Here is a 144,179-nt window from a genome sequence, read left to right on the forward strand (position 1 = left end):
ACGAGAGGACTTTCTCTTCCAGCCGCCATTTGAGAGTGCGAGGCTCGAGCATAGTGCTCAGCAAAGTGCTTGGCAATCGCAACTGCGTATGAGATCTGGCAACAGCACCAAATATGAACACAAATGCACACTGGTGGTCATTCTATCTGTCACAGAGAATTGCAATTGTAATCATTTACATACGTGATGATGATGTGTACATGCCGAAAGCTACATTGACATTGGATGATGTCTTCTGGGTGTTTCACTTTTTTTGTCAGGCAGTGTATATCACATTTTGCTCAGTACATGACAGGTACCTGCTTTTCAAACTCTGGACATAGTGCAACTGAGAGGAAGATAAGATTTTGATGATCTTGCTGATGCTGGCACATAACGGTGTTATGAAAGTTAATATTGGGGATATACAGTTTCCTTTGAGACAATATTCTGAAGGATAATGGTGGTGTGTACTGCTTTAATGTATTTTAAAAATTAAGGAAAATGGTACTGACAACTATGATGGTTTTGTGTGAGATGATGATGATGATATTAGGTAACATTAGGATATTGTTTTGAGCCTTTTGCTGTCTAGATGACAGATTAAGTTGATATTCTGAAGTTTATAAATATCTGTGTGGCTAATTGATATATATTACTAGTAGTTTTGAATGTTCATTATGGACATTATACTGAGGTGCCCAGTGCAGGTACTTACAGAACACACTATGAAGCTGTCATTACGTGTACTGAGAAAGTGTGTAGCTTTATAAGTCAATGAGAGGATTATTATGAAAGAAAATCTCTGGATATTTTATACTATTTGAATACTTTTTTAATATATCATGTTTTGATATGTCATGTTTTTATGTGTGAGATGCATTATGCTCCATGAATGTTAAAGTCTACCACCTTAATTATTACATATGATGTTTCTGTAGTAATGTTTGCACTCAGTGCTACTTAAATATCATTGGTACACTCACATAATAGTTAACATATTTCATTTCAAAAACATGTTACAAATAATTTTACAACATTTACATTATACACTGCCAAGAACACAGTAATATTGATGTAATATTTTATCAGCTGAAGACCAGATTCTGTGTGTGTGTGTGTGTGTGTGTGTGTGTGTGTGTGTGTGTAGGGATGCTTGATAAGTAGGAAAGCTTTTTCTGTACTTCATATGGGAAACTCTGAATAATTATCTTAATGATTATGTATCATGTAAGACATATGATGGTGAAAATGTGTAGCAATAATGAAGACACTATGAGGAACTGATGATGTTGGAGATAAATGTGTATTGATTGGAGAGGTACAGAAACTTGTTATGTTACATAAATTACATATTTGTTACATGAAGTACAATCAGTAAAGTACATTGTTGAGAGATTGAGAATAGGAATTGCTGTTTGATCTTGTATAATTTATATATGCAATGAGAAACAAATGCTTTTCCTAAATGAATCCTGTCAAAAAAAAAAAAACAGCAGGCCTAACAGAAAAATAGATATCTGCAATACAATGGCATATGTCAATTTAATAGTCTTCACTTACTGTATAATATCTAGTCATTTGTGCAAGTAAACATCATGAAACCAATTTTGTGAGGCTATGTGGAGTTGTCATACCCAGAGCTGTAATTTTTTTTTTACACTACGATTGCGAAAGTTATGTTGGATAGCTTCTCTGTATACTGTATTACCTGGAAGATTTCATTGGTTTATTATATGAAATTATGTTCTCACACATACCTATATTTCCCCTGTGTATTTGGAATATGTTGTTGATGGAAGGATTACTATCCACACTAAATAGATACTGCACTCAGTTTTCTATTGTTACACCTATATACTTGTTTAACTGTATCATTTTATTGGAAATGTTCATTTTCATCGTCTCTCATATTAGTTGTTAAGACGTTTGCCAAATTCTTGCCATTAGTCCCGTCAGTCCTCTATAATTATTAGGACGCACTATTGTATATGTGGTAATATATAACCTGTCACTGATTCTGGTACACTTCTGAACTGTTCTAGTACCTAACAAATATAGGAAAATGAAAAGAGTTATGAAATGGGAAATGTTATCCATGGACTGAACTTGAAATGGATGAATGTTAAAATCTAGCAGTATCAAGAGTAAAACAAATACAATTTGTTACAATGATAGGCCTATACAAATGATTATTCTAAAATATAGAGTATAAGTTTTCTAATTCATTTTACTGTCTCAAGTAACTGCTCTATCATTATGTACAATTATTAATTTGGATGATGACAGAATCCCACTATCACATGCAGAATTTGAGGGGGAGGGAGGTGGTGTACTGTAATGGGTTTTTAGGAATATGGGATTTTGTTTCATTTGATATCTGTTAATTCATTCCATTATTTTTGTGACATGGTGTTCATAATGATCATTTTAGATTCTTTGTTGAAGTAATGTGTGTGTAAGTAACAATTGTGCATGTGTTTCTACACATCCAAATTAGACATAAAATGATTTACATGAATAGCTGGATATATTTTAACATACTGTGAAATTGTAATGTTTCAGAAGTTACTTTGTTTGAAAAAAATATTTATGAAAAGTGGAAAACTTGCAAAAATCACATTAAAATTCAAAATGTAAATAGATTGTGTAAAAGCTAACTGTTCAACAATATTCCTTTTATATCTCTGCATTACATGTCTTTGTCAACTGCACATGTTTAGTGAGCTCGTGCCTGTTTTGAACAGTTCAAGTTTGACTGTAGCCTAGGGAGAAGTAAGAACATGGAATCAGTAGCCAGAGCTAAACCTTGTATATGTTAAAAATTTACATAAAACCAGTAATCCAATGAGTTAAACCTGAATTTTCAAGCCCATACATTATGTAAAAATAAAATATTATAGGATCCAGAAGAATAGTAGAGCACACGCAACATCTGGCTACAGTGAACCACTGTAGGCTACGTAAAAGCACCAGTTAAGTAAACATTTCTGTTTTACTACTTGTGCTTAATCATTTTTAGTATTTGCAACACACCCTTTAACTGGGATAAAATGCACTAAGTTGCAAATTGAAATGGATAGGTGACAATACTGTGAATCTACACCACTCATGCTGCCCTAATAATTCTGCACAGTTAATGACATTGCTGGTGAAACAGAACATCTGGTGTTATTGAAATTCTGTGAGCATTTGTAAGTTTTTATACAACAGCACGATTTTTTTTACAAAAATAAATAAATAAAAAGGAGGTTGTTGATTATTAAACAAAACTCTGACATTTTGTTTTTAAATATGCTGCATATACAAAGAACTAATAGATATTAGTTGTGTTCTAAAGTCAAAGAAGAGTAATTTGTTCTATAATTAGCTTTGCTTTCAATTGTGTGTTGCATTAACAGTCTGGCAGCTCATCCTGCATGTTTGGATACAATACTTTAAAACGGATGTTCTAGATGGCACACCTCATAACTTGGAAAGAAAATTCAATGAATAAACCAGATACTAAGACAGTTTTAAATAAATATACAATCTAACTGATAGGTTTCAGTGTATGTTATCAACATTAACTTGCTTATTACACAAATTTGGCCTTGGGCGAGGCTAGATCAATTCATATACCATCCTTCCTCAGAGGTTTGCTATGTCTCCAGAAACCTTGTATATTCTCACCTGGTACCACTGATACGTATCTACAAAAGGAATTCAATTTTTATTGAGAATCTCAACTGTAGTGTGTCAAGTTTCCTCGTATCTCAGTTCATTGTTTATGACAATACCAGACAGATTAAGAAAAATGTGTCATTTGTACATCACTATCTGCATTCTTGGGGTTACATATTAGTTAACTAAAATCTCAAGTCAAAGCTTGTATTCTCATGTGTAACTTGAGAAAAGTTGGTACACACTTTCAGTATTACATGACTATGAATAAAGTGTATGTTGAATCAAAATTAAACAAATTTTTTGCTTATTTGCAAGTATAAGTGAGCTTTTCACAAGTACACTTGGTTCTTACATTGACCAATTCATTTTCACAGTTAATTGTCCATTATCATTTTTTTAACAGCACAAAAAACACTACCCACACACATCAAGAAATAATTTTTAAACACACTGTAACAGTACCAATAGTTCAAAATTAACCATTACACTCAAAGTTTTATACAAATCAATAGAAAACATTCTCACACTGCATTCTCAGACAGGACATAAAAGATCCCAAATCCACATGATAATTTTCATGTAAATCTTGTAACACAGTAATTGAAGCACCAAGTATGTGGCTTGAATACTGTTCTTACTCCATGACCATCTCGAGTGACTGCACAAATACTAGGGTTTGAGTACTAAGGGATAAGATGAGTCATTAGAGATAAGTATTCATGGTACCAATATAGTATACTGTCTAGATAGCATACTCGTCTAAAAGTAGGAATATCATACCAGTAGAACTATACAATTCTAAATGCAATTACTTAGTATTCATGAATAGTAAATTTGCAATGATGGAAAAGGGAGCTCGTAAGATGATATTTAATAGCACAATCAGTTCATACTTATCATCAAATGCCGATCATCTTAGAGGTCACTCGCTCAGTGGTTGGGGCATGGGACCTTCTACTATTCAGTGCAGATAAATAAACAGATTTACAAATGTATGGTTCTCAAGGAAGAGTAAAGGACATCCATAAAAGTCATGTGACATATACCACAAAACACAGAACCTTTTCCTCATTACTTTAACATAATAATAATATTTAAAGAAGGGAGGGAACTTCCAAGCAGTACCTATTTAGCAGAAATTTACAATACCTGTAAACAATATGTAACTATCGATTTAAAGTAAGAGAATTTCCATGAATGTTCCACTCGTGAAAGAGGCAAAAGATAAGCCATTTATCATAAACAGAGCACAATGTGTTAAGAATAAAATAATGCAGGTATACTTCCACCAAATTCTACAGAAAAACTGCTTATGACTTAACAGTTAACCAGAAACAAAACCTGGAAGCTATTATGAAGTTTCGATCTATGTAGCCCTTTGATAATGGTGACATGTAAATTAATTTAGTATTTTCTGCAAAGATTTGCTGCAGGTGCCAACAACAACATTCAGTTTGTAACACTGAATTCTGTGCACTGCAAAAGTATATTTTAATTTTATGTAGTTATTTCCATCTAATGGTGTGGCACATAAATAGAGAGTGTATTTAGTGGTACTAATTATGGAAAGCTGGCCTTTACTGTTTTCACAGTGGCACATCACATCTCTTATACTCTTAAGTGATAAATGATCCATTAAATAAAAATGACTAATGTTCGAATTAATTCACCTAAAAGTCTGATGGAACTGGCATATCTGTCACATTTCTATTTCTTATTCATTCATTTAATTCAATAATTATGACTACTTTGAAGGTAGCATGAAATATGCCAACTTTGTGAATGATACACCATGTCATTCATAATCTTATACCCAAATGAAAGCATGCAACAGATGCATAAGTAAACAATATTTGGATTTTTAAAGCAGATGAATTACCCGATACAAATATTACCACCAGTAAAACAGAAAGTCTGAAAGTATGGTGTAACATTTGAGCTGGAGTTAAGATTGACAATGAAAGGGATAATAGCAGTCTCACATGACCCATGACCCAACATAGGAAGAGCTAGATTCCAACTAATGTCAGCATAAGTACATCTGTATAATTTCTAGCTTGTATGTCCACATTCTTTAGAAATGAATTAGCAGATGCACTAATATCTCATCTCAAACTGTACATTTCCCTACCACCATACACACACAATGTCCTGATATGCACCACCCTATGCAAGTCTGCCTGAATTTTAGTTGCCATGATCAGAAAACTGTCAGTATTTCAACAGCACTTGATAACACACTGAACCAGCCACATTTTCTACACAGGATTAAGAGATAGTGCACAAACCATTGGCTAGCACTTAACCTGAGGTGGGGAAATCTTAATTATCAATAACTAGTAATACAGCAACATTCATTCCAGGAAACTGCTGGAATATCACAGATAAAGATAACCAGGGACCAGTGCACCAATTCATTCATCCAATTCTATTATCGAGTCCCTCCCCTTACACATTCAGTGTGGATACCACACTGGTGCTTATAAGTAGTCAAAAGACATTGAAACTAACAATTCCCAGTAATGATGCAAGAATGTAAGTCACTATTACATAATAACTTTTGCAGACCCTATGAAACAAATACAGATATATGAGAACAGACAAGCAGAAGCACATAAATACATACATACATTTATATATCAAAAATAAATCTGCAGATTTTCTGCTGCCTACATTGTGACAAATTAGACTGCTTTTCCAGTGGATACTCAATACACCAATGTATCTGAGAAACAATACTTATATTTTTTTTTTACACAGGCCCAGATGGGTGCACATGCGAGTGCATGTGCATGTGAATGCACACAATCATGCACGAAAGCTCGCACATGCACACATATGAAAGTTCGCGCGCGCGCGCGCGCGCACACACACACACACACACACACACACACACACACACACACACACACACACACACACACTCTTTTAAATTTGTTGAAAGATGTAGAACAATGTTCTCCTGTTACAATGGCATGCCTTGAATATTTTTTTTAAATACTTCATTCTTCTTCAAAGGATAACAGTAACATGTAGTAAATACTTGTGACCCTGAAATGCAACAAGAAGTTCTTCCAATCATGTCTAAGTCTTTTGAACGCCAACAAGATGTTCAAAACAGTCTTTTGTGATGCCATATCACCTCTTACATGGCACTGTTTCCACTTTCAGCTGCAGAGATCTAGTTCAAGCAGGAGCTGCCTCCTCTTCTTCAACTTCCATACGCTGCTCTGGTTCCAGTACCTGATTTGTCTCTGCATTCAGGTCTGCCTGTGCATCCCCTTCTAAAATTATTGAAAAAATTGTTTCAAACCAAAGGTAACAAAGAATTAGGGAAACAGTTACTGACTGGGATGGTTAACTCTAGCTCTTTTTCTAAGAAAAACTATAAACTGACAAAAGCTGAATCTACAAATTTTCACCTTTTGCCACTGATTTACGTAAATGCAATAAAGTCTATAAAGCACATGGTAGTGAAGGAGACATTCTGTGGCTGCACTTATTTATTTTTCAGAACTGGCCACTTCATTTATACTTATGCCTGGCCACTTCATCTATACTTATGCAAGCATGTTTCAGGATTTTACAGATAATTTATCAGATATGAGGTTTTTGTTGTTAACTCCTCAGCAGCAACAAACAAAGATAATACTGATGCATAGACTTATCTGGAAAGAAACTAACAAAATACACTAGATAACACGTTACAGTTTGCTCCGTAAAAATGGAAGGTGGAGATAATGTCTTCAAGTGGAACACATGTAGTGTATGGAAAATAAAATATAAAAATATTTAATATAGAGCAACAATTTCTCTCCAGTATTTTTTCATTCCAGATATCTGCCTAGCTTCAGTTTACATTACCATCTCCTACTGCTAACCTTCTTTCCATTACACAGCTTTATGGCAACCTCTCCTCCTTTTTTTATTTATATTCTGAAGTTTCTCATTTTGTTTACACTTCTCTCTAGTTTTGGTTCCCTGCATAAATTGTTGCTACTTTCATTATGGTTGTCTATTTTTTTTAAATTACCCTACAGAACTCATGTAACTTATGAACTGGCCCTCTGCAACTTTAATTTGTTGGCTGGATGATTAAAGGAATTAAATTACTATGACATAAGTCCCATTTCCTCGTAGAGAGAGGTCTACATGACTGTACATCAGAGAGAGCGTACCACACAAAACCCAGGGGAAGAAAATACCCGGTTACCAAAGGTCAATGAAGACTAGATAGGGGACAAAAAAGAAGAAAGGGAGGCAGAGGAAGAAAGGCATGCAAGGCATCCCATTTGGGGAGCACCTGGAAGCCCCCCAAAAGAAGAGTGCAATGGGGGGCATACTTCCCCCACTTACCAGAAGTCTCCACTCAGAAATTGCTGAGGAAGGACTAGCAACACAGTTATGGCAAGAGAAACACAAATAGATAAAAGATGAACAAGTCAAACAGAGTACGTGAGAGGGGGGAGGATGAGTAAAAGAGCAAGCAAGGTGAAGGCCAGGATACTCCATTAAGTCCAGACAGCCACAGTCCAATCTGGGTAGAGGAGGCAACAGTGTGATAAGACCCCACAGGCCCAGTAAGGTTAAGTGGCTTTCCCTTAAAGTGAGCAATAAAAGCCCCCTTCATGAATAAAATGTAAAACTAAGTCAGTCGCTGAGGCATCGTCTCCTAACAACGTGGGTAGCGAGTGAGGGAGATTTAAGAGTCTGCCACAGGGTGGCTAGGTTGGGACAGTTCAGCGAAATGTGGACCACTGTGAAATAGGAACCACAACAATAGTGGGGTGGGTCCTCACGATGGAGGAGATAACCACAAGTCAGCAAAGTATGGCTGATGTGGAGCTGGCAAAGGACAGTAGGGCCCTTGTGAGAGGCCTGCATGGAGGACCTCCACAGACTCTTAGTTTCCTTTGTCACCTGTAGCTATTTTGATGAAGTTAGAGTGCGCCATTCTGTATTCCAGATCCCTAAAACTTGATGGCATAATACCACTTGGGGGTCTGTTTACAGAATATCAATCTCAAGAGTCAGTTTACTGGCAGCCAATTTGGCGAGGCAACCAGCGAGTTCATTCCCTAGATTCCAATGTGGCCCAGGGTGCAGACGAAGGTCACTGAGTGTCCATGTTGTTCAAAGGACACAGAGAATCCTGGATAGCCATGATCAAGGGATGGCGAGGGCAACACTGGTAGAGTGTTAGCAAACTGTTCAAGGAGTCGCTGCAGATGAGAAAGGAACCACCACTGCAGAACAGGTATGCTCAGGAGAACGAGATGGCTACCAACTCCACAGTGAAAACACTACAGCCATCTGGCAAGGAGTGCAGTTCAGTAAGTCCTGCATAGTATACATGAAGCCAACAGGACCAGCAACCAGCAAGCCATCAGTATAGACTACTTCTGAATCCCAGGATGCAACAACGATAGAGAAAAACTGACGACAAGGGGCCTCGTGATGAACCGAGTCTTTCGAACGACGTGATATGTCAAGGCGAAGGTGTGACTGAGTGATGCACCACAGAGGTGTTTGTGAGCAGCACAGAGGCGAGGTGGTAGAGGAAAATACTGAAGTTCAGAGAGGAAGGACCGGACGCGGACTGTGATCGTAATTCCTGATCTGACACGCTGTTGCAAGGGATTGACTTTGTGTTTGAAATGAGGAGACGTTAGTTCAGTTGCATAGAGGAGATGTGAACATGTGTAGGATAACTGACAAGCTGTTCTTGACACCTGATCCGCAATGGAGGGACACCAGCCTCCATGAGAAATCTGTTCACAGGGCTATTTGAAAAGGATCCTGTCACAAGTCGAACCCCACAGTGGCACAGTGATGTATCGGCTCCAGTTCCACAATGCTGAGGGTAATGCCAAACCATATGCCAAAATCCCATAGTCAAGATGAGCTTTGTAAAGCTGCATATGGGTAGTGGAATATGAATCCCAGCTAGTGCTACTAAGGCAGTGAAATGTATAAAGGTGCTGCCAGCACTTTTGCTTAAGCTGGCAAAAATGGAAAACCACAACAACCAAATGTCAAAGAGCAATCTGAAAAAGCAGTAAGTATCCACCATATTGAGTACTTGGCATGGGGGTAAAGTTCTGGTTTTGGATGAACAGTACAATGTCGACAGATGTGAGTCTCGGTGGCTGAAAACTGACAGCCATGGGTGAGGGGCCATGCCAGCCTCTTTCGTATGGCACCTTGCAATCGAAGTTCTGTGGCACCCACACCAGAGGAGCAATAGTAGAGGCAAAAGTTGTCAGCATACAAGGAAGGTGATACTAAGGAGTCCACAGCTGCTACTAGGTCATTGGTGGTTACTAGAAAGAAAGGGACACTCGGTATAGAGCCCTGTGGTCCCCAATCTCTTTAACATGGGGAGAACTGTGGGAGGCACCACTTTGAACCCGGAAAATATGAGGAGACAAGAAATTCTGGATAAAAACTGAGACAGACCCCAGAGACCCCGCTCATGTAAGTTAGTGATGCTGTCGTGGCACAAGCCTTTTGCGGGTCAAAAAAAGACTGCTGGTGGATGTTGACATTGGATGAAAGCTGTTAGGATGGCAGACTCCAGGTAAAATAGATTATGAGCAGTGAAATGACCCTGGCGAAAGGAGCTCTGTGTGTGTGTGTGTGTGTGTGTGTGTGTGTGTGTGTGTGTGTGTGTGTGTGTGTGTGTGTGTATTTTTGACAAAGGCCTTCTTGGCCAAAAGCTCATTTTGTGACTCTTTTTGTCATGCGTATTTGTGACTGCATCTCCATTATATGGTGAGTAGCAACAATCCTCCTCACAATATTGTTATATTCCATCCTGGATTTTCGATTGTTTTATTTAACAAAAAACTGTAGAAAATGCTGAAAGTGGAAACACCAGTTCAAAATCATAAACATGGTCCAAGCACAATCTGCACCAAGAAAACCATCTGACGAAGAGGTGGAAGGAAGAGGATAGTGAAAGTATAAGCTTGCAGCACAGAAAGAAAGTTACGCTGCAAAGGCTGGGGTCCTGCTGTAGTCTAGCACATACTTTCAACAGAGTTGTAAGCCCCCTTCGGGCACTTAATTTGGTCAGGATCCCAAATACATGATAGTAATTGACAGGAAGGGGCAGCGATTCTATTCTGCTGAATCCCCTTTGACCTGGAATCTTGGATGGGTCAGCCTCCTGCTACCTGATAATCAAGAAACTATACAATTGAAGTTTAGTTCTGTAAATTATTGGAACAACACAATTTTTTGGAAGAAAGCTTTGAAATATTTTACAAATGGCATCAGAGATAAAAAAAAATGGTACAGTGCAATGTCAGTTACAAACCATGTTTTGCGCAGTTCACAGCTAGAATTGTTAAGCACATCAATTAATATTTGATGAAAAAATTCCTTTTCATGAAGGAAACCCAGTATTTAATACCAGACATTCCCCAAAAGCAATAGTAAGAAGTTGCAGCAACTATGAAACAATAACCCTCAAGACCATGGTAAAATTTGCTGTAACACTTATTGATCAGTTGGGTGCTTAGGAGTGCAGTCAATATTTAAACTGTACTAGCTGTCTCCCACACTCATCCGCACTCACCTTCATATGGACTATTGCTGCTGTTGTGGCCGTCTTCAATCTGAATACTGTAGTTCTAACTGCTAGCTTATCCTGCTAAGTCTCTTTACCTATGCATAACTACTGCAACTTATATGTACTTGAGACTGCTTACTTTTAGTCAAGTCTTGGTGTCTGTCTACAATCTTTACCCCCAGACTTCATCTCATTACCAAACCAACTATTACATCATGCCTCAAAATGTGACCTATCAACTAATTTATCTTTTAGTCAAATTCTGCTGAAAATTGCATTTCTCCCTGACTGAATTCAGTACCTCATCACTAATTATCTGATCTAGACAATTGTTAATGTACAGCATTCTTCAGTAACAGCAGTTTTCAAAAGCATCTATTTTCTATTTGTCTGTACTGTTTATACATGCATCTTTCACTTCCGTACAAAGCTACACCCCAGACAAATGCCTTCCAGAAACTTCCTAACATTTAATTTACATACAATGTCAACTAATTTCTCTTTTTCAGAAAAAGTCGATCAATGCAGTTGTTTTTCTCTCTGAATAGCAAAATGCATCTATTACATCTGGTATATTTTTTCCTTTCCTTTACTTTTCTTGATATTCATCTTATAACCTCTTTTCAACACATTATGCCTTATGTTGAACTGATCTTCACAGTCTTTTGCTGCCTCTAACGAAATTACAATGTCATCGGCAAACCACAAACTTTTTATTTCTTCCTCTTCTTCAATTAACTTCCCAAATTTCTTCTTGGTTTCCTTTACTGCTTGATCTGTGTACATAATGAACTATGTTGGAGTTATGTCTACAACCCTGTTTCACTGTCTTCTCAATAGCTGCTTTCCTTTCATGTCCTTCGACTCACGTAACTGCAGTCTGGTTTTTGTACAAATTGTAGACAAGCTTCCACACACTATATTTTATTTCTATTACCTTCAGAATTTCAAAGAACATGTTCTAGTCAACATTGTCAAAAGGGTTCTCTAAATTTATAAAAACTATAAGGATAGGTTTGCTTCCTTCAGTCAATGTTCTAAGCTGTAGGGGCACTACTGATTTGTGTTCCAATATTTCTCAACAAATTCAAACTGATCTCTGCTGAGATCAGTTTCATCCTTCCATCTGTCCAACAATAATCTATGTCATTGTTGTCCTGGATGGTGAGTGTTCATCAGAGACAAGGATATTGTCATGAGTGCCCCAGGGAGGCAATAAGACTGCTCTTGTTCTCTGTATACATTCATGATCTGATTGTGGTGTGAACAACAATCTGCAACTGTGGCTGATGACATTGTACTGTATGGGAAAGTTTTGTTGAGTGACTGTAGGAGGATACAGGAGGACAGACAGAATTTCTATTTGGCGTGATGAATCACAGGTCAGTCTAAATATAGGAAAATGTAAGTTAATGCAAATGGATAGGAAAAACAATCCCAAGTTAATGCAAATGGATAGGAAAAACAATCCCATAACTTTCAAATAAAGCATTAGTGGAATGCTGCTTGCTCAATTAAATCTCTCTGTGTAATGCTGCAAAGTGATACGAAATGGAACAAGCACATGTCAGTATTTGGCAAGGCAGATGGTCAATTTTGGTTTATTGGGAGAATTCTAGAAAGCATAGTTCATCTATAGAAGAGATCATGCGTATAGCACTATGGCCCCATTCATGAGTACTGCTGAGTGTCTGGTATCCCCAGCTGGTCCGATTAATGGAAGACATTGAAGCAATTCAGAAGCTTACTCCTAGATTTGTTACTGGTAGGTTCAGTCAACACAAGTATTATGGAGATGGTTAAATAAGAAACCCTGACGGGAGACAATATTCTTTTCGCAATGCACCTTTGAGGAAATTTAGAGAAATGTAATTTGTGACTGCAAATGATTCTACTGCCACCAACATACATTTCACATGAGGACACAAATTAGAGCTCGTATGGAGGCATACAGAAAGCTGTTTTTCCATAGCTCTATTTGCATGTGGAACAGAAGAGGGAACAACAAGTAGCAGTGCAACATACCCTACACCATGCACCATACAGTTGCCTGCAGAGTATGTATGTATATTTGTAGATGAAGATATTCAGACTCGTTAGTAAGAAACTTCTTTGGATTTGGAATTATTACTTCTTGAAGTATGAGGATGTTTCACCTGTCTCGTGTATCTTCTTTACCATGCAGAATGGATTTTGTTACAGATGGTTCTCTTACGGATCTCAATAATTCTGAGGGATAACATTTATTCCAGCTGTCTTGTTCCAACTAACCCTTTCAGTGCTGCTGGTGCTGATTATGGGTTTCAGGAGTCTAAACATCTAAGGTAATCATTCATCAGTCTCTTATTCACCCTATCCCCAAGGACGGATTTTGTATTTCCCCAGCCAACAGCCTTGCCACAGTGGTAACACTGAAGTTAAGCACTGTCAGGCTTTGCTAGCACTTAGATGGAAGACTGTCTGGTCCGCTGAGCACTGTTGACATGCGGGGTGCACTCAGCCCTTGTGAGGCAAATTGAAGAGCTACTCGACTGAGAAGTAGCGCCTCCAGTCAGGAAAACTGACAACAGTTGGGAGAGCGATGTGTTGACCACATGCCCCTCTGTATCTGCATCCAGTGATGCCTACATGCTGAGGCAGTTGGTCAGTATTGTAGGGTCTTCCAAGGCCTGTTGGACAGTGTTTAGTGTTAGTATCTGTCTGTGACTAGACTTGATCCAATGTCTAAATACGAGAATGTTTTCCAAATGTTTGCATAATGTGTATCTGAGGCAAGATGTGGGTACCAGCCCTCATCATTAAGCCATGAGGTGGATTCAATCCAGGTCAAGCTCACTCACTCCCCCTCCTCCCCCCCCCCCCCCCCCCCCCCACACCCTCCAAGTCCCAAGAGCAGCAAGTTAACGTGTTCAGCTATCCAGGATGATGGCTTTCATGGTCTCACATCTGCCAAGTTGGTTTCCTGTATATAAAACTTCTATATTTTACTTCCATCTACATTCATTCATTGATATTACTTCCATCTATCAGCCTTCTTTTATTTGCCACTAAGCTCTAAATATTAGTATGATGCTTCCCTTTTCTCTGATCTCTCTCTAATTTTCCTATATTTACCTTATTTGCCTATATCCATTATTCTCATAGTCATGTATGCTTCTATTGCTTTGCTTTTGTCCTCCAGTCATGTCTGATTTGCCATTTTCCACTTGCTGTCAGTCTCATCTTTAGATGTCTGTACTTCATTTTTCCAGCTTCATCTACTATAAGCTTATGTTCTTTTTCCATCAATTACCTTTAGTATCCTATTTGTTGCTCACGGACTGCTATCTGGCCTCGTGTTTTTGCATGCTTGAAAACCTGCTGCTTTCACTGCTACATTTCTCAAAGCTACTCATTGTATTCAGTTTCCTAGCTTCAGTCGATCACTGCCTAGAGCCCCTTTTAAAACTCTCAACAATCTCTGGTTCTCTCAACTTCTTCAGTTTTAATCCGCAGTTCATAACCAGTAAATTACCATTCAAGTTTAATATGCTCCTGGAAATATTTTGCAGTTTAAAATCTGGTTTCAAAATCTATTTCTCCATTATGTAACCTATCTGAAATCTTGTGATACATACCCAGTCTCTTCCACTTAAAGTGCCCTCCTTCCTCGATTTGTATACCAAGTGTTTGCAATGATTAAATTGTGCTCTGAGCAAAATTCGAGCATACAATTTCCTCTTTCATTACTTTCCACCAGCTCATGTTGTCTCACTATTTTTCCTTCTGTCTTTTCCTGCTACTGAATTCTAGTTGCTCAACACAATTACATTTTCATTTCCCTTAATCTAAATATAATCTTTAATATCATTACAATTTTTTTTCTTAATATCTTCATTTGTGGAGCTAGCTGGCTTATACACTTTTACTACAGAGGTGAGTCATGGCTTTGCGTCTATCTTGACTATGATAATACCGTATGTTCATTATCTCGTACATAGTAGTTCTCTCACATTTCTTATTTGTTATTAGTCTTACTCCTGTCCTACCACTATTTGATACTGAGTACATAAGCCTGTACTCATCTGACCAGAAGGTGTGTTCTACCTGCCACCTCACATCACTAATTCCCACTACATGTAACTTAAACCTACCCAATACTCATTTCACCTTTTCTAAAATACCTACACAAATACGGGGTCTAATATTACACAAGCCAACCTGAAGAATGCCAGATGTATTTTTCTGATCATAACATCTCCTGAGTAGTTCCTAACCAGAGACTGAATTGGAGACTACTTTATCTCCAGCATGTTTTACTGAAGAGGGTGCCATCATCAGTAAATAATAAAGTAAAGCTGCATATCCTCAGTAGCTATAATGTGGCTGCTATTACGAGGCCAACTGTTGTCCCTGGAAGTGCTGAAAACATTTCTGTTCTTCAGTAACTCTGTCTTAGTGGGACCTCTGTGTTGTTTCACCTGCTGTACTGCTGTTGGTATCACTGAGTCATGCAAGCCAACCCACCATAGTTCATGTAACCCAGGGGAGAAGAGGTAATGATGCACAGTCCACGACAGCAACAAAAATGTTTTAGGAACTCTGGAAAAGTTATTCTAGCCACTATATATCCTTCCTTTACACATTCATCTTTCTTGTTGGTACCTTTCCTTTGACAAAGTAACCACTTAAAAAACACTAACACAATTTCATCATCAGATATGTGTTTTTGTGAGACAGTCCTAGTGAATTGTTCGATTTTAGCTACCCTACTACTGTCCCAAATACTGATGATCTAATTTTTGACACTTCGGATTTTAGTATTGATCCTTTATCTTTGCACATTTTCTTTGAATGTTATGTAACTTGTCATAATAGCTTTGGAACAATGAAACATTTAAATGACATAACTGTAAATAAAATATTTTATAGTTATGTTTCGCTTATAACAGTTATACTGCAAGATGTTTACTAAGAGAAAATAAAATAAAGAATCCGGTATTTATGTATTAACTTACCGTCACGTTCTTCTTTGGCATTGTTGTTATTTTCTTCTACCTCCAGCTCATGATCTCCTCCAATTACTATATTATTGTCAGGTAATGTCACTGATTGCTCTGAAATTCAACTTTCAGATTAAAATGTATTCTGTTACATCTGAATGAACATGCCATGCCACTTTTAAAAAGTGACTGGCTAAAATTGTTTGTCTACTCTCTATTAAGCATGACTTAACAAATATCACACAGGTATCAGAATAACGTCACAACTGAGTATTTTAAGCTACAATTCAGCGCCTGAGTGTGCATCAGTTAAAATGGATTCCTGAAAATTTAATATCCATAAACCAGTCCTGTTGCTACAAATCAGTATAAATACCGAAACTGAAAAATATCACTATGAAAACATGTTTCAAATATATACACATATAACTGATCAATAAAACAAATTAATATATACAGTGGGCAGATAATATCAGCAGTTACAAATTCATCTGCAACACAAAATATGCAAAGGCTCATTAAGACAAGAAACAAATAGAGAAAGACTGTCACCATGTTTTATAGAAATGAGTAACACCTCAGCAGTAATTGAAATTTTAATTTTATCCCAAATGTGTAAAGATTATGTTTTCATGCAAAATTAATAGAACATTGATAATGATGTGCATATTCCACAGCCAAACAACAGAAAGCAAAATGCCACAATGCTGTGCTTGGACGCAACTTCCATTGTAGATAATGAGAATGGCACCTTGCTGAGTCCAGCATAATGTCCTATCAACAAACAAACACACACACACACACACACACACACACACACACACACACACACACACAGAAAAGAGAAGAAATAAGCACCAAATTCTGAAATTAAGTGAACAAGAAAATTAGTGAATAAAGAAACAGCAGCAACAGCTATAAGAAAAATAATGCTACAAATATATAGTTGAGAAAGCAATATTATTTTCTGTTTAACATTGTCCTAACTACAGTAACCAACACCATCTAGAGAGAATGGAACAGACCACAATACCATTAGTAATTTCAGCCAAGAAATGTGACAAACAGAACAATCCCATAGAAATTTACAGAAAGTGGAAATTCATGTGAATGATAAATGCTTCTTACAATAACAGCATATTTTCTGTGAATTCTTTAACATCTTAGTTTCCATAACAAAGTGCTTTATTTTGTATTAAAGAACTATATTTACATCCCCACACAGAAACTAAAAATATATGGAACAAAACAGACAGGAAGTGTCCAGTTATGTATCAATAAGAGAAAATTATAGTTTGCAGAGGGAGAGTTTGAAGAGTTAGGAGCCTGTTTGGTTGCACACGAGGTGTGAAGAAAGGAAAGAAGGTGGGTGGGTGGGAGGGAGGGAGCGAAGGGAGGGAGGGAGGGAGGAAGGAAGATTCATGATTAATGTCCCACTGACAGTGAGGTTTGCCTTAAGCAATTAAGGGGAATCATGGAAAACCTAAATTTGGACAGCTGGGTCACGATTTGAATCATGGTCCTCTCAAATGCAGGTATAGTGTGCTAACCACTGTGCCACTTCATCTGGTATGTACTTAAACTAAAAAAGAAATAGGAACTTGGTGCTATTAGCTTTCGTCTGCCACTCTTTGATCAGCTACAATTAAGCTGTTACTATTTCTATTTTCTGTTTATTGTTTCCATCTGCATTTTTCTTTATAGACTATTAAAAACTAAAGAGAAAAATGTGGTTCATAATACAAATGAGCATACTCCTGTCTTCTATTTATTCATACATATCATCAGCATGGGTCCTGCTTTGGCTCACTTGAATACCAACACAGAACAATTGTAAAACATTTGTTACAAAGCTCTGCTCAAACATCTCTTACTGTGATTATATTCACAATTGCTTAATGTCAATATATGGAAAGAGCCACAGTCTCCCAAAAGCAGGCACATGAAAAATATAAACATATCTCAGACACATTGAACAATGTAACTGCTACACAACAACTGGAAGAATGCTACTGATTATGAAATCATTCGAATAGTGGAACAGTGGCGTATATAATACAACAATTCTAAATCTGATCAAAATACCTCCAGATTTCTAGTTAATAAGAATAGGTGCTAGCGTTTCCTCATAGTTTTTCGCAGTGCCATAACTGGATGAAATGTTCTCTGTTTTCAAACCATGTCAACCAAGATATTAGTTCTTGAGTCTTTGACAGTTGTCACCATCACTGTCATCAGGTATTAAAGCTTTTAACTGACTGGACAGGTAAGGTGTCTTACACACAATGCACGAGCATCCAGTTTGTTCACAGGTACACCAAATTAATCTGGACCATCTCTGGAATGCTGTGGATGCTGTCGCTTTGCATGTTTAAGACGAGTATTTTGCCCATCCAGCAATCAGTTCTAATTCCTGAGGACAGTGATGGTGACAACTGTTGAAATCATGAGAATTATCTCAACTGACATGGCTTGAAAACTGAAAACATTTTATCCAAGGTACTACAGTACAATCAATGAACAAAGATCCCTGACAACTGCAAGAGCTGTTGCCAGATTTCCACTGAAGCGCAAATGACTGCAGGTGAAAACAACTGTATACACAGCTGTGAGTGAGGCTTTGCACTAAGATGTATACAAAACCACATCATGTCAATAGTTGAGCTAAACGCGCAATGCAACCACGTCAAACCCACTGCAACTGTCAGATCCCTTCTGTCGACACCCCTAACATAGTGTTTGATAATATTACCCAATACAGAAATTTTGCAGACATAATCCTAGAACTCAACTTGATCTTCAGGGTGGTGGTACACCAATGCAGCCACGGTCAGGGCCAGCTTTGCGACTGATCAGATGTGACCAAGTTTACATGGAAAGTGGCTGCACAACATGCACGCAGTCAACTTTGGGCAGCCGCAGTATTTTGTCACATGTTCAGTCTTCGGTCAGTGAGCCTGCTGAGGCCAAAGCTGTGTGCATTTGCACGGGGCAGTGTGCATGCTAGACTGCCAATGTGTGGCCAGCTGTTGATGCACTTCCAGCAGTGTGTATTTTTTGCATTTGATTATTTGTTAGTAGCTACATTTCTGAAAAGGACCTTTCAGCCATAACGAACTTGGATACAGTGAAATTTATTATAAAAATTAGGGAGAGGCCTACTTTGTGACTTTTGATCTATAGACTAAGGAACAAAAAACACTGTTAAGTTCTTTTACCTTTATTCATATTTAATTAACAAAACACGTACATTTAATTCAGTGAATGTAATCGAACTGCCATTGCAGAGCATCTTCATACAACAAGTAATGGGCCAATACATTTCTGTAGTGTGAATTGGATTTATGTCTGTGTATTCATTATGGAATATCCTCATCTACACAATTTGTTCAATGTACGTAGAAATTGCACACCACCTCTGTTCTGTACATAGTCGTGCAGAATGCAATATTCCTTCATGACACCTATAGCAAAATCCATGTCTATATTTAGGTGCCTGTGAAAGGCCTGCTACTCTTATTTGCCATATCATGAATGTGCACTCTATGAAACATCTTGCTCAAGAATGACAAGTACTTTGTTTTTCACATCAAGTCTTAGACCAAGATATGGATACACAATTTTGTGTGACTGTGGAAAGGTGTCATCAGCAACAAATATGCAAGGCACTGGGGTTTTGTTGATGTCTGAAATGTATTTGTCATCTGGAATGTCCATGTTATTGACAGTATTCACTTATAGAACACTGATTGTTGAAATATTATTGAGTCAGCACTTTTACCACACACAATCCCACATTTATAGCAACAAATTTATAGTCTGCATCGTGAACAGGCATTAATACAACAGTTAAAGAACACTGATGCACTGTTTGCCATTTTCATCAGTTACACATGCTTTCCACCAATGGCATTAAGACAGTTTCGTAAACTGGTCTTAATTTCAAATTCTTTTGCTATTTGCTGCCAGCCATTTTTTGTCAGCTCTGACATATATTCCTTTTTCAAGATAATCCAGATGACGAACATACCCTTCTGACAGTTTTTCTGATAGTTGCGACTCCAAGTGGAAAAGCACGATGTTAATCAACATATGAATTTCCAGTCGCTAGATATCTGAAAGGGAGAAATTACTAATTAGTCCACAGATTCATAAAACGGGTTACATTTCAGGCAACCTTTCTCGAACAAAATTTCTTGTAACATTTTGTTACAATTATCTTATAAGCACAATTATTCCTACTATTTTTGAAAAATTATGTGTACGTCCCAACAATTTCTACCACATATGGTGTGCAGAAACTCCTCCAACATATCATTACACATAGCTTCAACTGACAAAGAAGAAACTTTATTGGTAGTTCAAATAATATTTCATTATTACAGATATGTCCGTTACAGAAGAAATGGTGTAACATGAAAGATTTCTACAGCCGACAAAAATGGAGACCAACTGGTAAAAGTGGTTCTGCAGCTATGAGACAGATGCAATATCTGTGTTTCAGTCTAGTATTGTTTGTAAATAATACCACCACATCTTTGCATACACACAGTAGCATACCACCTTACAACTGCCGAGATTCAGGGTTCACCTGAAAATAGTTTCAAGTGGACCGTACCAGGCTGTTGAGTAATAAAAGGAAAACAAAACAAAAAGTGGGCACAAAACTAACTGAAATGACACACACACACACACTCACACACACACACACACACACACACACACACACACAACAAATGAAGCCAAGTTCTTTTCTTAGCTTTGGTCAGTGAAAATATTCTGGCGTCTGAAACTGTCTGTAAAACAATATATCTTAAGTATTATTGAAGCATCTCAGTCACAACCTAGTTAACCAAACACTTCCTCCCACGAATGCTACCCACAGTATGTTTTTCATTCTTCACAACCACCATGTGGATATTCCGCACAATACTATCCTCTAGCTACACCATTACCTTCTGATCCAACAGACTATCATCAGCAAAGCTATCCCATGCTATCTGGTTCTTCTTCTTCTTCTTCTTCTTCTTCTATTTCTTCTCCACAAAATGATACTTCAACAGAGTACCCACCAGAAACAACTGATGATGGCAGTACTGACAATAGTGTTGCCTCACCAGTACTCAGATGTTTCGATGAATCATGAAGTCGATATTACTAAGTAAAGTAATGTTTTACAATTGTAATATTATTAAAATTATTCTGTAATAAAGCTTACTTTAAAATAATTAGCAGTTTCTCTTCATTTCCTAAGCATATCTGCATTGCTGTGTCTACATCCCTCTTTGTTGTCTCCAATTTTTTAAAATATTTTATGAAAACTTTTTACAGACATTCAAGTGAAATTAACAAATTTACCTTCCTGTTTGCGAAGTTCACATAGAAGGCAACAAACATTCTGTCTGTAGACTGGGATTACAATAACATATTTTACTCTTTTGTTTCATCCCACAATCCTAGTGTTACGCAGCTTTAGTGATCTCCATAAACTCCACTGCATGGCTGAGCTGTGGTCAACTGACTGTCAACAGTGTCAGACAGGTGCAGCTCAGGCTGTAGTAGCTGGAGACTGCTGCTGATACAACAAGGACTGCACTACCAAACGGTTGCTACATCTCAAGGAGCAGCCAGAGTGGAAATATCAACAATACAGCAAGAAGGCACAGCCATTGCAGCAGCAGTGGCCCTATTATCTCATGTCCAAGACACACGGACGTCTTGTAGCTTACATGATAAAAACTGATGCTGTACCAACAAGGAAGATCCTGGGCCACATAAATACCCATCATTGTTAGTAAAAGCTATCACAGTCTGCTGGCCACCTGCCCCAAGGAGCGACCTATGTTGGTTCGCGAGTACAAAAATACTAGCTGCAGCCCTGCTGTGCTGTGGGCCTATTGTGCTGTAACCGGTGGGCCACTTCAGGCTGGATCTTGCCCTGTGCCATACAGTTGCTCATTTGCCATACCTTGAGCAGGCAAACTCTTGGCAGCATTCCTCTGCTCTGGGCAGACATTGCTATGGTGAGCTGTCCTGCACTAAGTCCACTTCATGATCCTGTGCGCCCCACTGCACCTCATCTGCAGTTACTTGTTTGCTTAGAGGCAGTGCAGCTGCCACATTAGAACTGACTTGCTGGCGTCAGTGGCCTTGACTTGCCATTGGCATCATCCTTTCCTCACCTGCATGACATCAATGAGCTGTCTGTGGGCCACAGTGCCTTGCCTGTCGGCTGTATATCGCTAGCAACTGGAGGGCATTGGTCTGTCTGGACATCAGCATGACTATTTTTGTAGTACTGAATAATAAATGTGTGGTTTATGAATGCTGTTTCATTGATGCCACACTGGACATTAATAGGCATCCACTCACTGCCTCACTGCTACCCAACCTGCATTGTAGAATAGCAGCATTCTGACCTCCAACTACACCATTCCACCATCCACCAGAGGTTAACCACCCTGGTTGCTATAAAATTATGACAGATCTTTTACATGGAGCACTATAATAATTCTAACTAATTATCTAAACTTACTGAAGTGCCTCAAAAATTCAATTGAGAGAGGAGAAAAATTATCAAATATAATTATAGACATTGAAGAAGTTGCTATACATTTGCAAGTAATTATAAAAAACAACCTTTAATGGATTCTAGTGTGTTGTGGCATCTTATGTAATGAACCAACTGACAACATAATCAAAACAGTGACAAACTCAGGCAAAAACTTAAGTGGTTGTGTTACTTATATGAAATGCTTGGGTTAATCAATGACAAATCAAAGAATGAGAAATAGATGAAAGGGAGTTCAATCATGAGAAGATTTCAGTATGATCTGTTGCAATGATTTCATCATTTACCACTTGGAATTACGCACATGCTATTAAACCACAGCAACTTTACTACCCAATTGTTCTGGATACGGAAAACAGTGCAGTCATCATAAAGCAGAAAAGGAGCGATTTATCTGACATCTAGAAGAACATGAACATGAGCATTGGCATCGGGCAAAGGATGGAAGTTTTTCCAAAACTTTTAAGTTTATAAACTGTTTGCATGCCATAGTGGTGAAAGCATATCATGCACGGCAAAATGATGCTATCCAGTATCATCGCTTAGGCAAGTGTGGTGCACCGAGGGCCATAGATGACAAGTGTAAATGACAGCTGCAGTGATGTTTATGGATGAATAGACAACAACTGTTGAGCGACGGACTGCTTAGATACAACAAGGGGCTACCAACAATGTCACCTCAACTACCATTCCGCAATCGTTGCCGTGAATGGGTCTCCACAGTAGGTACCTGGTTCATGCACCCATACTGACTGCTGTTCACTGGCGACAAAGAATGGGTGCACATCAATACCACAACTGCATGTCCACTGAGAGGCCGCAGGAAGCCTTTTCAGATGAATCGCATTTCACATTCCAGTGGCCTGAAATTTTTGAAAGCAAACACTCTCCAACAATGAGTGCAAGGGTCCAGGCCAGAGGAGGGAGTGCTATTGCCTGGAGAACGTTTTTTGTGGCAATCTCTAGGTGATCCCATCATTCTTGATCCCATCATTCTATCATTCTGGAAGAAACAGTGGATTAACACAAGTATGCATGTATCCATGGGGACCATCTCCACCCCTACATGCAGTCTGTTTTTCTTTGGCATGATAGCATCGACCAGCAGGACAATGCAACATGTCACACAGCTTGCAGTGTAAATGTGTGATTCGTAGAGCACCAGGATGAGTTTATCTTACTCCCCTGACCACCAAACTCCCGAGATTTAAACTCAGTTGAGAATCTGTGGGACCATCTAGATTGGTCTGTTCGTGCCTTGGGCCCCGAACTAAGAAACCTAGGGCATGGGGCCATGGCACTGAAGCTGGCATGATTCCACAGCCCTGTTGGCACCATCCAGAACCTCATTGCCTCTTCCTGCATATCTCACAGCAGTCTGTGCCATGAAAGGTGATTATTCAGCCCTTTGACATGTATTACATTAATGTGATTGGATAGTATATATTCACACTCCCTATGAAAGTAAAGGAAATATTCTTAACCTTATTTGACACATTTCGTACTTCATATACAGTCATGCTGCTACTAAAAAACTGCACTGTTGAAATCTCAGATTATTATATGCAATACTCAGAGATTTAAAATTTTACCTAAAAACTGTAATAACTTTTCTTGTACTACAAAACAGTATTAGGGATTGTAATGTATTTCCTTGTAATCTACTCTAATGCTCTAAATATCAGTTCACAAAAATTGTTTATCTGGAATATCCTTTGTTTTGATGTAAAAAATAATTATTTAATTACATTTCATTGTATAAGTGTTGCAGAAGAGAGAGAGAGAGAGAGAGAGAGAGAGAGAGAGAGAGAGAGAATGGAGGACATATGTGAAGTGTGGATGTTTTATTTTATTGAAAACTATGTGAAAGTATGCACCCCAGAGCTTTTCCAAATGGCAGTTCAGATCATCAGCCAATGAGAATTAAGCATTTCCAGTACATAATGTGGGGCTTTTTGCTGTACATCAGTGAGCCAGAGATTTGTTCGGTAGCCATTTTTGTGAGCAGATCATGTGGAACAGTGCCACATCAATTTTGACTAAGATGAAGAAAATCATTCTTCCTTTTGGTTCTTTTACTGTAAATCTGAAGTGACTACAGTTTTAAACCACTCAGCAAAATTTTGAATTAGTATGGAAGTTATTTGTGTGTGAAGTTTCTGGTCAACTGACAACTCTGTGTGGTGTGGTTCACAAACTTTACAAAATATTATGGCAAGCACTTCTTTACAATAAGACCACTGAATGACCTGATGCACTAACTTGTGGATAGCTGTGGGTCAGTCACTATTTATATCCTGGAATTTATTTGGGACAGACAGACATGATTCTGGCTGCTTTATGTGTGAAAACAGTAGTACAACAGTATAGCAAAACAGCGTAACAGAGGAACTGAAATGGTAACAGTTTTCAAGCTACAATTGCGGACTTAATAGCCATTTAAAATTTGTTTGAGGAGCAATAAAGCGGAATTAAATGAACTATAAGCCTTTTATGCAAGTATATAGAATCCCAAATGCCCAATATTTTCTTATGAACTGACATACTGTCTCCAAGCTCGAGTTATGCAACCTCTGTTTGATAGGTACTAGTTGGTGTTTCTTCAATGCAGCTTTTCATCAACTGAACCAGTATACATTATCACAGAGTGAAGGGGATGGACTTTAAGAAGCCTACAGAGGCAGGTGGACTGAATTTCTTGCACTGAAACTAAGGCAATGATTTTTTGGCTGAACTGACATCTGATGTACTTGTAGGAACAGCAGAAAAGAATCTGCCCCAACACAGTTCTACATTTTTATTGTTACATTGTACTATTCTCTTTTCAATATGTTGATTACATACTATTTTTGTCTAAATGTTACTGATTTTCACACCTGTTTCCAAACATGTTCAATCAACTATGCTATGATTAGATTTGGGACATAAAATCTCCTTGCCTGAGTTATATTTCAATTCGTGTGTGTGTGTGTTTGTGTGAGTGTGTGTGTGTGTGTGTGTGTGTGTGTGTGTGTGTGTGTGTTTTTGACAAAGGCATTGTTGGCTGAAAGCTTATTTTGTGACGGTCTTTTCGTTGTGCCTCACTGCGACTCAGCATCTCTGCTATATGCTGAGTAGCAACTATCCTGTACAAATATTGTTACATTCCATTCTGGATTTTCCATTGTTTTATATTTCAATTCTGAATTTTCACTACCCCAATCAAGTGTAATGATAGCTATAGCATTCATGAATATATTTTTCATTATACTAAAATTTTAAATAGCCTTTCGCTCCCTGTATTTTACCCCTGCCACCTTCAGAATTTGAAAGAGTATTCCAGTTAACATTGTCAAAACCTTTCTCTAAGTCTACAAATGCTAGAAACGTAGGTTTGCCTTTTCTTAATCTTATCTTAGAAGAAAGATTAAGAAAAGGCAAACCTACATTTCTAGCATTTGTAGACTTAGTGAAAGCTTTTGACAATGTTGACTGGAATACTCTCTTTCAAATTCTGAAGGTGGCAGGGGTAAAATACAGGGAGCGAAACGCTATTTACAATTTGTACAGAAACCAGATGACAGTTATAAGAGTCGAGGGGCATGAAAGGGAAGCAGTGGTTGGGAAAGGAGTGAGACAGGGTTGTAGCCTGTCCCCGATGTTATTCAATCTGTATATTGAGCAAGCAGTAAAGGAAACAAAAGAAAAATTCAGAGTAGGTATTAAAATTCATGGAGAAGAAGTAAAAACTTTGAGGTTCGCCGATGACATTGTAATTCTGTCAGAGACAGCAAAGGACTTGGAAGAGCAGTTGAACGGAATGAACAGTGTCTTGAAAGGAGGATATAAGATGAACATCAACAAAAGCAAAACAAGGATAATGGAATGTAGTCAAATCGGGTGATGCTGAGGGAATTAGATTAGGAAATGAGACACTTAAAGTAGTAAACGAGTTTTGCTATTTAGGGAGTAAAATAACTGATGATGGTCATAGTAGAGAGGATATAAAATGTAGACTGGCAATGGCAAGGAAATCGTTTCTGAAGAAGAGAAATTTGAAAACATCGAGTATAGATTTAAGTGTCAGGAAGTCGTTTCTGAAAGTATTTGTATGGAGTGTAGCCATGTATGGAAGTGAAACATGAACGATAACTAGTTTGGACAAGAAGAGAATAGAAGCTTTCAAAATGTGGTGCTACAGAAGAATGCTGAGGATAAGGTGGGTAGATCATGTAACTAATGAGGAGGTATTGAATACGATTGGGGAGAAGAGAAGTTTGTTGCACAACTTGACTAGAAGAAGGGATCGGTTGGTAGGACATGTTTTGAGGCATCAAGGGATCACAAATTTAGCATTGGAGGGCAGCGTGGAGGGTAAAAATTGTAGAGGGAGACCAAGAGATGAATACACTAAGCAGATTCAGAAGGATGTAGGTTGCAGTAGGTACTGGGAGATGAAGAAGCTTGCACAGGATAGAGTAGCATGGAGAGCTGCATCAAACCAGTCTCAGGACTGAAGACCACAACAACAACAACAACAACATATACTAAAATAGTAACATCTCTGTGATTTACAGTTTCAGCAAGATTTTCACTCAGTTTTAACAAAATACATACTAACAACCCATGGGAAATGAGGAACTTGTTATCTATGCTGGTATACCAAAATATATATATCCACCATGCTGCAGCAGAAAAAAACATACATAAAAATTATGAAAATATGCAAGCATTTGTAGCCAGTGGCTCCTTCTAGCAGAAGGACTGAAGGGAAAGGAAGAGGGGTGAAGGAAAAGGACTGGTAAGGTTTAGAAATGGACAGAGTTATGGAAAAATTAGCCAGAATTCAAGATCAGGGGAGACTTGCCGGCTGAGATGAGAAGGAACTACTCATATTGGGACTACACCGGTTTGAGATTTGAAAGCCAGAGAGCTTGAAGGCAGAAGATAGGGTAGTAAGAAAGACAGATTACTGACAAAACTTCATGCAAGAGTTAATAAGAGTGGAACGCTAAGTGTATTATGTGTGGTCAACAGGTGCGGTCAACAGACATGACAGAAAATAAAAGATACAGATGACTAAAAGGGAGCAAAGAAAAGGAGCAGTTACTGAAAAGAAATGTTGAGTCCAAAGAAATTAACATAAATTTAGGCTAGGTGGTTAGTGAGAGCCAAGGACATATCATAACACCAGTTCCCACCAGCAGAGTTCTGATAAACTAGTGTCTGGAGGAAGAACCCAGATGGCATGCATGGTGAAACAGGTAATGAAGTCATGACTATCACGCTCTGCAACAGGATTTTTGCGTTGCCAGTATACACACTTTGTCTATGTCCATTCACCCTAACTGATAACTTGGTCGTAGTCATACCAAAGTAGAAGACTGAACAGTGATTACATAACAACTGGAACATGATGTGGATGGGGGGGGCGCACATGAAAAGCTATTCCAAGTGCAGTGGGCAAGTGTGATGGGCAAAATGTCAAGTGTCAAGAGACAGAATGGACCTCACTTCAGGGCATGATTTTAGGAAGTCACAGCCTTGTTGACATAACTGATTAAAACATTCAAGAATAGGGCAGTACTGAGTGACACATGGTTTATTCTTAAGTCATTTTTGAAGGGATCATCAGTACCAGGATTGGATTCTCATCCCATCCAGTGAGTTTCTCCTAAGCTGGGATTCTGGATGACTTTTCCATAACTCTCCTCACTTTCTAAACCTCATTAATCCTCTTCCTTCATGCCTCTTCATTTCCCTTCAACACTTCTGTCAGAAAAAGGAGCCACTTGCTCTAAAATCTTACACATTTTCACATTTTGATGTGTGTTTTCTTCTGCAACTGTTTGGTAAGTACATCTACATCCACATCTACAAGGATATTCTGCAAATCACATTTAAGTGCCTGGCAGAGGACTCATTGAACCACTTTCACAATTTTCTATTACTTCAATCTCATATAGCGCGCAGAAAAAACGAACGCTTATGTGTTTCTGTGTGAGCTCTGATTTCCCCTATTTTGTTATGGTGATTGTTTCTCCCTATGTAGGTCAGCATCAACAAAATATTTTTGCATTCAGAGGGGAAAGATGGCGATTGAAATTTCGTAAGAAGATTCCGCCGCAATGAAAAACACCTTTATTTTAATGGTGTCCAGTGTCCTGTATTATTTCAGCTACACACTCTCCCCTATTTTGGAATAATACAAAATGTGTCTGTTCTTCTTTGAACTTTTTCGATGTACTCTGTCAATCCTAGCTGGTAAGGATCCCACACCACGCAGCAGCATTCTACAAGAGTATGGACAAGTGTAGTGTAGGCAATCTCTCTAGCAGATCTGTCACATTTTCTGAATGTCCTGCCAATAAAATGCAACCTTTGGTTAACCTTCCCCACAACATTTTCTATATGTTCTTTCCAATTTAAGTTGTTCATAACTGTAATTCCTAGGTATTTAGCTGAATTTACAGCCTTTAGATTTGACTGATTTATCGCATAACTAAATTTAAGAGATTCCTTTTAGCACTCATGGATGACCTCACACTTTTCGTAATTTAGGGTCAATTGCCAATTTTCGCACCATAAAGATATCTTTTCTAAATCATTTTGCAATTTGTTTTGATCTTCTGATGACTTTACTAGTCAATAAATGACAGAATCATCTGTAAACAACCTAAGACGGCTGCTCAGATTGTCTCCCAAATCATTTACATAGATAAGGAACAGCAAAGGGCCTATAACACTATCTTGGGGAATGCCAGAAATACTTCTATGTTACTCGATGACTTTCTGTCAATTACTATGAACTGTGACCTCTGACAGGAAATGATGAATCCAGTCATGTAACTGAGACGATATTCCATAAGCATGCAATTTCACAAGCCGCTTGTGTGGTACAGTGTCGAAAGCCTTCTGGAAATCCAGAAATATGGAATCAATTTGAAATCCCTTGTCAATAGCAATCAGCACTTTGTGCAAGTAAAGAGCTAGTTGTGTTTCACAAGATGTTTTCTAAATATGTGTTGACTGTGTGTCAAAAGACCATTTTCTTCGAAGTAATTCATACTGTCTGAACACTGTATATGTTCGAAAATCCTGCTGCATGTCTATGTTAATGATATGGGCCTGTAATTTAGTGGATTACTCCTACTACCTTTCTTGAATATTGGTGTGGCCTGCACAACTTTCCAGTCTTTGGGTATGGATCTTATGTGGAGCAAATGGTTGTATCTGCTTGTTAAGTATGAAGCTATTGTATCAGTGTACTCTGAAAGGAAGCTAGCTGGTGTACAATGTGGACTGAAAGACTTGCTTTCGTTAAGTGATTTAAGTTGCTTTACTACTCTGCGGATATATACTTCTATGTTACTCATGTTGGCAGCTGTTCTTGATTCGAATTCTGGAATATTTGCTTCATCTTCTTTGGTAAGTAGATTTTTTTATCTATCCAATTACATTATATTTTTAAAAATTGCTTATTTTCAGTGAAAAAAGTATATGACAGTTCTAGATTCATTCATTGTTGAATGAATGAACAAATGCAGATCTCAATGAAAAGAAATTCAGAATCTTAAGAAGAGTCAGGCAAGAAAATTTCATACTCCCAAAATTAATCATTGCAACTGTAGAGAGTGTTATCAGATTATTAAAGCTAAAAATGGGCCAGTTAGTTATAATACATCAGTAATGTATAATCAACAAACCTTAAAGAAAATAGCCCAAATTAACAAAGAAGAAACTGATGAGTTTTGTATTTAGGGCAGTTGAAGACCATAACTGGTCAGACAGGAAAAGAAATAAACAGATGAACAAAAAAATACTCTATATCTGAGTGTTGGTCTGTGAGAACTGGAGATTTACACGTTAGGAAGTAATAGGAGAGATATGAAAAAAACAATGGAAAGGATCATAGAACAGATTGGTGTGAGAAACATAATTATGAGTGTAACAAATGTGAAACTGAGGTATACTCGATGCGTGTCAAAGGGCTGCTTTCAGGACAGAGACGTGTGTCAACCTTGGATAGAATCCACACAGCGGATTAATGATGAGGGTCGGTGTGCCAACCTGCCTGGATGTGGCTTTTAGGCAGTTTCCCATAACCAAATACATCTACATACATCTTCATATACATTCCGCAAGAAACCATAAGGTGCAAACACAGCAAGGGAAAAATGACTGTGTCTGCCTCTGTATGAGCCCTAACTTCTCATATCCTACCTTTGTAGTCCTTACACAAAATGTATTTTGATGGCAGAGCAATCATTCTGCAGTCAGCTTCAAATGCCAGATCTCTAAAGTTTCTCAATAATGTTCCTTAAAAAGAATGTTGCCTTCTCTACACGGATTCCCATTTGAGTTCCTAAAGCATCTCCATAATACTTGCGTGCTGTTCAGACCTACCAGTAACAAATCAAGCAGGCGGCCTCTGAATTGTTTCAATGTCTTCCTTGAATCTGACATGGTGCAAATCACAAACTCTCCAGAAGTACTCAAGAACAGGAAACACTAGCACCCTATATGCAGTCTCCTTTATAGATGAACCACACTTTCCCAAAATTCTCTCAATAAATTGAAGTTGATCATTCGCCTTTCCTACCACAATCGTCACATGCTCATTCAATTTCAATTAATTTTGCAACTTTATGCCCAGAAATTTAAACAATGTGACTGTCAAGCAAGGCACTGCTAATGCTGTATCCAAACATTATGGATGTGTTCTTCCCATTCATCCACATTAATTTACATTTTTCTACATTTAGAACTAGCTGTCATTCACCACACTAACTAGAAATTTTGTCCAAGTCACTAGACTTTGACACCTTGCAGATTGCTGCTCAAACTGTCCGTCAGATCATTTATGTATACAAAAAGTAGCAGCAGTTGTACCACACTTTCCCTGGGGCACTCCTGACACTACACTTTGTCTCTGCTGAGCACTTGCCATCGAGGACAACATACTGGGTTCTGTTGCTTAAGAAGTCTTTGAGCCACTAACATATCTGAGAACCTATTCCATATGCTCATACCTTTGTTAACAGTTTGCAGTGGGGCACAGTGTCAAATGTTTTCGGAAATGAAGTATAGACTCTGCCTGTTGCCCTCCATCCAATGTACACAGTATGTCATTTGAAAACAGGGCAAGTCAAGTTTTGCACGAGCAATGCTTTCTAAAATTATGCCGATTTGTGAACGTCAGCCTTTCAGTCTCAAGGAGATTTACGATTTTTGAACTTGGAATATGTTCAAGAATTCTGCAGCAAACCAATGTTAAGGAATGTTAAGGATATTGGTCCATCCGTTTACCCTTCTTACACACAGGAGTCACCTGCACTTTTTTCCAGTCACTTGGGGCTTTGCAATGTATGACAGATTTGTGATCCAGAATGAAATTTTCACTCTGCAGCGGAGTGTGCACTAACATGAAACTTCCTGGCAGGTGAAAACTGTGAGCCAGACTGAGACTCAAACTCGGGACCTTTGCCTTTCGCAGGCAAGTGCTCCACTATCCGGGCTACCCAAGCATGACTCATCCTCACAGCTTTAATTCCCCCAGTACCCCATCTCCTACCTTCCAAACTTCACAGAAGCTCTCCTGCAGACCTTGCACAACTAGCCTTTCTAGAAGAAAGGACGTCATGGAGACGTGGCTTAGCCACAGCCTGTGGGATGTTTCAAGAATGAAATTTTAACTTTTGAGCAGAGTGTGCACTGATATGAAACCTCCTGACAGATGAAAACTGTGTGCCAGAAAGAGACTTGACCTTGGGACCTTTGCCTTTAACAGGAAAGTGCTCTACCATCTGAGCTACCCAAGTATGACTCAGAACCTGTCATCACAGTTTTAATTCTGCCACTACCTCGTCTCCAGCTTCCAAACTTCACAGAAGCTCTCCTGCAAACCCTGCAGAAGTAGCACTCCTGGAAGAAAGGATATTGTGGAGACATGGCTTAGCCACAGCCTGAGAGCACTTGCCTGCGAAAGGCGAAGATCCTGAGTTCGAGTCTCAGTCCGGCACAAAGTTTTAATCTGCAGGAAATTTCAGATTTGAGATAAATGCACACTACGTAAAGAGCCAACATTGTAGAGTACTCCTTGTAAAACCAAACTGGGATTCCATCCGGGCATGACAACTTCCTTGTTTCCAGCTCTTGCAGTTGCTTGTTTATGCCATGGACACTTATTATGTCATCCATACAGGACTCTGAGCAATGGTCAAACGACACAGTATGTTTGTACGATTCTCCAGTGTGAATAACTTCTTAAAGCTGAAATCTGAAACTTTGGCTTTCTTTTGCAATCTTCTACTGCCACACCACACTGATCAACGAGTCAATATATGGATGCCTTAGATCCAAAACATTGCCATATATGGTATGGAACGGGGCACCAATGTCATCACTGGAGATGACACGGCTGTATAAGCAAGGCAGTGGCATTCAGACAACATTCAACCACTTGACACCGACAGAGATCTCTGCCAAAAGCTCATGGGCAGTTAGCCACTTGACATGGCTTGATCACTGAGAATAATTTTTAATGGATATTGGCACAAGAGCATGCATTCGTATAATATTTCGGATCATTTCCACACAAGGTTTAATTACTTTACGCACATAATGACAGACTAAGGAAAAAGGGTGAGTATTATTTTCAGATATGATAGAACCATCAACTAACATTGGTAAATCTGACAATACACAGTCTGGGCCACGCTGGCGTTTTGAGCCATGTTTAAGTACACAGCAGTTAATTATGATTTATATGTACTAGGCAATGTTTCAACATTGCAGTAAAACTCTAAGAGTGCAATTATGGAATCTCATGAAATTATTTTGGAAAAGGAATTACAAAGTAGAAACTAACAAGTATCAGAATTAAGTTAAAAAGAGAGCTTATCACTGTTGGCATGCATAAAAAAAGCATTAATGTTTTCATTTATTATGGTGCCCACAGATTTAAATTAACAATTTGCTTGATTAATATGAGTGGTATTGTAATGCCAAATGAAGACAAGAAAATTACTGTTGCTTTTAGTAACGTAACAGTGACTAAGCTTCATGCATTGTCAAGAAAAAAGTGAATCTTTTTCTAATCAAAACAATGAAATGAAGTGTTCATGATAAACTGTTTTATTTACTATAAAATCCTTCACAGTAACAAATGAGATTCTGAGTACTTTTAACTAGTCTTTCCACTTTACAACTCTGTTAACACTCTGGCCTCTGAGCCCAAAAGCAACTCAGGCCATGGCACTGCGTCCAATAGGACCACACATGAGTATATGTTTCGTTTCACAACACACAAGCCACCTCGACTGCTGGACTAGGGTCACATGAAAACGAAGTATGGACATCTTGATGTGACTGACTAAGCATGCGCGCGCTGTGTGTGTGTGTGTGTGTGTGTGTGTGTGTGTGTGTGTGTGTTGTGTGTGTGTTTGGGCGCGCGCGCATGTGTACACTTTAGGTTTTGATGTTTTCTGTAATTCTGCTATAAATATGTCATTTTGATAACTCTAGAGGAGAAACTGCACAACTCTGGATTAGAGGGAGAAATATCTGAGTGGCGATGGTCTGAACAAATTTGTGAAGAACTCTTCCGGACACACAACACTAGGTCAAGAAACTGTTCCTAGTGCAACTACCAAAAATAGGCTTGTAGGATGACACTCTACTGATAAAATGTCTGCAACTGAGATGAAGCTGCATCCATCATAGGTTTGCAAGATTTGTTCGGAAGAGACGAAACACTCTACTGGCGAAGCAAACACGAAAGTAACAGAAGGGGACAGTTATACTTTCCATCACCATTATTATAAAATTTGTAATTATCACAGAACTACAACAAAGACGAAAAATAAACACGGAACCTGATCTTTTTCAGTGTGTATTGTCCTTTGAGATCTCAAAGATATGCCAGCAACATACACCTGGTTGGGTGAAATGGGTCTCAAAATATGGTTTAATCCATTCCCTCAACAATTTTAGTTTTCGTGTAGATTCATTATGATACTTCGCCTTTCTATTAAACGTTATGTATGAACACAGGCAAGTCCTTACAGAAACAGTTAAATCTGGAATAGCAGACATGCCATGTAACAACTATCTGATGCGTGTCGTGTAGCTGGGATGTGTATTCTACAGTTATGAATACTTCAATAAAAATTTTAAGTTACCTCAATTACCTTAAAACTAGAGAGACTGATTTTAATTTCTTAAATTCAATAAATGAAATAGTATGGAGATTTTGAATACATCCCAGACTGTGCATACAGTTATTCCCCAATTGCTGCAATTAAAACTATTCCTCTTGTGTCATGTTAAAGGACAGGCTCTAAGACATACGCACAGATGACATACATTTGGATTCTGTCTGCTTGCAGCATGTGCTGTACCTGGCATGCCCGATGATAAGAGTGATTGAGAAGTTATTCCAAGTTGCTATATCTGAAATGACTGATTTCAATAAGGGCACTCCACAAGGATTTCTGTGTCCACCAATAAACATCTGCCATCACACTCTCCAAAAACAGTGTTTGCCAGTGCTTGTGTATGTACACAAATACTGCCCAACACCAAAATTTGAACATAAAATATATATCTAGTTTTGTTTCATTCTAACTAGATATCCACCAAAAAACATTAACTACAAGCAAAATGCCACAATCTAACAAGGACACAAACTCTGAATGTTTTCTGAAGAATAAATACAATTAAGATGAACAGCACACTAACTACTACTGTTACAGAAACAAGGGTTAGTACAGCAATCAATAGGCATCAAATTTAATTAACGTGCTCCTGCTAAAAGAAGTAAGATTCATACAGATGTGCAAAGAGAAGTAAATTTAGAAATTTGACACCAGTCGAAGGCCGCTCCATGTAGAAGATTTCCTGGCGTACCTTTGCTCACTTTCAGCTGGGTGACGCTGAAACGAGGAGGTGGACGGTAAGCATCAGGTGGATCCTGTGGAAGAATTGGCACTCCACGATGGTAAATCATACCCTTCAGACCAGTACTATGCACATCCACTGCTGACACTGGAGTCACCAGTGGTAATTCTCCAACACGCAGCTGAACAGCTACAACATACAAGCAGTTAGCTCACATGCAGTTAGCTGCACTGAAGCACATGCCACGGACAACACCTGTAAAAACTGATTAATATTAACATTTCAACAAGTAATTTAGAACATCACTTATGAACACAAACATACAAAGAGCTGGATTTTGTACCAACATGCTGATTTTAAAATAAAATATTTTGGAGTACTGGATACCACTGAAGATTAATGACTAATTCAGAAAGTTTCATTATTTTTTCTTTGACATCGGCTGCACAATCCACATGTGTTCCTTGTGGATTTCAGACACGTTACTGTTGACAGCTGCTCTCCCTGTAAATACAGCATAACCTTATTCTAACCTGCAAAGATATAGAAGAGTGAATAAGATAAATTGTGTTCAGTACATTGTTAAACTACTTTTGTATACTGTAATGCCAGGCTGGCAGTAGCTAAAAGATGTAGAATTCCGATTAAAAACTCTTTTCTGTCACAGTCAACATATTACTTATCAATCTAGAATAATTTAGTCAGTGTAGCTGAAATCTCTGTTTCAAGATCTAAAGCACAATGCACTGAAGCAGATCATATCAACTCCAAGATATTAGTGATGGATTCTGCCTGTAGAAAAGGGGAGACATTGATTTATGAAACAATGCATTTGCTTTGTAATTATCAGGAACACAGTGATCTGATGCAATGTCACAAGACACCTGAGTGATGCTAAACTATGAGATGACTCTCTATGCATTTTTGTACATGTGGGGTCTTGGCTGATGGGAGGTTGGTACTTGTTAGGACGAGATACCATGTGTGCAAAGTCTGCAAAAGGTACCATGTGTGCAAAGTCTGCAGGGTGGGCAGAGAGTAATAGCTTACACTGAAGGGAACAAGTAAAGAAAAGCAAACTCCTCACATGTCCAGTATGGTTAAAACTGGGTTTGGGATGAAAGTAAGACCTTTTGAGACGACTGACTTCTGTATGAGGCAGGTTTTTAGAAAATGTCTTCAAACAAGCTGAAGACAGTACATTGCAGTAGTGTTGTGGAGAGTGAAAGAAGTTTCTAGAGACGTTGGATGTCAAACAGAACAGCAAAACATGCTCTGAGAACTATGGTGGGTTAATGTGGAAAGGAAGGTTGGATCAGAGTAATGATTTCATTAGTGGCTGGTGGTACTCCCAGCCAGGAGCAAAATTTAAGTAGCTAAGTAGCTTTGAAAGTTTCTTCAAACTGTCTTGGGAACATTGTTCCAGCATTGGGGGTGCAACGATCTTCCTTTCTAAGATGGAATTTAGTAAACTTGTCAGAGACAAAAATATTGCAAGAAGAACTGAAGCAATTTAGTAATTTCAGTGCTCTAATAGTCACTATGATATTGTCAGTTCGTGTATTTTCCCCTCATCTATTTACTCAATATCCTGTCATCTGTTATTTGGATATAGCTGCTTTTCAGTTTTTAAATTGTTTGTACACAGACATCTCACTACCAGGTATTATTACTGCCAGGACACACTAAATATGAATCTCACATTCCAGTGCACAAAGTTGTTCTATTATTTACTGTGGTTTCTATGCAGTCAATATCAATGAAACAATGTTGTTCAGACATTGAAGACTGTTCATACAGTTCCTAATGAAAACTACTGCCACAGCCCTGTTTTTAAACATTTTTTCAGGGCAGCAGCAAATAGTATTGAAAACATGAAATTAGCTTGTCCAAGTTTCTCACTCTCCCTTTTCCATTCTCTTAATGTCATTTAACTGAATCTGAAATCATATTGTAGATTTCACTCAATAAACTAAGAAATGGATAGCTATACATATGTACATGTCGGCAGCCAGTCAAGGAGTATTTTAGGGGAATTGGTTAAAAAATTTATTTCAAAGGCCCAGTGAAATTTTTACAAGTTTTCTCCCAGAGTAACTTACACTGTACCTATGTGACAAGTTGCCTGCCTTTCAGAACTGTGGCAGTTCTGTCCAGTTAAAGCTGCTGACAAGAGACGCCTTGAGCCCTCTGCTGAAACTGCCAGCGAATTGACGCCATTGGTTTTAGCCAATGGCGTGCATGGGATACAGGTCACGTGTGTGGACGCTGGAGCGTTCTGCGGTGTGGAACACAGTTGCCTCTGCTTTTCACAACCGGCCAGCAATGTAAGTTAACATGAACTGCTTCCCCTTCTGTTACCCATTTCAATTAATTGTTCGACCTCCTAGACTGGCTTAAACCTGGTAACTTCTGACCCTAAGTGCACCCCTTGTACACCGTACATTGAAATATATCCTCTTTATTGTACCTAATTTCCTGTTTTGATGTTTAACAGCAGCCCTGGACGCTTACTCTCAAATCCTGACCGCTCGACCTCCTGCACACTGTTGTCACGAGGCATATGTAACAACCTTCTTCCCCCTTCCCTGCCCGTATACATTAACACATAAATGCAGTGTCTGTTCTATCAGACATATCCAACGGAAGAGACACCATACTATAGTTCACGACAGTCAGTCTTTGATTTGAAATAAATTGCTTCTCACTCAGTTGTATTTGCTGTCAAGAGCATCTTGAAATCTATAAATTATTGAGAAATAATAATTCACAGTCATTGTTTCTCCCATAAGTTCATTCATCACTTGCAGGTAACCACCTAAAATCAAGTTGTTTACTGATTTTACTTATATCAAATCTAACAACTAAAATTATACGCTGTGAAAATAATAATAATAATAATAATAATAAGAAGAAGAAGAAGAAGAAGAAGAATCAAACTTTCTACTTAAAATTGTTATCTTTTAGTTTTATTTATTCTTTTTAACTGGAACTTTTTGTATAACATAGGTAGAACTCTATCAGGAATGCAGTGTCACAAGTTCCTTGATCAACTGATGTTGACAGCAATCTTCATAGAAGTACAATGAAATATTTTCAAACTGATTTGTAAACAATTATGACAAAACAAGTTCCCAAAATGAGTTTTCATTATAACTAGATGGTAGAAAACAGTTCAGGTTATAATGGATCTTTTAAGTTGGGATAACTTTATTTTATTTTCTGTTAGATGTTTTCACTAAATAGCTGAATAAATTGTAATTAGGAATAATTTAATTAAGCGGAGTAGAGAAGATAAAGTCAAAGAGATGTTCACTGGGCGGACATTGTCATAATGTAACAACATTGCATTGTTCGGTTGTTAAAACAAGTCGTTTGTGTTCCGTTCTGCTGTTCGGTCGTGCGCGTATCTGAAAGGAATTAATTCGGGGACTAGAATAAACTTTCACATAATAGTTACAATTCGATGTTCCGACAAAAGGGGTTAACGTCAGTGTTAATTTGAATTGTGGGCGACAGGATTAGTTTTGACAGACACGTGAAAACGGACATAACAAAAGTTGTTCGCATATCATCCTTGAATGTGACTTTTTATCTCATTAACAATTGCGGGCTCATTAAAAGCTATTATCTCATGATTAGGATCAATCCCTCTTTCCTCCTAGATAGTGATCATTCATTAACATTTATGTCATAAGAAAAAGGATTATTAATAAAAGTGATGTTAAATGACAATTACGTGTTATTCCATTTGTGTGGAACCAACGTAATATCTCTGAAACGACATTGATATATAATGTGTGTTAAATACTGGACTGAGATAGGAAGTAAATTGAAATTAGTGAACATTTGATACTGAGACTATAGAAGCAGAAGCCCTTTAGGTTTCTCTTCTCTAAAATGGCAAAATAGGTACGAACTTTAACTCAATAGTCGACATTATGTATTGCAAAGATATTAGCATTTCATACTTATTTTGAAGACGCGCTGTTAAACAAAGGAACGTCTCTGTACGAGTAATAAAATTAAATCTAGAAACATAATTAATAACGGCGAACTCCACTTTAACAAACTGTATTGCAAGTCGTCATCGGGCAATAACTGCTCAACCCTGGAGACTTGTGTGGTGAAATTAGAAGTTGGGCATATAAAACAAACTTAAAAATCCATTCAAGTTACAGTGGAGTCAGCACAACACGACATGGGCAGTTATAAGGTTCACTAAAACAATGGATTGTCAGTATCTTGTATCATTGGGAGAAACAAGGGAACACATCTAAAATATTATTTCCTATTCTGTATTCATGTCACTCTAGTTTTCTTACAAATGACTTCTCTCTGCTATTCCAAAGAAGCACATTTATGTGCAGAAAAGTTTGCCGCTAAAGGATGGTCTGTTCCACCTAACAAGGAGGTATATCTCGCTTGAGATCAAACACAGATTGAAAATTATTGAAGGTTTTTTAATTCTGCTTGAGAAGCCTTGCCACTTGACAGAACTCCGGCACCAGTGTGTTGGACACCCTTTACATCAGACATGATCTTAAAAATTCTAGGGGTCATACGATTTGTTACAATTACAATGTTTTTTATTAGACTGCAGTAGCTAATGAAGGGTGACATCTATGGATCATCCACTAAGTTTCTGTAACTACAGTTCTGGTTTATTGTTGTGGTCTACCACAGATATCAGACAGTGCAAAAGCCCCATCAACTCACATACAGATACATTTATACTAAACTATTACAGTATTGTAAATAACATATTGATTATACCCTAACAGCTTTCCTAGTTACTCTTTACAGAATATATTCATACAATTTGAGGAACCTTCTTATACACTGCCCTCGCCAGCAAAATCAACATGTGTGCATACACACTTCACAAACAGTAAAATGAGTCAACTGAAATCAGTAAAGTCACACAAATGCCTGAGTTGCAGCAGTCTGTGAGTATTTGGAGTGGAACGATCACATAAGTTCAGTGGTAGATTAAGGAAGTGGAAGACTGCTTCATTGGCAGATTACTGGGAAAATACAGTCAGTCTATAAAGGAGACTGGATAAAAAAATACTCACACAATCCATGATAAAATATTGCTGAAGTGTGTGGCATCCATGCTAGACAGGTTTAACAGTACAGAAGAAATAATAGATTTAATGATAAGTTAGTTTGATCCAAGGGATGTTGAAAATCATAGAAATGCTGAAAATCTGACCTGGCAGAACCATCCCTTGAAATTTTACTTACAAGTCAAGTTTCAAACTGCATCCAGCTAAACTCACATCCAATGGATGTTCTTCACCTTGTATCACAGTGTTTGTGAAGCCCAGAGAAAAACAGCTTCCATTACAGCTTCTAGTTTTTAGAGTCAGTAAATCTCTTTCCAGCTCAAGGAGAATATCTGTCTTCCCCACCATAATTAAGAAGGGAATGTTTCATGGTATCACAGCATAAGAGAAGTTTGTAATTAACAGCATGAAATAATCTGGTCACCAATATCCTATCCATTCAGTTACTGCTGCTGCTGATGATTCTTCATATATTATCTGAAGACCACAATAATAAAGCACAGTATCTCTGATGTTTTAAATTGTTTATATATACAATTTATAGAAGGTTAAATATACTAGGAAACAAATACTAACAAAGAGATAGAGGGGCTGGCCAGTACTTACCTCAGCTCAGTACAGCCGATAGATACACATAAAACAGAACTGAAAATTTACATTCCTAGCTTTCGGAACTTTGTTCCTTCATCAGGGAGGAGAGAGGGGAAAAAAAGGGAAGAAGGGAAAGTGGATTCAGTTACTCACAACCCAGGTTATGAAGCAACAGGGAAAGGTAAACAGGGAGGGTAGCAAGGATGGAGGCATGGTTGTCAGAGGGAAGCCAAAGATATTCTACTGTAAGTACTGTGCCAGTTTTAAACCAAAGAGGATGCATACAGAAGTAAAGTATAAAGATAAACACAACTATGTAGGATGAAAAGATGCGTGAATGGCTAAAGAGGAAAGGGAAAGAGGAGAAGACTGAAGAGTGAATGGGAGTGAGGTTCTTTAACGTAGGTTCAGTCCAGGGGGATGGCGGGATGAAAGGATGTGTTGGAGTGCAAGTTCCCATCTCCGCAGTTCAGAGGGACTGGTGTTGGGTGGGAGAAGCCAAATGGCACATACGGTGTAGCAGGTTCCTAGGTCCCTAGAATTATGCTGGAGGGCATGCTCCGCTACTGGGTATTGGGCATCTCCTAGGCGGACAGTTCGTCTGTGTCCGTTCATTCGCTCAGCCAGTTTGGTTGTTGTCATGCCGATGTAAAAGGCTGTGCAGTGCAGGCACGTCAGTTGATAAATGACATGTGTAGTTTCACACGTAGCCCTGCCTTGAATTGTGTATGTTTTACCAGTAGCGGGGCTGGAGTAGGTGGTTGTGGGCGGATGCATGGGGCAGGTTTTGCAGCGGGGTCGGTTACAGGGGTAGGAACCGCTGGGTAGAGAAGGTAGTCTGGGAATATTGTAGGGTTTAACAAGGATGTTACGGAGGTTAGGGGGGCGACGAAAGGCAACTCTGGGTGGTGTGGGGAGAATTTTGTCAAGGGATGATCTCATTTCAGGGGTTGACTTGAGAAAGTCATATCCCTGGCGGAGTAATTTGTTGATGTTTTCGAGGCCAGGATAATACTGGGTGACAAGGGGGATGCTTCTGTGTGGTCTGGGGGTAGGAACATTGTTGTTGGACGGGTTGTCAGATTTCCCGAGCAATACATTCCTCCCCGTCCAACAACAATGTTCCTACCCCCAGACCACACAGAAGCATCCCCCTTGTCACCCAGTATTATCCTGGCCTCGAAAACATCAACAAATTACTCCGCCAGGGATATGACTTTCTCAAGTCAACCCCTGAAATGAGATCATCCCTTGACAAAATTCTCCCCACACCACCCAGAGTTGCCTTTCGTCGCCCCCCTAACCTCCGTAACATCCTTGTTAAACCCTACAATATTCCCAGACTACCTTCTCTACCCAGCGGTTCCTACCCCTGTAACCGACCCCGCTGCAAAACCTGCCCCATGCATCCGCCCACAACCACCTACTCCAGCCCCGCTACTGGTAAAACATACACAATTCAAGGCAGGGCTACGTGTGAAACTACACATGTCATTTATCAACTGACGTGCCTGCACTGCACAGCCTTTTACATCGGCATGACAACAACCAAACTGGCTGAGCGAATGAACGGACACAGACGAACTGTCCGCCTAGGAGATGCCCAATACCCAGTAGCGGAGCATGCCCTCCAGCATAATTCTAGGGACCTAGGAACCTGCTACACCGTATGTGCCATTTGGCTTCTCCCACCCAACACCAGTCCCTCTGAACTGCGGAGATGGGAACTTGCACTCCAACACATCCTTTCATCCCGCCATCCCCCTGGACTGAACCTACGTTAAAGAACCTCACTCCCATTCACTCTTCAGTCTTCTCCTCTTTCCCTTTCCTCTTTAGCCATTCACGCATCTTTTCATCCTACATAGTTGTGTTTATCTTTATACTTTACTTCTGTATGCATCCTCTTTGGTTTGAAGCTGGCACAGTACTTACAGTAGAATATCTTTGGCTTCCCTCTGACAACCATGCCTCCATCCTTGCTACCCTCCCTGTTTACCTTTCCCTGTTGCTTCATAACCTGGGTTGTGAGTAACTGAATCCACTTTCCCTTCTTCCCTTTTTTTCCCCTCTCTCCTCCCTGATGAAGGAACAAAGTTCCGAAAGCTAGGAATGTAAATTTTCAGTTCTGTTTTATGTGTATCTATCGGCTGTACTGAGCTGAGGTAAGTACTGGCCAGCCCCTCTATCTCTTTGTTAGTATTTGTTTCACATCTTATATGAGATTTTCCATTAATCAGTTAAATATACTAGTTATTTATTATCTCACAGCATGTTTTCAAACACAAACATCACAATGTTTGCAAGAATTTATGTTTGTTCCGTAAAACTGTTTTCATTATTGTATTATTTTTAATATACAGAGTGAGCAAAAAGTCTTGCCCTGATAACAATTTATTACAGAATAACCATTTGACACAATAATTCACATTTGATGCCATTACATAGGTTAGTGTTACTAGATTTTTTTTATGACCACTTACGTTAGTAAACCTCAACGTGTGCTCCCTTGGTAGCTCGGAAAATGTCGAGGCGGTATTTCAGTTCCCACCAGGTGTTTCGTAACGTGTTCTGTCACAGTACTCACAGCACTTGTATCCTAGCTTTCAGTTCGTTGACATCAACAATTGGTGTGATGAAGACTCTGTCCTTGATATAGCCCCAGAATAAAAAGTCAAGGGGCGTAATGTCTGGAGAGTGGGGTGGCCAGGGTGTTGGACCGTTCCTTCCAATCCACCGATCTGGATGTGTTTCATTCAGGAAATCATGCACATCAAAGCCCAGAGAGAGAGAGAGAGAGAGAGTGTGTGTGTGTGTGTGTGTGTGTGTGTGTGTGTGTGTGTGTGTGTGTGTGTGTGTGTGTGTGTGTGTGTCGGCGGGGAGGGGGGATGCTCCATCTTGCTGGAAAATTATCCATGGTTGATATTCTTCTAACTGTGGAGCTATGAACTGCTGCAAAACGTCTAAGTAAATGTTAGCAGTAATGGATTTTTCTGCGAAGAAAAATGGTCCAAAAACCTTGTTATGCATGAAGTCGCACCAAACATTCACTTTCTTGCTGTCTCACTGTAACTGTATAGTAGCATGTGGAGATTCCGAACCCCATATACAGACACTGTGCCTATTTATGCTGTGGGTACTGTGACAGAACACATGTTATGAAGCACCTGGCGGGATCTGGAATACCGCCTCAACATTCTCCGAGCTACCAAGGTAGCACACATTGAGGTTTACTAATGTAAGTGGTCTTAAAAAAACTAGTAACACTAACCTATGTTACGTCATAAAACTTATTATGTCAAACGTTTATTCTGTCATAAATTTTTATAATCAGGACAAGACTCTGCTCACCATGTATTTTATGAACACATTATTAATTGATTGAAAGAGAAAATGGCACCTAACAGACTAATTCCTTATAACAATTATTTATTTGGTACTACTGCTCAGTTTTCACCCTAAATCCACTAGGCACACTTGATAATGATTATTGGGTTGAAATTGGCCAGTAGTATCACATAAAGCACTTATACAAGACAGAGCAGCATCAGTGGACTCACGGCTTCTTCCAATTGATTTTGTATGTCTATGGGCTCAATCACGAAGAAAACATTCTGATGTATGTCATTGCTGTTAGAATACTTCCCCATCTCCCCCCCCCCCCCCCCACCTGTTCTCCTATCATCTCCTTCATTCCCACAGTGGGATGGGGGTAGGGGGGTGGGGAGGGTGGCATGATGCACTGTAGTTTGAATGAGGGAAGGGAGGAAGGAAGGTTAGGGTTTGACACCCTACTGACAATACTATCCATAGAGAAAGAGCAGAAGCTCAAATTGGATAAGAACAGAGCAGAATTATCAACCAAGGCCTTTCAAAAGAACCTGTTCTAGTTATTTGGGAAACTAAAGTAAAGCTCATCTAGGATTGTTAGATGGGAATTTACACCTCACCTGTGCCACATGACTATGATTAGGTGAGTCACTGAAATGCCATGCGCAAAATGGAACTCGACCTGGCTGGAGACCCAAATGTGTGTCTTCTATCAAGCACAACGAGGAAAGCTTTAGGAATGAACATACCCCATATGAGAGGACATTGAGCAGTTATGTACTGAGTATGTGTCAATTGCTAAACACCTATAGAAAATAACCACAACAATATTATGGAAAGGATAGATTGCTACCCATTGCAAAGATGACACACTGATTTGTAGAAAGGCACTTCTTCAGGAAAGAAAAACGCAAGTGCAACATAAATTGTCAATTTGAGAATGGAAATGGATCTTTATGTGAGCCTGGCCATAAGAGCCTCAACAGAAATCACAATGTTTGAATGATGCTATAATTATTTATTTCTCATATCTCACACAAAGCATACACAAGAAGAACACCACACAATCAAATCAATATTAAATTAAAAGTAATCATAATGAGTGTACTGGTGTTTGCAATCCAGATGATTCAATCAATCAACAACTGTAATGAACAAGCATTTTGATGATGTTAATTTGACATGACTATACAAAATATGATAGAAATCAACTTTCCATTAATTCAGTGTATAAGGTAACAACATAAATAATCAATTTTTGACAATACTAAGTAATTGGGTAGATAAAAAAGTAACTGCATAGATAAAAAAAATAGATCAACAAGCAGTGGCAGAAGAACAGACACTTTAGGAAGTTCTAAACGTTTTAAGTATGCTATGTTTAGATTACATCATGGTCAGACAGAGATTCTGAAATCAGATACTGGATTGTAAGGCGTACCCAGGAGCAGATATAGACTCAGATCACAATATAGTAGTGATGAAGAGTAGGCTGAAGTTCAAGACATCACTCAGGAAGAATCAACACGCAAAGAAGTGGGATACGGAAGTACTAAGGAATGACGAGATACGTTTGAAGTTCTCTAACGCTATAGATACAGCAATAGGGAATAGCGCAGTAGGCAGTACAATTGAAGAGGAATGGACATCTCTAAAAAGGGCCATCACGGAAGTTGGGAAGGAAAACATAGGTACAAAGAAGGTAGCTGCGAAGAAACCATGGGTAACAGGAGAAATACTTCAGTTGATTCATGAAAGGAGGAAGTACAAACATGTTCCCGGGAAAATCAGGAATACAGAAATACAAGTCGCTGAGGAATGAAATAAATAGGAAGTGCAGGGAAGCTAAGACGAAATGGCTGCAGGAAAAATGTGAAGACATCGAAAAAGATATGATTGTCGGAAGGACAGACTCAGCATACAGGAAAGTCAAAACAACCTTTGGTGACATTAAAAGCAACGGTGGTAACAGTAAGAGTGCAACGGGAATTCCACTGTTAAATGCAGAGGAGAGAGCAGATAGGTGGAAAGAATACATTGAAAGCCTCTATGAGGGTGAAGATTTGTCTGATGCGATAGAAGAAGAAACAGGAGTCAATTTAGAAGAGATAGGGGATCCAGTATTAGAATCGGAATTTAAAAGAGCTTTGGAGGACTTACGGTCAAATAAGGCAGAAGGAATAGATAACATTCCATCAGAATTTCTAAAATCATTGGGGGAAGTGGCAACAAAACGACTATTCACGTTGGTGTGAAGAATATATGAGTCTGGCAATATACCATCTGACTTTCGGAAAAGCCTCATCCACACAATTCCGAAGAGGGCAAGAGCTGACAAGTGCAAGAATTATCGCACAATCAGCTTAACAGCTCATGCATCGAAGCTGCTTACAAGAATAATATGCAGAAGAATGGAAAATAAAATTGAGAATGCGCTACGTGACGATCAGTTTGGCTTTAGGAAAAGTAAAGGGACGAGAGAGGCAATTCTGACGTTACGGCTAATAATGGAAGCAAGGCTAAAGAAAAATCAAAACACTTTCATAGGATTTGTCGACCTGGAAAAAGCGTTCGACAATATAAAATGGTGCAAGCTGTTTGAGATTCTGAAAAAAGTAGGGGTAAGCTATAGGGAGATACGGGTCATATACAATATGTACAACAACCAAGAGGGAATAATAAGAGTGGACGATCAAGAACGAAGTGCTCGTATTAAGAAGGGTGTAAGACAAGGCTGTAGCCTTTCGCCCCTACTCTTCAATCTGTACATCGAGCAATTATGGAAATAAAAGAATGGTTCAGGAGTGGAATTAAAATACAAGGTGAAAGAATATCAATGACACGATTCGCTGATGACATTGCTATCCTGAGTGAAAGTGAAGAAGAATTAAATGATCTGCTGAACGGAATCAACAGTCTAATGAGTACACAGTATGGTTTGAGAGTAAATCGGAGAAAGACAAAAGTAATGAGAAGTAGTATAAATGAGAACAGCAAGAAACTTAACATCAGGATTGATGGTCACGAAGTCAATGAAGTTAAGGAATTCTGCTACCTCGGCAGTAAAATAACCAATGACGGACGGAGCAAGGAGGACATCAAAAGCAGACTCGCTATGGCAAAAAAGGCATTTCTGGCCAAGAGAAGTCTATTAATATCAAATACCGGCCTTAATTTGAGGAAGAAATTTCTGAGGATGTACGTCTGGAGTACAGCATTGTATGGTAGTGAAACATGGACTGTGGGAAAACCGGAACAGAAGAGAATCGAAGCATTTGAGATGTGGTGCTATAGACGAATGTTGAAAATTAGGTGGACTGATAGGGTAAGGAATGAGGAGGTTCTACGCAGAATCGGAGAGGAGAGGAATATGTGGAAAACACTGATAAGGAGAATGGACAGGATGATAGGACATCTGCTAAGACATGAGGGAATGACTTCTATGGTACTAGAGGGAACTGTAGAGGGCAAAAACTGTAGAGGAAGACAGAGATTGGAATACGTCAAGCAAATAATTGAGGACGTAGGTTGCAAGTGCTACTCTGAGATGAAGAGGTTAGCACAGGAAAGGAATTCGTGGCGGGCCGCAATCAAACCAGTCGGTAGACTGATGACCAAAAAAAAATGTTTTGGAGCCAGTAGCTCCTCCTTCCAGCATAAAGGTTGAAGGGTGGGATAGAGGGGTGAAGGAGGAGGATTGGAGAGTTTTAGGAAAAAGGGACATAGCTCAGAAAAGTCACCCAGAACCAAGGGTCAGGTGATATTTACCGGATGGGATGAGAAAGGTCTTTCCTTCTCATCCCAGGGTTCTGATTGACTTTTCCAAACTTGCCCCTTCTTCTAAACCTCTCCCATCCTCTTCCTTCACCCTCTATGTTACCCTTCAACCCTCCTGCCGGAAGGCCGAAAGCTTGCATACCTAAAACCTTTTTGTAGTGTATAAGGTAAGTTACATTATGCAGCTCACAATAACTATCCAATTTCACAACAGTCTGGTATGATACATTACAGCACTGGATGCAGCCCTTGCAGCTCATCACTTATCTTATGGATATTGGGGATGGAAGATTCAAATACAATCAATTTGTTAATTGGATTTGTTGCAGTGTGATTTTGATCTGAAACCTAATAGCAACTAGATAAACTTTAAAGTGTGATTTATCTTCTAAACTTTCCTTCCTCTGCCTCCTTTCAATTTAACTTTGCCTGCCTCTTCACTTAGGTTTGCTCCATTATTTTATTTCATTTCATTTTGTAAATTTACATGTAACACACACACACCTACACACATTTTGTTTGTTTGTCATTACTTTTCGCTGACTGTCTATTTCATTCAAGCTTAGCTCTCACCTGTCACATGCTGAGCAACTACAGTTAATTACTAAAAGAATTTTGGACTTTGAAATTTGCTTGTAAGAAATTCCTGCAGGTTCCTCCCTACCCTGACGAAAGAAGGAGAGAAAATTCTGAAAGACATGGACATGTGTTTTAAATCTGTTTACCTGCCTGCCCTGGTCCTGTTCCACCTGCTTCTCTTTCCATGTCCATAAATTTGATGCTTCTGTTCTGTTACAAATGTTGTTAAATTAATTGTTAATAGAGCAGCAAGAGAATTACTGTAGGGTAATTACAGCACAACAAAGCTCACCACATCTGGTGGCTGCACAAAGGGTTAGAAAACAACTTACCTTTGAACAACAGCATGCTTTACTGTAACGTAAATCAGACAAACCTAAGACACAAAATTTGTTCTCTATGTCCTAAACATTGAGGTAATTTTGCATGGTAGTAGTTCAAACAAGAGAACCACAATCGGTTTTGTATAAAATATTTAGATAGATTAAACAATAGCTTGTGAGATGTGGCACAATAAGATGAGAATTTTAAGTTTAATTATATGTAAGTGAGGCACTCACCTGAAGGTGCTCTTATTGCAGGTGAGACATTCTGCTTGCCATTTTTCATATTAGCCAGTTCTGATTGTGCCTGAAACATTTCATGTCATTGGAATTAAGAACAAAGGAGTAAATTAGAAAAACAGAGGATGTGCTCGGAAGGAAAGTAGTGTGTCCATTACACCTTAAAAAAGCAAATACTAAATAAGTTTTAGTTGTTTAGCCCAGTATGGATTATACTTAATAGAAAGAAATGACCGTTTCCCATCCTGAGGAACCTGGTGTAAAAAGTTCAAGTCCTAGCAGCAAAAACGTAAAACCAAAAACATTCCTCTGTCTGAAATGAGAGGAAAAAAGCGTGTGATGGAGGAGGAATGTGAAAGAGGAGGAAAGAAACTGAATTAAAACAAATACACTATAGGTAAAAAAAATTTTTGATCACCTACCACAACATTGGATTTGTGGTTAAAACAGGGATTTTGTTTTCAATATCCCATCATCATATCCCTGCCCTGATAATAAAATAAGTATAACAATGTAAAGAACAAACATATCTGTTGGGTATTTGACTAGTTGGTCACAGAGACGGGCACTGACGAGTATTCACAACAACACTGGTGTGACTTTACCTATGACAGTTTCATTAGAATTGGCCTCATTCCTTCATCTGTCTGTGTAGCAATCAGTTCACATTAGTTTAAAGTATGCTGTGTGCATCTAGCAGTGTGTTTGTATACCTGATCAGGTTCATAAACATATTACCTCCTAACAGAATGCAAGCAGCAGACTAAAAGTGAAAAACATGCTGTAATTGTAGCTATGCATCAGGACAGTTATTCTAGTATGACAATAGCAACAAATATTGGTGTAGCCCAATCTACAGTTGTGTATACATAGCAATGGTCCAACCAAACTGGAACCAATGCAAGTGCTTCGTCATCTGGAAGAACCTGAGTAACATCATGCAGGCCATATTAGTTCATAAGTGCAGAGTAAATGTCAAAGAATTCACACTGCATCTGAAATTCACATGGAAGTAAATAGTATGCAAGCAGCTCCAATCTCTGTCTCAACAGTGGAATTCTGTCTACATCAACAAGGTTTAAACAGGTGCATAGCTACCAAAAAACCTTTATTATGTAAACAAAATAAGGTGAATAGACAAAACACCCTAAAAACTGGAACATGCAGCAGTTGTCCAAGGAGTTATTCATGGATGACTACATCTGAAGTATTTGGAAGCCATCATTGAATGTTTGTTCATCGACTTCGTGGAGAACCTATGAAAAGTCAGTATTTGACACCAAGGGTGAAGTATGGTGGAGTTTTAGTCACGGTGTGGGGTGTTTTGTGGGTGATAAAGTGGGTGATCTAGTGGGACTTAATGGAAAATTTAAGGAGGAAGGGTATCACAGGATACTGATCAACAGTGCGGTTCCATCTGGCAAGAAATTACTTAGTCATGGGTTTGTTCTGCAGTAGGAAAATGATCCAAAAAGTGGTTCTTAATTGTTCAGAGGGTATGTGAATAGAAGAGAGAAATGTGGGGAACTGAAGAATATGACTTGGTCAAGTCAGTCGCCTGACTCAAATCCCACTAAACTCTTATTGAGTGAACTTGACGTGGAGATCAGAAATCTGAGGTTATCTAATGTTCAAGATCTATGCAATAATTTATAGATATGTTGTACTGCAATATGTGAAAAAACACTACTAAATCTTGTCTCTGGAATGCAAAGAGTTTGTGCAGCTGTTCTGAAGATAAAAGGTGGATACTGTGAAGAGGCCAAAATATAAACCATACTGTATTTTACTTAATGGTAGACACACAAAATATTTATTTTGGTTGGTTGGTTTGGGGGATTAAAGGGACCAGACTGCTACGGTCATCGGTCCCTTTGTCCAAGTACTAAAAAACACCCACAGAGAATAAAAAAACGAGTAACAGAATAGAGCACAGACGACACGGAACAAGAGAAACTGAGACAAAGACCAGACAAAACGAACTAAAAGCACACAGAGTGTGACGGTGGTTGGCCGACCAGAGAAATAAAAAAGGAAAAGCCAACCACTTGAAAAACATTAAAAAATCAGTTTAAAACCGGAGGCCAAAGGCCAGAATCAACACAAAACAATAAGATAAAAACAGAAACACTCAGATTAAAGAATAAAAACCCCCTGCCCGAATAAAACGTAAAACTAAGTCAGCCATAGCCGGGTCATCTGTTAAAAGGGCAGGGAGCGAGTCAGGCAGTGCGAACGACTGCCTGAGCGCAGCTAAAAACGGACACTCCAATAAAACATGAACCACGGATAAAACGGAGCCGCAGCGACATAGAGGCGCGTCCTCACGGCGCAATAAGTGGCCGTGCGTAAGCCGAGTGTGCCCAATGCGCAGCCGGCAGAGGACAACAGACTCCTTGCGAGAGGCCCGCAAGGAGGAGCGCCACACACCGGTAGCCCCCTTGATGGCCCGAAGTTTGTTGCGTGAAGGCAGGGCGCGCCATTCAGTGTCCCAAAGGTCCAGAATTTTGCGGCGTAGGAACGCCCGCAAATCTGTCTCCGGGAGGCCAACGTCCAGAGATGGTGCACTAGTCGCCTCCTTCGCCAGCCGGTCAACATTCTCATTGCCGGGGATCCCAACATGGCCTGGGGTCCACACGAAGACCGCAGAGCGGCCGCAATGCGCAAGAGTATGCAGGGACTCATGGATAGCCATCACCAGACGGGAACTAGGAAAACACTGGTCAAGCGCTCGTAAACTGCTCAAGGAATCGCTACAGATGACGAAGGACTCACCTGAGCATGAGCGGATATACTCTAGGGCTCGAAAGATGGCGACCAGCTCAGCAGTGTAAACGCTGCAGCCAGCCGGCAAGGAACATTGTTCGGAATGGTCCCCTAGAGTGAGCGCATAACAGACTCGACCAGCAACCATCGAGCCGTCGGTGTAAACAATGCCAGAGCCCTGATACGTGGCCAGGATGGAATAAAAGCGGCGGCGGAAGGCCTCTGGAGGGACCGAGTCCTTCGAGCCCTGTGCCAAGTCGAGCCGAAGGCAAGGGCGAGGAACACACCACGGGGGTGTACGCAGAGGCGCCTGGAAAGGAGGCGGAACAGGGAAAAACCCAAGCCCGCAGAGAAGCTCCTTGACGCGTATGGCGATCGGACAACCCGACCGGGGCCGACGTTCCGGCAGATGGACGACTGACGGCGGGAACAGGAGACGATAGTTAGGATGCCCGGGCGAGCTTAGAACATGGGCAGCATAAGCGGCTAGCAAACGTTGGCGTCGGAACCGCAGTGGAGGGACACCTGCCTCCACGAGTAAGCTGTCCACAGGGCTGGTGCGGAAAGCACCAGTGGCAAGGCGTATCCCGCTGTGGAGAATTGGGTCCAGCACCCGCAACGCAGACGGGGATGCTGAGCCATATGCCAGGCACCCATAATCCAGACAGGGTAGAGCGGTCGGCTCCCCAGCGGGTGTGGCTCAAACATCGCAGTGCATTGAGATGCCGCCAACACGTCTGTTTGAGCTGCCGGATATGAGGCAGCCAAGTCAACCGGGCATCGAAAACCACCCCCAAAAACCTGTGTGATTCCACCACCGAAAGAAGTTCGCCGTTAAGAGAAAGCTGCGGCTCCGGGCGGACAGTACGTCGCCGGCAGAAATGCATAACGCAGGTCTTGGCTGCCGAAAACTGAAACCCATGCGCTACAGCCCAAGACTGCACCCTACGGATAGCGCCCTGTAGCTGATGTTCAACAGCTGCAATGCCGGGAGAGCTGTAATAAAGGCAGAAGTCGTCAGCATACAGGGAAGCGGAGACAGAGTTTCCCACGGCCCCAACAAGCCCGTTAATGGCTATTAAAAACAGACAGACACTTAAAACGGAACCCTGTGGCACACCGTTCTCCTGGACGTGGGAGGAACTATACGAGGCCGCGACTTGCACGCGGAAGGTACGACACGACAGAAAATTGCGGATAAAAATCGGCAGAGGACCCCGAAGACCCCATCCATGAAGCGTAGAAAGAATGTGATGTCGCCACGTCGTATCGTACGCCTTCCGCATGTCGAAAAAGACAGCGACCAGGTGCTGACGGCGGGAAAAGGCAGTACGGATGGCCGACTCCAGGCTCACCAGATTGTCGGCGGCAGAGCGGCCTTTACGGAACCCACCCTGAGATGGAGCCAGAAGGCCCCGAGACTCCAGTACCCAATTCAAGCGCCGGCTCACCATCCGTTCAAGCAACTTGCAAAGAACGTTGGTGAGGCTAATGGGACGGTAGCTGTCCACCTCCAGAGGGTTCTTTCCAGGTTTCAAAACGGGGATGACAATGCCTTCCCGCCATTGCGACGGAAACTCCCCCTCGACCCAAATACGGTTGTAAAGATCGAGAAGACGCCGCTGGCAGTCCACTGAAAGGTGTTGCAGCATCTGACAGTGGATGCCATCTGGCCCAGGAGCGGTATCAGGGCAAGCAGCGAGGGCACTGCGAAATTCCCACTCACTAAATGGAGCATTGTAAGATTCTGGGTGGTTGGTGCGAAACGAAAGGCTCCGACGTTCCATCCGGTCTTTAATGGAGCGGAAGGCCTGGGGGTAATTCGCAGAAGCGGAACTCATAGCAAAATGCTCTGCTAAGCGATTTGCAATGACGTCGGAATCAGAACAAACTGCTCCATTCAGCGAGAGCGCAGGGACGCTGACAGGTGGCCGATAGCCGTAGACGCGTCGAATCTTGGCCCAGACCTGCGATGAAGTGACATGGAGGCCAATTGTGGACACATACCGCTCCCGGCACTCCTTCTTGCCTTGGCGGATAAGGAGGCGGGCCCGCGCACGCAGCCGTTTGAAGGCGATAAGGTGGTCGAGGGAGGGGTGTCGCTTGTGATGCTGGAGCGCCCGCCGGCGATCTTTAATCGCTTCAGCGATCTCAGGCGACCACCAAGGCACAGCCTTCCGTCGAGGGGACCCACAGGAATGGGGAATGGCAGATTCGGCGGCAGTAACGATGCCGGTGGTGACCGATTCAACCACCGCATCAATGTCATCGGTAGAGAGAGGCTCAAAAGCGGCAGTGGAGGAGAACAAGTCCCAGTCAGCCTTATTCATAGCCCATCTGCTAGGGCGCCCAGAAGAGTGGCGCTGTGGTAGTGACAAAATGATCGGAAAATGGTCACTACCACACAGGTCGTCATGCACACTCCAGTGGACAGACGGTAAGAGGCTATGGCTACAGATTGAAAGGTCAATGGCGGAGTAGGTGCCATGCGCCACACTGAAGTGTGTGAAGGCACCATCATTTAACAGCGAGAGATCGAGCTGCGACAATAAATGCTCAATGATGGCGCCTCGACCTGTTGCCACTGACCCACCCCACAGAGGGTTATGAGCGTTGAAGTCGCCCAATAGCAAGAAAGGTGGCGGCAATTGGGCGACCAGTGCAGCCAGGACATGCTGCGAGACATCACCATCCGGTGGAATGTAAAGACTGCAGACGGTAACAGCCTGTGGTGTCCACACGCGTACAGCGACAGCCTCTAAAGGCGTCTGGAGAGGGACAGACTCGCTGTGCAGAGTGTGAAGGACATATATGCAGACGCCACCAGACACCCTTTCATAAGCTGCTCGGTTCTTATAATAACCCCGATAGCCACGGAGGGCGGGGGTTCGCATTGCTGGAAACCAAGTTTCCTGGAGAGCAATGCAGAAGAAAGGGTGAAGGCTGATAAGTTGGCGGAGCTCAGCTAGATGGTGGAAGAAACCGCTGCAGTTCCACTGGAGGATGGTGTTGTCCATGGCTGGGAAAGGCGTGACGGGACTGGGAAGGCAGATTATGCCACTGGGTCACCTGCTGCCTCCGATGGAGCATCCGTGCAAATACCATCCATTGCGTCCGCGGGACCGGCAAGAGCGAGGTCCTCAGCGGACGCCAGAATCTCCACCTCGTCCTCAGAGGCAGAGCTTGTAGGAAGCGGCGGGATCGGTGCCACCGCAATACCGTTGGTCTTGGGGACTTTCTTCTTTTTCTGCTTGTCACACTGTGCCTTCGGCGGTTCAGGCTGCATGGGCTTCACTGGGTCAGTCTCAGGGACAGACGACGACCGCGAGGCCCGACGACCAGGGACTGGCGGTTGTTTCAACCACTTGCGGGCATCCGCTTTTCCACTGGTCGGAACTTGCGAAGGGAGGTCCCCAAGGGATCCCTTCCTGGTGAGAGCAGCCGAAGAAGTCTTACGCTTCTCCGGCTGGGAAGGGGGAGCTGATGTCCCCGAAGGTTGGGAGGGTGTTGCTCCTGGAGAAGATGGAGCAGGAGCGACAGGGTGTGAAGTGCCCCCCCACAAGCAAGGGGGCTGGTGGATGCTGACCGATCTTAGAGCCGATTCGTGATGACGGGAGAACCGTCGTTGCAGCAGCGGCGTAGGTTGACGGCATTGCCACAGGATGGAGCCTCTCATATTTCTGTCTAGCCTCGGGGTAGGTCAGCCGGTCCAAGGTCTTATATTCCATTATCTTCCGTTCTTTCTGCAATATCCTACAGTCCGGTGAGCAGGGGGAATGGTGTTCTCCACAGTTAACACAGATAGGAGGCGGGGCACATGGAGTATCGGGATGCGAAGGACGTCCGCAATCCCGACACTTGATGCTGGAAGTACAGCGAGATGACATGTGCCCGAACTTCCAGCATTTAAAACACCGCATCGGAGGAGGGATATATGGTTTCACATCACAACGGTAAACCATCACCTTAACCTTTTCGGGTAAGACATCACCCTCAAAGGCCAAGATGAAGGCACCGGTGGCGACCTGATTATCCCTCGGACCCCGATGGACGCGCCGGACGAAGTGAACACCTCGTCGTTCGAGGTTGGCGCGTAATTCATCGTCGAACTGCAGAAGAAGATCCCGGTGGAATATAATACCCTGGACCATGTTCAGACTCTTACGCGGCGTGATGCTAACGGAAACATCCCCCAACTTGTCACAATTGAGCAACCTCCGTGACTGGGCAGAGGATGCCGTTTTTATCAACACCGATCCTGACCGCATCTTGGACAAGCCCTTCACCTCACCGAACTTGTCCTCTAAATGCTCTACAAAGAACTGAGGCTTCACGGATAGAAATGATTCCCCATCAGCTCTGGTACAGACAAGATATCTGGGCGAATACGTCTCACTGTCACGCAATGCCTGTCGTTCCTCCCATGGTGTGGCGAGGGAGGGGAACGATTTGGGGTCATAAACGTTACCTTTAAAATGGGCTCTTGAACGCTTAGAGACTGCTGACAGCTGGCCGCCAGCGACAGATGATGTACCACGCTTCATTGCGGGTCATCCGCCCTGATGCCACCTACTCCGACCAAGGGCCCTCCCCACGGGCGCCACCCAGCCACAGCAAAGGCCACCTGGCAGGATGGCCATTGCCGGGAGTCCCGATGCCCCAGGGCGATGGGCATCTACTCCTTGGCATACGTGGGGAATTAACGGCGCAGGCATCAGTAGAGCGATCCCTGTGTTGTCAGGGGGCTACAACCAAGAGGGTACATGGCGGCCCCACCACAACGGACTGGCTACCGTGCTGGATCTTAGGTGCAAAAATGGCCAAGGTCGTCGTCGCAGTTAAAAGAAACACTGCAGAGTGCAGCGTGGTAATCGCCCAAGAGATCGAAAACGAGTGGGACACCATTGCAACGACGAGAAAGACGGCTAAAGGTCTAATTGCACGACGGATACAGTGCACCATGTAAGGCGCCCTTCCCCAATTGGCTCGCTCTTCGGAATAATTTAGAAAGATGGAGGTCAAACCCGAGAGGGGACCATCACATAAGGCCGAAACATGTGAGACTCCTTTTAGTCGCCTCTTACGACAGGCAGGAATACCGCGGGCCTATTCTAACCCCCGAACCCGCAGGGGGGAAATATTTATTTTGTTGGTCTATTTAGTTTGTACAATTTTGTTTGGACACTGAAATAAAGTTTTTATCATGAAAGATCAAAAGCTATTGACCAGCAGTGTAAATATAAATAAAGGGTCACTGTTCATTGGAAAACATTCCTTGAGTGGCAATGATCTGTTATGACTGAGTCTACTGACTTAACAACAGGGCCTCACCTTACAAGCAATGAGAGAAAAGGGAGTGCATAATAGTGTCTTGTGAAAAAACTCGTGTTGATTTGGCTCCCAGCTGAAGGTTACAGTGACATACTGTCAATGGTGCAAGAGGAAGAACTGATTGAGGCATAGGAGTGCAAACACCACAGGAACCCAGTGGAGTAAACTTAACGGAAAAAAAAAATCCAATATTATTTTGGAATCCACCTGCACCTCTTTACAAGCTGTAAAGTCTGCTATAAGAAAGTACAACATCAGGTGGTAAACTGGAATAGAAATTGACCAACCACTGTTACACAGTGCACTGGAATCTAGATGAGATATTTGTCCACACAGCAGGAGGATGATATCCTCTCATTGTCTGACCTGAGTAACCAACCCCTCCTTTCTATAGCTCAAATAAAATAAGAGACATAAAAATTGCAAAAGTCTGGAAAATTGCTTCTGCTTTAAAGTGATTATATTGGCAGTATGTGAAATTTTGCCTCTTGAAGGTAGTATTCCTCAGCTGATATATCACCTTATAATTTAATAGTTTTCCTCAATTTAATTTTCTTATAACATAGTCAGAATCCAATGCTTTAAGGGGAGGTTTACTTTCTTTTGGTTCAAAAAATTTATTTTTTTTTAAATTGCATTTCTGGATCCATAAAAGTGTTTAGAATTCACCCCTGAAACGATGTTTCCAAATACGGAATGGAAATGTTTTATTCGCAGTTGAACAAAAAAATGGACCTGCCTTTTTCACGCACCAGTTTTTTTCGGGAATTTCGACTTTGTAGCCGTGAAAAATTATTCTACATGCTTGCCCTTGACTAAAGCTGATAAAGTGATCAAGGAGCTTATGACGTACTACGGCTTGGTAATCCGACGGCATTCCAATTTGGTGGAACAGATGAAGAAGGCAATTTGGGCAACGTATTTCCGCAAGTGTTCGACAGATGACCACTTGCAACACCAAAATTGCCCAGCTGGGGAAACTAGTTGGTGCAAGTGGCGCATTGCAGAGGCTACTGGATATCTGGACGAATATCAACATGACCAGCTGCTCTCCAAAGAAGTTCAAAAAGTGATTCATCCGATCTACAAGGTCCTTTTGGAGGACGAGTTATCGTACCAGTGCTTATGAGGAAACACACAAAATTCAAATGAAAGTTTGGAAGTTAGCCCCAAAGCATTTGCATTCTGGTGCGAAGACTGTGGATATCGCAACTTTCCTGGCAGTGAGCACCTTAAACAAAGGGTATTCGGCAATTCTGAAGACCATGACAATGATGGACATCATCCTGGGACTCTATTCGAAGCAGATCGCTAAGCATTCGGATAATCATGGGATTCAAGCAGCCGAATACCGCTTGTCACAGGCCGTACGAGCGGTTCTGGAGTAGTGCAGGTTGGCTCAGATCAAGCAGAATGCCCTCTGTGAGGAATAGGAAAGACTAGTTTATGGACCTGGAATAGCAGATTTAATGCAAGTTGCATAATATTGCATTTATATGTAATCAAAATTTCAAAAGCGTTTCTCTCGAATTGACTTTTTTTTTATCGCACGGTAGGGTAACTTCAAATCTACTGAACCGATTGGCATGATTCTTGGTTTCCGACAAAGCTAACTAAATTGTCTAGGAGTTGTACAACTTTTATTCCGATCCATGAGCTATAAATATTTTTACTTGGCCGACAAAGTAAAAAAAAAAAAAAAAAAAAAAAAAATCGATGACAAAATCCTATTTTTTTTCAAATGGCCGCCATTTTGTTTCCTATGGTCCAAATAACTTAAGCGAGGTACAACTCCTAAACAATCTTATATACTTCACTAACGTCAACTCAATTTTGATTTCAGACAAGATACCACGCGAGGTGGTCTACATCTAAATTTTGTTTCATTCCGACGGCACTTCGGCCTCTGCTCTTTGACATTTCCAGTCAAAAAAAGTCCAGTTTGTAGAGGAAATATCAAACATTTTGACCAAATTTGACACTGATACCTATAACACATCCCGAGAAAAAAAATTCTCAAAGAACGTGCTTTTTTCGGGCCAAAGATAGTAAACCTCCCCTTAATACACGATATCTGCTTATGATATTGCTAGAAACAAAAATCACAGAATACAGGTCCCTCTTTTTAGAGTAAAGGAATGAAACACAGAATTATGCACAGGTTTTCCTTTCAGCCAGTTAACACACATAATTATCACAGCAACCAGCTAGTGTGACGAACATTACCTGCTCCATTCAGAATGCTGGCCACTCAGACAACCCTAAAATGCTATTTCAGGTCACAAGTAATACTGTGTGGCTGCTCAGCATTACTTACAATTTGATTATTGATTATCTAACAAGATAATGTCAAAGGGGATACTGATTCAATGCCTTCATTATCTTATTACTTAGTATGTGCTGTAAAATCTCAAAATGTTCTGGAGTATTTTGGAACGGTTTTATTCCATATCCATATACCAGTGTGTGTGTGTGTGTGTGTGTGTGTGTGTGCGTGTGTGACCACGAGTGCACGTGCTTGAAGCTTATGGGGGCTCAACGGCGATGTTGTCAGCACCCTTACACCCATTAAAAGAAATTAATGTGGATAAAACAGCGAAAATGTTAACATACACGCTAAGATAACAAAGAAATACTAAAATGTGCTATACAGGAGATTAAAACACAAGTAAAATGACAGAGGAGTTAAAAGCAAAGCACAGGGAAATGTGAGTGACTGATCACAAAAAAAGGGAAGAAGAAGACATGGATGAGCCAGTCGCCCTATTAACACATTAAACCATCTACTGGGAACAAATGGGCGGATCTAGCAGCCCTGGAGATGTGTTGTGATCCTCAGTTCTTTTAAGTATTCCATCACCCCTGCATCCAATCACCTTATTGTTGAGGCCTGGTATGCAGCAGAAATACACCTCTTTCACCAGCCATCGTAGGTGGAAGAGGTCATCCTGGATTATTTTATCTGCTAGGCACAAACATTGGAGAGAGTGAAGGGCATTAAGAGAACCTGAACAGACAAGAAATTTAGTTCTGGAAGAACGTAAGAACGTTTCACCTGCTCCAGTGTCCACAAGATTGCATACAATTTTGTGTCGAAGACAGCAAATTCTTGAGGCAGTCGAACCTTGAGGACACGATCCGGGAAAATGACAGAGCAACCAACAGAGTCCCCTTGCCTAGTCCCATCCGTAAAGACAGCCACTTAGTTGTAGCGTTCATATCAAATGTCAGAAAATTTCACATTAAAAACATAAGCAGAGTGTAATCTTTTCTGTACTGCACTAAACTTACAATCACACTGGGCCTCTGCAGTAACCAGGTTGATAGCAGGTTAAAACCCCTGGATTGGGGGTTGTATTTGCTCCACACCAAGTGACTCGAGTACATGTTGACGTAGATTCCAAATAGCATTGTGGCTCATGGATGGTTGGAGAAAAGGCTTTCATAGTTGGATGAGCAACAATCTGGAATGCGGGTGAAGTTGGAGCTGCGAGGTACTTATATGCCTGACCCACTATGAGTAGCTGCCGCCAGATAGTGAGTGGTAGTTCCCCGGCTTCAGCACTGAGACTGGGTATGGGATGGGACTGGTCTGATAAGCACCCATGGCCAGCCAAATCCCCTCATGGAGGACACAGTCAAATCATCTTTAAATAAGAAGTCTTTCTTGATCCACACACTGAGCAACCATAGTCCAGCCGAGAACTCACGAAAGCCATATAAAACTAAAGCAGAAGTGCCCTGCCATGCTCCCCAAGACCTGTGGCTAAGACACTTTAAAATATTCAGCACCTTCCGTGTGATACCTTTCAGACGTATTAGATGTGGCAACCACGGCATTTGGAATAAAAAATGAGGCCCTGAAACCTCACCGAGTCTCTAAAATGTAGAATGGTGTCCCTCATACTCAAGACAGGTAAATTAAAAACACATTGAGAACAATTAAAATGAATGAATACATGCGCACGCGCCTGTGCCCTAAGGGACACCGTTCTCCTGCCCTAAACGATCTGACAGTGTGTTACCAACTCGGGTCCTAAACAACTGCTGAAACAGAAATGACAGTATGAAGATGGGGAGGTGGCCATGAAAACCCCACTGATGCAATTGTGTGAGAATACAATGTCCTCAAGTAGTATCGTTAGAGACTGTTAGACTGGTTGACAATTGCTGTTGTATGGGACAATCAAACAGATTATGGTGGCCTTGAAGCATTTCCAGATGCTAAAATTTTGGCTTGGAAGACATGGAGTATAGCTGAGACTACAGGAATCTTGGCTAAACAGCCTTATGGTACTCTTGTTCCAAGTATGCCATTTGTTTTGACTACGAGAAGGAAGAAGTAAAGCTGTGAGGACGGGGCGTGAGTCGTGCTTGGGTAGCTCAGTCGGTAGAGCACTTGCCCGCGAAAGGCAAAGGCCGCGAGTTCGAGTCTCGGTCCGGCACACAGTTTTAATCTGCCAGGAAGTTTCAAATGAAGAGCAGTCACCACCAAAGTTGCTGAATTCTAGCCTTCAAAGACTCACTTGCTACAGGGTGCAGAGACTGAAGCATCCTGTTCCAAGAAGTCTACAGAGGCATCGGCATTCTCCTGGGTTGTCCTGCGGACTCCAGGGCAGAAAAACAGTAGGCAATGTGCACTAGTGAAATGGTGATCGGCCAGGAGAGGCTATCATATGGTGACACCACTGAAGAGGATCTCCAAGTCAGGGTGAAGACCATTCTCCTTTGTACGATTTCTTAGAGCCTTTATGGTTTGCAGACGATGACTCAGACATTTGTTGGCTGGAGGTATATAAAGTCTTCACGGGAATGTTTCTTTTTGTCCTTTCTAGCCTGCCGGTTGTGTAGCAGGTGATTTCACTGCTGGGGCCAAAAATTTGGTTGCTTGATGTGCAGCTGTAGAAGAAGGAGATGGGATGCTACAGTGATACTAGGCAATTTCACAACTGCAGTACTGAACTTGGGGTCACAAGTCCACATGGTCATGTCCTCTGTGCAATGAGATATAGCAAGAACAGTACTGTAAGTGCCAGATGGTAAAATGCAAGGCTTTCAACTAGCCACCTTGCGAGTGAAAGGATAGGATACTTTTTCTTTCACCCGGATCTCCTGGACGGCCCGCTCATCAAGATACATGGGGCATTCCTGCAATGAGGTGGCAAGGTCGCCATTACAACTGGCACAGCAGGGAGGAAGAGGCAGGCAATCACCCTCATGGCCATGTCTACCACAAGTAACACACTTGGCCGCGTTTTGGCAGGACATGCAAGCTTAGTTACAATGTTGAATTTGGAAGCAACACATCTGGTTTGGAATGTACAATCAGACCTATGATGGCTTCATAGACTGTCTTAATCTTTCGTGCAAGCACTACTCCATCAAATGTGAGTTTTGAGTGCATGTAGACACTAAGTTTGCATCAACCTTTTTCATTACCTGATGGACTGCAGTGACACCCTGGTCAGAGAGGTAGTGTCAGATTTTCCCCTGAATCAGACCATCAAGCAGATGAGATTAACACCATGCAAACAGTTCAGCTTATATGGGCCTCGACACAAATAGGATAGCCATGGAGGAACAAAGCTGTAAGCAGTTGTTAGGGTTGAAAATCACAATTGGTCTCCAGAAGCACAGTCAAAGTGAGAGCAGGATTTCACAGAGCCTTCAAAGGCATCAATACCGTTCTGAATACTGAATAGATTAACTGTAGCAAAAGTCAGAATTTCTTCGGTATGTGACACTACAAGGAACCGAGATGCAGCTGGAAGAATCATTGAATCTTTAGCCTCATTCCTTTCACATTTAGTAGAAGTAGACCAAGACGAAGATGATTGGCTCATTGGGAAAAAAATCCCCATGATTGCCAGCATCTCTCATAGTGTGCTCCTTCCGACTGGGGTCCCCCTCAGACAGGGGCTCACACCTCATACCATACCTCCCAAGCTCCAGACAGTGGGACCAATTGGTAATTGGGTAGGTAACAGCTCAGGCAATCATCCCTCCCTAGGCCTGGCCCGTACCAGGGGTACGTGCAAACCCTACCTGTTGACCCAGGGATAAGAATTACACTTTACCCAGTCAACTGTTGTGTGTCAAATGCCTGGGCCGCCCTTTAGGAGCCACAGGGAGGAAGAAGAAACAAAGAGAGATCTCAAATGTCAATGCAGAAGGAAAGGAGATGGATAACAAAAACAGAATGAAAAACAGACCGAGAACTGTTCTGATGCTGGGCTACTTAAACTTTAGAACATTTTGCCAAAATTACCCAAGCCACGTTAACCACAGGAGAGGGGAAAGAATAAGAGGACACACATGCAGCACAGAAAGGGCAGAAGAGCTGCAGAAGGATGGGGCCCCATGGTAGCCAAGTGCGAACTCACCAAAGAGTGGTGAACCCCCAGGTGGAAGACCAGTGATGAGTCTTGTTTTTGTAGAAGAATGGACAACCACATTTTTTTTGTTAATACAGGGAATAAAGCAGTGTAGTCACTGCCTCATGAAACGATAGCTGTATTTAAGGAGTAGGAATAAACAGTGTATTTATTGTTTCATGAAACAATAGCTGTATTTGAGGGGTGCAATTTGAAACAACATTATAAAACAAAACTTGGCAAATTTGGTAGCAAAGTTTCCAAGGAAGAACTCAAAATAAAAGCAGCTGAGTGCATGAAAATTCTGAAAAAACAAAAAAACAAAAAAAAAAGTTTATAATAAATCAACACTTCAAAGTGTTACAATGGAAGCAAGTTTCATGATAGCCTATAACCTTGACAAAAATAACAAGCTTTTTCAAATATCGACTTTATTAATCAGCGTTTGGCAGAGTATACAACAAGCATGCTATGTCCTGATGTTAGAATCAATATTGAAAGCATTTTATTTCACTGTTAAGAACGTCCATAGTACAGTGCACTGACTCAATTATTGATGACCTCACTGAACATTGAATAACTGAAATTTTTCTCATCACAGAGTAAGTACTTGGCCTAGAATCAATGAGAGAGAGAACCGTTGGGTCAGGAATTTTTTGAGTGTGCTGAGAATTGTGTGGAGAAAAATGGCATGTCTTAGAACAAAACGGAAACCATTACAACAAATAGGGAGAGAGCTTTCAGGGGGAAGAATGTAGGTGTGGTAAGCTTTAAAAGAAATCACAAGCACGTGGCACAGACAGTGGTACATTGTCTTTTCATTGCATTTTGCGCAAGGAGATCCTATGTAGGCCTCCACTAGACTTAAACATGAGGAAAAAGAAGGAATTTGTGACAGCAGTGTGAGGAGACTGAGCATGGACAATGCAATAGAATGAAATCCTCTTATTTCTGGACATGAAGGAAATGTCTCGTGTTTGTCTTACAAAAATAGGATGTGAGGGGGTGACAAAATTTCCAATTTGTGTCATAAATGGCAGCTAGCCCTAAATGTGGAAAAATTTAAGTTAATGCAGATGAGTCAGAAGATCAAACCTTAAATGTTTGGAGACATTATTAGTAGTGTCCTGCTTGACACAGTCAAAGCATTTAATTTTCTGGGCGTAACGTTGCAAAGTTATACGAGATAGAATCAGCATGTGAGGACTGTGTTAGGGCAGGTGAATGTCGACTTCATTTTATTGGGAGAATTTTAGGAAAAAGTGGTTCACCTGTAAAGGAAACCATGTATAGGACACTGGTGCAACCTATTCCTGAGTACTACTCCAGTATTTTGGGATCCATACCAGGTTGGATTGCAGGAAAACAATGAAGCAATCCAGAGGCAGGCTGCTAGATTTGTTACCTGAAGGTTCGAACAACACACAAGTGTTACAGATGCTTCGGGAACTCTCAAGGGAATCCCTGGAGGCAGGGCGACATACTTTTCAAGAAACACTATTGAGAAAATTTAGGGAACCAGCATTTGAAGCTGACTGCCGAACAATTCTACTACCGCCAACATACATTGCCCATAAGGACCATGAAATATGATACGAAAGATTAGGGCTCATACAAAGGCGTACACACAGTTGTTTTTCCCTTGCTCTATTTGCGACTGGAACAGGAAAGGAAATGACAAATAGCGGTACAGGTTCCCCCTCCACCATGCACTGTATGGTGGCTTGCAGATTACTGATGTAGATAATATTTTCAGCTGACATATTTGATGAACCCAATGTGACATTGTAGGATAAGAAGTTGTTTGTACATGAAAAGTAGAATATGTAAAATCATTCAAAGCAAAACTAGGTCTATTTCCAGGCTAGCAGGTGAAGGTAATTTTTCCATTTCCCTTTACTATAGAAACAAAAAGTGCCTAAAAGTGTTTCTGCTATAATTAGGGACCATCTGCACAATCTGGAGGAAGTTTCAGGACTTTAAGAAAATTGAACCGCAATTCAATTTGGTCTCTAATCCCACCACTGATGATATTGCTGCAGCACCTGACGAGCTGCAGCTGCAAATTTTTGACATATAAACAAATCACACTGTGAAAGAAATATTTAATGCTGAGAATTTTACAAATATTTGCTGAAAAATTCCATATACAAAGAAATAAGTTAGGAGAATGGCTACATTTGTGTCTACATTCAGTAGGAACTAAGTCTTTCTTGCTTGAAGATCAATGAGAGTAATATAGATGCTCTTTGACAGACATTAACATATGGACTGTAATGAGAAATCTCATTAGGTAAGCGCACTCATGATTTTTTTTTTTTTTTTTGTTTAAAAAAATGTAGAACAAGGTGATGAAATACATTTGCTTCATTAAACTAATTCTAAAATTAAATGTGATTGTAACTGTAGATGATATGAAATTAGCACAAAAATAAACTAAATAAAATTTCCACTATTTTATTTATATTGTAAGTAGGCTGTTTAGGTTTTCTTATTGGTAATGCCACGTAATGCTCTGTGTGAGAATCACTGGCTGTGCTGTGTGCAATTCGTGGCTAGTTTGCATTGTTGTCTGCCATTGTAGTGTTGGGCAGCGGCAGCTGGATGTGAACAGCACGTAGCATTGCGCAGTTGGAAGTGAGCTGCCAGCAGTGGTGGATGTGGGGAGAGAAATGGCGGAGATTTGGAATTTGTAAGACTAGATGGCATGAACTGCTATATATATATTATGATTATTAAGGTAAATACATTGTTTGTTCTCTATTAAAATCTTTCATTTGCTAACTATGCCTATCAGTAGTTAGTGCCTTCAGTAGTTTGAATCTTTTATTTAACTGGCAGTAGTGGCGCTCGCTGTATTGCAGTAGTTCGAGTAACGAAGATTTTTGGTGAGGTAAGTGATTTGTGAAAGGTATAGGTTAATGTTAGTCAGGGCCATTCTTTTGTAGGGATTTTTGAAAGTCAGATTGCATTGCGCTAAAAATATTGTGTGTCAGGTTAAGCACAGTCCTGTATAATTGTTCAAAGGGGACGTTTCATATGTCGACCCTTAGCCGAGGATACCTCACTGGAATCTTCTGATTTTTTCTTGTAGTTTGTGTAATTAGTGTAGCTATTGTTTACTGCTAGCGCGTAATTGTAGAGAGAATCTCCTTTGTAGTTGCAGTCTTTCACTGTTGTACAGTAAAACAGTTGTGGCATGCATGTAGATTTGCACCAAGTATTTCGCAGTTGCGCTTGCAATTAACTAGATATTATTTTCAGTGTTTTCTTATTTTCCTCTTCAAATTGTGCTTTTCTGTATTGTCATGTGAAATATTGTGACACTAATGGCGTGTGAAAAACGTAACACTAGGCTCCAAAGTAAACTGAGAAATAATAGTGACAACGAGCGTAGCTTATCAGCACCACTGTGTAATGAATTAACAGATGTTCAAAGTAGTAATTTGGTAATTGTGCATAGGGAAATGGAGCGGGCGGCAAACAATGGCGTAGGCAGTGAAACAATTAGTGAACAGGGAAGCATTATCGATCGATCGGTCGGCAACAGCTCGCCTCAGGAATCCGAAATGACAGGACACAATTTTGCAAATACTGTAGATTCAGGTTTTGGGTCCTCACCGTTTTCGCAAATAAGTCAAGACACATTTTCTGCTTGTCAAAATGTAAATGTTGCCGGTGCAACTTCACTGCCGAAAAGCACTGTGGAACATGTTTCAGACACCAGTGCATTGTTATTACAGTTAATGCAACAAATGGGACAAAAGCTTCAAAAGTTAGACACAATGGAACAACACCAGAGACAAACACAGCAACAGTTAGACGCAATGGAACAAAATCTTCACGCCACGCTTGAACAAACACGTGAAGATTTAACTACTGAGTTACATAACATAGAATCGAAATGTCAAAAAGTCTGTAATGACATAAAAACACAAATTTGTGAGCATTTCCAACCAATTTTTTCGCGTCATGAAAATGCATTACAGAATCACGAAGCAGCCATAAAAGAACTGCAAACTATTGTTCATGAAAATCACGACACCTTGCAAGCTAAAATTGACTCAATTGCATCTACCGATTTGGTTACGCAACTTGCAAAAACTCAAGAAAACTTAAAGGACACAGTAGATACGATTTCAACACAAATGGACACTCTGAAACTTGGTTCAGAAAAACACACTGAGGAAATAAGTACACTATCGGAGAAAGTAGCCGAACTTTTGGATCAGTTCACTAACTTATCTGCAAAGGTAGATGATGACCTGAATGACACAAGACCTGTAGCCATCACTGACACAGAAGAGTACGAACAAATTAAGAAATTCAAACAAAATCAGAATCAAATTAATACGCAATACAAAAGAGAAATCCGGGAAGTGCAAGATCAGTTGGCACAAGTAGTACAAGAATTATGTATTTCAGAGGACACTCGCACCCCAATACGGGATGAGGGACACAGAAATATGGAACAGCCACAAAATAATAACACAGCGCATTTCGGAAATTATGAAAGAAATTGGCAAGGTGCACCGAATTTTGAAATGGAACCGCCAAAACGACGTAACAATGACCGATATGCGACTCGCCGACATGATGACTTTGACTATAAGCTGTTCATTACTACACGTAAATTCAAAACATTTAAGAATTCTGGCAACGACATTCATCCACAAGCGTGGCTCCATCAATTCTCTCATTGTTTTCCTCCCAACTGGTCATTAGAACACAGATTAGAATTTATGTGTGGCTACTTAGAGAATGAACCAGCTGTAAGAATGCGATCGGTCATTCACGATTGCCACAGTGAAAGAGAATTTTACCATGCCTTCCTCTCAGCATATTGGTCTCAAGCCACACAAGACCGAGTAAAACATGGCAACATAATGATGAAACATTTCGAACAATCTGAATTTTCCAGTCTTATGAAATATTTTGAAGACATGTTGCATAAGAATCAGTATCTTTCAAACCCATACAGCCCCTCAGAACTCATCCGCATTTGCTTAATCAAATTACCTGAACATTTAAACATTTACGGCATATTATTTTAGCAGGACATTGCAAAGACGACATTGAAGCTTTTCAGGGACTGTTACAAGAACTAGAAATTGACATTGATAATCGCGGAACGCGAAAACAAGAACACAACAATTACAGGTCACATCCGTCACAATTCCGCGATGACAGAAATAATAACTGGACACGACAAGGCTATTCTCACAACACATATCGTGACCAAAACAGACACCACCCGTATGACAACCGTTGGCAGAATAATAGTTACAGAGAAAGATCGCATTTCTGCAGTAATGAATATGACAGAGATAACCATAGAAACAGACAATATGGTAATCAGAACTATTATTATCAAGGGAGACAGAATAATTTCAGACGCAACAGTTCAGCGCGCAGTTACGATTCAGGGAGAAATTCTCCACCACGTAACCGACAAGAAAGAAACTACAGGAACTACCGACGTGACGACAGACGATATAATCATAACGACAGACCTGAATTTCATCAGAACTGGCGGGATTTAAACAGGGCTGAGCCCTCTGGGCAAGGTGAATTTGTAGAAGTTAGACCTCCAGATCCCAATAACGATGCACACCAACAAAGGAACAGACAATGACTCGCGCCGCAGGCAGCCACCTGCGCCGGCTGGCTCAGGAAAAAATTACATAGACACTAGCCTTGAGAAAAATTCCAGTATTCTTTACCGACGTATACCGCACGATAACTGGGTTGATGTTGAAACTCTGAGTACTATGAAGAGTAAAAGATTGTACCACATTTCAAATGCAAAACCGTTTATTGAAAGATAATCTGCTTTTTAACTTTGTCTTTGCCATATAACTTTTCACTTTACATTACTAGTATGCTTTGTCAGACTTAGAATCTGTTAATATGCAACAATGTTTGAAGTTAAATATCCAGTCAAGAACCAAGAGAACTTATTTAAACAGAAATTACGAATGCATTGTTATTGTGAACAGACGACAAAGTGTTACTGTGTGTGTACATTCTTGCTTGTCAGTTGCACGATTACGTAACGCCTATAAGGCTGACATACTTAGAGCATGTACCAGTACTGCTAATGAGATTTTAATGCAACATTTTGGTTTACTCGAAAATACATTCTGGATTTAAAGTACTTTCTGTGAGATACCAGATGACACGGTTTTATCACGACGCTACTAATGAGTGACAATTTACAATGTTGCTTTTGTGCTGTATCTGTTTTATATCTGCACAGTTTTTCTGAATTCTTCTGGAAAGTAAAACATGTTTTAGTAGTAACTAAGATATCTATACTCAAAGCATTTCACTTTTGTTTATCATGAGGTAAGTACATTGACTTCTGCAGAACTTAGCTTTCGGAGGACGATAATTACGACACTTCCACAGAATTATCTTACAGCAAGACGCACATTTAGCGCTACAGGACACGCATTTGAGTGATTAATTTTGTACTTAAAACATTTATTTTTAAAGATATTTGAAGTACAATGATACGAAGTTTTTCCGTGATACATTTCATTCCATTGCTGTAATCTGTAACACCTGAGGGTATAATTACATTGATCCTCAGGGGTGTACACACCTACTTTGTGTACCATGTGTTTGGCAAGCACAAGGAGCCCTAGCTAATATGGTATTTGCTTATACAACTTTACACATCGGTACCATATTTCTATAACACATAAATTACACAGCTATCTGATCATTTAACTGAGAGAGATAAACATTTATTTTACTACATCAGTGACACATGTTTACGCAATTACACAGTTGGATAACTTCACACTTATGAAATTGTATTTTGTCTGTACTTTGTGAAATGCTCATATTTTTCGGAACCATTGTGATACTATGAGAGCTTTGAATGATGTATTTGGTATGGGATTGTGATTTTTAAAGTACATTTGAGGTAGATGACACTTTTGAAACGAGCAGAGAATTTTTTGTAGGTTTAAAATATTCAGAAAGCTACAACGATTTTTGGATGTGATTGATCTGTTATGATGTTATTATTATGACGACGATGTGTATTATGCTGTTGAGGTATGTTTATGATCAATAAGCTGATGCTATATAAGGAATTTGATTATGCTACGTATTTAATATGATGAAATATTGAAGAAGTGTCGACGAATATGTATATGTGTAATAAGGTAAGGAATAATGAGTAGTGTTTAGGGACTCTGATTTGTGGAAAAGGATGTTGGAAACCAAGAATCGTACTTTAAGAGTTATGAAATGTGTGTAAATGCGTGAATGTATCACAATGCTGACGAAAACTTTTTGGGCACTGTTATATTTATAGGATTTTATTTTCTACATGTTTGTAACGCAAATTCTCAACCTGTGAAAATATTGAAAATATTTTTATATGAGACTGTCACTGTAGCGGAAACTGCCGTCATAAATATTTCAACAAGAAAGGTAAGGACCTTGGCGTAATGCGTTTTGGGCGCCCAGCTGAGAGGTAGACGTAGCTCTTAATTTATGATTTACTGAAATGCCTAATGAAATGACGAGAAATATTTTATGCCTATACACCTGATTATGACTACTGTCTTTATAGTTGAGAGATTTTTCACTACCTTATGAAATGCCATATGGCTAATGAATGATGTTTCATGCCTTCCTTTGTACATATTTTCATTTTTTTTAATATCTAGTTTCTAGCTGCACTGCAGCATTGGTTAAAATAGAATTTTATAGATGTACTAATATAAATATTTTCTGTCTACAGATCGAGTAAATAATAATTTTTTCAAAAAAATGGAGCACAAAGACATTTCCCTTCACAGGAATTGCATACGGAATTTTCTTTTCAACTACTTGGTAATTTTTTTTGTAGAATAACTTCTTGTGGTGCACCACTTTAATTACATAGACATTAAGATGTGATTATACATTTCCCTTGTCTGCATTGTTATCTTTAGTGTAATATTTTTTTCTGCTTGAGCTATGTCATGTTTAGATATGTTTTTTTTTATTTGCTGCTGCTGTTTGCCAGGCATAATGTTACTGAATTTGACTTTGTATTACGCTGTTAAGCCAGTTTATTACGCATTTATTTTTCTTGTTTGCTGCACAGTGCCTTATATTAGTGGTAATATTGCAATTGCTTTGCAAGTTTGAATTTTTTGTCATTGATGTTTGTGTTAATTGTTTTGTGCTGCTGCATTGCCTCGTCCCTTAGTTTAGCATCTGAGCTCAGTAGATTTAAGTTAGCTTAAGAGGTGGTAGACTACATAAGAAACCGACTATGGACAATAGGGAAAAAATGCATTGAGAAGTTATATGAAAAATATTTGGGCCAAAATGAGTATTGTACACTGAAAAATACTTATTTTGAAAAAATATGAATAGAATACAGAAAGCAGGTATAGATAGGACTTTTTGGGAATAATGACGAATGAAGGGAGATCTCCGAGAAGTAAAGAAAGTTTTGTTTGCAAAATACTGCAGTAAAAGAAACCCTGTCCTTTCCTTGTGTTATCCCACTATGTGTTTGTGTTCCCTCGTGTATTTGTGTTTTTCCTGTCTTTATGTGTTTAGCTAATAAGATTTATGTTGTAGAATTTTTCAAATACTATATAATTTTCTTCATAAAGGTCTTTAGACATTATTTATTCTGTTTTGTTTTAATGCTCATATGTGAAGTTGATGTTTCGAAAGTTATTTTGATCTTTTATGTATGTACTCATGTCATAATTCCTGTAACACTGATGTATATATTATTTCGATTCTTTTGTAAAGCCTGTACTACAAATGTTATCTGTATTGCTATGTTTTTAATGATGTTTTCTGTACCTTTGTAATTGTATTCTCATGTTATAAAATTGTAATTGACACCAGTTCATCAAATTAAGTACCTTGTGAGTTACGTTTCACTGCACACGTTTCTGTTGGTCATAGTATATGGACAATATGTGAGAAGTAGGGACTGTTAGTGTTTGCACGTGTGTTAATAATTCAGCAAGGGACTGTATAACAGCATTGCTGGTTCTAAGGACAATTCCAGAAACTTTGTGAGTGCACAAGTGGTGGTTTATGGACTTGCTATATTCTCTGCAAGACTCTTCGATGGTGATTGTGCACCTGCACAGTCGCAACAAGTGGCTGCTGGCCGTCTCTACAAGGACTACAGTGGGTCTGCATCTTTGATGGCCCACCAATACCATTATTTCTACAAGGACTGCAATGGGTCTGCACCTCTGGTGGCCCACCAATATCGTAATCTCTACCAGGACTACAACGGGTATGCTCTGTGATGACCTACCTACCAATACTCTTCAAAACTTCGATTGACTCTGCTGTGGGTTTGCTCTGTTGTGGCCCATTACCTGTCTGCATGTCAAGAGTCAGCACTGTCTTTCTGTTGGAAGGACAACACTACTACTTCAAGACTGCATGGAAAGCCACTACTTCCGTGTGCATTTTCTTTTACTGCTCTGACTTTGAGAAAAACACTGCAATGTTACTGTGATGAATGATCAGGACTGTCTTTATGGACTGTGAGAAAATTTTAGCTTTTGACCAACATTGTATCAATAAGTGTGTGCATTTGATATCTTTGTTATTGTAATTATGAAAAATTTTATCAAATCATTATTGGCCACTGCCCAAAACAATTTGTATATTTTTTGTGGGGAGCATGGGGACTATGTAAGTAGGCTGTTTAGGTTTTCTTATTGGTAATGCCACGTAACGCTCTGTGTGAGAATCACTGGCTGTGCTGTGTGCAATCCGTGGCTAGTTTGCATTGTTGTCAGCCATTGTAGTGTTGGGCAGCGGCAGCTGGATGTGAACAGCGCGTAGCGTTGCGCAGTTGGAGGTGAGCCGCCAGCAGTGGTGGATGTGGGGAGAGAAATGGCGGAGATTTGGAATTTGTAAGACTAGATGGCATGAACTGCTATATATATTATGATTATTAAGGTAAATACATTGTTTGTTCTCTATTAAAATCTTTCATTTGCTAACTATGCCTATCAGTAGCTAGTGCCTTCAGTAGTTTGAATCTTTTATTTAACTGGCAGTAGTGGCGCTCGCTGTACTGCAGTAGTTCGAGTAACGAAGATTTTTGGTGAGGTAAGTGATTTGTGAAAGGTATAGGTTAATGTTAGTCAGGGCCATTCTTTTGTAGGGATTTTTGAAAGTCAGATTGCGTTGCGCTAAAAATATTGTGTGTCAGGTTAAGCACAGTCCTGTATAATTGTTCAAAGGGGACGTTTCAATATATATTCATTTTTTCATACAATTTATACCTTTTCTGATAAGCAAAGTTAACAAAAGAATGTCATCATTTTGAAAGGTATGGCCTTCCGCTAACCTCCACTTCCACAATGTGGACCCCAATCTGAAAAAAATGCCCATCCCCACCCTATACTATTAATTGCACAATTTGCCTGATTATTCAATTGCTTCAAGTAAAAACGGAGAAAGACAAGCACATGAAACAGATAAGAAAATTACACTAGCTTTGCCTGTTTGCTGGTGTAAGCATGCTTTATCTGGTGCTATTGGATGACAAAGACAAGTGCTGGACTGTGGTAACAGTTTTTTGTGCAACTCATACAAATGGTGTGGGAAATATCATTATATTTCTCAGCTAGTTGGGATGGATACTGCCGATCTGAAAAAGCTCTGGCAAGGTTGCTAAAATGTTTGGATAACTCTGCTTTTACCAGTACAGGTGTGTTGTTCATGGGTGTCAAACCAGAAATGAATGGGCGTTCTGCCAATTGACAAGAGACTGCTATCAAAATGGTGGTGCTATTGGTGCTCAGTGCATTTAAAATGAATGGAAGTTGCAGGGAACCATCCCAGGTGGGGACCATCCTACAAGAAAAAAATGTTGTCAAGTTGAGAATGCCCAAGGGAAATAGTTTTGGCTGTTGTTGCCAATGTTTCAGAGGAATGAGCAGAGATTATTTTTATCAAGGGTCCAGATGATGAAATTATTGCAAGTGATTAAATCCCAATGACATAAAACCCTGTTAGCCCCATCCTCGGCCATGATGAGAGGTAGTGCAGTAGTAGAGTAATTGGGAACTCCAAATAAAATGTGTGGAAGGGTGGGGGCGCTATTAAATCAAGCCCAGTCAGTCTATTCCATAATCTCTTAATGTACAGCTCTGACTCAGAATTTCAGTATTACAAATTATAGTTTTATATAATTACCTACATTCACTATTTCTCCTCCATATTAAACAATGGTAGCTGGAAGTTAATGTTCAGTTGTCACTGTATTACACAATAAATTCATGTAAATATGCAAGAAATGTACATGAAAAGACACTGACATACTCACATTATCTAGCTGAGTACGCAGCTTTTTTACTTGTTGCTGTAAAGTTTCTAGTTCTTTTGTCACACGATTTTTATCAAGACGTAAGGAAGCCATTGTGCCATCTTTAGAAATATCCAATTTTTTAAGAGAATCCTGGAAAAGAATAAGTGCAGAGGCTATTCAGAGCAAAAAAGTATTTGTTATGCTGCATGCTACCTCACTCAATACAAACTATTTTATTTTGAACATGTAAACATTAACTGATATAATGCACTAAAAATATCTCTCTAACGAAAGGAAATTTATGAAAGATCACACTTTTCAGTGAACAGACAACAGCAGGTCGATATGCAGTAGGATGATACACAAGCTAAAGGATACAATTTAAGTAAAATGCATTGGTAAATACCAGACAAATTTGTGTATAATTCTTTTGGGTAACTGTCATCAACAGATTGGAACCAAAAAAGCCACCATTTCAAAGAACCTACAGCAGTATTAAACAGGGTGATAAGACCATCCAGAAGCAAATACTCCTATGCATCCAGTAAGAATTTCGTTCTCACATGACAACCAATACTACTATTCTAGGTCATCAGTGAACTGTCCAAAGCCAGGAGGTGGAGGAGCTACTAAAGCAAAAGGTGGCAGGTAACATGGGTTGAACAAATAAAGGAAAGAAAAAAAGAAGGAAGATTAGAGTTTAAGATGCTGTTAAAGACGAGGTCATTAGAGAGAACGAATGTATGGGTTACTGTTGTTCAAATGCCCCATTATAGTCCAGTTATACTAAGATATTCATGCCAAAAAAGTTTCTCAAGGAAAGAAGGACCACTGCCAATTCACATTTAGTGGTTTCACAATGGTGGAAAGGGTTGGCTGTTAAAGTAGAGGAACATTATGTTAGAACACAAGAACAAACAAAGAGGGGGTTACTATTGGATGATGGTCCTCACAGCTGATACATATGTGGAGTCACACCCTCCCAGCCCCCCCTCATCACTGGAGGATTGGGTGGGAGGGTGAAGGACCTGTATGCAATCTTTAGAACCTCAAAGACAGTTTTAAGTGAAAATCGCAAATCAACAATCTGAAAGCAGCTGCAAACCCTCTGGACCTACCCTCATGTGGGGGGCCCATCTTCTGTACCTTACCTACAGATTCCTGTCATCATAAAAGAATAATATGTGAAACCAGATCCACTGCTTTGGCAGCTTCAGCTGACACCACAGGCAATAACAGTGTTTCTGTATGCAGAGCGAAGTGACAAAGTTGCAATCCCCCTGGGGAAATTCAGGGATAAGACCACTAAACAGCCAAGGACAGTTTTTGTGTCTCTTTGTTTACCAAGAGAACCCATTTCCTGTTCCAACCCTCCTGAAGCAAAAGGTACAGTGCCACCTGCAGCTGGGATCAAAGTAAACAAATGTCGACCGTTTTCCTCTTTGTAGCGTCATTTGCTAAACAGTCAACAAATTCATCCACACCTGTCCACAAGTCAGTGCAGTGATAAAAATTTAGTGTGGAGAACAGATCTTTTCAGTTAAATTATTGAAATGATGTTGCAGCCTTGGTTTTTATTCTTCTGGATGCCAATTTGACACACTGAGTTTCAGTTAGTGTGTGTCCATTTATTTCTAATATCTGCAAGTCATTTTCATTTATTCGGAATTTCGTAATATGAGTCTTTGTAAGACTGTGTTAAACTGTTTGTTGTGAACCAGTTGTCAGCCTTTTGCAATATTCTCATGGCTGTGTTTGGTACAGATATGTCTGTCCCCACAAACAAAGATCAGTACTGTGTGCTCAATTTTTATCACTGCACTGACCTGAGGACAGGTTTGCTAACATACACTCAGTAACATCCCAGGCATAAACGTGATTCCATGTAACGTGGTCTAGATTTGGATATAACCCTGTTCGACCATCTCAGTGTTTCTTCAAATTTGTTGTGTACATTTGCTAAATGACCAAAGGCAAATTTACAAATTCCCAGTTACAAAATTTTAATACTTTGTGTATAACAGCCACATTAGTGAATGGTGTGCAAATATCATGGAGACTTTTTGAAAATTTTAGCCATGTCTGAAGTGGTGATATTCAATGGATAATTGAATAAAACCATAAAACTTGGCAAGATACCTTAACAGTTTACATCGTGCACATTCTGTATGTTTTATGATATTTGGCTTTCTATTTTTACTCCGACTGCCATTAAAACTTACCAATAAATTTTGTCGTGACAGGATTTATCTTGAGTTGAGGTAACTTTATGACTTTCTGAAGTTGGTTTATAAACATCTTTTGTGACACTATCAATTAGCAGCTTCTTTATGGAGCCTGTGAGTCATCATTTTTGGGTTCATAGTTTTCAACATAGATGTGCTGTTGTCCAAAAACATATCTGCTGCCAAAGTAAATGACTTATGAACCCTTGTATCTCAGATCCATACTTGCTTTAACTACTGTTTCAAAGGGGTATCTTTTTGTCTACAAAATATCTATTTTGCTGCACACCTTTTCCTTGAAGCTTTAAATTTATCCAGCAAAGTTTCTTATGCAAATAATTAGTTTGTAGCATCAAAACAATAGATTTTTTAAAGTAGCTGTCACCCACAACACAATTAAAACCTCACTTAGGTTCATGGTGGTTTTTGTCACCGACAGTTAGTAAATACCTGATATCTGCCTTACCAAGGGACCAGGCATGTCCAGCCATGGGTGGAGTACATCTTTTCCACATTCCGAAGCCTACTGGTGGATTGATTAATAAAGGTTCCCAAGTCTTGTATGTGTTTCTTAAACATGTCTGAAAGTTTCTGGGTGAGTTAGCAGAGTTTCCACAGCCTCATGTTTATATATCTTGATGGTTCGCAAGCTGACAGTGATATTCATTACTGCTCCAATGAGTTAAATTTTTCATCAACTTTAGTAACAGCTGGGTTTGTGAAATTGTATTGTAGACCCAATGTTATTGTAGATGGCACCAACAGATCTGCGATAATGTGGTGCTCAGGGATCTAGCATGCATCTTTTCAGACTGGCCACGGGGCAGTCTTGTGAGGTTACAAGAATACATGAAATTTATAAACGTATCATTCTCTTCAAATAAAATTTCACAAACATTACCAACCCATCAGGTTTTGCCATACATGCACGCAACAAATTTTCCTGGTTGCAATGTTGAAACCATAAACTCTAAGGCTTCATCAGTTGGTTCTGATATTTCTGGAACAAGTGAAAAGAAGTAACCTGCACCCTTTTCACTTTAATTATTTTTAAATCAATTGGAATAATTTGGCGATTTTCTCTTGTTCCAGAAAATCTTGAGACCAAAGAAACCCTTTCTTCCTGAGAATCTCTGACTGATTCAGTTTGGACCTTCTCAAGAAAAATGAATTTAGTTTTATCCAAGTCTTGTTTACAGAATTTGTGTAAGTCTTATGCAGTAAGGATCTGATTTTCCTTCCTTTGGGTGCTTGCTGTACGCTAACACATGCAGCCAATCGTTTCACTGTGCCTCCAACACCATCACATGCAAATTTTCCATGACTTGTTGACAAATATACTGATGAAAAAAATTGCAACACCAAAAAATAATTAATATAGACTAGAGTAATAAAATTTTGGTATATTTGTCTATGTAACATTAATAATGTTGTACACAATTTAACTATTGGAAGCAGTTATGGACGCTTTTCTTTGTTGTTTAAAATTTTGAGTACCAGTATTCAATTCACTGTTGTTGCTTATGAATGTTAAATCTCTTGGTGTGTATGAATGTTAAAAACTGCTTCAGCGAAAAATTTAAGTACAGGACAATATATGAGTATTTGAAGCAAATTTTCTTTGCTGTCTTGCAATAAATAGTCTAAATTATACACAGGATTACTCTGGAATTTGTAAATTTGTTTTTAGCATGATTTATGTTGTGGAAAATAAGTCTGGCATTTTTAGTTGTGACTGGGCACTTGTGTTGCCTTTCAGGTGTGACGATAATTTATGGACTGTGAATGAAATAATAAATTTTATTGAAGCAGATCAAAACAGAACAAAACAATCACTTGGTATCATCCCTCCTTATGAAGCACAAGGGGTGATACTGATGAAGATTCCAATTTACCAGATGACGAAGTTCAAGAAAAAGTGTATCTCCCTGCATGTATATTAAGAGCACAGGCAAAACTTCAGTTGGAGCAAAATGAACATGTAAATACAAAGGGAAAGAAGAAGAGCACGTAAAGGCAAAATTTTGCAGCGAGTGACAGAAGTGAACAAGAAAAAGAAATTGAGAACCCCACAGACATTCAAAATACACTTCCTGCTGGAAATACTGAAGGAAATAGGAAGTGCACGTCAAGTCAGAATTTTGCAGTGAGTGGAGAAAGCCAAGGGCTAAAAGAGGTAGTAACTAAGGTTTGCGCAGAAACTCAAACCACATCAAAGGTTATACATATGAAATGAAAGAAGAATGGGAGGCAAAGTAAAAGTATTGCAGTGGGGGGAGAATGCTAAAGACAAGAAGAAGCAGTAGATTTTCTTTCAGATACAATATCCCTATTGGATTCTTTTAAAAAGTTTTTCTCTGAGGAATTAATAAATTTTATTGTTTCTCAAACAAATTTATATGCTGCACAGAAACTTAATCAAAACCTGAATGTTTCCTATGAAGAGTAATGCACTGTCCTGGGAATACTGGTTCTCTCAGGTTATCATAAACTGCCAAATAAAAGAATGTACTGGGAGGAGGAACCTTACTGCAAAGTACCTTTAGTTGCGAAATCTATGACGTGAAACAGATTTTAAGAAATCTTGCAATACATACACTTGAATGACAACAAAAACATAAATGAAGATTGGTTTTATAAAGTAAGGCCACCGTTCAACTTTCTCAGTGACAATTTCAGTCAAATTGCCTTTGACAATTCAATTCTTGTATTTTACCATATTATGGGAGGCACAGGGCTAAGCAGTTTATCAAAGGCAAGCCAATTAGATTTGGTTTCAACTTAATGGGTTTTGGTAAATCGTGATGGCTACATTTTGATCTGAATGATCAATTCACAGCTCTATACAGGACAAAAATAAGGATTAAAAAACGATGGTGATCTCTGTTTGCATGGACTATTGATGTATATTGCGTAGAGATTGTTGTTATATTAGAGGTTGGAAATGATATGGCATATCTTCAGTTTCAAAAATGTTTTTCAAATTTTGAAAATCCATGGAATCCCAAGAGCAAAACCCAGTCCATCATCATGATTTCCTTCATTAGATGATATAAGGCAGGACAGAAAGATCCTCTCATCATCAAACAACAATCTAAGTATCATAGATGCCAGACAAATGAGTAAAATGCCAGTACCACTTCATATAGATTATTTTGAAGGATTTCATAAATATAGAAATACCTCTAAGCTAAGATTCAGGAGAGAATTTTTCTAATGATTCAAAGCTGTTTTGACTGTTTAAGTATCTTTCTTTTTAAATGAAGTAAGAATGTGCAATAAAAACTGATCGAGCAATAAAGATTGTAATAAATCTGGAAATCTGTTTCATTTGTTACCTTAAGTGCCCATTGGCAACTTTAGTTGCCATCAACGTTCATGACTGTATATGTGAAAATTAAACTGAAATTATGTTTCTTGTGTAAACCTGTTACAAAACAATAACCTACAACTCTTTTTAAGTAGAAGAACCAAACTTAATAATTCTGGATGCAAATCGGTTAATAACAGCTGTATCAAGCAGAATGTTGAATGCAAGCATGCAAGTTCACACACATTGTGTCATATATGTGCCGGATGGCAGTTTGTGGAACGGAGTGTCCTGCCTGTTTGTGGATGACGCAACAGTTGCCATTTGATGCTGTCCCACATGCTCTCAACTGGAGACACACCTGGTGATCAAGAAGGCCAAGACAACAAGTCAACACTCTGTAGAGCATGTTGGGTTACAACAGCGGTATGTGGGCAAGTGTTATCCTGTCATAAAACAACCCCTGGAATGCTGTTCACGAATGGTAGCAGAGAGGTCAAATCACCGAACCGACATACAAATTTGCAGACAGGGCACATGGTATAACCACGAATGCACTCCTGATGTTATACAAATTCACACCCCCAACCATAGCTCCAGGTGTAGGTCCAGTGTGTCTAGCATGCAGACAGTTGGTTGCAGACCCTCAACTGATCTCCTAACCAACACTCAGCCATCACTGGCACTGAGGCAGAACCAGCTTTCATCAGAAAACATAACAGACCTCCATCCTGCCTTCCAATGAATACTCAGTTAAGACCATTGAAATCACTAATGGTGGTGGTTTGGGGTCACTGGAATGCACGCTACAATGTGTCTGGGTTGGAGCTATACTCGAAGTATCCAATTTATAAGAGTTTGTTGTCTCACTATGGTGCCAACTGCTGCTCAAATTTCTGTTGCAGACGCAGTATGATGTACCAAAGCCACACAACAAACAAAAATGGTCTTCCCTCTTAGTAGTGCCCCACGGTCATCCTGAGGCCAGTCTTCTTGTGACAATACAGTCTCATGAAACTTGGCAGATTAAAGCTGTTTGCCGGGCCAAAACTCAAACTCGGGACCTTTGCCTTTCGCAGGCAAGTGCTCCACCAACTGAGCTACCCAAGCACAACTCACGACCCGTCCTCACAGCTTTACTTCTGCCAGTACCTCGTCTCCTACCTTCCAAACTTTACAGAAGCTCTCTTGCTAGTTCTGCAAGGTTCGCAAGAGAGCTTCTGTGAAGTCTGGAAGGTAGGAGACGAGGTACTGGCGGAGTTAAAGCTGTGAGGACGGGTCGTGAGTCGTGCTTGGGTAGCTCAGTTGGTGGAGCACTTGCCACGAAAGGCAAAGGTCCCGAGTTCGAGTTCGAGTCTCGGTCCGGCACACAGTTTTAATCTGCCAGGAAGTTTTATATCAGCGCACACTCCGCTGTAGAGCGAAAAATTTCATTCTAGTGCAGTCTCATGATCACCGCTGCTAGCAACCATGTACAGTGCATATATTTGTGCCAAGTCTTTCTGCAGTATAGCAGAAGGAATATACGGCTTCTTAAACCCCTATTACACCACCTTGTTCAAATTCAGTGAGGTGTTGATAATGGTATCTTTGTCAGTTTAAAAGCTTTCTTGACTACCATCAACTCCCGACATCCTAACTCAAAGGTAAGTAATGCTTACAACCTTTACAGGGTGTATTTAAAGCAAACCTGTTTTGGATCCTCATATAGGTGCTACTAGCACCTGGTACAAAACTTGAAAACACACTATCTTTCAGATGTAGAAACACATATACTAACTCTCGTTTATGTCGCACAACTCCTTTTTGGTGTTCTGATGTTTATCCATCAGTGTAGTTCCACTTGGAATTTAGATCAGAATCTTTCAGGTAGTAGCACAGATTGGTGAATTTCTTGAAATTTTTGCACTGAGCTGCATACCCTCTGCTGAAGTATGATTTTCTGCAGATTTGTCACTTTTTGTTGGCAGTAAACCCGCAAGTTTTGTCAAAAAGACGTGAACTGTAACAGTATCATGTCAGGCTGTCACTAATTATGCAAAAACTTTTTCTTTGTATTTGCATATTTTTGATGATATACACAACAATGGGATGCACATCAGCTTGATAGTTTTCCCCCATGAAAACCTTGGACAGCATAATCACAAAGGAATAATTCTCTGCAAAATCAAGCACTGCAAATAATTCACAAATTGCTTCACAGTTTTCAGATACTGTGTGTGGATTTTTGAAAAAGTGTTGAATGGTCAGGTCAGAGAGTTTTGATGCCTCCCTGTGGAAAAAAAAAAAAAAATCAACTATCAACAATTACTTAGTTTCAAGTGAGGCACAATCTGTTTTCTCAACTGTTTGTGCTCCCAGATTCTTCAGGATCAGTATCCTTGTACAGATCTGTAAGGTGTGATTGAAGTCCACATCTTCCACAGCAATTTTCACACTGGTGCAGCATGCAAATCTTGCATTCAGTAGTGCAAACTATCAAACCCAATCCTTGTCAATAATGCTAGCAGCAAGCATAATTGGACATTCTGGTGGACAACCCCCCTCCCCCTCCCAATGATTCTCCCTTTCCTAACCCCCAGAGCTTTAAGAGGGGAAGCCCCAAGGAAACTCAAACCACTATTGAACCTAACACACACTTCTATCCACGTCAGATGAAGCTGACACTGTAATAGCAGTCACTTTGTCAGGTTGTACATATGCAGACAAAAGTGACAAATAAAATTTTTTACCACAGCTGGGATTTGAACCCAGGTCCCCTGCTCACTTGACAGACAGACGCACTAATCACTATGCCTCGCTAAGACAGGGGTTTTACACAACTGCATGGAGTACCCTATTACACCTCCCTCCTTAATCAAAACTTCCATCCATGCCACAGCCCACTTGGTATTCCCTGAGCTTAGACGCGTAGTGGTTAGTGCATCTGCTTAGTGAGCTAGAGGCCTGGGTTCGAATCCGGCCCTGGTATAAATTTTCATTCATTTGTAAATCTGCATCATGGATGTTTGAGAACTGGAAAGGTCTCTGGAACATGTGGTTTCATTTGAGTTTGTTAGGAGCTCCATGTGACAGTTTAAACACAACTTTTGCCCAATTGAGACAGACTTGCTGAAATTCTTCAGCTGATTTGCCAGAGTTTCATTAATCAGTCTCAAATTTGTTCCAGCTGTGATGATTCTTCTGTGAAAAATGGTTCACACATGATGTTGGTGTAGATTCATATTAAGTTAACAAAATGGCTATGTGATGAAAACAAAATGTACATTCATCACTGAACATCTGGCTAAAATAACAACAACATTCCTGGTGTTTAAGAGCTTCAACATTCATCCACCATTTGCTGGAATTACACATTTGCAAATTACCCATTACAATCATCCAAATTACCAAAAGATCACTGAGTGAAAGATTCTTCATTTGCTAAATTCATAAGGCATTCAAATCAACAGTACTGCATACCTACAAATATGCCTAATGTTTCATGAATATTCAGTTCTTATGTAAAATATGGCACATCACACACTGGAAAATAGAATAATTAAATATCATATAACTAAGCACCTGACAAAACACAAACATCTCTATGACGTTTTGGTGAACTCATGTTTCCAAACTATATTCCCCCCCCCCCCCCCCCCCACCAAAAAAAAATAAAATAAAAAACCTTGTTTCTGCAAACAAACTGACAGCAAAACAAAAGAATTAGAACTTCAGTGTTAATTTGGTGCCCGAGAGGACAAAGTTAGGTAAAAATTAATTTTTCCATCTTTACAGAGTAACCAAACAGTCATTTGCACGAGAAATGTTACTGGATGGTTTTACATCTCCCAGGAAAAATGCATTCATGGATATTTCACACAGAAGAAGGTCGTCTTTCAAATCATCAGTATTGCATTGCCTACATATAATTATAGCAAGTATGGATCTGGTGCTCCTTCTGAGATAAATGGGCTCAAAAATCACTTATTTTAGGAGAAAATTTGTTTTCAGGTGGTTTATCATTGTCTATCTCAAAAGCTATTCTAGGTTTTATAAACAAGGTACTAAACAATAAGGTTCCAAAAGGAAAAGCAAGCCAAGTACATAAAGAGATCAAGCTATCTAAACTTAGAAGAAATTTCCTCACGACAAGATTTCGTGGAAGTGTCGACTGCACTTGGGAACACAAATGTGAGTCAAATAACATACAACTTACAAATGTGCCCAATGTAAACTATTCAACTATCTTCCTATGTTCACAACATTAGTAAAGGATTACTCCATGCCGAGTTGTCTACAGTTTTCCATGTGACGATCACAGAGTTTGATGAAATTTTATATGAATAATCACAAGTGTTCCCAATGAACATCGGTAAATTTCACAATCACTTATTCAACAACGTGGAGGGGCACTGAAAATAGACCCTTATTCCACTGGTACTCAAATATGAAGTCTTAATATGTTCTACAACCACTAATTCAATCGCACATGCTCCCAAGGAACATTGGTGGAGCTTTACAATCATTAATTCAATACTTGGTAAAGTTACACAATCTTTTAGTCAATACTTCATTTCTTGCACCCCATAGTCCAAGTCAATTGACTTTGCTTCAAATTATCTGTATGCAAATTGCTCAGGAAATCTGTTTTACTATTTCACAGAAGAGCACCCAAAAAGTTGCACAAGATGACCAAACTAGGGCATCTTGTACAACAATATTACCGAGACATTACATCTCAAAGTTGCTGAAAACTGACAAGTGCACTACGGAGGTCAAACAAATGACTATATCTCTGCAAGTGTTAAGCTGGCAAAAGTAAAATTTCACCAATGTTCATTGTGAACATTGTCTGCATGTGCACACGAAATTACAGCAAAATCTGTCATTGTAACGCTGGAGCTTTTTCCAAAACTAGATCACTTGGCATGCAATGACGCTACAATTATCCACTATAGTGCAGCACTTCAAACATGACTAAAATTTTCAAAATGTAGTCATGAGTTTTTCACACCCTTCACTTAAGAGGGTCCTACACACAAAGTATTAAATTTTGGGAGTTACAAATTTGTAAATTCATTTGGTCATTCAGCAAACCTGCTTATCAAATCTGAAAAGCCTCTGAGACAGCTGGCTGTGGTCCCCTAGGCCACCCACCACTATCATATGGGGCAATGCAGCTAATAATATATTCTCAGAGGTAGGCAATTAGAATATTATGTATATTTGATAACTGAACATCCTCTACAAGCCTCTATGTGAATATTAGCATTCTCTCAGTCAAGTGTCAATATAGTCGTCCAAAATGCTATTTGTGGTTAATAAGAGTGAATTTACAATTCATAGCCACAATAACAGAAGCAAAAATAATTTCCACATAAAGTATGGAACCTTATCTAGGGCTTAGAATTTAGCTTTGTACTCTGGTACAAAATTCAATAATAGATTGCCGACAGACATATGATAACAAATTGGAAGTCATCAAACATTAAAAACTAAAGTAAAAGAGTATTTTACAAGCCACTCCTCCAATTTGCCTGAATATATGGACTGTGATGTAAACTTCAGTTAACATTAACAGGATAAAATGTTACATAGTGTACCCTTCCATGCACAATATATGTAAACAATCTGCATCAAAAAATTTGCTGGAGACTTGTCCATACTGAAATCCAGGTTTTCTGAATTTATTTTGCAGTTTTAGTTTATATAACAAAGGTGAGTTAAATATGGTGTGAATGAAAACACTGGGCTACATTACAGATAAATCCATTACTAAAACATTTATTTGGCATTTACATTTGTCGTCTTCTCCAACCTATCCAAATTATCACCTTCCAGTCTAACCTAGACCTCAGGCTACACTACAGATATCATTCTCACCACAGCCGAGATTTTGGGGAAGAGGTGGGGGCAAGAGACACTTGCAATACCCCAATATTAGCCACGTTGTTGTTGTAGTGTTCAGTCCTGAGACTGGTTTGATGCAGCTCTCCATGCTACTCTATCCTGTGCAAGCTTCTTCATCTTCCAGTACCTACTGCAGCCTACATCCTTCTGAATCTGCTTAGTGTATTCATCTCTTGGTCTCCCTCTATGATTTTTACCTTCCACGCTGCCCTCCAATACTAAATTGGTGATCCCTTGATGCCTCAGAACATGTCCTACCAGCTGATCCCTTCTTCTAGTCAAGCTGTGCCACAAACTCCTCTTCTCCCCAATTCTATTCCATACCTCCTCATTAGTTATGTGATCTACCCATCTAATCTTCAGCATTCTTCTGTAGCACCACTTTTGTTGATGTTCATCTTATACCCTCCTTTCAAGACACTGTCCATTCCGTTAAACTGCTCTTCCAAGACCTTCGCTGTTTCTGACAGAATTACAATGTCATAGATGAACCTCAAAGTTTTTATTTCTTCTCCATGGATTTTAATACCTACTCTGAACTTTTCTTTTGTTTCCTTTACTGCTTGCTCAATATACAGATTGAATAACATCGGGGAGAGGCTACAACCCTGTCTCACTCCCTTCCCAACCACTGCTTCCCTTTCATGTCCCTCGACTGCCATCTGGTTTCTGTACAAATTGTAAATAGCCTTAGGTTCCCTCTATTTTACCCCTGCCACCTTTAGAATTTGAAAGAGAGTATTCCAGTCAACATTGTCAAAAGCTTTCTCTAAGTCTACAAAGGCTAGAAATGTAGGTTTGCCTTTCCTTAATCTATTTTCTAAGATAAGTCGTAGGGTCAGTATTGCCTCACGTGTTCCAACATTTCTGCAGAATCCTAAATGATCTTCACCGAGGTCGGCTTCTACCAGTTTTTCCATTCGTCTGTAAAGAATTCGTGTAAGTATTTTGCAGCGGTGACTTATTAAACTGATAGTTCGGTATTTTTCACATCTGTCAACACCTACTCTCTTTGGGATTGGAATTATTATATTCTTCTTGAGGTCTGAGGGAATTTCGGCTGTCTCATACATCTTGCTCACCAGATGGTAGAGTTTTGTCAGAACTGGCTTTCCCAAGGCTGTAAGTAGTTCTAATGGAATGTTGTCTACTCCCGGGGCCTTGTTTCGACTCAGGTCTTTCAGTGCTCTGTCAAACTCTTCACGCAGTATCATATCTCCCATTTCATCTTCATCTACATCCTCTTCCATTTCCATGATATTGTCCTCAAGAACATCACCCCTGTATAGATCCTCTATATACTCCTTCCACCTTTCTGCTTTCCCTTCTGTGCTTAGAAGTGGGTTTCCATCTGAGCTCTTGATATTCATACAAGTGGTTCTCTTCTCTCCAAAGGTCTCTCTAATTTTCCTGTATGCAGGATCTATCTAACCCCTCGTGAGAAAAGCCTCTACATCCTTACATTTGTCCTCTGGCCATCCCTGCTTAGCCATTTTGCACTTCCTGTCTATCTCATTTTTGAGAGGTTTGTATTCCTTTTTGCCTGCTTGACTTACTGCATTCTTGTATTTTCTCCTTTCGTCAATTAAATTCAGTATCTCTTCTGTTACCCAAGGATTTCTACTAGCCCTCGTCTTTTACCTACTTGATCCTCTGCTGCCTTCACTACTTCATCCCTCAAAGCTACCCATTCTTCTTCTACTGTATTTCTTTCCCCCATTCCTGTCAATTGTTCCCTTATGTTCTCCCTGAAACTCTGTACATCCTCTGGTTCTTTCAGTTTATCCAGGTCCCATCTCCTTAAATTCCCACCGTTTTGCAGTTTCTTCAGTTTTAATCTACAGATCATAACCAATAGATTGTGGTCAGAGTCCACATCTGCCCTTGGAAATGTCTTACAATTTAAAAGCTGGTTCCTAAATCTCTGTCTTACCATTATATAATCTATCTGAAACCTTCTAGTATCTCCAGGGTTCTTCCATGGATACAACCTTCTTTCATGATTCCTGAACCAAGTGTTAACTATGATTAAGTTATGCTCTGTGCTAAATTCTACCAGGCAGCTTCCTCTCTCATTTCTTAGCCCCAATCCATATTCACCTACTACATTTCCTTCTCTTCCTTTTCCTACTGTCAAATTCCAGTCACCCATGACTATTAAATTTTCGTCTCCCTTCACTACCTGAAGTATCCGATCCCACGCGTCTTCTTTGACCCGTGACGTAAGCGTGTTGTCGTGTGTGATGTCATGACGGCGCGGAGTTAGGTTTGTGAGTGTGGCATGTTTGTAGATGGCGTCGTGTTGTGGTTTGTTGTGTTCTCTGGTGGTATGTTCAGGGTTTTCGTTTGTGTCGTGTAATGGGCTCAGTTTGCTTTTGCTCATTATCCAGAATTGTTCGAGTGTCGGCTGCGTTTGTAGTGTAATTCATTTCGGTGAGTTAACGATTTTGTGTGAAGGTTAATTTAGTGTTGTTCGCTGTACATTGTGTGGTAATTTTAGTAAAATTAATCTGTTGTTGTTTATGTTCACGAATGGATATGACGGATAAAATTAACAGTAAGCAGGTCAAGGGAAGTGTTCGATCCCAATGTGTGGCTGTGTATGTTGATATTGGTATCGAGAGATGTTTTTGAGCTATATAGGCCAAGGGAAGTGTTTGATCCTAACTTATGGGATCGGGAGCTGCTGTTGACCTACATAGGTCAAGGGAAGTGTCCGATTCCAGATGATATTGTGTTCAGTGGTATTTGTGAAGTTTTGTGATGATGATTTTTGTCGTCGTTTTGTGTGGTTTGTATGGGGGTGGGTGTCTAAATTTGTTTATATTTAGTTTGCCCCCACCCAAAAACACCCCATTTCCCGCGCTTGTCCCATTAGTGTCATTAGGCTTTTTGTGGAAAGTGTGTGTGTCTGTTTTTCGATGTATTTTCGTTCTCATAATGTGTGCGTACCGACTTTATATGCGCCATATTGGAATCGTGGTTTATGGTCGTTTCCGGCATATTTGTGACGTCATGGGTCAAAGCAGATGGGCGGGATCGGACGCTTCCGTATTTCCAATTTCTTTTATCTCATCATACATTTGATCAATTTCTTCATCATCTGCAGAGCTAGTTGGCATATAAACATGTACTACTGTGGTAGGTGTGGGCTTCGTGTCTATCTTGGCCACAATAATGCATTCACTATGCTGTTTGTAGTAGCTTACCCACACTCCTATTTTTTATTCATTATTAATCTACTCCTGCATTACCCCTATTTGATTTTGTATTTATAACCCTGTATTCAACTGACCAAAAGTCTTGTTCCTCCTGCCACCGAACTTCACTAATTCCCACTATATCTAACTTTAACCTATCCATTTCCCTTTTTAAATTTTCTACATTCCACGCTCCGATCCGTAGAACACCAGTTTTCTTTCTCCTGATAACAACGATTAAATTAAATAGGTTTTAGCTTTACTAAGGTTTTGTGCAAAGTTAAATAAATAATTTGTGTATTTGTAGCAGATACAAATAACAGCTGATTAGTGTTAAGAGTTTAAACCAGTCAAGCTCTTGACAGAATGAGAATCCTACGATACCTGATGGTATTCATATCTTTGGTTAAATATATGTAAGTATCTAAACATATGGTCACAGAAACTAGTTATTTCATATTAAAATATTCATATTTTGTAAACCTGAATTAGTGTTGCAGCTCTTTACTTAAAATTCTGTAAATTCAATTTATTTTTAAAGATGTACCAGTGATTGTTACTGTTAAGGGTGTACACACTTTGATTTATATGTTACATCACTGTTCCTCTTTGTTGTGGAGAATCTAGGCAGGACTGTTGTTGTAAACAGAAAGACCTGGTGGGAAGTTGTAAATGGAGCAGATGTGCTGCTGTAGAAATGCTGAAGGCAGACATACTTTGTGTCACTAGTTCAGCATGTGAAATATTACTGAATATAATTATTTCAGGGTTCAGAAACTTCATTTAATTCAAAAAAAATTTGAAGCCTCCTGAATAGCATAATCTTTTCATCAGTTAATGGTTATTCTAATGAGAATAGAACCCACGAGCAGTAGCCTGTCCTACAGAAGATAATCAGCTAAATAAAAACTTACAACTTTAGGTGTGGATGCACAATTTCATGCATATTATTCCAAAATAATGATCAATGCCTGGTTTGAAGACAGATCATTGAACATTAAGCACCGAAGACCTATATTACAGTAGAAGAAGAGTGGCTTTCCCCACTCCCCTTCAATTTAACTGCTCCTCTTCTTATATATATGATGATAAAGTAATCTAGACATTATGTCCATAATTATTACTCTAAGTATATTAGCATTAGTGATATTGGGTTGTTAATAAATTATGCAGATGAACTTTGCAGTGATTCCCTCTGTCAAAACACCCCTTCATTATGGCCTTAACAGACAATCCTTTGCAAAATGAGTGAAGATACTTAAGCCTATTAACAACATGACAACAGTCATCTTAAAAAGAGAAGCCCATTTACAATGAACAAACTACTTGATATGCACCTAAAAGGAATCTTCAGGCAATGAATTTATTTATTCAGCTAATTTATTGATGGAGTGTCCACAGCTCGTGGTCTTGCAGTAGCGTTCTTGCTTCCTGCGCACAGGGTCCCGGGTTTGATTCCCGGCAGGGTCAGGGATTTTCTCTGCCTCGAGATGACTGGGTGATGTGTGTCTTTCATCATCATTTCATCCTCATACACTCGCAAGTCACTGTAGTGGCGTTAAAGAACTTGAGGAGCGGCAGGCAAACCGCCCCACAAGGGGTCTCTTGGCCATCAGTGCCATACGCTCATTATTATTATAATTATTACTGATGGAGTAACTAACAAGTACATTTTCTTTATTTATGGATAATCTGTGTATCTCGTTTTGTCAGATGGCGGCTTCATACCAGAATACAAATCCCTATGTCTGGACACTTGATAAGGATACTAAGGCCACACAAAATAATTCTTATGCTTTTTGCGCAACTTAAATAGAAACTGTTTTTATTATTAGTTTCAGATGTTTTGTGCTAGTCTCCTGAAATAATTTTTCATATATGCGTTTGATTTCTTTGGGTCACTGTACTGCAGGGCAACCTGAGCATTATTCTTTTGAGAGATAGCGTTAACCCTCAAAAACTGAGTAAATATATATCAAACAACACCATTCCAATCTCCATAAATACCAAACAACACCCTTCCAGTCTCCACACACTACAGAAACATTAACATGTCTAATCCTGAGGCAATTACCAGAGTTAAAATTCACAACAACAGATCAGGTACCCATGGGTTTTATGTTGGTTTTTAATACATACCAACTCTGTGTTGCAACGGTCAGCATTTCCTTGAGCTTCTTCTTTGGCCTTCTGTGACGTTCTTAGTTCTTCTTCCTTGGTCTCAACAGTCTTTTTCAGTTCGTCGTTTTCCTTTTCAATCAGCTCAATTCGTACTCTCGATTTTGCCAAGTCGTCTTCAGTAAGTTTATTTCTGGTTTCTAGACCTTGTTTCTGTCGAATGCACAAATCCTGTTCGTCTGAACTGGAAGAGAATCAGAAAACAAGATGCAGCAATAGTTTTTCGTTGTTGTGCTATCACCTCATGTACCTATCGGTGACTAACATTAGCGAGGGGATTTAAGAAACTACACCTACATCACAAAACAAGAAAGTCGCTTTTTGCGGGTGGTTTCTAATCACAAACCGTCTACGCTACAAACAGTTAGCAGAATTAAAATAATATATGGAAAAGAAAGAGTCGGAATAAAGCAGCAAACTATCAGTACAGCACTATGACAACTCACCTGATTTTGAGTTGCTCGCTTAGATCTTGTAATTGTTTCAAAAGTTCATAATTTTGAGATGATAACGACCACCAATTGAAAACAAGTATAACACACATCACAAACAAACCACCCGCTAATAAGGGTGGACATCTTCCATATCCACCTCTCATGTTGTCTATACCCATTTCTCTCCCGCTGTAAACACAGCGACAAGCAACAAATTCCAAGGCTGCACACAAATGTCAACGTACCAAAGATAACTGGTAACAAGGTCTGAGTATCTGTTGCCGTTTACTACCTGCGCCAACTTATCACCATTATGACCAGTGGCGTCATCTGCTGTTTATAAACTCAGCGATACGTTTTTTCCATACTAATGCCTAAAATCGACTAACAGAGAGTGAGCAAAAATGTATTTGTTTGTAAAGTGTGTCTGCTTCATGCACATTTAAATGCTGCAAATAGAAGCTGTCTTAAGTTTACACACATTCAAGCTCCTCAGTCAACCGCTGAGTTACAATTCAGATGCTCTAATCACCCATCCACGTCTACACAGGTAAAAGTGCTTCCCGAATGTTTCAGTGAAACAGCTCTCAAACGGTATGCTCCAATTTCAAATTATGATACTATAAGAAACTGGCACACTCTAAGTGCTATGGGATCATAGTAATTTATTTGGCAATCACTAACCCATAGAAAAATAAATAATTAACAATGCAGCGTAATAATGGGACATCAAGAAACAATAATAGTATGTACTAAATTTTGATTACTGTATCAAAGTCCAGCGCTCGCAAAGCCATCAGATATATTCGTGGATTTACTCCATTAGTTGATAATAACTTGTCTGCGGAATATGAACATAGTGCCTGGTCTCTTAGAGATACTGATAAAAGAGATCTTACTTGTGCTATCTTTGAAATCATGGACAAGGACTCGGTAAGTCGTGCACTGATAACTTCGCCATTGAGCATCTATAAACTCCTCCTCCTTCAAGAAGTCGACATGCTAAGCACTCATCCATCTTTTATTTATAATTAATTTTTATTCATCCATCGGTGCAATTCGAAACAATAACAATCACAGAAGCATTATTTAAGTCTGCAGGAACTAACGTCTTATTAAAATTAAGGCATGATAAATAACAAGAAAATGACTAGCAAAAGGCTGTTTTCCAAATTGCAATTTGTGTTTCTGTAGGAGGAACAGATTTTTTGGAATTAGACACATAGTGGTAATGCCCAGAATCGATAACTTAAGCATGAAATCGAGAACGCTGTTTACAAGAGAGGAAAAGGAATCAACTTAGCATCCAAGTACTTTTACAAGTACAGCACAGTTCACTTCAGCCACCCATCTGCTTGTAGGCAACTGATATAATGCCCTTTTGTCGGAAGAGTATGTATTATAATGTGCCTGCACCCATAATGTGGGTTTGTATGTTATCTGCCGGCCTTTAAAGAAAATAGTTTTCTGGAAATGAAGCAAAACTATATCTGTTTCTGAAGATAGTTTTTTTCTTTTGGTACAAAAACTTGCTTCTTAAACACTTCTTTCAATTTAACATTCGCTTTTGTGTGACAGAAGAACATTTCAAAGTAGTTGCCAGAATTCCAGTAGTAAGCTAAGATGAAACAATGGAAACGAATATGTATCCAACAAACAAGAACCTTTATGAGAATAACCACCAAATGTTCTCGTTTTGGCCTTGAATGCTGATATACAATGTGAAATAAGAAATGCTATTGTAGTATATGACATTCAAATTCTCATTGTCAGCTCTCAAGAACACATTGTAACCAAGAACTTCTCAAGTTTCAGTTCATGGATAGGTCACACTAACACAGAAAGTTGCACAGTGTTCATTGGACATTAAATCACAAGCACTCCAAACCAGCTATAACTTATGCCACAATAAAGTTTTACACTTGTGGCCACAATTTTACAGTTCATACATTTATATACTTGTAATAGAGGATAAGTAATCATGCTAACAAACTAGATATCATAAACGTAATTATAATAAAACTTCCTAGCAGATTAAAACTGTGTGCAGAAGTAAAGCTGTTAGGACCGGGCGTGAGTCGTGCTTTGGTAACTCAGATGGTAGAGCACGTGCCCGCGAAAGGCAAAGGTCCCGAGTTCGAGTCTCGGTCAGGCACACAGTTTTAATCTGCCAGGAAGTTTCATATCAGCGCACACTCCGCTGCAGAGTGAAAATCTCATTCTGGAAACATCCCCCAGGCTGTGGTTAAGCCATGTCTCCGCAGTATCCTTTCTTTCAGGAGTGATAGTTCTGCATGGTTCGCAGGAGAGCTTCTGTAAAGTTTGGAATGTAGGAGACGAGATACTGGTAGAAGTAAAGCTGTGAGTACTGGGCGTGAGTCGTGCTTTGGTAGCTCAGATGGTAGAGCACTTGTCCACGAAAGGCAAAGGTCCCGAGTTCGAGTCTCGGTTGGGCACACAGTTTTAATCTGCCAGGAAGTTTCATTTCAGTGCACACTCCGCTGCAGAGTGAAAATCTCATTCCGTAATTTTAATAGTTTACATGGTACACATATAGTTATAGAACAGTCAAGGCTTTATGTCACGTAATTAAGAATAATACACAATGATTTACAGACCATAATTAATGCTGATAGTGTAACCTTCGAACAAAGCACCCACTGAATTTAAAAATACAGAGTTGTGACATATATTATTATTCTTAATTTTATGAGTTACATAATGTAAAATATTTGTTCACTCTCTCTTAATATGAATACATAAAATTCATAAGTCACATGACTGATAAGTAAGTTCAGATAATTAGTTTTGTCCACATACTTTTCCCCATAAATTATTTTTCTATCAGAATTTTTTCATTGTTGCGACAACAGTCCTCACATTGCTGCTGTTCTTCAGGTTTTGTGGCAGTGCTTATACTCATTTAATACAAAGTACTGTATTCTTTTCTCATAAATCTGCACTGTTGGGCGAACTTATGGATTTCGCTGTGACAGTTGTCATTGGGACATTAAAGCCAGCAATCACTATACTATCTTCCTTCCCTCTTTTTGAAAAGGAGCAGTGCAAGTTTTTACAGACTGTAATTTATTATGAACAATTTTATATCAAATTTTACCTATATTTATCGAATTTTCAGAACTGTCTTCAAAAACCTGATACTGTGTGGAATTTTTAAATCATACAATGGCCTCATTAAAACGGCATATATAATTCATTTTTGAAATTTTAACTATTGTAGTTACTGAACTACACCAAGAATTTACAAGAATAGTTTTTATAGTTGCCCATTGAGAAATTGCAGGCAACACCTTTACAGTGCTGTGAATGGCATAAACTCCAAACAAATGACTCTTCAAGAAACACTGGAAAGCTTTTTGAGTTCATTCAATCACACGACTATATGCCTATCAATGCCCATGCAGATAACATATATAGTTATGTTTTTCTTTAGTACAATTGTTGTTTTTCTGTTTATTTGACACGTACTAGAATGGCATCCACAGGACTATTGTATGGTTTAAACTCAAAAGATAAGTGTCAAAGACAGCAAAAAGACTTCAGTGATGAGAAGAGGAGCAGTTTGTAGCCTACAAAATTTCCTGTGTCAACATACATATTTCCTGCATGTAGCACTAGAGACAGAGATTTCCAATATCAGTGATTTCAGTACCTAACATTTTTAGTTGTGATTTGTCACAGTTTAAAACAGCACTCCACCAATGTTAAATTGTTCCTTCTGTTATTTATCACTGTAGCCATTACATTGTGATTAATAACAACTAACAGGCACTGACAATCTTGTCAGGTGAATTGTGACAGTGGAATGGTAGTGACAGGCTCTGGCCTATAAAGTGTGCAAACTATTTCAACAGTTGGTCATTGAAGTCATAATGAAATTCGAAAGGGATGATTAAAAAAATGGGAATTGCATTGTGAGTGAATAATGAAAAATCCGTTCTCCCATTGTTACAGCCATCCCATCCCCGAAACTTCCTGCCATGTAGCTACTGATGAAAACTTTATTAAAAACTAAAAAACTACTAAACTTCATCTGAATATGACTTGGAAGGCCCTTGGTCAGGTGAATACAGGGTTATAAATACAAAATCAAATAGGGGTAAAGCAGGAGTAGGTTTAATAATGAATAAAAAAATAGGAGTGCAGGTAAGCTACTACCAGCTGCATAGTGAACGCATTATTGTGGCCAAGATAGACACGAAGCCCATGCCTACTACAGTAGTACAAGTTTATATGCCAACTAGCTCTGCAGATGATGAAGAAATTGATGAAATGTATGATGAGATAAAAGAAATTATTCAGGTAGTGAAGGGAGACGAAAATTTAATAGTCATGGGTGACTGGAATTCGACAGTAGGAAAAGGGAGAGAAAGAAACATAGTGGGTGAATATGGATTGGGGGAGAGCAATGAAAGAGGAAGCCGTCTGGTAGAATTTTGCACAGAGCATAACTTAATCATAGCTAACACTTGGTTCAAGAATCATAAAAGAAGATTGTATACATGGAAGAATCCTGGAGATACTAGAAGGTATCAGACAGATTATATAATGGTAAGACAGAGATATAGGAACCAGGTTTTAAATTGTAAGACATTTCCTGGGGCAGATGTGGACTCTGACCACAATCTATTGGTTATGAAATGTAGATTAAAACTGAAGAATCTTCAAAAAGGTGGGAATTTAAGGAGATGGGACCGGGATAAACTGACTAAACCAGGGGAAGTACAGAGTTTCAGGAAGAGCATAAGGGAACAATTGACAGGAATGGGGGAAAGAAATACAGTAGAAGAAGAATGGGTAGCTCTGAGGGATGAAGTAGCGAAGGTAGCAGAGGATCAAGTAGGTATAAAGACGAGGGCTAGTAGAAATCCTTGGGTAACAGAAGAAATATTGAATTTAATTGATGAAAGGAGAAAATGTAAAAACGCAGTAAATGAAGCAGGCAAAAGGGAATACAAACGTCTCAAAAATGAGATAGACAGGAAGTGCGAAATGGCTAAGCAGGGATGGCTAGTGGACAAATGTAAGGATGTAGAGGCTTACCTCACTAGGGGTAAGATAGATACTGCCTACAGGAAAATTAAAGAGACCTTCGGAGAAAAGAGAGCCACTTGTATGAATATCAAGAGCTCAGATGGAAACTCAGTTCAAAGCAAAGAAGGGAAAGCAGAAAGGTGGAAGGAGTATATAGAGGGTCTATACAAGGGCGATGTACTTGAGGACAATGTTATGGAAATGGAAGAGGATGTAGATGAAGATGAAATGGGAGATACGATACTGCGTGAAGAGTTTGACAGAGCACTGAAAGACCTGAGTCGAAACAAGGCCTCAGGAGTAGACAACATTCCATTGGAACTACTGACGGCCTTGGGAGAGCCAGTCCTGACAAAACTCTACCATCTGGTGAGCAAGATGTATGAAACAGCGGAAATACCCTCAGACTTCAAGAAGAATACAATAATTACAATCCCAAAGAGAGCAGGTGTTGACAGATGTGAAAATTATCGAACTATTAGTTTAATGAGTCACAGCTGCAAAATACTTACGCGAATTCTTTACAGACGAATGGAAAAACTGGTAGAAGCCGACCTTGGTGAAGATCAGTTTGGATTCAGCAGAAATGTTGGAACACGTCAGGCAATACTGACCCTACGACTTATCTTAGAAAATAGATTAAGGAAAGGCAAACCTACATTTCTAGCATTTGTAGACTTAGAGAAAGCTTTTGACAATGTTGACTGGAATACTCTCTTTCAAATTCTAAAGGTGGCAGGGGTAAAATACAGGGAGTGAAAGACTATTTACAATCTGTACAGAAACCAGATGGCAGTTATAAGAGTCGAGGGGCATGAAAGAGAAGCAGCAGTTGGGAAGGGAGTGCGACAGGGCTGTAGCCTGTCTCCGATGTTATTCAATCTGTATATTGAGCAAGCAGTAAAGGAAACAAAAGAAAAATTCGGAGTAGGCATTAAAGTCCATGGAGAATAAATAAAAACGTTGAGGTTCGCCAGTGACATTGTAATTCTGTCAGAGACAGCAAAGAACTTGGAAGATCAGTTGAACGGAATGAACAGTGTCTTGAAAGGAGGATATAAGATGAACATCAACAAAAGCAAAACGAGGATAATGGAATGTAGTCGAATTAAGTCGGGTGATGCTGAGGGAATTAGATTAGGAAATGAGACACCTAAAGTAGTAAAGGACTCTTGCTATTTGGGGAGCAAAATAACTGATGATGGTCGAAGTAGAGAGGATATAAAATGTAGACTGGCAAGGAAAGCGTTTCTGAAGAAGAGAAATTTGTTAACATCGAGTATAGATTTAAGTGTCAGGAAGTCGTTTCTGAAAGTATTTGTATGTAGTGTAGCCATGTATGGAAGTGAAACATGGATGATAAATAGTTTGGACAAGAAGAGAATAAAAGCTTTCGAAATGTGGTGCTACAGAAGAATGCTAAAGATTAGATGGGTAGATCACATAACTAATGACGAGGTATTGAATAGAATTGGGGAGAAGAGGAGTTTGTGGCACAACTTGACAAGAAGAAGGGACCAGTTGGTAGGACTTGTTGTGAGGCATCAAGGGATCACAAATTTAGCATTGGAGGGCAGTGTGGAGGGTAAAAATCGTAGAGTGAGACCAAGAGATCAATACACTAAGCAGATTCAGAAGGATGTAGGTTGCAGAAAGTACTGGGAGATGAAGAAGCTTGCACAGGATAGAGTAGCATGGAGAGCTGCATCAAACCAGTCTCATTACTGACGACAACAACAACAACAACAACAACAGGGTCCAATATCACAGCATAACACTACCGTTCTGTGCTGCTGCCAGATAAAACACAAAGTATGAAATCTTTCTCAGAGAAAATCAGCTTCTTGGTTAATTTATTCGACCACAGGTAGGTTACACATCGAGAGTGTGAGAGACAAGGTTGTTAGATCAAAATACAACAGACGGCACACAGTACCGAGCACAACAGGGTGACACAGAAAACAGGAATAATTGAGATGAGTAGTAGCAGCCATGGGCAGGTGGCAGCTCTGTGGGTTCGTGACAGCTAGCGACTAAACAGTCTACCATTTCAATAACCATGGATCAGTGGAATGGACAACAGCTTGTGTTAGTCATAAAGATGTTTTCTAAATACAGTGATAGTTTGGTAGCAGCGCAGAGGGAGTTTCGACATTTTTATAATTTTGGACGTTATGATGCCTGTCAGTCGAAACACGCGATAAAATGTTTGATTAATAACTTTGATGAGACCGGATCTGCACTCAAGAAGAACGAAGAAGTGTACACTCCCCAGCAAACATTGATATTGCATGTGAGTCTCTCTTACGGAGCCCAAGGCATTCAATTCATAAGCAAGCAGCAGTGTTTGGAATGTCCCAGGAGAGTGTTTGCAGAATTCTTCGTCTTGATTTAAAATTTCATGTGTACAAACTACAAATGGTGCACACAGCTTAACAATGTGTTGCAATGCTCTCATCAGGTTGTAAAACTTAACTCATTACGTTAAAACACTGAAAAGTCCACGAACTTATCTGCAGCATTCATAAAATGAAACAGAGTAAAAACACATTGGAATGTGGGTCTTGTTATTCTTATATTAAAATCGTCGATTTCTGTCAGTAGTCATTCAACCTGACAGCACCTAACACATCAGACAATGTCCTACCAATCTGCTATGGTCTCCAGGAGTATCAAGTTGAAACGTCTGCACAGGTCTGAGTGTTGCTGTGAACTGACATGTCTGTGGTATCATTGTGTGAGCACAGTTAGTAGCTCAACTACTATAATATTATTCTACTGGTTGCCTATGTTCCAAAGTCTATGATCGTCAACCTGTAGCTATTTCATCAAAGATGTACCGAAAACTTAAAATGCCATTAAGAAATATTGTTCCAATGTCTTTCATTTCTGCATTTAGAATAGTGTCATGTTTCTTTTCATGAATGGCGATCTGCAGTTCTTCTAGCAAGTCGAGTTTTCTCCCTTTTTTTATGTGCAAGATTTCTAAACTTTCTTCTATTCCTTTAAGTGTATGGTGTGTTTCACACTCATGGTACAAAGCAGCTGATTTGTCATAGTTAGGGTTGCTTGTAGAAGCACCAGTTAGCAGCTGGTGAAGCTCTATTCTCAGAATAGCGCAGGAAACACATTGCACCAACACAAAATAATGTCTAACTAGAGTATAAATTCCAGGTAACTTAACTAGCGATTTCAGGCTGAGTTAGTGAGTTCACCTGGAAAATAAATTTTGTTGATAGCAGTAATAATGATAGAATTAGACAGTGATGATGAGATTTTGGCAGAGTTATTTGTCAGAACAAGGGAGGAGAAGAAACCCATATGTCATCCCAATTACTTTGAAGAACATAATGAATCCGTTTTTATATTTAAGATTTCGTCCACTGAAAGAAGGCGTAACTCATCCTTTGGATCTTGTATGTGAAAAACTGGGACTTATAACTGACAGGTGAGAATATTTCCATGTTTTCTAGCATTTGTAGTAATATTTATTTCCTATTAGTGTTTTGTAATGTCTTACTTTTGTGTTCTTTTATATAAACTTGGCTTATAAAAACGATAATTCATGCCAAAATAGTGCAATTTATCTGGCATATGTTCCAGTTACTGCAGCATTAGAAAGAACTGCTCCATTTCCTTTAGCAGAAAGTGCCCAAATAAACCTAAGTAAATCGAAAACATACACTAGTCTTAGGCGCTATTTCTATCAACACCTTTTCCAGTATTAGATACCAACATTATAAGTGTACTATCACACTTATGTCCAGAATTCACTCAGATACACTGCATCTATAACAGAAAACACTGTTCATGCTTCAGAGCAGCAAAATTGTCTTCCACTTAGCATTACTCCCATAAACATATAAACTATTTGTACTAACTCAAGCTAGTGTAACATAGTAACATTAACAATAAAGTCAATACTTTCTCTCTTTTTTTAAGAAAAAGACTATAAATATAGCTGTTGTATTTCTCAGTTATCAGTATTATCCACATAAGCTCCCTGATATTTATCATAGCATAATTGTTGTATGTGAGTATAAGAGCATAGCTACTTGTCATTCAGCAAACATGAATCCTTAGTTATTGAATCTACATAGTCCTAACAGTGGAAGGAGTGGTGGAAAGATATGTTTTTAAGATTCCCTTGAATTGTCAGACAAATTTTCCATGCAATTATTTCTTCCTTTCAGAAACGATTCTGCTCCTCCAGTGAGCCAGCTATGCTGAAACTCAGATACATTGCCTCTAGTGATTTCCTTCTGTCCATTGATGATTTAATTGATACTGGCAATAGGAGAGCCAGCAGAATTATCAAAAAGACGTGTGTAACAATAGTCAACATGTACAAGAGACAGTTTGGATAAATAATGCAGTTCCTTTTTGTAATTATATGAAAATAAAATGAAGACATGTACATAGATTAATATATATTTATTTTGAAATTATTTATTTTAAATTTTCTTTTCTAAACCCAATTTCGAGCTTTATGCTTCTTCTTATACTGATACAATTATTCCTTCCTTCTCTGGTTCTTGTCATACTACTTTTGAAGCAGGACCTCTGTAACTCTGCTAATTCTTTCACATTTGAGAATAGGTATTTTTATTCTGAAAACAAAATTGACAATTTTAGGTTGAGGTGATTGTAGAACAGAAGCAAGAACGCAGTGAAGGTGTCACACCTTCAGTTACTTCTCCTTCACTCCCAGATTACATATAACCGCTAGAGCTGATTGCGCAAGTCCAAACTGTTCCTCAAACATTTTGGATGAGATACAATACCAATAGCTTTCAGTTTGGATATGTGTCTTAGGTACATTTCTACTTGAGTAATGTCAAAAAGATTATTGGGTTTATTGTAAATGTTGGCGTCTTATTCTTCATATACCCCCTCAATGCAATTAGTAATAATCATAACAACACAGAAAAAGGATTTGTATATGCCCAAGAACTGCAAAAGTGGATTCACAAATAGAGTTCACTGATTCAGCAAAGAAACTTTCTATAGAATGCCCACTGCTGCTGTAATGAATGAACTATTCAGAAACATAAATACAGCAACAAGCTAGCCAGTAAACAGTAAACAGAACAGTCAAAGCAATCTCCATGATGCCTGTGTTTTCATAGTTTGTTAGAGAGTCTGAAAAGACCAACTATTTCAAATATTTCAAAAAGTGGACTGCATTTCACAGTTTTTCATATATTATGTGTTTTCTTTCAATTCCTTTTACTATAGAGCAACATTTGATAGAATATTATCTTGCTTAAAGATGTTGCTTCTGAATCAATTGAGTGTGGTGTCCTTCTGATTGTAACTTTATCAACGTGTGTATTTTATTGCATACAACTTGTAACTTACATTCTATGTACAGGTCATTACCAGTCTGTAGCCTCTGCTATCTTTTCTGAGCATAATATTTACATGCTTATTTCTTAAACAAAAAAATGTGAGGAGTTACAATTTTTCACATAACATATGAAGAAGATTGGTCACAGTAAGTATGTATATAACAGATGAAAAAATATTTGCTCCAATAACTTTAGTGGTTGCTGAAAAATTCTTCTATAGAGATTTAAGGGTGCTGATTCAAGTTCTGTGCAATTTTCCTTTTGAATGGTTCTAGTGGAAGAAAATGCACTTCTTGAGGCACTGTGTCAATGTGTTGAACAACTTTAGAGCAACCATTGGAAAACTGTCTCGTGTTCCAGATAGTCGACAGCTTGGTATTTCAATGTTCCTCTTGTTGCAGGTGTCATGATTATGCATTTCTTGCCTCATCTTGAAGCCCTCGGGAAGATAATGTAGGAGAAATATTTGCTGATTAACATGTCTATTGGTTGAGCGAGCTACAGAATAATTTTCTTCAGGACTGCTCGACATGTCATTGATATCTGATCTCTCTGAATGCCTATATGTGTAGCGACCTGCAGCCCCCTACCATGTGTGTGTGTGTGTGTGTGTGTTAGTGTGCGAGTGTCAAATTTTCGCGCGTGTGTCAGTAGTTCAGTGCACGCCGCCAGAGGTTCTGGGTTTATTCGCACGAAGTGTGGATAATTTATTCTTTGTTTTTGCTACCTTTTGTATGTTAACTACTCTATGTTTTTTATCTCTCTTTCTCTAGTGTGTGTTTCATATGTGTTTAGTAATACTAGCATCGGGAAGCTCACTGACATCGACTAAACTACATCACTAGAATCGTGAGCTCTATATTTTAGCGCCACTCACAAAAATAAAGTAGCATCATTTATTGTAACGTATTTCGGCGTACGTATCATTTCTGTAGCAGGCATGGCAAAGTCGCAGGACCTAATTCATTTACACTGTGGCTAAATACGAATTCATTATTTTTACAGTATTCTTAGGGTGCATTTCATTCCAGTTTTTAATCCTGAAACGACTTACATTTTTTATACGAGCTGTAGATTCTAAGCCAAAGTCTGGTATTTCACTTACAGTATTTTTCACTGTGCTAACAAAGTACTGATTGAAGACATCGGGTTTACTGGAAACTAAGGCAAAGATAGGCTTCCTCATGCGCTCATTTGTCAGATTCCATGCCTTACAGGGATTATCAACCTCTTTAACGAAACTGTCGGTGTATTTCTTTTTTGCATACTCCACTCCCTTTCTATAAATTCTCTTAGCTATTAAACAGTCGCAATGAAGCAGCTCTTCGGCAGCAAGATCTAAAAGTGTCTTCATCTGGTCCCTGAAAATTATGTGGCAACTACCGCATACGTATATCGCAGCCGACGCGTAAAACTCGCGCCAACCACAGAGATTATTCTCTACAGTTCGCACGGGAGTCACAGAGAAGAGAGCCATCGACTGTGATTCTCATACCTATCGTTTTACTCTTTGTTGTTAATTCTCTTTTATGTATTCTCTCACTTAACAACCTTTTATATGTGAAAGAAATAAAAAAGAAACTTGAGTTCAGACTCCGTTAGTTTCCAATTTGTAACTGTGTTTACGTGGGTCCACACCTACTTACGCAACATTGGTGACCCCGGTTCAGACCTCAGTGTACTACCACAGTCTAATATAACAGTCGCGACACTCACTGCTGTAAAAGTTGTTGCCGTTTGACAGATGGAGCGACACTAGCGCTCCAAGTGGCAGGTAAGGTGAACGTCTGACGCGTCGTAAGCATAATGTTTGTTTGCATCCATTTCCTACGTAATTTCCGAATTATTTGAGTTATTTTCTTGCCTCCAAGGGTTTGTGTGGTATCAGAAGGCATATATGTTTCTAAAAATGATTCTAAAATAAGCGCAAGTACGGACAAAAATCATGAATAGAGTGGCAAGCTACAACACATTCGTGAAGAAACAAGTGACATTGGACAGAATTGCAGCTTACCACGTTGATATCAAAAGAATATAAACACACAGATTCACATGTAAGAAGCACAGAATGTACCTCTACATGCAAAAACGATCGACAGCTCATTTATCGTTCTGTAGGCCTACTGCGTTTGTCATTTTCGCCTGTTGCCACAAGTACGACCTTCATCTTTACATTATTCTAAGTGGGACAAGCAACTGCAAAATAGTGGGAGAAATATGCTAAAAACATTATAATGTGCTGATTACACTACATTTCACGAAAAACCAAATATTTGAATAATTTCCAATCAATCTGTCAGTGCACAAGGTGCTGACAAAATAATGCCATCACACGAAAGAATCAAGGAAAATTAAGTGACTAACAACAGAAGTGAACGAAATACATACCAAAGAAATCAGCAGCCCAAATGAGCCAACTTCTTCAGTTTCTTATTTGCTTCCTTGTTGTTAGAAACTAAGTCTTGATTCCAATATTTGAGCCGGTAAACGAGTCTCACTTTAACAAATATCTTGATTAACAGCAGCTTAGTTTCTTCACAAGATCCAGGAGGAAAACTTGGGACAGCCATCAACAAGTTTACATATAATTCACCACAGTATTTCTTGTGAGAATGTTCATCAAAAACTGAAGCCATCTGATTTTCACAATCCCTCAAAAATAAACAAATATTTTCACTGCAAATAACCAAGCTTCCAAAATTGTCTTCGTAACTTTTGAAATGGCAATAAAATTTGTCATTTGCATCTAAGTCCTGGCTGTTGTCTACAAGTAGATTCCTGCACTTGACACAAGAAAAAAGTTTCTTCAGTATGTAACCAAACACATATCTCATACTGTTTTGTTCTCCAAGGTCTGCTGGGACTTCCACATTTGGTAGCTTTGTTGCAGAACTTGTATCACTACTGCATAACAACTGTGAGACCTTTAATGTTTGAGCAGATTTCATGTCCAGTATTGCCTGACCCCAGTCAATTCCTTCACAATTACTGCTTGCCACATTAGAAGAATTTATCAGTTTGCTTAGTGTACAGTTGTTAAATGCAGCACAAAACTGCCTTGGAGATGGGTTGCTGCAAAAACCACCTCTCTGCCTTATAGTTGAAATAAAGTTTTCCAGTGTGTCTTGGTTAATTTTACATGAGAATAAGTACAATTTTGTTCCAGTCAGTACCTCGGCAGCAAGCATTTCGAAAGCACATATATTGCTTAGAAGACCCTTTACACATTTTATCCCCAGGGAGTAATCTTTTCCATCAGAGCCTACAAATTTCCAAGAGTGAATCCATGGCTTCATCACATGTAGAACATCCAGATGCTCTGAATCACTCCTAATACAGTTCCTTAGATGCACAGGCCCTTTCACACTGTATGTATTAACGATATCAAAAATGTCATTAACCTTCTGACAAAAGTCTGAAGTGCCAGTTGCAGATAATGGCATACTACCACAAAATACAAGTGTGTCAATACCAGCTGCCACTGTGTGGCTTAACACACGAACTGCAGTACCCACTTTCATTTTTGAAAAAGCTGGCAGTTCGACAACTTTTTTAGTCAGCTTGGGAGCTAACTTGTATTTCCTGAGCAAGTCATTTGAATAGAGCTGAGAAATGTCCTTCCAAGAAGCAGTACCAACCAAACCATCATTTGATGTATGAATTATGTCATACCTAAATAGGTTGTTTCTGATGCTCTTAAACAAATGTGGGGTGTCATAGAAGAAATAGATCTTCTGCTCCTCATATACCAAACTTTGATTGTCTTGTGTAATTCCCAGTCTCTTTCTCCAGTCCACAAAATTTGAACCCTGATCAGTCACACAGGTCTTTACAACCAAGCCAATTTCCTTAAGTCTTTTGACTACTTCATAAAATATAGCAGTCAAATGCATAGCTCCCACTGTTCCTTTACAAAAATAGTACAGCAATGGTTGTTTGAAACATAAAAAAAATGCCATTAATCATTATCACCAACACACTGTTGGCAATTTCAGCTGTGCGTGTAAACCGCAAGTCCTCAAAACCAATAACAGTATCAGAAGTGCTGTCATATGTCAAATTTGCCATTTGAGACATTTCATCCAATGACATATTCACAAGTTTATCATTATCAGAAAAATGTTGCACCTTTTGCTTTAAAAGATGGAATATATTGTCACTTATTCCACATACCTTTGTAATGTACGCACTGATGGAAGCATAAAACATTCTGACAAAAACCTGTATGCCTGAGAGCTGTAATATAATTTAATTTAGAGCAAACAGTTTATTTTCGTCTTTCCATCTTGCAGCACGTTTCTCTTTCAATGGCATGCTAATCTGGCTTAACAACAAGTCAAGGGCATCTTTTTTTAAATATCGGGATCCTATAGTCTTTAACATTCGTTTGTCCTTGTTCACTTGCTCCTTCTGATACAGTTTCTGTCGCTGTCTGTAGGCACTTTCCTTGTCCCGTAATAGTTTCGCTCGAAGTCTAGCGATTTGCACATTCTGACACTTCACACGCTTTTGTAAGACACGAACAGCTGCACTTAATCTAAGCACTTCATCGTCAAAGCAAGTCTGTGTTGACGATTCACACGAATCTGGCACTGATACGTGGAGAGTTGAACCGGCTGCTTCTGTGTCATAGGACTGTTTTACTGCTTTAGATTGACTGTCGAATCTTTGTGGCAGTTTCCTCTTCATCGTCAGCTGAGATGGCTTATTTGGAATGTCAAACAGTGTGGGTACTGCATTCCACACGAGTTTGTTGTTGTCTGCGTTCATGAACTGGTTTTGTTCGAAATGTAGCGAACAAAACCTAATATTATTATACAGGTACACTGGGTCTTTCTTCATGAGGTCTTCTCGCCTGCTATTAACAAGCCATTTTCTGCTCCTAAAACGAAACATTCATAATTTATACACATATAGTTTGCAAGTGAATCCTGACGATACAGTTTAGTAACATGATGGTATATACCTCTCAGGATCCTTAGGAAACCTAAAAAAAGACAGCTGTGGTGTCTTCTTCCTGTTGTTGGTGCAATTTATTGCGCTACAAACGCTCCCGCCAGTAAAAGCCATTGTATAAATCAAAATAAACAACCACTATTCTCTTTCACGATCGCGCCGAACTCACAGTGTAACCTACCAGCCGCTTGGGCCGCTGCTGGCGCTATAGGCAACAAAATCGCTGTGGTACTACCAAGACAGTCCTTGCATTGTTGCCGCCCGCGCACTGCATTTAACTTATCCGCCGCCAACAATTCGCAGATTTCAACATACGGATTACAACAAGAGAATCTGAACTTGGCACTCCGTAGAGATTTTAAATGGAATTTCACGGTAGCAGACGTCACAGAAGCAATACTAGGAGCTGATTTCTTATCACACTTCAGACTTTTGCCAGACTTGGCCAATGCTCGCCTGATAGACAGTCTCACCAACCTATCAACGGCTTGTTATTATCGTGACACAGATTGTACCAATATTAAGTTAATTCAAATGGTAAACGCAGAGTACCGTGCAATCCTAGCGGATTTTACTGAATTAACGAAACCGCCAGGAGCACCGGAGAAAGTGTTGCATCATACAGTACACTACATAAGAACCACGGACGGCCCGCCTGTGTTATGCCGACCTAGGAGACTAGCACTGGAACGCCTCGCTATAGCTAAAGCGGAATTCGAGCTAATGCTTAAAGAAGGAATTACACGCCCGTCATCCAGTCCGTGGGCGACGGCCTTACACCTCGTACCAAAAAAAGATGGAGCCTGGGGTCCGTGTGGCGACTACAGAGCACTGAACGCCAGAACTATTCCGGATCGTTATCCTGTACCTTTGTTAAGGGACTACTATCACGCGCTGCACGGCGCCACAGTCTTTAGTGTGCAAGATTGCGCAAACGCCAATACACAAATTCCTGTAGCGCCAGAAGACGTACCAAAGACAGCCATAGTAACACCCTTTGATTGTTTGAAAGAAATTTCATGACGTTTGATCTGCGAAATGCCGCACAGACATGGCAACGTTTTCTGGATTCTGTATTACGAGGATTGCCCTTCTGTTTTTCCTACCTGGATGACGTTCTCATATATTCTGCAAACAATGAACAGCACAAGCAGCATTTGAAATAAGTACTCCAACGCTTAGAGAAATTTGGAATAGTGTTAAATACAGCGAAATGCCTGTTTGGCCAACCTGAAGTGGAATTTCTAGGTCATCGCATATCCGCTACAGGTTCAGCACCCTTACCCGGAAAAGTTGAGGCTATTGTACACATGCCCAAGCCTACTACGGTCAAAGAATTAAGAAGATACCTAGGCTTGTTAAATTTTTACAGAAGGCATCTACCACGGACAGCTGAACAGCAGGCACCGTTAAACGCGTTATTAGCCGGCCCAAATGTTCGCAGCAATGCAACCATACAGTGGAATGAGGAATCTGATGCAGCATTCGAAGTGACACGTCAGAGCCTGGCTCAGGTCGCACTGCTGGCACACCCTAAACTAGAAGCACCTTTGGCACTGGTGGTGGACGCTAGCCAGTTTGGTGTTGGTGCAGCCCTGCAACAGCTGGTGGACGGCGCATGGCAACCTCTGGCATACTATTCACACGTGTTGTCACCAGCACAACAACGCTGGAGTGCTTACGATAGAGAACTTTTGGCTATATATTTAGCGATCAAACACTTCAGACCACAAGTCGAAGCTCGTGATTTCGCAATCATAAGCCCTTGACTTACGCATTCAACAAGAACAGTGACAAATGCTCTCCAAGGCAGTTTTCTCAATCGGAGTTCATTCACCACAGACTTACGCCACATCTCAGGTTTAACTAACGTGGTAGCTGATTGTTTGTCATGAGTATCCAGTATAACACAGCCTGTAAGTATGGCAGAACTAGCGCAAGCCCAGCAGGAAGATGATGAGCTAAATACCCTGTTGCGTGACGACAACACGGCGTTGAAGTTATAGCTAGTTGACGTGCCCGGGGAAGACGTACGACTTGTTACGTACAACATGGTCGATCACGCCCTTACGTTCCAATCACACATCGCAGGAGAGTGTTTGATTGTCTCCACGGCCTATGTCACCCCGGTGTTCGAGCAACTACCAGACTGGTGTCCAAAAGATTTGTATGGCCAGGAATAGACCGCGGCTGCCGTAACTGGACTAGATCTTACCCACGCTGTCAGCTATGCAAAGTGAGCTGACACGTGCGCCCTCCAATCGGACAATTCCCGGTTGTCAAGCCACGCTTCTCGCACATTCATTTAGACCTCGTAGGACCTCTTCCACCATCAGATGGTAATCGCTACCTGCTAACAATCTCTGACAGGTATACACGCCGACCGGAAGCAATAATTACCGATAACATCTCGGCGGAAACTCTGGCAACGGCATTCATGTCGGATATCGAGGTTCGGCTGCCTACTCCATATAACAGACGACTATTCGCTCAGTTAGCAAGATTCTGCGGATACTGCCATCACCGCACCACCGCCTACCATCCGGCAAGCAACGGGATGGTAGCAAGATGGCACCGTACCTTAAAAGCAGCCCTCATGTGCCACGGTACTAAATGGACGGAAGCATTACCCATTGCACTGTTAGGTCTTAGGACGATCTTTAAACCTGATATGGACGCCTCCTCGGCAGAGTTGGTCTACGGAGAAACAATACGTCTGCCCGGAGAGTTCGCTGACGACTCAGGGGTACCGAATGCAGATGACCAGTCAGAATATTTACAAGGATTGAGAGATACGATCAGGAAAATCAAACCTGAGAAAGCGTCCAGACATGGAACCCCGGTAACATTCATGCACAACGATTTAAAAACTTGCACGCATGCATTGTTACTCACAGATGACGTCAAACCACCACAACAACCGCCATATACGGGACCTCATCGCGTGACACGCAGAGATGCACACACCCTAGACACAGTACTGAATGGGAAACAAGCCACCATATCGCTAAGTAGAGTGAAACCTGCTTATATACTTCAAGTCACTCCGGCGATGTCAGCATCGCGCAGCGATCAGCCCAAGACAACGATACAGAACCCCACTCCGCTACCTCCGCAGTCAATAAAGCAGCAGCCTCGATGCACCACGCAGACAAGTGCACTTCCCTGCCCGATACAGAGAGGAACATCCGAGCTCCGCTCTCACCAAGGGGCCTCATGTGGCGACTACCGCACACGTCGATCGCAGTCGACGCATTAAATTCGCGCCAACCACAGAGATTATTCTCCACAGTTCGCACGGGAGTCACAGAGAAGAGAGCCGTCGACTGTGATTCTCCTATCTACCTTTTTACTCTCTGTTGTTGATTCTCTTTTATGTATTCTCTTACTTGATAACCTGATATATGTGAAAGAACTAAAAAAGAAACTTGAGTTCAGACTCCGTTAGTTTCCGATTTCTAACAGTGTTTGCGTGGGCGCACACCTGCTTACGCAACAATTATGACAATGCATTTTAATTAATCTAACTCTGGTGTGTACCACATCTTCTCTTTAATAAGTTTTTCCCTTCCTTGTGATTTGCCTACAGATTCCTTCTTGGAGGTTATTGGGAACATGTCATAAAATTTCATTGTTAAGTTTTGGAACAATCGTTCAGATGAGTCACTGGCCCCCATTTCTGCAATTTTCTGCTGCCAGCTTACAGCAAACAGTGATGCTTTCAGGCCATTTAGTATCTTTTATGCTTCTACTGAATGTGTAACTTAAATATCAGATGCTTGGATGCAATTTATTCTTTGCTTTCCATACTGAGTTCGATTACTAATGTGCTGTTATCTGCAATTATTGGTTCATCTACAATGATATTATAATTGTAGGTATTGAGGTTGCTTTATTCAGAAATTTAGAAAGATCTGTTACTGGTCAAACAACAAATACCTGATCTTTTAACTAATTTTAGGATATCTTCTGGTAAACCTTTCGGGATGTAAGGTCGTGGTCCATGAAACTCTTCAGCTCCTAACGTTTCGTCCAGTGCTTCGCTGGACATCTTCAGAGGGGTGTTCCTCCTCCGGTGAGTCTTGCCGACTGACGGGTCGGACGTCTGAGAGCGACTTATGTATCGTAGAAAGTGGGCGTGACCAGAGTTACACGTGATATGCAGAGATAACCTTTGTCAGAGATAAAACTTAACTATCGATCGTAATCTTGTCACGGATAAAACTGTCTAGCAATTCTGTAGTGCTACTGTCCAAATATCACTAAGTTTCATGGTCTCTTCTTTCCGATTAAAATTATCCCTATGTGTATATATTTCAATTGCTTCTCTACAAAGCCGTGGGTAATAGTTCGTCGTCGTAGATAAAATTTTTGTTTCGGAAAACTTCACTTGATGATTTCCTGGCTGAAAAGCGTGTTCTGCTACAGCCGATTTATCTGTTTTTCCTAATCGGCAAAGACTTCTGTGTTCTTTTAACTGTGTATTTACGCTTCTTTTTGTTGCTCCAACATAAACTTTACCACATGTACACGGAATTTTATATACGCCACTGGCTGATAGAGGAGCGCGTTTATCTTTTACAGACCGAAGAACATGACAAATTTTCTTCGTTGGTCTAAAAACAGGTCTAATATCATGTTTACTTAAAATCTTTCCAATCTGATCCGTTACTTTCTTTATAAAAGGGAGAGAGACTGTATTCTTCCATCGTTTTTCGGACTTGTCCTTAAGCTTTTTGTTGTTTGGGTGCAAGCGTAGTTAAATGTTTTGCACTAATCTTTTCATTGCATGAGACAGCATCAGTTTTCGTGTTGTCTACTACAATCTTGTGCCCATTCACTGCATCGACCAGTCTCAATGTATTCTCAAGCGAATAATTTTGCGATCTGAAACGCTTACTACTCTTGTTAAACACAATGTTTCTACAGATGACGATTAAATAAATATGATAAAAGACGTTCGCGGAAATACCCAGCATGCTCTTCAACTGTTGCCAACTTAACTGGCTGGGGACACTTCGTGGAACAACTAAACAGAGAATAAAATTGCGTCATACAACATGACCTCCAAGTGAATCAGTGGTTAGCCTGTTCCTCGATTTATCCATCCATGTGTTTATCCTGAGATTGTACAACTGGCCCCTACATAATCCTAGTATTTGAACGAAAATGTTCTTCCTGCTGTACTTTGCTTCACAAGACACACATTGGATTTTATAAGCTCCTGATTTTTCTAACTAGTTTATCTTGTTATTAAAATCATGCTCCAGGTTATACACCACTAGATTATTTGTCTAGAAGCTATGTTCACACTGTGTCGTTTAAAAATGTTGCTGATCTCTTACAAGGCTGTTTTATAGTTCAGCAGAGTGACCACTTATATTTCTTCTTCATTTAGTTTATTCTTTCTATTCTTATTACTTTTGCACAGTAATTTATTAACAATATCTACTTTGCAAACGTTCTTGATCTCTATCTTCTTAATGACATTTAGTTCTGTCTGTTTATCCTTCCTTCTCACTTGTACAGTGACTGCTCTGTGCTCTAAACTATGGAACGTAGCTTTTTTATGAGCCTGTGGATGACAAGAGTCATTGGGGATTACAGCATCAGTTGCTTTTAGCTTCCTGTAAATGGTAAGTACATGTTTCTTGCCCTTCCTTGTAATGTTATAATTGAGGAATTGCAAATTGCTTCCAGTTTCCACTCCACGGTAAACTCAATTTTTCTGTGGGCACTGCTTGTTTTACTATTTCTTCTATTCGTGGCCATCCAACAAAGCCTGTTGGGAGCGCGGAGACGCGAGAAGTAAACAGAGCGACAGGAGACAGCAAGAGAAAGAGCGTGGACGGGGCCAGGCGTCTGTCGCAGTCGTCAGCGCATTTAGACATGGCAAGTAGCCCTAACAGCAGGCCCTCAGAACCGCCTTGCTTTAATGCAGCCTGGGAGGATCTATACCGCTTTACTGAACACTACGGTCCTGTAAAATTCTGTGTCACAAAAAGTATTAACCCTTGTAAAGAAATTCAATTTAAGATTCCATTATGTAGTAGATCATGCGGCAGAGTATGACAAATATGTCGACGATGCACGAAAAGCAGTAAGGCTTGAACTGAAAGACAGCTTTTCAAACGAAGTAAGTTAGTAATAAACTTTCTTTGTAATATGATGGCAATGAAAGGAACAAGACAAAAGTTCTTCGTTTAAACAATTACCATCTCAGTTTTGAAAGCTCGTGCTACTGATATTATGTGATAAAAATATTTCATATTGCTTGCAGGATGTTGACCATTCAGGAAGGGACTCTTCTGCGAGAATTAGCTATAGCATTTCTCATGAGATAGCTGTGCGCTTGAAGCCATTTGCTGAAGATGAATTTACTAAAGAACACCTTGTAATTGCAATGGAAGAGCTGTGCCCACGACCGCAGCTACAGTTTGTGTCACTTCCTCGAGCCACTGTAATGTGCTGAATAGAAGTGTTAGCAAAAGCTTTGGAGGGTCAACTGACAATGTATGTTAAGGACAGTGTTACATTTTTCTTGTCTTTGGATGACTCTCTTGACTTACCAGACACAGCATAGCTGGTATTCTTCATTAGGACAGTTAACAAAATGCAGGAAGTTCATGAGGAGATGTTATATCTCACCCCATTGAAGAACACAACAACAGGTCAAGACACATTCGATGCACTTGAAGTGGTTATGGAGAAGTTAGGTCTGCCATGTGAATTACTAAGTTCAGTAGCAACAGACCATGTGCTCCAGCTATGACTGGCGAAATCAGTGGCTAAGTAGGATACGTCCAGAGAACAATGAAGAATCATGATCTCCTGGTTATCCTTATACATTGCCTGATCCGTCAACAACTTTGTGTTCCAAAAGCGTAAAAATAAAGAGTCCAATGAGTCTGATTGTGAAAATTACTAATTTTATTCAAGTAAAAGGATGAAATCATCGCTTGCAGTGTTTGTGGACGATGCCTGTCGTGAATATGGAGATCTACCTTATCGCTGTGAGGTTCACTGGCTCAGCAGTGCTTAAGTTCTGGAGCACTTCATGAAACTAGGCCAGGAAATATCGTTATCCATGGAAATGAAGGGAGAAAGTGTCCCTGAACTGTCAGATGATAAATGGATTTGTGATTTAGCCATTTAACTGAAGTGAGAGGGCATCTTCGCGACTTTTGTGTGTCACTTCAAGGGAAGGATATTCTCATCTTCCATTTCTGCGACAAAATAGAGGCATTAAAGATGAAACTGTCGCTCTGGGAAAGACAGTTGGACGCTAGAAACGTGTCTTACTTTCTGGAACTGTTAGCGTTAACAATCGTTGTGTTACGGTGTCAAGTCAAGCGCCGGCACACCAGTCGGGAACGACAGCGAAGAGACGGCTGCGAGAAGAAGTCAGCCAATCGCACACTGACTGGACCTCTCTCCAGGACGACAATGCGACAGCAGTGTCCCCTATGTGAAGAGAACATAAGCGCCGCGACCGACTGGCGAGGGTCCAGCTCAATAACAGCTTCAAGATTAGCGATTTCGAGAGTAGCGTCAACGCTAGATCATTTTGCTTGTGCTGTCTAAAAGCGCAGACTTTGGATTGTCTATACTGAAGAAGACTTAGTATTTCGTATGTCGCCCTTTGCTTGCGACTCATCTCTGTAATTGTCAAAGTTAAGTATTGTAGTTTTCTTTTTGTAATAAAACTCATTAACACGACTTGTTTGACTGTTTGTCTAGCGAACCGAGTATTCAGGCTTCCTAGACACTACACGTTGCCATTACTGCAGATTTAGGAGGGTACACAGATCTTTTAAGAAAACTGCGTACGGAATTTGAAACAAGATTAACTGAAAACAGTTTTAGGAATTTTCGCAACTCTGTACTCTCTGGACATCGATTCAGTAACCCATCCTCTCCAAATGGAAATCATAGGTCTTCAGTGCAATTCAGAATTGTAAAGATAGATATCAGAGCAGAAAGACTAAGTGACTCTTACAAACATTTGTCACAGAAGTGTTACCTGAGACTTTACAGACAATGCAGCATGGATGCTTAATATGTTCAGATCAACATACAACAGTTCTTTTCCTTCACGCAACTGTGTAAAAATGACTGAGATGCTCCATATCGGGTTATCATCCAAAATGTGTTTTGACACCAGTGCTGAATCAATCATTTCCAGTATTTAAGCTCTTACACAAAGGAAGAAACGATAAAATACCTGACGGCTTACCAGAGAGGACATTATCATCGTTGATAAAGAACGTCCGTCCTCAGAGACCAAAAACAGGAAAAGTTAACGTAATATTGGTAAACTGCAGGAGTATCCAGGGCAAGGTTCCTGAATTAGTATCTCTTATTGAAGGAAATAGTGCGCATATAGTATTAGGAACGGAAAGTTGGTTAAAACCGGAAGTGAACAGTAACGAAATCCTAGACACAGAATGGAATATATACCGCAAGGATAGGATAAACGCCAATGGTGGAGGAGTATTTATAGCAGTAAAGAATTCAATAATATCCAGTGAAGTTATTAGCGAATGCGAATGTGAAATAATCTGGGTTAAGCTAAGTATCAAAGGTGGGTCAGATATGATAGTCGGATGCTTCTATAGACCACCTGCATCAACAACCGTAGTAGTTGAGCGCCTCAGAGAGAACCTGCAGAACGTCGTGAAGAAGTTTCGTGATCATACTGTTGTAATAGGGGGAGACTTCAATCTACCAGGTATAGAATGGGATAGTCACACAATCAGAACTGGAGCCAGGGACAGAGACTCTTGTGACATTATCCTGACTGCCTTGTCCGAGAATTACTTCGAGCAGATAGTTAGAGAACCAACTCGTGAAGCTAACGTTTTAGACCTCATAGCAACAAATAGACCGGAACTTTTCGACTCCGTGAATGTAGAAGAGGGTATCAGTGATCATAAGTCAGTGGTTGCATCAATGACTACAAGTGTAATAAGAAATGCCAAGAAAGGAAGGAAAATATATTTGCTTAACAAGAGTGATAGGGCACAAATCGCAGAATATCTGAGTGACCACCATCAAACGTTCATTTCTGAGGAAGAGGATGTGGAACAAAAATGGAAAAAATTCAGAAACATCGTCCAGTACGCCTTAGATAAGTTCGTACCGACTAAGGTCCAAAGCGAGGGGAAAGATCCACCGTGGTATAACAATCATGTACGAAAGGTACTACGGAAACAAAGAAAGCTTCATCATAGGTTTAAGAGTAGTCGAATCATAGCTGATAAGGAAAAGCTGAACGAAGCGAAAAAGAGCGTAAAGAGAGCAATGAGAGAAGCATTCAACGAATTCGAACATAAAACATTGGCAAACAATCTAAACAAGAACCCTAAAAAGTTTTGGTCATATGTAAAATCGGTAAGCGGATCTAAATCTCCTATTCAGTCACTCGTTGACAACGATGGCACCGAAACAGAGGACGACCGAAGAATGGCAGAAATACTGAATTCAGTGTTCCGAAACTGTTTCACTGCGGAAAATCGTAACACGGTCCCTGACTTCAGCCGTCGCACGGACGCCAAAATGGAAAATATTGAAATAAACGATATCGGAATTGAAAAACAACTGCTATCACTTAGTAGCGGAAAAGCATCCGGACCAGACGAGATACCCTTAAGATTCTACAGTGATTATGCTAAAGAACTTGCCCCCTTTCTATCAGCAATTTATCGTAGATCGCTGGAAGAACGTAAAGTACCTAGCGACTGGAAGAAAGCGCAGGTCGTTCCCATTTTCAAGAAGGGTCATAAATCAGATGCGAATAATTATAGGCCTATTTCGCTTACGTCAATCTGTTGTAGAATAATGGAACATGTTTTGTGTTCTCATATTATGACGTTCTTAGATAACACAAATCTCCTTCATCATAATCAACATGGATTCCGCAAACAGAGATCATGTGAAACTCAGCTCGCCCTATTTGCCCAAGAAATTCACAGTGCCGTAGACACTGGCGAGCAGATTGATGCCGTATTCCTGGACTTCAGGAAGGCATTTGATACGGTTCCGCACTTACGTTTAGTGAAAAAAATACGAGCTTACGGAATATCGGACCAGGTTTGTGATTGGATTCAGGATTTCCTAGAAGAAAGAACACAACATGTCATTCTTAACGGTTCAAAATCTGCAGATGTAGAGGTAATTTCGGGAGTACCGCAAGGAAGCGTGATAGGACCTTTATTGTTTACAATATACATAAATGACTCAGTTGACAACATCGGTAGCTCCGTGAGGCTATTTGCAGATGACACGGTTGTCTACAAGAAAGTAGCAACATCAGAAGACTCGTACGTACTCCAGGAAGACCTGCAGAGGATTAATGCATGGTGCGACAGCTGGCAGCTTTCCCTAAACGTAGATAAATGTAATATAATGCGCATACATAGGGGCAGAAATCCATTCCAGTACGATTATGCCATAGGTGGTAAATCATTGGAAGCGGTAACGACCGTAAAATACTTAGGAGTTACTGTCCGGAGCGATCTGAAGTGGAATGATCACATAAAACAAATAGTGGGAAAAGCAGGCGCCAGGTTGAGATTCATAGGAAGAATTCTAAGAAAATGTGACTCATCGACGAAAGAAGTAGCTTACAAAACGCTTGTTCGTCCGATTCTTGAGTATTGCTCATCAGTATGGGACCCTTACCAGGTTGGATTAATAGAAGAGATAGACATGATCCAGCGAAAAGCAGCGCGATTCGTCATGGGGACATTTAGTCAGCGCGAGAGCGTTACGGAGATGCTGAACAAGCTCCAGTGGCGGACACTTCAAGAAAGGCGTTACGCAATACGGAGAGGTTTATTATCGAAATTACGAGAGAGCACATTCCGGGAAGAGATGGGCAACATATTACTACCGCCCACATATATCTCGCGTAATGATCACAACGAAAAGATCCGAGAAATTAGAGCAAATACGGAGACTTACAAGCAGTCGTTCTTCCCACGCACAATTCGTGAATGGAACAGGGAAGGGGGGATCAGATAGTGGTACAATAAGTACCCTCCGCCACACACCGTAAGGTGGCTCGCGGAGTATAGATGTAGATGTAGATGTAGATGTAAATGTAGAAGATCAGCAACAGAAAATTGAGATAGATTAATTTAGTACATATTCGTTGTTCTTCAGTTTCCTTGCTGTGCCTTGCAGTTTGCCGTAATCCATTAACTTTCTTAATTAGTATGTATTTACATTTATTTTGTCCTTCTTTAGCTACTGGCCATATTTTATTGAATTCGAAAATCTGTTTGGCGTTAAGAATAATGGAATAAGCTTCTTCATTAAATGTTCAACATTTTCAGTTAGGATTGTGGTTCCTTTTTACAGTTCTTTTAATACACATATCCCCAATTGCTCACCAGCGTATTGATTTACTTGTAACTAAACAATTTCAGATTGTGTCTTCTATTTACAACACCACTGTGCTCTACAGGAGGCGAATAAGCCGGCTTTGTGCAGTGCCAATCAGCTGTCACTGTCAACTGAACAGTCAAGAGCTCTGTGCTTCTGCTCGTAGAGCTCTGACGGAGCCGGAGCAAAGAGCAGAAACATGCTGCTCCATAGAGCGGTACCTTGAATGTCTCTGACCCTATACCTTCCGCATAACCGTCAATAAGCAACGAAGTATTGTCTACATAACGTTTATAATAAACAGTTTTACCCATAATGGCTTAGACATACTTCAAAAATTTACATTCTATGTCACTGATAGACATGTCAGCCATAGTCCCTGAAATGCTGGATCCCATTGCCAAATCATTGTTTTTAACAATGACTAAAAGTGAAATCACTTTGAAGATAGAGTTTTAAAGTCTGACAAAGCTATTATGAGTAAAACTGTTCACTATAAACATTACATAAAAGATAATTTGTTCGATAAACTGTACAATTGTTGCTAATAACCACTTTCTGGACTTTTTAGATGCAGTGAGATCATACATGACAAATTACTAACACAGAAAGCAAAATAATGCGATGATGCTTTGAAATTAAGCCATTAGATACCTGTCTAATGGAGATCATTGATGGTGGGGGGGATGGAACATGGTGTCAAAAAGTTAAAGCTACTTTAACTTTTAAGCAAGGCTAAAAGTGTAGTAGCGCCACAGGAATATGGATGTTTCCATCTGCAACTTTGGCAATGCCACTTGAATGGCGTCACTGAAGTTGCATATGGAAATCTGGTTTTAGTTGTTACATGTGACTTGTACAGTTCTTGAGTACAGCCGAAGTAACATTATAATATTCGATACTGTTATACAAGAATCTTAGAAATGAGAACAGACTTCTGCTAACAGATAGCACATGACGTTAAATACTACTTTTAATTGTTACTTGTGATTTCTAGTCATAGCTGAAGTCACTGAGAGGTAATGCAAAGTTGTTACTGTGAAAACTAAAACTTTTTAATCTCTTTTGATTTGTAACAGACACGTGATTTTTGTCAACTTCTATGCATTAGCATCTGTAGAATTTCAGTGAAACAAATCTGGCGACACATGTACTGTCCGACGGAAGGAGACTTGAGCAGGGACGACCGTTGATTGGTTGTTCAGTCAATCGTCTCATCAGGCGACGTGTATTTGGTCTTCGACCGCTTCTGGGCCCCTTCAATTGGTCATCTTGCGGGATGTGGGTCAGTTCCTTCCTTGTGCAGAGATGTTGGTGGTCAATGGGCGAGTGTTCCCTCTGCCTGGTTGTGTCCAAGCCAGTGTCTCCAGGTCGTTGTGTCTCTGAGTTGCGAACGGACATCAAGGGAGTTGGGACGCAGCGCCAGTGAGCTCCGGACAACCATTACTCGCCGACAGCTGGCGACACACACACGTACTGTCCGATGGAAGGAGACTGGAGCGGGAACGACCGTTGGTTGGTCGTTTGGTCGGTCAATGTGTATTTGGTCGCCAACCGCTTACGGAAAATCTGTGTGTGTCGACTTGTGATTTGTCCTTGTTGTTCCACGGTGATTGGTTTTAGGATTGTCGGAGTTCTTGGTGTTTATGTGGAACTGTGTGTAGCTATGCGATTTCCGCTGAGCAGATGAATGCTGTCTGCGTACTGGAGTAGCCAGTCGATCGGTTGCGAGAGAGTGTGCCTTCACTGTGTTTAGATGCCAATTATCAAGACATAGCGCTGCTGCAATCTTCGTCCTTGTTGATATTTTCGGCTGTTGTGCCATTGATTGGGTGGAAGGGAATTGGTTAGGTTGTTGGTTGGTTCTTCAGCTGTCCCTAGGTCGTGATGCCACCCGATTATTTTGTGTTATGCTTGGCTGCCTGTCTCACCTAAACTGTTGATAGAGGTTCCTTCCCAGGCCGACGCTTGGAACACTTCTGAGCACCACTGTTTTGCTATTTGTGATTTTCTTTTGTCGCAAGTACTGTGCCAGGCCTTCAGCCATGTATTAATTTTGTCTGTTCTGTGTTCAATATATGGCCTTCAGCCGAACCTTATGTGAAGTATTTTAAGATTAGGCCTTCAGCTGTGTTTTATTTAAAATTCTTGTTTGCTCTGTATTTAGGCCTTCAGCCGCCTTTGTTTTAAAATCTGTGGCTCGCAGCCGTATTGTGTAACTGCTTATCTTAAGGTTTGTCTTTAATTATTTTGAATAATTGTTTGGCCCTTCAGCCGTCAAGATATTTCAAGTTAGATGGTTTTCTGCTGTATTACGTAAATGCTTGACTTTAAAGGTCCCCTTTTATTAAGTTGAAATATTATTGAGCTTTCAGCCAAGAAATTAATTTAAATTTTCCGTAATATGGTTTTTAGCCGAAATTAGTAAATGCTTGCCTTTTAAAGAATTTACTTTGCTGATCTGAAATATTATTTGGGCCTTTAGCCAAGAAGATGTTTTACTTAAGTAAGGCCTTCAGCCGTTTCTCTAAATCCTTGTGTTTTAAAACGAATTATTTAAACTTTGAAAAGTTACTTGGGCCCTCAGCCATGAATTGATCCTTGATGTTTTAAAGAGAAAACCGTGCATTGTGTTTTGGTGGAATAAAGTTGTGTATTCTTGTGTAACTAACAGTAACTTATCTTGGCCCCTTTCCACAACCTGATCCTGATTCGCTCTGTACTGCGAAATCGGATTTCTCTGCCTAAGGAATTATTTCTGCTTTTCTTGGTGGCACAGAATCAGTATATTTACACTGCTTTGATTATTATTTTGTCCCTGGGGTATAGTAGTGGACCCAAGTTTCGTCTGTGGTCACAAACGACCGCAAACAATCTTGTTTGTTTCTCCTAAAATCGGCCAAACATTGTTCTGATATGTCCATTCTCATGCGTTTTCGATCCAATGTCAAGAGTTGCAGCACCCATCTTGCAGATAATTTTTTCATTTCTAATTTTTCGGTTAAAATTGATATACCCTTTCAGATGACATCTGGCAAGTGTAAGCACTTTCACACACTTTCAATCGGCGATCCTCCATTACCATTTTGTGCACTTTTGCAACAATTTCTGGAGTAGTCACACATCTTAGCCGACCAGTGCACCGATCATCACTAAGCTCTTCCGACCACATTTAAATTCATTTGTCCACTTGGCAACAGTTGAATATGAAGGAGCAGAGTCTCCCAGTGTATTCTGGAAACCGGCATGAAAATCCTTTGCTTCCATACCTTTCTTTACATTTACTTAATCACTGCTCGAATATCGATTTTTTCCGTCTTCGCTAATCATTACGCGGGAACAACAACAAAACCACGTCACCGCCACTGCTTCCTAGAGCACTGACGTGGCATGTGTTTTCAGGCAACAGTCCAATGTATATCACGTGAACAACTCGTTGTGCTAGTGCTGACCTCTTGTGGTGATTCTGAGAACTTTTTAAACCACGCTCGCATTTTGTTGTGCGTTTGCGTGATACAGCGTTGCGGCGTTGCCACGCTGTCCTGCTAAATACACTTGACTGCAGTTGTGGCCGCTGGCCGTCGGATGCTACTTCCTGCTGTTGCCACTCCAACTATAGTTCGTGTCATGTAGGAAGAAGGCCCTATTTTCAGTAGCTGTGCACGTTCCCCACCATTAACTGCTAGCAGCCAATGAGATTCATTCTCTTTCCTAGCTACTTGCCGCGAGCTACAAACTAGACTGTGAGAATCTCTCTCCGCATGCTGCGCTGTTGCCGAATTTCCCGACAATGTAATTTCATTCACAGAGCGGCCGAGCTGTGTTAGTTTCTTGCAACATTATAGCTGTGAATGTGTATCCATTAAACGTTTTACTGTGATTTCCAAATGTATATGCCAGGTGGCGGCAATAACCTTAAAGCAACGATATTTTAAAGCTCTCTGTGTTTGAAATGTACAGTATGTAAGAAGTGTATGCCCGACATCTCAAGGACTCGTTACAATAATGCCTGACCAAATTGGCTTCGTCAAGCAAAGAATTTCAAAATACATTGGTTTAAAATACGTTAAGAAGAGAGTTTTTAATTGAAAGAAGAAGCAGCACAAACCTCGTTTCATGTAAAGATGCACGATGGAAGAGGTGGATGTAATTCTACAGTGTATTATCTTGACAAAAGTGAGTGAATCAGAATCGTTCCACGAATACCTGCTGAAAATGAGTGATGGTACTGGTGCTTATAAAGTTCTCGTAGGAAAAGGTTCTTGGATTCTTATTCTGTACGCTGGCTCTTCTGATTTGTTTCCAGAGAGTCAACTTGTATTTAGGTGCAACAAAAACAGTCGTGATTACCACTCAGAAATTAAGGTTGTCATTTACAAGAAGTGGCTCACTGAACAATTCTTGCCATCCTTGCTTCAAAGTCGGTCATTGTAATTACCATGCCAGTTACCATTCAGCTGTTACAGAGAAAAGATGAAGTACGAGCACCAAGAAAGGGAATATTGCACTCTGGTTGAAAAATAAAAATATCTCGGACAATGTAAGCCAGACTCGTGCTGAACACTTGCAGCTTGTTAATTTATAAAAGTCACATGACAGAATGTACAAATCTGACTTTCTTGCCTGTGAATATGGTAACACAATTTTGCGTTTACTCACAAATCACAGTAAGTATAATCTGGTAGAATCAAACAAGCTGTATTGGGTTTTGGGGGGAGAGAGGGAAACATTCAAGAAAACAGACATTGAACCGCTTGTGCACGAAGGAATAGACAGCATTCACCTTCAGTGTGGGCATACTGTGTGCGGCACGCTGAAAAGTTAAAGAAATAAGACTTTGACAAGTAGGTGAAGATGAATAAAAGCCTTGAACCTATCACCCTAAGCTTACAATCAGATGATTCCGTTCGGGAATGGACTTGGGTAGCGAACAATATTACGATGTCGATGTTGAAACAAAGTAAAGACTTGGTTTTAGAGACTCGTGGTTTAAAAATGTTTTTGACAACATATCAGTTGCATAAATAGCACACGGAACATCCTAGCGTTATTGATTAGAAATATGTAACCTATGAAGTATTCAGACAATAATGTTCAACACATTGCCCAAGAAGAAGTTAAGCTTTTCCCAGCGTTTTGTATGCTCTAATTACTCGCGAAAATGCGGCCGGATAAATTCGTCAAAAACTGCAATATTTTGTACAAGTAAACCCCTGTCATTTTCAAGGCACGAATTGGAAGATCCCTTAACATGAAAGGGAGGGTTACCTGTCCAGATATCGGTGGTTTTACGACGGCATCAGTCAGCACTCTGTCGAGTTATTCACGGAAGATGGTTAATTGTTTGCTTATTCAGTGGATCATAAATGCGCTCTGACACTGTAATATTGCACAAATTACTATAAACTCATAATGCCTGTTGACACCGAAAAATATGATAACATACTGACAATTTTTATGATAGTCTTTTGCAGTAGTCTTTGCTACCAGTAATTCTTTTTTACGTGTTGTGATTTACATTGGATTGCTGCGAAACACATCCACATACGTGTATTTTACACGTTTAAAAAAATTATACGGAGTAGAAGCAGTTGTCAAACAAATATAAAGATTTTGGTTTGAGTTTGAAGTTTATTTTTACTTGTAGTACAAATTGCAGTAAATGGCAATTACTGCAACCATTTTGATAACCTTGTCATTAGACAATTGCCGTTTTAAGAAAAACTGTACTTGTCTTCACAAAGCTGCGTTAGCTGTTCTCGCTTTCTGACGTAGCAATATTCACTGAGAAGCAGTGGACACAACCTCAAGAAGTGAAGTAAGATTTCTCTCATGTAGATGACTGATCGAAACCGATTTTGAATTGTTTTATTCCCTTATAGATCCGAATGTATAGTAAATACGATGTGCCGAAGGCAAATGAATAGGATGGTTGTCTGCAGCAACACGAACTTCGCCAGTTCTCTGGCGGTAGGCATGCGCAGACCTCATCCCCTCCACACTTCCCAATCGCTCCGCCTCTGTGCGCGGAAGCGCCGTCCTACGTGACGCAGGCTACAGTGTTGCAACATCGCTCTTAAAAACATCGATACAGAGACATCGATTAGAAAAAGCACCCCAAAATTATTATTTTTAAGTAACATGATAAAAGAACATTAGTCATTTGGACAGAGATATTAAAAAAAAAAAAAAAAACTAAGGACCTGGAAATAGTGACTTATTTCTTCACAAATATACCTACCTTTCCTAATGTTAAGTTACGTTAGGTGCAATGATACTGACCAATGAGATCATCAGCTATCTTCATATAAATCAGATTACAAAACAAAACAAAATAGATCTTGTGAAAAAATTCATTTTTATGATTAAAACATTTTAATTTTTTTAAAAATTTAATACAGAATTTAGGTTAAGAAGCTCTGATAATCAAGTTCCTTGATGTCTATTTCTTTCCTGGCGATGGCTGGCCCAGCCCCCGAGAACAAGCACTCATTTGGCACAGATGAGACAGTAGGAAGATACACCTCCACCATTTTTGCAAGTTTTGGGAGAAAGTGACTTCACACCCTCGCAGATTTCAGTATGTTCTCCTTTTATTGGTGCAACAGGAGGGGATATGTGCACCTGAATCTCGTTTTCACTAATGTTTCCAGCAGATGTCGATCACTTATTAGTCATGTTTCTGTGTGGCAACTGCTCGTGGCATTTACACATATCATATCATTTACACATATCATATCATCTGAGTCATCGGATGTATCGTTCTTAACTGTAAGTATATTAAATTCACTTACACTTTTATTTAAGTTACTACACTCCTGGAAATGGAAAAAAGAACACATTGACACCGGTGTGTCAGACCCACCATACTTGCTCTGGACACTGCGAGAGGGCTGTACAAGCAATGATCACACGCACGGCACAGCGCACACGAGGAACCGCGGTTTTGGCCGTCGAATGGCGCTAGCTGCGCAGCATTTGTGCACCGCCGCCGTCAGTGTCAGCCAGTTTGCCGTGGCATACGGAGCTCCATCGCAGTCTTTAACACTGGTAGCATGCCGCGACAGCGTGGACGTGAACCGTATGTGCAGTTGACGGACTTTGAGCGAGGGCGTATGGTGGGCATGCGGGAGGCCGGGTGGACGTACCGCCGAATTGCTCAACACGTGGGGCGTGAGGTCTCCACAGTACATCGATGTTGTCGCCAGTGGTCGGCGGAAGGTGCACGTGCCCGTCGACCTGGGACCGGACCGCAGCGACGCACGGATGCACGCCAAGACCGTAGGATCCTACGCAGTGCCGTAGGGGACCGCACCGCCACTTCCCAGCAAATTAGGGACACTGTTGCTCCTGGGGTATCGGCGAGGACCATTCGCAACCGTCTCCATGAAGCTGGGCTACGGTCCCGCACACCGTTGGGCCGTCTTCCGCTCACGCCCCAACATCGTGCAGCCCGCCTCCAGTGGTGTCGCGACAGGCGTGAATGGGGGGACGAATGGAGACGTGTCGTCTTCAGCGATGAGAGTCGCTTCTGCCTTGGTGCCAATGATGGTCGTATGCGTGTTTGGCGCCGTGCAGGTGAGCGCCACAATCAGGACTGCATACGACCGAGGCACACAGGGCCAACACCCGGCATCATGGTGTGGGGAGCGATCTCCTACACTGGCCGTACACCACTGGTGATCGTCGAGGGGACGCTGAATAGTGCACGGTACATCCAAACCGTCATCGAACCCATCGTTCTACCATTCCTAGACGGGCAAGGGAACTTGCTGTTCCAACAGGACAATGCACGTCCGCATGTATCCCGTGCCACCCAACGTCCTCTAGAAGGTGTAAGTCAACTACCCTGGCCAGCAAGATCTCCGGATCTGTCCCCCATTGAGCATGTTTGGGACTGGATGAAGCGTCGTCTCACGCGGTCTGCACGTCCAGCACGAACGCTGGTCCAACTGAGGCGCCAGGTGGGAATGGCATGACAAGCCGTTCCACAGGACTACATCCAGCATCTCTACGATCGTCTCCATGGGAGAATAGCAACCTGCATTGCTGCGAAAGGTGGATATACACTGTACTAGTGCCGACATTGTGCATGCTCTGTTGCCTGTGTCTATGTGCCTGTGGTTCTGTCAGTGTGATCATGTGATGTATCTGACCCCAGGAATGTGTCAATAAAGTTTCCCCTTCCTTGGACAATGAATTCACGGTGTTCTTATTTCAATTTCCAGGAGTGTAGTTACCTTTCCTTTAGCGACAACACATTTGAAGTGATCTGAATCTTGGGTCAAGAATTATTGAAACTGCCAGAATGGCAGAATGTTCTAAGTTGTCGAACCTCCTTGCCAGTTGTTTACTTATTTCGTTTCTAAATTTCATTTATAGAAATTAAATTTTCCGACTGCGTGTCAAACACAACTGGCTAACTGGATCACTTTGCCTACTGTGACGTAAGTTTCCCCTGAAATTTCTTTTGTTAATTTTTCAAATGGTCGTAGCGATTCCGCCATTTCTTAGTCTAAGTCGCTGCTAGGAAATACTGAGGAGCCTCTCCTTACGTCTGACACACACACACACACACACACACACACACACACACACACACACACACACACACGTATTAATTTGGCCTTCTTTCAGTCACATCTCTACCTCTCTTATCCGTCACTCGTCACTTGCATTGGCGCATCCTTTAATGTACTTGACCGTATCTCGGACCTTTCTTATTGATTCAGTGCATTGTTTTGCATCATCAATGAATTTAGTTAGGACTAAGTTAATCTTACGCGCAATTCAAGGCATAATCTTTTTCTCGCCAAACATTTTCCAACTGACCGTAACAGTGCTGTCATTATCTGTGATGGTAGTTGAAACTTTTTCATTTGAAGTAATCCATTCGGAGAAAATATCTGTCAGTTTTCCAATGATGTACAGCTATGCGTGTGGTGTTCTTTCAGCTCAAAAACCTCTAATGTTCCGCTGAGGATTTGTCTTGTCTAGAAAGTGAGTAGTAATGACCACAAATGATTCATTTTGCATTGTTTCAGTGCAAATATCGTAGGTAACGCAGTAGTTTTCAGCATTCTTTGCATGTGTTTAAAAATATTACTCATTGCCTCATACTTATCCTCAATCCTGGTTTTTATTGTTTCTTGACTTGACACCTTTTACAATGGGCACTTGGACAATAAGTCTCATATTACACCCAGTGCTAGCACTGCATTATTCAATGGGGACTATTTGAAGTAAATGATAATCTTGTAAACTTCATATTTTACTTACCTACAAGTTCAAAAGAACAAAAGCCACTAGCATAACAATAAATGTAGCTCTGCACTAATTATGAGACCTGACGCGTCGAAGGATGGACATCCACGAACCGAATGAATGGTCCAGTCTTGAACCATGTCGATCTTTTTGGATTTTCGTCGCCGATGCATTGGCGATGTATCGTCGTTCAGAACATCGGTACTAACCTCAATATTTATGGACGAAACCTCGATGTTTCAAAACATCCTTGTATCTTTTGTATCCATAATTGCAACTCTCACGGTCTTCCTGCGTAGATCAATCGAATCCAACGCGGACAAGAAATTTTCCAAATCACTGTCCAGCACATGAAAGTGTTATTCACGTAGTGGCATGGCAAGTGTAGTTCTGAGTGTTGTCAAAAGGTTTCTCTGGAGAAAAATACTTCTTTCCGCAATCTCTCCTGAGTGCATGTCGACCACTACGTTGCGAGGACAGCGTTCTCAATGTTGTGGACTGGCAAGACAGCCAATCCACTATGACAGGTAGCCGTTAGGCACGCGTTTAAGCTCACGCAGGAGCTTAATTGTGAGGTCTGGAACAGGACAAGGTCTTTATAGTAGCAAAAATAGTACGTAGCTTCTGGAATACTTAACTTTAATCCATAATTGGTGAACATCGGTCTGACGGTACATGCATCACAAGATAAATAGCAATTGATAATGGCGCCTTGCTAGGTCGTGGCAAATGACGTAGCTGAAGGCTATGCTAACTATCGTCTCGGCAAATGAGAGCGTAATTTGTCAGTGAACCATCGATAGCAAAGTCGGCTGTACAACTGGGGCGAGTGCTAGAAAGTGTCTCTAGACCTGCCGTGTGGCGGCGCTCGGTCTGCAATCACTGACAGTGACGACACGCGGGTCCGACGTATACTAACGGACCGCGGCCGATTTAAAGACTACCACCTAGCAAGTGTGGTGTCTGGCGGTGACACCACACTCAAATTCATCGTATCTTGTACAAGTTTCTGCTGTCGCGGTTGCCCATAAGGCAGCGTCGCCCTGAAGTCGAGATATGACAAACTAAATTTTGTGTTTCTCATTCCAAGACCGCGGCCGTAATCCTCTGAAAGTTTATATAAACACAGTTGCGCGAGGAGATTTTCTCACTTCTATGAAAACCTGAAACTGTCGTCTTTTTAAGAGGGTTTCCTCCAAAAAATTGTTGTCAGAGTTGGAGTTGCCCGCACCGGTTGGGTGAAATAATCGGCATATGGATTAGCCGGCCTCGGCGCACCTCTGTGAACCTGGTCACACTGATATGCGTTCCCGTGGACGTCAGGATCAGGTTTTGGCATCGGATAGCATCATATCCTGAACTACTTATGGTAGCGCCTTCATGACGCAAGTCAGCGATTTTATGCGTTTACACTATCGCGCCAGTTCAGTAATTCGCTCTTTAATATCTTTTTAATTTGTAACAAGTCGCCTTGGGCATTTTCGCCCCCAGAGCCCGCCACACGTGATGACTGCAGCTACAGATGGCGCAGCAGTACGTAAATCAGTATCGAGTTTTTTATTGATTAGGGTATCCTTCAACCCTAACCAGCGACTAAAATCATCCATCAATTTTATAATCTGTACTGTGAGTCCCTCATTTTGGGTCCTGGTTAACGAATCATTCATTGAAATGCTGTGTAAATTTAGTGACATTTCCCTGCAGTGTGTCGTACTCGCCAACATCGTGCGACTTTTTTACTGTTTCGGGTATTTCCTGATAAGCATCTATTAATGTCCTCATTTCGGTGCGGATCGCATCAAATTTTTCGTTAATCTTATCGGTTTGTTTCTTCGCAAACAGTTCAAAATTGAAAGTTAATTGTTAATGTCAGTCCTCATTTGTTCCCTGGAAACACGTTCGAGAGTTGCGTTAATCTGAACTGTTTGCTGTTGAGAGTTTATCTAAACGTGCCGTTAAGCTTTGTTCCGCAGGATGATCAAACTCATATCTCAAGTGTTCAGATTGTTCGGTGGAAACGCGCTCCAGAGTTGTGTGCACCTCTTGCTGTTGAGACAGTTTATTAACATTGGCTGTTAATTCTTCTGACTTCTACCGCGTGGCTCATTCAGGAGTCGTATTTATTTGCTCTGCTTGTTTCAATTGCGAGACATTCGAAATTATCATTACACATATTTCCCAACTTATTGAGCAATGCACTAAACGGATTATTTATATTCAATTAGCTGATTTAAATGAATTTTTATTTTTAATATTTTGCTCTGTTATTTTAATCGTCGTATTGAATTTTTTATTTGTTCTTATTTTTCTTCCTATCATTGCAATCTGCTTGTCACCTATAATCTGCTACAAATGCCAACCAGGACTGCTCATCGTCTGGTAATGCGGCAGTCCGTATATCCATTCTGAGGATGGTTTCAGGTAATCAATGACAGCAAGAAATGACAGTTTGCTTTTACCGATGAAACAAATTTTTCCCCCTTGAGTTCGCTCGTAGACGTTAGCCTTAAACACCGTGACCAAAGCAAACGTGATTTTGTGTTCTGCCGTAGATTGCTGGTCTCTCTTTTCTCGGATACATTGTGCATCAGTAGGTTTCTGTTGGGTCGTCTGCCACAGTTCAGTCACTGGTCACGTAAAATCAGCTGTCAAGAAGCGTCTTCTGTTTCCATGATACCAGCTTCCAACATGGCTCCGCGTTAACACATGTTTCTGAAGTGACCCATAGCGTGTGTGTGTGTGTGACCTATGAGCAAACGGTAGCCGGTAGCGGATATGGCAACACTGTAGCGACAAGTGACAGACGTCAGCTATCGAGTAAATTTAATCGGACTATAGTCATCACCAAACAATAAAAAGAGCTATTTTACAACTTTAGCTATTTATTACACTGGAACAGTATTACAAGTTGCTGATCCCTCAACATTCCAGTATGCTGGAAATCTACAACCTGTATCCTTTTTGTTCACAAACAGCTCCGACTTCCACAGTTACAATAATGAATTTTAGAAATACTTTCTTCATTAAAAAGCAACTGCAATAATTGTTGTTGTTGTTGTGGTCTTCAGTCCTGAGACTGGTTTGATGCAGCTCTCCAAGCTACTCCATCCTGTGCAAGCTTTTTCATCTCCCAGTACCTACTGCAACCTACATCCTTCTGAATCTGCTTAGCGTATTCATCTCTTGGTCTCCCTCTACGATTTTTACCCTCCACGCTGCCCTCCAATACTAAATTGGTGATCCCTTGATGCCTCAGAACATGTCCTACCAACCGATCCCTTCTTCTGGTCAAGTTGTGCCACAAACTTCTCTTCTCCCCAATCCTATTCAATACTTCCTCATTAGTTATGTGATCTACCCATCTAATCTTCAGCATTCTTCTGTAGCACCACATTTCGAAAGCTTCTATTCTCTTCTTGTCCAAACTATTTATCGTCCATGTTTCACTTCCATACATGGCTACACTCCATACAAATACTTTCAGAAATGACTTCCTGACACTTAAATCAATACTGGATGTTAACAAATTTCTCTTCTTCAGAAACGCTTTCCTTGCCATTGCCAGCCTACATTTTATATCCTCTCTACTTCGACCATCATCAGTTATTTTGCTCCCCAAATAGCAAAACTCCTTTACTACTTTAAGTGCCTCATTTCCTAATCTAATTCCCTCAGCATCACCCGACTTAATTAGACTACATTCCATTATCCTTGTTTTGCTTTTGTTGATGTTCATCTTATATCCTCCTTTCAAGACACTGTCCATTCCATTCAACTGCTCTTGCAAGTCCTTTGCTGTCTCTGACAGAATTACAATGTCATCGGCGAACCTCAAAGTATTTACTGCTTCTCCATGAATTTTAATACCTACTCCGAATTTTTCTTTTGTTTCCTTTACTGCTTGCTCAATATACAGATTGAACAACATCGGGGAGAGGCTACAACCCTGTCTTACTCCCTTCCCAACCACTGCTTCCCTTTCATGTCCCTCGACTCTTATAACTGCCATCTGGTTTCTGTACAAATTGTAAATAGCCTTTCGCTCCCTATATTTTACCCCTGCCACCTTTAGAATTTGAAAGAGAGTATTCCAGTCAACATTGTCAAAAGCTTTCTCTAAGTCTACAAATGCTAGAAACGTAGGTTTGCCTTTCCTTAATCTTTCTTCTAAGATAAGTCGTAAGGTCAGGATTGCCTCACGTGTTCCAGTTTTTCTACGGAATCCAAACTGATTATAACGGCAGATTGAACCATGAGCTGCTTATGGCACTGACTGAAAGTCTAGAAGTGCAGGAAATGTAAGCGTGGATCAGTGGTGCCCTTATCTGATTTTGATGCGTTGCGCCTTCGTAATTTATATAATAATGTTGTTTGCGTTTTAGCCGGCCGTGGTGGCCGAGCGGTTCTAGGCGCTTCAGTCTAGAACCGCGTGACCGCTACGGTCGCAGTCTCGAATCCTACCTCGGGCATAGATGTGTGTGATGTCCTTAGGTTAATTAGGTTTAAGTAGTTCAAAGTTCTACGGGACTGATGAACTCAGATATTAAGTCCCATAGTGCTCAGAGCCATTTGAACAATTTTTTTGTTTGCATTTTTTGACAAAGAAATATTATAGTTTGGACAACTTCTATCTCTCTTGTCAGAGACCGTAAGAAAGGACTGGTGTCGAATTGTTCGAGAGTAGAACGACCAAAAGGATTACGTGTTCTCTCGTTGTCTGTTCAATATCGCTAAGCATAGCCACACTGAAATGGAGGGGTCGATCATTTCTTTTCATTTTTACATAAGAATCATGTTAGGTTGGTCGGTCAGTTACCTTCGAACAATTGCTATTTGCCGTAAAGCAGACACGTCAATTTGTAGGCAGGCACAAGCTAGAGTTGGCGGTCGTGTGTGCGTGAGGTGTGCATACCTGAGTGTGTGTGTGTGTGTGTGTGTGTGTGTGTGTTTTACTGACGAAGGTTGTGGCCAGAAGCTTTAAGTGGGTGTTTTTTAGTTGTGCCTGTCTGCAACTTGATGTGTCTTCTTTACGGTAAATAGCAATCTGTCTGTTCCTACATTGTTAATATTCCTACCTGGAGTTTCCACTGTTTGATTATATGGACATATGTAATACAATTTTTCATTTATCGCACTGCATTTTGGATGCCATTGAAATATTTCCCTCCTCAATTTATTGTACAAGTGAAAGATCTGGGATATTACTATTACGAAAACTTTTCCCAGTACGTCACGGCAAATAAAATATTATTATTCAGTTCCTCGACGGGCGAGAGAAACCTTCAAATATGATAAACCTTAGCAAAAAATATAGAAATTAATGATTACTGTGAAAATACGTAAATAACGTATTCACGTAAGTATCAGGTTACTGCCTATTAATATCAAGCCACTGAGGTGACGTCATTGTTCGAAGGCAATTTACCGACCAATTCTTATGTAAAAAATGAAAAGAAATGATCGGCCGCTCCGTTTCATGTTGGCTATGCTTAGCGATATTGAATAGATAACGAGAGAACACGTAATGCGTTCGGTCGTTCTACTCTCGAACAATTCGTCACCAGGCCTTTCTTACGACCTCTGAAAAGAGAGATTCAAATCTTCATACAAAGTTGTTATCACGGGTCATTATCAGGTCTGATACTATAATTAAATTACACTCACACACTTCGAAAAATATCTTATATTTTATCTACAGCACAGATACATGTGTACTTACTCTGAACCCGCCAGACAAAAAAAGACGCTGCAGAACGGCGTGAATAAATGAAATGCCATATAATTTGTTTTACGGCAAAAGATATAAAGAGTTCGTTTCCATTTGGCCTCTTCAGCGAAAGTCTCTGACCAAACTATTTCATCGGGATGGTGCATAAGTTCGTAGCATTTTTATTTTGCATGTTGGTATTCCTGTTGCTTTGTGGTTATTTATCGATTGTTATTTTTATTTGTAGTACACTCTTGCATTTACATATTGTTATTTTGTCATTTGGAGATAGTGAGTGGAGCTGTGGACGCTGGAAAATGGAGTGCAAAGTGGAGAAATCGGAACATTTACGACATAGTCCTCCGTTTGAGTTCAGTACACAAGTGACAGCAACGAAAGCAGCCAGAAACATTTGCGCCGTGTATGGGGATAATGCCATTGGACAGTGCACATTAATAAAATGGTTTTCTCGTTTTAAGGAGAAATGTTTCAACATTAGCGACTTTCAATGTTCAGGAAGACAATTACTACACAATGATCCACACCAGTCTACTCGAGAACAGACAAAATTGATGAAGTATGATCATTCCATCATCGTGTGGCGTTTGATGCAATGGGAAAGCTCCAAAAATCGGTTGTATGGGTACCGCATGCACTAAGCCTAATTCCCAAAAGGGTATTCATATGTAAATCTCTGCTTGCTCGTGATCAACTGGCTCGTGAATACTACCGATAATTCGTATCCTGTATCGTTACTAGTGACGAGAAATGTATTCCTTATGCTAACATAAAGAAAACAAAGGAATGGTTGAGCACAAACAAAGTAGCAACTCCCTGTACAGCGACCTGTGCGCATCCACGAAAGATAATGGTTTGCATCAGGTGGAACAGTGATGGTGTGGTGTACTACGAATTACTGCGAACTGTCAGTGCTTACATTTACTGTCAACAATTGAGATGCCCTGCAGACGCAACAACGAGCAGAAAGGCTTCGGAAGTGATGCTACTCCACGATAAGGCCTCCCACATTCTGCTATGCTGACAAAAATCACTACACAGCATTTGGGCTGGGAAGTGAATCCGCACACACCGTGTTCACCTGATGGTACGTCCTCAGATTTTCCGCTCCCTATCGAACAACCTTCAAGAAATTTTCATTCCGGATGATTACGCTCCCCGAAAATGGCTCGACGAATTCTTCGCTCAAGACCAGTTTTCTACAGTCACGGAATCAAAAAATTACCCAAGCGTTAGCAGAATGTAGCAAACAGTGAAGGAGACTGTATTACTGATGACCAAAATGTCCGTCAAAACTTAAGGAAAAACGCTGCGAACTTATGCACCCACTATATTCGTACCACGTTGGACAAAAAAAAAGTCACTCGCAGCAATCGAAGCTGTTACTACCTAACAACACCCTGACAAACCGCGACATATTTACAATAAACAGAGAAGTTTACTCCAGTTACTAACACAACCACAGATAACATTTAATAACATGTCGCCCATGGAGGCAAAAAAAAGAAGGGAGTTTTCATTACGTCATAAACTTGAAGCCGACGTCCGCTATGTTACATAGCCTAAAACTTCGGCTTTAGCGCATTTATACCGCCATGGTTCACCATGGTGACACTTCCTCGTGATGTCATTCTGACGTGCCCATGCCTTGTTTCGACTGTTGAGGATATCTACCGACTTTTGCGGACGTATGCTAAATAGCATCTGATGCTCTGAATGTGTGGAGACGTAGTTATTTCGACGTTACCTTGCGTCGTTTACGGATGTACTAATATATCCGATCGTAATCTAAAGTTTAACCCTTAAGGAAAAATAATCATCCCATTAGTAATAGATAGGTAAAATGCATCAATTTCTTTTTCCGTAATTTCAGCACTTGCTTTTTGACTTAGCAAAACTTTTAGGATGTTCTTGGCCTTGGTTTTAGAGGAAGAAGGTAGCGGTTCACTTATCCAAATAGTTTCGTCTTTTCTTACGTATAATCGGTAATCCTCTGTTTATTGTCTCCTCTCTTCAACCAGATGACATCTGTTTCCTCTGTTGATTGTTCGGAGTCACTGCTGTGGTTTTCTTCTTCAATAACTTCCTCTTCCGACTCAGATTCACATGAATCTGACAATTCTAGCAATTCTTCTTCTGACAATTCTCGCAGGACTTTCTCATAGTCTTCAGGTCGCACAGTTAGAAGTTGCCTGTCAAATGTCTTCTTTTTCTCCATTTCCACGCTTTTATGAGATCTAATGAAACCCATGTTTTTGTAAAAGTAGCATATTGTATCAAATCAATATCCAATACTGTAAAAAGTAATGAAAATTGCATATGGGAACTTTGATTCGATTCGAATATTCATTATATACTAATATAACAGAAAGATTGCCTTGAGGCGAAAGAAAAACACAAGTACAGAAAATACTTACATCATAAGGCGATACTAAAAGGTATCAGATAGACTATATAATGGTAACACAGAGATTTAGGAACCAGGTTTTAAATTGTAAGACATTTCCAGGGGCAGATGTGGATTCTGACCACAATCTATTGGTTATGAACGGCAGATTGAAACTGAAGAAACTGCAAAAATATGGGAGTTTAAGGAGATGGGACCTGGATAAACTGAAAGAACCAGAGGTTGTAGAGAGTTTCAGGGAGAGCATAAGGGAACAATTGACAGGAATGGGGGAAAGAAATACAGTAGAAGAAGAATGGGTAGCTCTGAGGGATGAAGTAGTGAAGGTAGCAGACGATCACTCGTAAGTGGATCCGTTCGAGCAATATTTTATTTATGTGAATCATGGTTGCTCTGTTTACTTTTATTCTTTCCTGTGTTATTCATTGCCTTCCAAAACGTAAACGCTCCGACATCCGAGCCACACTGTATCAACGGTCTAGTCCCCGTACAACACACGTCTACGTGACCGAGATGATTGCTTGTGCAGCATCTCATGTCCTACATTCCTCTCACCGCTAATAGTTCATTGTTTACACTTTCTCCCTCTTTAAAAACATTCTGGCTAGATCAGCCAGAGACAGCCGTCATGTGTGTATGAATTTTGTGTGTATGGTTGTGTGTGTAAGCAGAGGAAAATAATGCGTGTGTGTGGCAGTCTATTTGCTCCACAGAATAGTTATTTCCTCATCGAGTTTGTTGTAAATAATCCACTGCACATCAACAGGGACAGTGATGTATATAATTACAATAACAGCAGAAAAAAATGACATTCAATGCGCCATATTAAGGTTGTCGGTTACACAAACAGGGCTTCACAGTGCAGCAACCAGAAGTTTTGATCACTTTCCCAGTGATATAAAATGTTTGTCAGACAAGAAGTAAAATCTGAAACTAAACTGAAAACGTTTCTTTTTGGCAAATCCTTCTGTTCGTCAGATCACTGTCTATTATTGTAATGTGTAACCAGTGATCGATAGGGATTAGTAACAACTCTTTAATTAAAAACTATTACATACTCAATAAAGAGGCATATTTACAAAAAAAGTTGACGGTAATATAAAATGACTCATTTCACATCATTAAGAGATATCGTGCAAATGGTGCATGAAATATGAAACTAACTACTGTTATGTCACAAAGTGTGGTATAGATTTACTTACGCTGAAAACCTGAAAATGAAATTCAAGTGTAAAATGAAACAAATGATCATGAACATGTACATTCCAATTTTGATATGTTTCGTTACTCCTGAAAAATTTACATGGTACTGGCGAGGTATATTCCGGGAATGAAAACAAATAGGCTACTGTTGGAAATGTAGACCTCTATGTTACAGAGATTACGCTACCATTATCTGAAAAAATGACATACGTATATGTTCAAGGAAAATATCCATTTTACGAGGTCTTAGTGCTTGAGACCATTCCTTTAATGCTGGGATAAATTTAAAAACAATGGATCTTTCTTTACCTGTAAACTACCGTTGTTGGTCACATACTGAATTACGCATTATTTTTAAGTGAGATTTTATAGATAGAAGATGTGTAAATTACAGTGAAAATAATGAAGTGACAATCTAATAAAACAAGAACTCTATTCTGCATGGAGATATACCTCTACGCAATTCCGTTTTTTTGACGTTTCAATAAACGTTCACATTGTTGACATGCAGAAGACGCGATAGCATACCTTGCTTCTTTCCTCATTACACACGTTCATGGACTAGCAAAGAACACGTACGTAGTTCTTTGGAAATGTGAACATTAAAAATATGCATCCGAGTTGAAAGTTGAAAATGTAAACAGGAGGCAGTACTAGTAAGCAAGCAAGCAAGCATTGATTTCGCAGTTCTAGCTTCATTTGCTATCGGTACAAACACAGTAAACGTGGAATTAAATGGATTATGAAGGCATGCTTTTTACATCACTACAGTCTCTTCTTCGTTATTCTAAATATCTCAACAAAGAACAACGGGCCAAATGGGCAAGATACGGCGTAAGTTTATAGCGCCATTTTACTTGATTCACTCGCAACCACTGAAGCCGTGCGCTTGGGTTCCTGCCTAGCCACACCATCACACATCGCGTCGTATTTGGAAAAAACAGCAGAGTTTCCGCTAGAGCTAGGAAAACGACACCCGCGTTCAAACGTGCTCGAGATTTCCCCATCGCCGCAGCGTTCGATACAGTATCGAGCTTGTTCGAACAATCACGTGACATTTGACTCCCGTGGCGCGTGGGCGAAGGATACGAAAGAAACTACGATTTAGGCACATCAGTACACTATGGATCAGCACAAATTTCTCAGTATCGTGAAATAGTGGAGGAAACTGCGTTAAATCCTACCACTGCACAGACTCCTATTGCCTTTGAACCTATTTAAAATACAGTACATATGGATATATCAACATCCATGTCGATTTTTAAGAAAAGCTAACAAAGACGAAAAAGTTGTCCTCCAAAAAATTATTGCTTCTCTGAACCCAATATAATATATTATTTGATTATCAGAGGCGGTAATGATTTACCAAATAGGTTGGAGGTTGGAACTGTGTTATTCAATCTCCGTTCATATAATTCAATAACAGGTAAAAACTTAAGCAGATTTTAATCAGTTTGAAAACAACGTGGCAACATTCAGATGAAACAATCAAGACAGCGAATCAAGAATTAAATGCTGAACAAACTAAATGTATCGTGGTAGAGTAACTGTAATTTCTATCGTGAGAATAAATTACAGCAGAGTGACGCGTCTTGCAGACCTCACCAGATCGCAGGAGGATCGAAAGCTCGAGAATTACCAAGAATCATGATTGCAATCTTTTATATATTTATTAGTTGCCATTGTTACGCGTTACCTACCGCGTTGACGGCGCTTCAGTCCGGGTTTCAGTTATTTTTACTGATAAAATCCATGACAACGTTAAGACAGATCGTTATGACAGAACCAACAAAAGTCCCTAGATCGCAGGCCGATCAAAAAAGATCGAACAGAACCCGAGATCTCCCAAACTGTGCGAACAGTTCAAGTCATGTTCAGACACAACCCTAGTTTACGCCAGTTGCTTAGACAACCACAGACAACATTTATAACAGGCCGCCAGGCAGTCCGCTTGCATCCTTCGAATCGTAAACTCATGACGTCACACAGGACGTCGCGGGTCAAAGCCTACCGGTGGAACTGGGCACTTAAAATTGACTTTTCTAAGTGGTGCAGGTGACAGTGTGACCATATATAGTATTTGGATACAGTCCTACCAGCTTCTGTACACCAGGCTCAATGAGCAGGTCGCTGGCCGAGCGGTTCTAGCGCTTCAGTCCGGAACCGCGCTGTTGCTACGGTCGCCGGTTCGAATCCTGCCTCGGGCATGGATGTGTGTAATGTCCTTAGGTTAGTTAGGTTTAAGTGGTTCTAAGTCTAGGGGACTGATGACCTCAGATGTTTAGTCCCATAGCGCCTAGAGCCATTTGAACCACTTGAACATGTCGCCTAGCAGCTGTTTCACCTGCGGCATCCCTGAATCGCTTTTGTGTGGCAGTGACAGGATGTGATGTTTCAGTTTCTCTGACACGGCTACCCCATCAGTACTCCACTAAGTAACCGGTGTTCGCGTTACTGAGTCAGAAACGTTTACAGGGCTGGTTCCTAAAGTGATAACCGGGCCAGTGTTGTAGCTGTATAAATACATATAGAATTTCTGGACTGCATATACATTTGGCAGTACTTCTTTTTATACTTGTGACTAACCACATTCGGCGGCACTGACCGTCTTAGATATGTACTACACTGTTAGTTTGGTGCCATCCGGATTATGGTGTGAAAGAATCATGCCTTTTCCATCTGTTTTCGCTGTCAAGGGTTTTCCGTGTATGTCGTTTGCTAAAGGGGGTGCTGAGCTCAGTTAGCTCTAACGTGTTTTGGAAGCTTTTCCGCGTACTGAAGGCCACTGAAACGTCAAGGCCTTGCATCTTCCTCAGGGACGAACTTCACAAATGAAAATTGCCCGCAATTCTCAACATGACTTTCTGCTAAAAAGGATTCCTCATTATTAGGAATCAACGTTGACGATAGGAGACTCGTAGTTTTACCTGTGTCTTCACTTCTTCGGGCACAATTTCATAATGTCTGAAAAAATTCATTTCTTCCCATTTATCACCTGCTTTGGAAGGTTTCTCTCTCTCTCTCTCTGACCAGTACGGAGTAACATCACTTTCGATTGTGGTACTGGTAAACCTTCGACCAACCCACTCAGTATAAGGGCTACCTTAGACGAGATATTCACCGGGGCCAGACAGGTATACAAACTTATTCACATCCTTCAACGCCGATTTATGTGGGTTAACTAACTACAAGATATTCATATGTGAAAGTGACTATCATTTGTGAAATGTCGCCGGCCGGGGTGGCCGAGCGGTTCTAGGCGCTACAGTCTGGAACCGCGCGACCGCTACGGTCGCAGGTTCGAATCCTGCCTCGGGCATGGATGTGTGTGATGTCCTTAGGTTAGTTAGGTTTAAGTAGTTCTAAGTTCTAGGGGGACTGATGACCTCAGCAGTTAAGTCCCATAGTGCTCAGAGCCATTTGAACCATCTTGTGAAATGTCTCAAAATTACACGTGGTACGCTTTATGCTTAATAATATTTCACTGCACAAGCAAATTACAATTCGCTTCACCTTTTGTTAAAATTTGGGGCGTGCATCGTGATAATTTTTTTCTTTCAATCTGTGGGACATCTTACTGTTAAAAACGATAAAATATTCTCGTGTTCTCTATGACAAAGAAATATCACCCCTGTCGTCTTGATAATACCGAGACTGTATAACATTTAACTCTAATTTTGTTAAGTAGATAAATTTTGTGTAGAGTTTATACTTTGTTTCGTGGTCTTGACGAACCACATGTTTTGTGGAAGCGATTGAAATTAGATCAGTTCTTGTTCTATACTGAATCGCCAAAGAAACTGGTATAGGCATACATATTCAAATACAGAGACACGTAAGCCGGCCGAAGTGGCCGTGCGGTTAAAGGCGCTGTAGTCTGGAACCGCAAGACCGCTACGGTCGCAGGTTCGAAACCTGCCTCGGGCATGGATGTTTGTGATGTCCTTAGGTTAGTTAGGTTTAACTAGTTCTAAGTTCTAGGGGACTAATGACCTCAGCAGTTGAGTCCCATAGTGCTCAGAGCCATTTGAACCATTAGAGACATGTAAACAAGCAGAATGCGGCGCTGCGGTCGTCAACGCCTATATAAGACAAGTGTCTGAAGCAATTGTTAGATCGGATACTGCTGCTACAGTGGCAGGTTATCAAGATTTAAGTGAGTTTGAAAGTGTTGTTATAGTCGGCGCACGGGCGATGGGACACAGCATCTCCGAGGCAGCGATGAAGTGGTGGTTTTCTCAAACGACCATTTCACGAGTGTACCGTGAATATCAGGAATCCGATAAAACATCAAATCTCCGACATTGCTGCGGCCGGAAAAAGATCCTGTAAGAATGAGACCAACGACGACTGAAGAGAATCGATCAACGTGATAGAAGTGCAACCCTTCCGCAAACTGCTGCAGATTTCAATGCTGGGCCATAAACAAGTGTCAACATCATCATCGATATGGGGTTTAGGAGCTGAAGGCCCGCTCGTGCACCTTTGATGACTGCACGACACCCCTGCCTGGGCCCGTCAACACCGACATTGGACTGTTGATGGCTGGAAACATGTTGCCTGATCGGACGAGTGTCGTTTATGGTTGTATCGAGCGGACGGACGTGTACGGATATGGAGAGAACTTCATGAATCCATGGACCCTGCATGTCAGCAGCGGAATGTTAAGCTGGCGAAGACTCTGTAATGGTGTAGGGCGTTGTGCAATTGGAGTGGTGACATGGGACCCCCTGATACGTCTAGATTCGACTCTGACAGGTGACACGTACGTAAGCATCCTGTCTGATCACCTCCGTCCATTCATGTTCATTGTGCAATTCCAGCAGGACAGTGCGACAACCCACACGTCCAGAATCGCTACAGAGAGGCTCCAGGAACACTCTTCTGAGTTTAAACACTTCCGCTGGCTACCAGACTCCCCAGACATGAACATTACTGAGCGTATCTGGGATGCCTTGCAGGCTTCATGGTGTCAATTCCCTCCAGCACTATTTCAGACATTAGCCGAGTCCATTCTACGTTGTGTTGCGGCGCTTCTGCGTGCTCGTGGAGGCCCTGCACGATATTCGGCAGGTGCACCAGTTTCTTTGGCTCTTCAGTATATATCGGAATTTCCGTAACTGCAGTAATCCTTCCAACTTTTACTTTTTTGTGTAAATAACTGTAACGTTGGTGTTCACTTTTCTAACTTTCTGCACTGTTTAATCCATGTAATGAACACATAGATCAACCGTTTTTTATGTGCATCTAGCATTTACTACTGTGTATGTTACGTAGCTTTCATGGAAAAACGGGGAACAGAGACGCCAAGTGAATATGTCGCTTGTGGGGGCTCTCTATCAAAATTCGTGATAAGGAACAGATTTCCTGTTCATCAGTGCTTTGCTTCCTCATCTTTCTTCATGACTCCCTTTGTTAGCTGTCTTACTGATTATCGGCCTATTTTAAATTATTTAATACTCTTTTGATGTCGCAGTTTTCAGTGCCTAGACAAGTCTGTAGTTGATGGGGAGTCCACGACATGACAGCTAGGTTCAGCAATCCGTTTCGCAAAAGTAAAGTCAAATATTCCTGTGTACATGTGTAGGTGTTTCATGTACTGGAGTATTGCATCCAGAGGTTTCACTGCGAAAAACGCAAACAAGGCACCATCAGCAACAATTTTTGTGGTAATAGTGGATGCTGCAGAAGTCTACCATTCCACTGGAAGCATTTTGGGTGTCACCATAAATATCTGAACACCATATCTGAAGAAAACACATTTTACCGTTACGTATGTGCTGATGAGAAGGCCACGTAGAATTTTTTTGTTTTTGACACTATTAACAAAATGAAAATTGGGTTTGAATTTGTTGCTAATTAACGCAATTTTTTGATGCCATTCAGTGCTTTCAGACGAATGTGGCGTGACTCGCACTCGATTTTATTTTCTTTAATTCAAACACGAGATAGTTTTATGGATTATTTCATAGTTATTGGGAAGTTTCAACGAATGTTCAAATAGAAAATACTCTGCATTTTATGCATTCTCAGAGGAACTACCTATACCCTCTCGGCGACTGAGATTCGGTTCGTTTATGAAGTGAGATCGTTTATTTAAAACAGATTTTGGGGACTGATGGGCTACTACTGTGCGAGATTTGATTTTACACTAAACTGAATCGGTCGAAACAAAAGCCAGTGTGAATATTGTACAGAATGGAATTCAGAGCTTTGTCAACAGAATGCTTACGGACTTCCATGC

The 144,179-nt window shown here is 40.2% G+C and overlaps 1 protein-coding gene across 3 annotated transcripts; it reads right to left on the reverse strand.

The window, feature by feature from the left end:
- Nucleotides 1-3,672: 3,672 nt before the first annotated feature.
- LOC124797863 (protein sgm1-like) lies at nucleotides 3,673-92,893 on the reverse strand. Of its 3 annotated transcripts, XM_047260934.1 has the most exons (7): nucleotides 92,599-92,893; nucleotides 92,114-92,336; nucleotides 75,366-75,497; nucleotides 49,563-49,632; nucleotides 35,663-35,842; nucleotides 16,219-16,317; nucleotides 3,673-6,929 (listed from the first exon to the last, which is right to left on the reverse strand). In XM_047260934.1, the coding sequence occupies exons 1-7, from the start codon at nucleotides 92,763-92,765 to the stop codon at nucleotides 6,832-6,834; spliced, it is 969 nt and encodes a 322-aa protein (XP_047116890.1). In that variant the 5' UTR covers nucleotides 92,766-92,893; the 3' UTR covers nucleotides 3,673-6,831. The 3 variants fall into 3 exon arrangements, with proteins under 3 accessions (XP_047116890.1, XP_047116891.1, XP_047116893.1); XM_047260935.1 differs by lacking the exon at nucleotides 35,663-35,842 and having other exon boundaries at nucleotides 92,599-92,890; XM_047260937.1 differs by lacking the exons at nucleotides 3,673-6,929; nucleotides 16,219-16,317 and adding an exon at nucleotides 19,412-20,318.
- Between the last annotated feature and the right edge of the window lie 51,286 nt (nucleotides 92,894-144,179).

The sequence above is a fragment of the Schistocerca piceifrons genome, chromosome 5 (assembly GCF_021461385.2).
Source record: "Schistocerca piceifrons isolate TAMUIC-IGC-003096 chromosome 5, iqSchPice1.1, whole genome shotgun sequence".
Classification (NCBI taxonomy): Eukaryota; Metazoa; Arthropoda; class Insecta; order Orthoptera; family Acrididae; genus Schistocerca; species Schistocerca piceifrons.

Excerpts from the sequence above, each read along its gene's own strand:
- LOC124797863 (XM_047260934.1), bottom strand. The coding sequence starts at position 92,765 with ATGGGTATAGACAACATGAGAGGTGGATATGGAAGATGTCCACCCTTA. Across the intron at positions 92,337-92,598 it reads AGCGAGCAACTCAAAATCAG|TTCAGACGAACAGGATTTGT; the intron begins GTGAGTTGTCAT and ends ATTCTCTTCCAG. Across the intron at positions 6,930-16,218 it reads TGCCAAAGAAGAACGTGACG|AAGGGGATGCACAGGCAGAC; the intron begins GTAAGTTAATAC and ends CAATAATTTTAG.